A 144179-nucleotide genomic window follows, 5' to 3' on the forward strand; every position below is an offset into this window, starting at 1 on the left:
CCTAAACTAAACGGCATAAGGGCGAAGAGAAGATCATCTAGTATTACACCATTGTTGTATATTCACTGTCAGTAACTCACATTGCTCTGTATGAGAGGCAGATTGAGTGTGAATATATTACAAGAATTGAGAGGGTCAAACATGCTCTTTTGAGAGATTAGAGATGTTTTTTGGACCGGTGTAATTAGATGGGTCTGGGGTATATGAGACACTACTTCTGTTCATTTTGGGTTGATGTCCCTATGCTGGCTCATTTTGAGTTTCTAGTATAGAGCTCCCACATGCAAGTGTTCTCAGCAGTCGCACAGTTCATTGGCTAGTATGAGATTGTTCAATATTTGAGGAGATTGAGATAAAGATGTGGCAGTGTCAGGCCAACTCATGTGCGAGTGGGAGATGTTGGAAATTGAGTCGAGTATTAGATCGGACATGGGCGCCCATGTGGCATGACCCATGGCCCATTCAAATTACCCATGTAATTTGAATTTGATTTCCAAATTATCCTAGTTGTTAGGATAACCCACTATCTATCTATATCTATCCTATCCTTAGGAGATATGGATAGATTGTTAGATATTTGGTCTATATATCAGATACGATATGTGGGATGTGGGAATGAATCCAATAACGAATAACGTATTTTTATTCTCAAAATCTCTCTATAACTCTCTCTCATCTGAAAATTTATCAAGCCTTTACACTGTGACTAGAGTGAGTGATACTCATACTGTAGTATCACTCCATTGCTGGGTGTTTTGGGTTTGTGATTGAGAAGCTCGTGATTTACCCACGAGGTTCTTCATTTCGGATTCTAACACATAAGGTATGCCCGAATCCGTTTATCTGCTGCGTTAAATAAATCTTACACCTCCTGTTTCTGACTTTTCTGTGAAACATATTTTGACTTCCATAACTTTTTTGATTCTTAACGGTTTTACTCTATTCTTTCACCAATCTCTTCACCTTGCTTCTTACTTCGTCCTTCGCCCTTTTGACTTTTCAATCCTTAGCATAATAGGTGGTTTCGGCATGTCGAAAGTAGCCCAAAAACTAATTTCTAAAATTCAAAATAAACTTCTCTAATTTTCTTTCTTTCACCTCCATCTTCCTTTTCACTTATAACACATTATGCATGGCGGTTCTCGATATTGATAGAGCTAGATGATGATGGTTGTGGCGGTCTAGCCATGGCAACAGTAGTGGAGAAGCTGACGATGGTGGAGATGATATTAATAGAGGTAATGGTGATCAAGGTGGTGGTTATGGAGGTTTGATGAAGGTGAGGAAGAGATGAAGAGGAATAGAGGAATGAGAGATGGTGATGATGAAGTTCACATGGTGGTGATGGAGTTCAGTGGTGATGATGAAATTGATAAAAGTGATTAAGATATATGTATATATATAAATAGATAAAAGATTGATAGGGAGGGAGGGAGAAAGAAAGAAAGAGAACCGAGAGAGAGAGAGAGAGAGAGAGAGAGAGAGTCTTTGGTCTATTTTAGTAAGTTGGCTAAAAGTTAATTTTTTAATTTTTTTAAGTTATATTACCTTTTTATTTTTTTTACATATTCTTTTAAAAAAATTTAAAATGTTAAAATTGATTTTTAACCTACTTTTCAAAACAAAGCTTAGAGTTTGATGTGGAGAGAGTTACCCACAAAAAAAAATATGGAGAGGGTGAGATATAAGTAAGCATATATATAGACATGTGTATGTATATATAAATTTAGATATAAATAGGTTGATAGATTGACAGAAAGGTGAGGGAGAGGTGGGGGAGAGACATAGAAGGTACGGGGATGGCATGGGGCTCCATGTAAGACTTGGGCAATAAGTTGGGAGTCCAGAAAATGTTACATTTGAGTCCAATTTAGTTCAAAAAAAATATAGAGAAAAATATAATAAAAATATTATAATGCTCAAAAAATAATATCGAGTAATAATATAAAATCAAAAATCTTTTTTAATAAATTTTTAGTATAAAAATATACAAGCTATTAAACTCAAAATAATGTACATAATTATACAAAAAAATTTAGAAAATATATTATTTTTATGATATAAAAATATGGGATTTCACGTTAGGTATCTGATTTTGTGTTACAAGTGTTGATTTCATCTTTGGGAAAATTAGTCTAGGGTCTCTCCCCTACTTTTCTTAATGGAAGAGATCCACAAAATTATTTTTTGATGTCTAAGGTCCCTAAACATATATTAGAGAAATTTGACTCTTTGCCCACAATTCTCCTCTCTCTCTCTCTCTCCCCTATAACCAAATGAACAAAAGCTTCAAGATCTTCGTCTACCCTACCCCAAAATCCCACCCCTTTGCCAACGTCCTTCTCCCAAAACCTTATGCTAATCAATCTATTTCGCAATAATCTTGAGGGTCCAATCCCTTCATTCATCGAAGATCTCCCGAATCTCGAGGTCTTGCAGATTTGGAAGAACAATTTCACGTTGGAGCTGCCGGCGAACCTTGGCCGTAATGGAAAGCTGTTGAGGCTTGATATGAAAACGAATCACCTCACCGAAACGATTCCTTGCGATTTGTGCGAAGAAGGGAGATTAGAGACGTTAATTTTGACGGAGAACTACTTCGTCGGCCCGATTCCTGAAGAACTCGATGAGTGTAAATCACTAAATCGTGTATGCCTCGTGAAGAACTTCTTCAGTAGTTTCTTCAACATGCCATTTTTGGAGATGATTGAATCACATCTGGTGATTCCACTCAGGATTTCCATCTCCTTCGGTATCTGTGGGCGTTCTGTGCTGCTGCTGCTTCATCATGCTGGGATTGTCGCTGATGAGAGAGACGACTGCATAAACTGAGAGCTTCTGGAAGCAATTGAATGCTTTCAGATCTTTGCAATACATCACTCTCAGATCTAGCGATCTTGGTGATGATCCCATTGGTGTCGGCAATTGCAAATTCTACAGACTACGAAAATAATTACCCAAAATCATCATTAAAATTTAAATCCACCCTGCGGAATTACACTTGTTGGCCTACAAGAGTACTTCTATGATCAAGTTCCAGATTCAATGAATTTGTGTGTGTACGTGTGGTATATATATGGTGTGTGTTTGGACTAGTGAACTGAATTTTTTTTTTTTATTTGAATTGAATTTTCTCTGGGTTGAAACCAGAGAAATTCTCTGGTTTTTTAACTGAATTTTCTCTGCGTTGAAACCAGAGAAATTCTCTGGTTTTTTAACTGAATTTTCTCTGCGTTGAAACCAGAGAAATTCTCTGGTTTTCTCTGGATTTCAGTGAATTTCTCTGGATTGAACGGCGATTTTCTCTGAGTTTGAGTAAATTTCTCTGGGATAGACTAAATTTCTCTGGTTTGTATCTGTGATTATTGTGTAAATAGAAGGGGGAATTTCTCTGGAGAGAAGGAAGGCCAGAGAAATTTCCAAAATTTCTCTAAAAAATCCAGAGAAATTCTTCCCATAATTTCTCTGTTGAGATTTTCTCTATGACAAAATAGGTAGAGTTGAATCTGTTGTTCTATTGATTTGATAAACTACCCCAGAAAAATTCTCTCAATCTAGAGAAATTACCTTCCAACCCAGAGAAATTCACAAAAAGTTAGTGAAAATTCCCTTCTAGTCTAGATATATCAGAAGGTTTTACTTCTAAACTATTACGTAACTCTGATTTGAGTTGCATGTGCATGGCGTGTGCCTGAATGCTAGTGCTGTTCCAAGGTCTTCTTGGAGTTTGCTTATTGTTCTACATTGATTGTATATAAACATATAAGGATACTACAGAGAAGTTACGTAGTTGGACCAAGGAAATCCTCGTCCACCACCAAACAAGTACAAATGCAGCTTCAAATGATCATGGTGACAACGACAAATATGATACTTCAAGGGAGAATGACGACAGCAGTGCAAAGGTAGAAGAAGAACCCAAATGTCATGAGGTTGCTCATAATTCCGGTCACAACAGCAACAAAGAGAGTAATGGTGCAATGGTGAAGAGAGAATCTGAAGTAGTAGTAGTAGCCCAAGCTTGAATGAGACTGCTTGTGAAACATAAAAATGTGGTTCTCCTACCACAATGCATTTCTTTCTTTCTTCTTCTTCTTATTTTAAGTAGTAAAAAGGGTGATTATTGGATATGTTATTGGGTATTATAAAGGTGATGTTTCTTAATTTTATTTTATTATATGTGATTGGTTCCCTCAATCCGTTGTTGATCATATTTAAATTATTATTTTGAGGGAGTGGGTTAGTTGGGTTGGTTAGTGGTGATGGCTGGAGGATGTTTAGGGGAGGAGTGGCAGAGGAGGAAGATTGAAATACTCGGTCACGAAATTTCTCTGGAGAGAAACAGAGAATTTCTCTGGACCAGAATTTTTCTGGACCAAAATTTCTTTGGACAGAATTTCTCTGGATCAAATTGAGAGACTTAAGACATTATGAAAATATTAGATGTCCTTTATACTATAAAGTCTTAATACCAGGGACCCTAAAAAAAAAAATCCTTCATCTTTTATACATGCTCTTTGATTATATTTTCTAAATTTTTGTAAAAGATTCAATTTAATTGTATGGTAAAATTGTAACACACACAAGCCATATTGGCATATGACCCATATGTGATAAAGTCACGGTTAGCTTGGTCACATATAAGTTAGCCATTCAATTTTTACGACCCTTATGCGTGTTGTTTTTTATATCACTGCCTTTATATTTTAGTTTATGTCAGTATTTTCCCCATCTTTTTCCCTATTTTATTCTTTTCATTATTTCACTGCTACACCTTTCATACATAAGTCCTCCCTTAAATTTTAGTTTATGTCAGTATTTTCCCCATCTTTTTCCCTATTTTATTCTTTTCATTATTTTACTGCTATACCTTTCATACATAAGTCCTATAAATTAAAAATTAAAATTTAATAGGATGATTAGTAGAGCTCGAATTTGTGTTGGACAAAATGTGCGTAAAATCTTTCCATGGCATGTCTAAGTCCACCAACTGAGTCCTCCGATGACGATTAATCAATTCCTTATAAAGGGAATCATTTTATGATTCTTAAACCTTAAAACCAAGTCATAGCTCTTAGTTTTAATTGTTGATTGTTTGGTCATGTAGCCAAGGTCAATAGGGACGGATCTAAAATTATGATTTTAGAGAGCTGCTTTATAGTTTAAAAAATTAGGAGAGTCATTTTATATAATTTTGAAATTATCTAAAAAAATTAAGAGTGCAAATTTTTATAATTTTAAATTATTTTAAAATTTTTAACATAATATATGATATTTTTAAAATTTTTGAGAGCGCGACGACCCGTGATCCATCATTGAAGGTCAATTGTCATGGGTTTTGGGAAGTTGGAATGGGTGGAGTTTGAGTTTGGGTTTACCTTTTGCCAGCTATAACGCATTCACACTCCCACCACAAAATAATATTTATTAATGTTATTAATGCATTATTATTTTTGGTTATTTTTAATGGTGAGGAATATATTAATAATGTTAAAATACATTTTTTATTTTAATTTTATATCAATAATGTTAAAATATATTTTAAATTTTTATTTTATCACAATGTGTCTGTTATTTTATATGTTGATTTGATATTATATTGATTTAAAGCTTGTTAATCCACCAAACAATATTTATTAATTTTAATAATGCATTATTATTTTTTGTTACTGTTAATGGTCTGTCTGCTACGGCCGTTGTTGGTTTCATATACACCAAACCAATTTAATCCCAACTAGGCCATCAAATTTCTCCATTTGATTTTATCAACGGTTATTTAATTAGTTAAATTAAAGAAATTTTTATTTTTATTTACAATACTAACCCATGTTAATCTAAATTTGTCTTTTTCCCTAACACTTCTACCTACCATCACTGTATCACATCTAATTAAATATAACTATAACAATAATAAATATTAAAAATCAATTTAATTACTAAATAAAATAAAATAAAAAATTGTAGTTGGGGACTTATGTCATTTTGGTCCTTGACCTTTCAATTATGATATATTTGATTATGAATTTTGATTCTCATTACAAATAAGGACAATTGAAGATATCATTTCATTTGCAAATGAAAAATGCTCCATTTTAAAGGTAAAATCATCAATTTAATAAAATATAAACTAGTTTGACAAAAAATAAATGTCAAAAAGTTATTTTAGAATTTTTAAAAATTATTTCTACCCACCAAAGCTAAAATTATATAAAAATGATAAATCTTTTAAATTTTTATTTTTTTACCAATTAATTTTTAGTATGTGTTTAGATGATGATCATGCAATGTGTGATTATTTTTGTTGATATTTTTAGATGGTTATTATGTAATAGATGGTATTTTTTTTTAAACATATATTTTTGAATGGTTATCATGTAATAGATGATTATTAGATTTTAATGTGTAATCGATATGTTTAATATATAAAATGTTTTTAGTTTTAGATTTTTTGATTTAATAGATTGATTTAATAACGACACCAAATTGTCGTTATATTTGACTTTTGAAAAAATAGAAACTAATCTAATGAAAATAAATATCAAAAAAATAATAATTAAAAAAATTATTTCTACTCTCTCAAAAGATAAAATTATATAAAAAAATGTGTTTTAAATTTTATTTTACCAATTTAATTTTTAATTTCTTAGAAAAAATTCCTGAAAATAGATTACAAAAATCAAACCAAATAAATTTTATAACCAAGAAAATGTCAGCATTATTTATTAAAAAAAAGGTCATTACATTTCAAACAACATACAAGTTAACCAACACAAAATAAGTTGTATAACGACTTTGCGATTGAAATGGACAATTTGCAAAAAATAAAAAAATAAAAAATAAAATTGATTGACTTTATTTGAAATTAGATTTAAAATTTAGGGTCAAATATATCACAATTAAAAAGTTATGAACTAAAGTGACACAAAACCCAAACTATAAGGACAGTTAGTGTAATTCGCCCAATAAAAAACTTATCAAAATCAAATAGAGTAATTCTACTTACACCATTAGTTTATCTTTTTACACCATTCATATGAAATTTTTCTTTTCTATACATATATATACTTTTTATTATCTCCTCATACTCATTACTCTTTAATCCCTACTATTTTTTTTTTATTCTCAGTTTTTCTTCTCTGCTATATATTTCTTTTCAAAAAATGAGAATCATAATGTTTTAATCATAGAAGAAAGCAATGAATGAAAAACCGGTAGTGAAGAACCATAAAAAAAATGATATGGTGAGTATTTAATTTATTTGGTAGTTTTTCATTTCGTTTTTTGAAAGATTTTTTCGACTTCTATTCGGTGTGTCAAAATCGAACAAAATAAAATAGTCCGGAATCACATTGCCGAACAAAAAATTATGACTGGTAACCCACTGCTGAATAAAAGGTACATTTCCAAGGCAGAACGTTTTTAATTTGTTCAGTTACTTATTACTTTGCATTTTCGGTTTTATTTTTTATTTTTTATGTTTTTTGTTTTTTACACTTGGAAAGATTATATTTCTGCTCATTGCAGCAATGTAAATATAATCATTTGGCTGCTGAACATTTTGAAGGGCATTAATTTGTTGGTAGATTATCTGAGAAGGAAATATCCTCGTTAGTTGACATGTCAAAAAATATGGGAGACTAAAAGAAATATTGATTACATTGAAACGAATGAATGTTTCTAATGCGGCAATAATAAAGACAATTTATAACGCACGTAAAGTGACCGGTAGCTGGATAAATTTATTTTAGTTTAGAAACATGACACTAAAGTAATCTGCAATCATACAACGCTAGGTGGCTAGACAAATTTTTTTAGTTCGATAACATGACACTTGAGTAATCTAATTTGTATAACAATTTATCACTGAATAGACACTTCACAAATGGGCTCCAACTAATTTCTTATTAAATAAAGTAAAATTATCCAATCGAATGGCAACAAATGACTGGAAAAAAAATAGTTTGTCGGGTAACAATACATTGGAGTAATTCAAATTTTTTAAAATTATATTATCAAAAACTATCGGTGTAAAGAGACAAAACTAAAAAGATTTTGAAGAGTTTTTAGATTAGGGAAAATTATTCAATATTTTCGGAGTACCATGTGTCCATGTTCTGAGATTACTGAATAATTATCCATTAGATTAGGGTTAGTTTTAATAGTATAATGAGATTTTTTTAATGGTACAATAAAATAGAGAGTGTAAAGAGATAAACTAGCAGTGCAAGTGGAATTACTCAATTAAATAAGTGAATACAACATTAATCCTAGGCCACTTGTTATCAAATTCGTTGAAAAAATTGTGAATTTTAGGGATTGTTTATAATGATTTAAATAAATATATATTTTGATTTTTTATAAAAAGGTAGAGAGCAAAATAAAAAAAATTATATGGCCTAAATAAATATAATTATTTAATTTATGTCAGATAAAGCATTAATTTAGCACGGTAATAGCGCGCCCGCTCTCTCTTATGAGTTGTCATAAGTAATCATTGATATATTTTACGGAAATTATGACATTATACCAGTCTGCTAACCACCACCTGGTTTGCATATTTAACTTCACTCTTCTCTCTCCGTATATCCATATTTATCACATATAAATATAAAGCAATATCTGATATTCAAGCTAAACATTCGATTGACGATTCTGCGACCATTTCAAGAAGATGGGTGAGTTGCCGTGGCCTTCCAAAGCAGAGGTAATTCTGGATCCACACCAAGCTTTAAGTTTTTTTTTTTTTTTTTTAATTTTTTTTTGCGAATGTGGTTGATGGGTCACTTTTATTCGCATTGAATCTTCTTCTTGTAATGAGCTATGATCCGATTTCGCTTTACTGAGTTTATTTCAATGCTTGTCTGTTCTTTACCTGATCTAATAAAATTTTGTTTTTAATTTTATCCTACATTTATTTATGCGTGAATGATGGGCTGGTTTTGGTCCCACGCCGGCAAAGCGACAGCCTAGGGTCCCTGAAATTTGTTTAAAAAAAAGGTCCCAATTTTTTTCTAGCTTTATATTAGCCTTTTAAAAAAAAAAAATCCTCTAGAATTCCAAACTAATAAATGGTGAATTATTTAAAACTAATGGATGATTGTTTTTACGAGAAAAAAAATTTTTTAAAATGCCGATTGATATGGTGAATTATTTGAAATTAATAGATAGTTGTTTTCTAAATGTATGGAATGTGTGTATAGAGTTTGATTGATTACACTAGTTAGAGTTGTTTCTGGCAAATTTTTTCTCAAATTTAGATTTGATTAAATCATATCTTGTCATATGTGACAAGAAAGATTAAATGGATTAGCGATTGTATGCATCCATTGTAAAAGCTTTAGTTGATAAGTTGGATTATGCATGCTTAATTAGCACTTTTCTAGCTAAAAATGCGAGAAGGGTGATGTTTAAGTGATATTTTGTTACAATTTGTTCACTTTTTGTTTGATGCTTGTGCTTGGATTATTTTGGTCTTTTTTCTTGTAAACTTTGTTATATATTTAAGTAAATTATATTAGTTATATATATGTAAGTAACCTTTTTGTAAGCATTGTAAAAAAATATATATATTATTAAATGTATAAAAGGTCCCATATCGGGAGTTTGCTCCGAGCCCCAAAAATGTCATGCGTCTATCCAACTTCCTAATTTTCATATTTAAATGGTCTGGGTTGGTGCATTTTTTTTATTATTATTGTTATTATTTTTTGAGTTGGTGCATTGTTGGTTTCACATTACATGTGTGTATGTATACGCGTGTGTATATGCATATGAAATATGTGTGTGTATTATCTATCTATATTTATCTATACTATATATAAAAGCAAGGGTGATTCTATTTACACCATTGTTTTATCTCATTACATTCGTCGTCTAATTACTCCTCCCAACGAAATTTGAAATTTAAAAGGTGTCTCTTTACACTTCTCATAATGCCAAACATAGACTCATTCCTAACATTACATCTTCTCTTTACACACCTTCTCTTCATTTTTCCTTCCATCCTTCAATCTCTCACTTTCCCTCCATTTTGTTTTTGTTTTTTCATCTTTTTCATCACTATTGAAAAGGATAATGCTGGCGAGGTAAGATATGGAGGGGGTTTGGATGATATTTGACATGGAAGATGACTTTTTTTGCAACTTAACTTTTTATGCGTTCGAGTTTTGTTTGGCCGACCAGGGTTGAACAAACGATTTGTTTGGCCGTCTATGACCAAACAAAGTTTCAGTTATCTACAATTGAACAAATCATATTTGTTAGGTTCTAGCCGGCCAAATGGACAAAAATTGGCAAAAACAGTAATGTTCGACCTTAGTTGTCCGAACAAGCTCAAGATGTTCATGTGTTCGGTGAGCGAGAGCCAAACGGAGTTTCGATTCCATTTTTTTCAAATAGCACGAAATTACATCAAAATGATATAAAACCAAACCGAAATATCTTTGAACACCAAAATCTTATGTAGAATCTATTTGCAATTATCATATATATGTCTCTACTATGATTTTTCAATTTTTTTACTAGTTATTGTTTTTCATGCTCTTATAGTGGAGGTGTTGAGAGTTGTACAAGGGTTGAGAGAATGAGAGAAGGTGGAGAGGTGGGCTAGTGGAGGAGAAGGGGTGGAGTGGTGGTTGGTGGACAGTGGCGGAGCCAAGATTTCTACACAATGGTGTCAAAACAAGAACAAATTATTATTAGTTTTTATTTTGATAAAATTTGGGAGTTCATAATCATATGTTATTTTACCATTTACATCATATGAACTTGACAAAATCACTCTAATCCCTTTGAGAAAATTTACGAGTTCACTAATGGATGGGGTGGATATCTCGCAAATTTCCTTAGACTTCATAAAAAAATATTAGGCAAAAGTAAATACTATTAAACCGACTGAGTTAGTTCATTGATCACCTTGTACACTTCTATCTGGAAGATAGTCAAGTCAATCCTTACTCAATGTAAATATTGACTATTTTCCTCTTATTATGGAACTTTTTGTTGTGATGTTTATTTCTTTCTTATTGTGGGGCTTATGTTTAGGTTGCTTATTGGGCGAGTTGTTTTTTCCCCATTATGGAGGGCTATTTGTTGGGTTGGTTATTGGACTTATACAATTGTTAGATTATAATGTAATTCTCTTTATATTATAAATAATAATCTCTTATCAAATTGTCACAAAGAAAAAAGAAAAAAGTAGGCAAAACTATTGAAGGGTAAGAAGTTATGAAACAAAAATGACACTTTCGGATATAAGAAGTTTGCAACCATGCCTTTATTAAAGGTGTCAATCTTTGAAAATCTGGAACTTATATATGAAATATTTTTGATACATAAAAATTTGTGAAAACATTGAACTAACCGTAAACAATTTTCAAATTTGAGTGGTGTCAGGTGACACCACTAAAGTGTATATAGCTATGCCCTTGTTGGTGGAGGAGAAGGGGGGTGGTGGTTGAAAAGGAGAAGAAATGGGATGGGTGTAAAAAGCAATCTATTAACCTGTTTTAATGTTTTTAATCCTTGAAAGTAATTTTACAAAAGGGTAAAACTGTAATAAGAAAACTTAAAATTGGGATGTAATGAGCTAAAATCGTTGTGTAAGCAAACACCAGAGTTGGTGTGGATGTCACATATTTCCTTTTTTTCAAAAATGGCCACTAGAGCAGTTATAATAACAGTTATGCCATCTTCAATTATGTCCTAAATTCAGTTTATTTATTTTTATTTTTATTTTTAGGGTAAATTATTTATAAGTCCTATCTGGAAGACTTATACAAGATATGATCGTATGAAAAAAATTATAACCCAATAGGTCCTGTGATTTTCTTATGGACACATCTACGCCCAATCTTAATTAATTAATAACCTGATTAATGATAATACCATATATGAGAAATCCAATGTTACCATAGATTGTAATCATATCTATATGGTTAGAAATTTAAAATTCAAAATAACCTAATTAATGGCAATACCATATATGGGAAATCCAATATTACCATAGATTGTGATCATTTCTATATGGTTGGAAATTTGAAATTCAAAAAGCAAATGTAACATGTAACATCCTAAACCCAATGTGCCCAAACCCAACGTGACATTCCCATATGCTTTTGAAATTCAAAAATAACTTGATTAATGTCAATAGCATGTATGGGAAATCCAATGTTACCATAGATTGTGATCATATCTATAAGGTTGGAAATTTGAAATTCAAAATATAAATGTAGCACATAACATTCCAAACCCAATATGACTTTCCCAAACCCAACGTGACATTCTCGTATGCTTCTCATCCCAAACCCAATGTAAATGTAACATGTAACATCCCAAACCCATCGTGACATTCCCATATGCTTCTCATCCCAAACTCAACGTGACATTCCAATACTTCACTGTTGAATTATGAATAATATAACCTCCTAAATGTAACATGTAACATCTCAACCCAACCCATGTATTGAACCACCATCAGTGTAACTTCAACATCGAGCGATGGGATTCAATTCACAATCAATTACAAACCTAAATCCCCAATAATTTTGCGCAACGTACTGTGAGATGTATGTAAACACTAATTACAACAAAGACACGATACATATTCAAACACATATAAAACCGAGCAAACACAAATTGTTGGAATGTGTCCCACATCGCTTGGAGTTACCCCATTTGTGCTGATTATAAGGCTCCAGTTTTCCTCTCCTTAACACCTAGGTTTCAAGGAGAAGTGTGGGCTGGGCTTTTCAATTCAAATGTCATCTAATACATGTTGTATGTGGATTAATGTTACACACTAAATGTAGCATGCATCGTAACACGATCATCCAGGTCCCAATGTATTGCCATCCTACAACGTGGTTCATATTTGACATCCAATTAACAACCAAAACCAAATACCCCCAACCCAACCCTTGAACCTATACACACCACCCACATATCGAACATATCAAAGTGCATCAACCATCACAATGTCAAATACACATATTCAATCAGAACATTGGCCAAAGTGTGCCTATCAATGAGTGTAATAGATTGTCAATGCCCTATTAAAGATGAACAATCCACACTTCAACAAACAGCAACACACTTCGAAAAAAAAAAAAAAAAATCTCTTCCCCTCGGCCGATTGGAGTTGAAATATGTTGAAGGAATCAACACACAACCCTCAAACTTTATCGTATCATCGACCATATGCACATCCATTTAAGCAACATTTTGAAAATGTGTTGGGATCCTACGATCAAGGCAAAAAAACTCGTACGGTTGTCGCCTGTAGACTTGTCTTTCCTAAAAGCCTTCCCAAACGTGATATGATGAATGAGAAAATAAGGTGCAATATGGAAACAAATTAGGGGTATAATAGTATACTGATATCATTCATTTACAACTCATAGGACCTTATTGAACATATTTCTATTTAAATAAGACTTCAAACTCTAAAAGAATATTCATAGGAGTTTATATTAAATAAGTCTTCCAAATAGCACTTGTGAATAATTTTCCCTTATTTTTATTTTTATTTTTTTAAAGTGTTTCAGGTTTTGATAAAAATGTTTCAATTTTTGGATTCTAAATTCAATCATACATTTCACAATCATATTTTACTAAAAGAAAACGATCTTATGCATACATATCACTTGTGCCACCACTTCTAGTCAACATATTATGACTGCAATGACAAAGTGGTATTTTATGAAGCACGGATACCTCTCCGGAGGTCACATATAGATGTCTGGCACGTGTCAAACATAGACAAATGCAGGACACGTGTCAAACACGTTGGGACACTTGAGACACACTGCAGACACGCTGTGGACCATTATTTAAAAATGTAAAAATAAAATAATTCTAACTTTTTTTTTTTTATACTAAAATAGCATAATAAGGTTGATGAATTTGATGAAATTAAATATTGACCTAAAATAAATATAAATTGTTTAAAAATATGACATATAATAAATATATAAAATTATATGTTTTGCACGTGTCCTTATAGTTGCGTGTCCTGCATTTGTTTTGAAAATTTGTGTCTACTTGTCTGTGTCATGTCATCTGTCCGTGTCCATGCTTCTTAATGCTTTGCTCTAGTGGTTCTCTGGTGTGGATGGGGTTCTTAAGATGTTGTCTTTAGTAGCATGCATGTTAATTAGTGCTTAAGCAAGTATTTCTTTGGAGTTTCTGTTTATGTCATTTGGGTTTTCTGGTATATTTACAGTCACTTGGTTGTCTTGCTATGGTTGTAAATTGTATTGTGTCCTGATCTTATGCTTGCACATTTGAACCATAAGATTTCTGTTATGTTATTATATATAACTTTTCAGTTGGATGGATTGAGAAAGATGGTTGCTGAAATGGCTGGAAAAGGTACTGAGAAAGTCAGGGTTGTTGTCTCCCCTTATAGGATTTGCCCATTGGGAGCACATATTGATCATCAGGTATGCCATGAACTATTCTTTTATACCTTTCGATTACGCACTCTCATGAATACTTGGTCACAGCACTATTCTATATTCTACTACTGTTTGCTTAGTATTTTGAGCTCTTAGAGTGTAATTGCTTCTTTTTGGGAATTTCCTCAGGTTGTGTTTGGATCATGGATTTGAGCAAGGATTTAGAGAAGGAAAGGGAAAATGTGAATAAAATACAAGCTAAATTTTTTCTCCATTTCCCTTTACCTTTCCAAATCATTAATCCAAACACAGCATCAGAGTATCTGAAGACCTTTCTTTGTGTGCCTACTTTTTTTTATAATTATTATTATTATTATTATTATTATTATTATTATTGTTATTGTTATTATTATTATTATTATGGGCATGAATCTTACATAAAACTTCACTAAAATACCTTCTTGTTTTGGACAAACATGCTTTACATCAACATTGGCATTTGATCTGTTGCAACTTGTCTTGTACGAGCTGTTATATAGTAGTGGCATTTGAAAACTTATAAATTCTCAAATCAAGAACTTCAGAGGAATTTTTTGCATTATTGTTTGCAGGGTGGAACTGTTTCAGCTATGACCATTAATAGGGGTATATTGTTGGGGTTTGTTCCTTCTGGAGACTCTCAGGTTTGAAGCATTTTTCCTCACAGCTTCTTAAGATATTAGAGCATATGGACATCTCATGAACTTATGTAAATATAGTGTAATTTACATAGCATTTACCATGGATGCACAGATGACATATTCACTTAAAAAAAATAAGTAGAAAGGGAGTCATTTAGTGATATGCTGAAGTATTCTTATCTAATCAAAAGCCAAAAAAAAAAAAAACCTCATGTGAGAGGAGATATTTCATTAACATTCGTACAAAAACATAATGGGCCTGTTTCAAAATTTTCATAAACAAAATGGTCTTATTCCTTCAACACTAAGCCTTCCACCAAATGTGCTCACTTTTACATTTTCTTTGGTTTTCAGTTATTTCAATTCTCATCATAATTTAGAGATATGTAGTATTGAAAGCAAATTAGATTTAGCGATCAGCTTTTTAGCTTTAGATTCATTTAGTTAGGTCTGGATTTTACATGAAGATCTGCAGAATAGGCTTAAATGCAAAATTATCTTTTGCTGGGTAATTGACCTTCTAAGGGCATTGGAGAGTGCTATCTATTCTAATATATTCTAATATAAAAAGTGAAGGCTGCTGGTGGTGTTGACAGTTTTTGTCTCATATTTTGGGTTTTCCCCAAATAAACCCAAAATACCCCTATATTTGGAGTTTTTGTAAAAATTATGCAAAGAAGAGGATGAGACTCGAACTCATGACCATGGATTTAATAATGAATACTCTGACTACTTGAATGCTCTGAGCAACACACACAATATATTCATTTTTTTCCTGTCATTTTTCTTATAATGTTATTTATTTTCAAGTTGCACACGCATCGCGTGTGTGGATCACTAGTTAAGGTAATATGAGCAGTTGGTGGGCAAACAATGAATTGGAGCCTTTTCTCCCCCCCCATCTCTTAGCATACAAAATCTTGTCCCTTCCTAACCTCTTCCCTTGTCATGCTCCTCGAAAATTCATATCTGTAATCTATGAAAAATAAACCTTTGGAAAACAACTTAGTCTTTGGTTAGTTCATTGGCATTACATTTTCCTTCTGATGGTCGATGGGAACTCTTTGTGCAGGTTCTGCTATGTTCAGGACAGTTTAAAGGAGAAGTTAGGTTCAGGTGAGGAGCTCATCTATCGGACTTTGTCTTTTGTTATTTCCTATGTCTCAATTTTAATGTCTTACGGCAGTGAAAGCTTGGTGATGATAATTATCCTCTATTTTTTGGGTGCTAGATTCCTCTCTATGTATCTAATCAGGCTAAGCCATTAAAGCAAGGGCTTTAGGCCCCATTTTGTGAAGAATGCCCCCAATTTTAAACAAATGACTATTAGATGTGTATTTCTCAAAAGGTTATCTTTGAAAAAGGCCTCCACACAATTAAAAAAAATAATACATGTTATAAATATTAAGAAAAAAGGCCTCTACCAGTTTGTTGCATATTTGTAAAAAGCATCCGCTCTATTATTTTTTAGAAGATCCACATAATCCAGTATGTTAATTTAAGAAGACTTACTTTGCAAAAGGCCTCCATCAACTTAAAATAGGTTTTACAAGTTTAGTCTTCAATTTTCACTTTTTTTTTTTCCTTAGAGCGAAGTCTTCACTTTGAATTTAGAAAATCTATTTATTAGATAGCTTACAGTGTTCATTTCTTTCCATTTCATAGCCCTCATAATGCCTTTAAATAACTCCCAAGTTTGTTATCATAAAAATTGAAGAGAAAATAAATTATACTATAAAACTAATATGATTTAAATAAAAGGAAAGCCTCCAATTGAAATTTCGCCTTAGGCGCTGTGGAGGGTTGGGCCGTCTCTGTACCTAATTGAAAAAATTTAAGCCTACAAAAGTTATAATATCCAATGATGCTTCTATTGATAAATTTGGTAGGAAAGTAAAATTTATATATGGAAACTTGAATTTAGCAAACAATCACCCCTGATGCTTCTATTATCTTGATGTACATTGATGTGTTAATGTATTTGTAAAAATATATACTACCTGGGGGTATAGACATTATGAAATGTCAGAATACCTTAGAGTTTTGCAAATTTCAACCAAGAATCTTTGTATTCTTGTTCATGAGAAAAAATGTATCTAATTATATGTTATGATTCAGTTTACCTCTTATAAGAGTTTACCTTATAGCCAATACTGATATGGTAATGACGCTGGTTCTATGTAAAATGCCATAGTCTGATATTACCACGGACATTCCTTTCCTTTCTATGGGAGAAACTTTTGCTGTAGGAATTGTTTTTTTTCCAAATCCATCAATTTAATCTAGTTTTCCATTGATGGTACCTGGCAACAGTATTTCTCTCAATAACTTTTCCTAATATTTCAAATTGAGTTTAGTCTAGTTTTCCATTAATAATACTTGTCAACAGATCTCTTTAATATTGTTTCTTAATATTTTAAAGAAACTAACATGCAATGAATTGTATAATATTATTTTCCTAAACTTTTCATTGAGAGACTTGAGTGATTATTGGGGATTTTTTTTTTTTCTCTAAGTAGTTATAAATTAAATTTTTAGACAAGTTGGAATACAGTGGCTTTTCCATTGATTTAATTTAAGTGCCTAAACCACATGCCTTATAAGATGATTTTCTGAATTTTTTTTTTTGTATTTTTTTTTATTTCGCTTTCTATCTTACACTTCTTGTTCTTTGAGCAGAAGGAAACCCTGATATGGTGATTCTTCATAGTTCATCGCTAAGCATTTTTTTACCTTATTGTTTTTCATCTCTGAGCAGAGTGTCCCTTCTTCTCCTTCCTTCGCATTGATGATTGACATATATAAGTTTTGTTCTTTTGCACTTATTTAGATGCTTTGTTTTTGAAATCAAATCATTTGGTAACCTTGAGTATCAACAGTGTAGATGAAATCAAGCACCCAAAGCATTTTGTCAAGGAAAATGACAAAATCAATGGAAGTGGTTCATCTAAACAACAGGAAGAATGCAATTGGGGAAATTATGCTAGAGGTGCCATATATGCACTACAAAGTAGAGGGAACCATCTCACCCAAGTAAGTAATTCTTTCATGTTTTGTTTGTATGGATTTCAATGTTAGCTTCTGCTGATATTTGTTGAATAAAGAAATTAGAGTACATGGGATCTTTTTATTTTTAGTATCATGTATATAATCTGTGATTGTGTCAATCACTGATTTAGTGTCTTATTTATATTGTTTCCTTGTTTATATCGTTTCTTAAATTGTATCATGAATGTATAATGTATACATGGCCTTTACCTCATTCTTGGGTAAGCCAAATCATTCTTTTCATCCTTTTTGGTATCAAAGCCAGAGCACAGAAATCCTAGTTCTCTGCCTAGCCATTGTCGGCACCTCTGTCCCCCTACCCAACCACTGTTTTATCTTCTTCCTTCCTCCTTGAGTGCCAACAGTCCCCTTCAGCCCTTTATTTCACCCAACAGCCCCAGCTAGCCAGCCTAGACCCCCCCGAAACCACCTACCCAACACTCTACACCCCTCAGTAGGCTGCCCTAGTGCTGCCGAGGGTCTTGTTGGCTGCCGACCAGGCTATTTCTTGGCCATAGATGCTTCGGCAGCTCTTTTAGGGCAATTCAGTCTAGGGATGGCAATGGAGGGCAATGGGGCGGATATTAATTCCCCATCCCCATTCCCCTATTATAATTTTTCCCCATTCTCCATTCCCCATCCCCATGGGGACTATCCTCTCCATCCCCTAATGGGTTTGGGTTTTCCCCAACCCAACTTGACCCTATTTTTTTTTTTTGGTTTTTTCATGGTTCACAGCCAAAGCCAAATCAACATTCACTTTTTATTTATTTATTTATTTATTTATTTTTATTTTTAATTCAACAACAAAATCAAATACATATTAATTAATTAATGAAAAAACTTATTTTAAAGTAATTAAATTTATAATCTTTAAGACAACCAAACAAGTTTCAGTAGCTGCAATCATCAAAGAGTCATTGCTTATCAAAGAGAAGCTTATGGAGCAGAACATTGCTTTACAAAGGTCTAAAGAACTGGCCATGAATGCTAATGAAGCAATGTGTTCGTTTTGGGCCGTGATGAGTCGAGAAATGATCAGGCCAAGCCAATCAATCGCTGCGATTATGTCAGTTCTTCAGATAGAGAATTGGGTGTCAGAAGAACAGAGGAAGATAGTTGATGCCATGGCAAAGATGGGTTTACTGCTGTCTGGTTGGATTGAAGTTGAGAGTGTGAGAATGAAAAGCTAACTGTAGATTTCCGGAAGGAGATTCGGGTCGGAGACCTCAGATCTGTTTTTTTTCTCTCTCTCTCTCTCTCTCTCTCTATCTCTCCCTCCTCTGGTGATCTCGTCCACCAACCAGGAGTACGTCGGATCGGCGTTTTCGATGTTGCCGTCTCCGAGATCACTTCCTTTGCCGTCGTTCTTCAATAAGAAGCAAGTCTCGAAGGTCGCCGTCGATGGCGACTCCGCCACCAAAGACCTCCAGTGACTTCTCCAGTTGGACTGAAGCTAAAAAACGGGATATGGGGAGATGGGCGGGTACCCATCCCCGGCCCATCCCCGATGGAGATTTAAACAATATCACCTACCCGACCCAACGGGTACAAAAAATGGAGAAACTCCATGTATATGGGTTGGGTTTCCATGGATATCCATTGGATAGGTTATCCATTGTCATCCCTAATTCAGTCCTTGTTTTTTCCCTTTCTAGGGTGTGGTGTTGATGTATTAAGCACTTTTTGACTTTTTTTTTATTTTTTTTTAACTTAGTGGACTACCAGATTTGTTTGGTAGCATTTATTTGGACTAGCCGTTGAGTTTTTTCAGGCTTCTTGTATTTTTCTGGACTGTGTTGATGTGATTTTGTGTTTTCTAGCCCTTACTAATCCACCATGACTGACACATCCCATGTTGATTCTAATATGCCCACTAAACCTATACCAGTGACTTCTGATTTTTCTTTCTTATCATACTCCAGTTAATCGCATTACGAGTGGGAAAGGCCCATTGGCTCTCATCTTCTATTCAGCTTGCAGCGACTGATCCTACACGTGCCCAGTGGGATATAGATAATTGCACTATTTTAGGATGGATGTTTAACTCCATGGAGGACCATATTTACCACATATTTCTTTATTGCGACACTGTTTCGAGTCTTTGTTGTGCCTTGTCTCAGATGTATGCCCATGCTCATAATGATGCTCGCATCTTTGAGCTCTATCAAGACATTGCTCGTGCCTCGCAGTCTGCTTTGGGTCTCTCTATGTCAGAGTTCTTTGGATACCTTCAGGCTCGTTGGGGAGAAATTGGCTCAATATGAGCCCTTGACTGAGTTACCAGCAGATGCCGCTGTTTGTGTCCGACTGCCTTGCCCGCCATCACACTTACCAGTTTTTGATGGGTTTAAACTCTGAATTTGAATCTCTTCGAACTCAGATTTTAAACACATCGCCTATGCCATTCCTCAATGAGGCCTTTGCCACCATTGCTAGTGATGAGCTTCGTCTGCATCTGGATTCGTACACCAATACTCCAGTGACTCCTGTTTTATCTGGCTAGATGGCCCTTGCCACAAACTCTGGTTCTTGGGGTTCTACTTGTTCAGTTACCTGTCATCATTGTGGGGCTCCTGGTCATGTCAAGGCTCGCTGCTTCAAACTTTATCCTGAGTTAAGGCAACGATCTTCTCGCTCTCGTGGTTTTGGCACACCTTGCACTGCTGCTTTAGTGGAGGCCTCTCGTGCTTCTAGGTCTTCGAGTATTCCTATTTTACAGCAGTTACTGACTCAAATTGGCCAACTTCAGACTCAACTTGGGACTTTGACTACTAGTTCTTCTAGCCCATCCTCCTTTACTACTGCTACTCTTGCTATAGGTACTTCTACTGCTTTTCATGTTCGGCCTGTTGGTCCTTCACGGGTGAGTTTTCCTTTCTTGCATCTCCAGTGCCTACTATTATAGACCAATCTGTTTGTCTTGTTAATGGGTCTTTCTCCTTAGTTCGTCATAAGGGTCAAGTGTCTTTATCTCCTGATATTCCTTTATCCTCTGTTTTGCATATTTCTAATGTAAATCCAGTATAACGCAGTTGGTAAAAATTTCAGATCATACCTTAGGTGATAGAACCTGAAGCGAAGAATCTTGTGAGTAAATCACGTGCTTCATATATGCGAACAATGAACACTTAGCAGTGGAGTGATACCACAATATGAGTATCACCCACACAAGTCACAGTGCAAAAAATTTGATCGTTGTTTTAATGGGAGAGAGTCAGTATGGGAAAAATCATTCGTTATTTGATTCATACCATATCCCATATAACGTATCAGATATATAGGCTAAGTATACCATCTATCCATATCAGTTGATATGATAGATATAGATATTATGAGTGGGTTATCTAAATAGGTTTTGAATTCAAATTCAAACTTTCATGGATAAGGTTCAAAAGGGTCATGAGTCATGCCACATGCCACATGGGCGCACAATTTCTAACATCTCCCACTCGCACATGAGTTGGCATGACACTGCCACGTCGTTATCTCAATCTCCCAAAAAAAAATGAACAATCTCATACTAGTCAATGCACCGTGCAACCGCTAAGAACACCTGAATTTGGGAGCTCTATACTAGAAACTCAATATGAGTCAGCATAGAGACATCAACCCAAAATGAACAGAAATAGTGTCTCATGTACCCAGACCCATCTAGCTACATCGGTCCAAAAAACATCTCTAATCCCTCAAAGAGCATGTTTGACCCTCCTAGGTCCCGCATTATATTCACACCCAATCAACATCCCATAGAGAGCGATGTGAGTTGTCGACAGTGAATATAGAGCAGAGATGTAGAACTAGATGATCTTCACTTCACCCTCATATCATTTAATTTGAAATTGACCGCTTTCCTAGTAATGTCCCTTAAAGCGAATCATACATGACCACAGGCAACATATCAAAGTAGCTGAACATCAACTCCTTATCTTATGACATAGTCAAAGATCACAAAAGGCACAAAGTGAAGTCATTTAGGAAAAAATGGCTTTTAGGACTCACACCGTGAAGAAGCAGGGATCCATTCTTTCACCTCGCTGACGGGTCGATAAGCACATGCAGTACGAATGCATGTTATAGTGGAGTAACTCTTCCAAAGAGTGATGTTAAACTCACACACCATACAAATCTTAGTCTAGTCGCTTTGAAGCGCACAAGTTGCTTCCTAGCGTCTAACTCGAATTCTCTATTTGCTCGCTTCTTAGGCATCAACTGAGATCTTGGATCTAGCTATCCATAACAGGCACATCATGGAAAAGTGGGTACTCTCATATCCATGGTCGGTCTCTAACAAGATCTCATCTTGGCTCCAACCAAGGCGACATGGCTAGTGGATAATTTTAGCTTCTCTATTTGCTCCAAATACAATAAGCCACTAGTCTCATCCTTGCTCGCTACCTAGCGCTAAGGGTGATTGCTCATGTGAGTGAGCCAATCTTGCCTGCTAACATTAATTTATTTATTCTGCGTATGCTAATTCACAAATCATTGCAAAAAGTAGTAAACATAAATGTGTAATAGAAACAAATATGAATACTAATGGCATAAATGTCCCAAAAAATATGAGTTTCAACTGAATACACATATATATATCACCACCTATGTAGTCCTAAAGCCCTAACATGAGTAAGATAAACATCTCTAGCAATGGGTTTAGTCAAAGGGTCCGCAACCATGCGACTCGTAGGGATGTGCTCTCGGATCACGTCTTTTTGCGCCACAATGTCTCTGATAAAATGGAACCTTACATCAATGTGTTTGGTTCTCCCATGGTATTTAGGATCCTTAGCATAAGCGAATGTAGCCATGCTGTCACAATGGATAGTCACAGGGTCAGAAGTGTGTGACAATGTCCAAATGCTGAAGTAATCTCCTCAACCAAACGGCTTCCTAAACGGCAGATGAACAAGCCACAAATTCAGCCTCCATAGTCGATAAGGCGATACAGGATTGCTTCTTACTGCTCTAAGAAATAGCACTATCACTAAGCATGAAAGCATATCCTGAAGTAGACTTACGCTTATCTAAGTCTCCTCCCCAATCAGCATCACAATAGCCAACTCGACGTAGATTTGAACTTTGGTAGCAAAGTGTGTAATTTGTATTCCCTCTAAGATATCGTAATATCCTCTTAATTGCTTTCCAATGAGTTGGTCCTGGGTTGGATTGGTAACGACTCACCAATCCGACTGCATAACAAATGTCAGGACGTGTACATATCATAGCATACATCAAGCTTCCAACAGCATTTGCATAGGGAACACGGGCCATCTTTTCATTCTCTTCTAGAGTCTTAGGACCCATATCAAGGTTTAGGCTCTCGCCTTTCGCAGCAGGAGTGTCAGTGGGTTTGCAGCTCTGCATCTGGAATCGCTCTAGGATAGTTTTAATGTAAGTTTCTTGAGACAAACCAAGAAGTCTCCTAGAGCGATACCTGAGGATCTTAACACCGAGCACATAGCTTGCTTCACTCATATCTCAAATGTAGAGAACAACCACCTTTTAGTGGTGACAATCATCTCTTTATCATCTCCAGCCAATAATATGTCGTCTACATATAATGACAATATCAGAAAAATGTCCTTGGACCGCTTAACGTACGCACAGTGATCTTCATCGATCATCGTAAACCCATTAGAAACAATGGCTTGATGAAATTTCAGATTCCACTGTCTGGATGATTGCTTTAAGCCATAAATAGATCATTGAAGCTTGCAAACTTTGCGTTCCTGACCTACTACCACAAAACCTTCTGGTTGATCCATATAGATCTCTTCATCCAATTCTCCACTGAGAAATGCAGTCTTAACGTCCATCTGATATAGCTCTAAGTCCAACTGAGCTACTATGGCTAGAATTAGGATTTTTGACTTCTTTAGGTATCTCTTTGTTTGCCTGGATTTTTGACTCTGGTGCCTCTCATCGTATGACTCCCTATCTCTTCTTACTTCAAAATTGTACTCCCCTTCTCTCTCCTATTATTGTTAATGTTGCTAATGGATTTGGTATGTCTGTTATATCTATTGAGTCTATCTTACTAATTGCTATGTCTGCTGTTTCTATTCCATCTGTCCTTTATGTTCCTCTGTTATCTGTCAGTTTATTATCTATCAGTTAGCTTGATGCCTCCGATTTTGATGTTATCTTTTCTTCTTCTACCTATTCTGTGCAGGATCGGATGTCCAAGCAACAGATTGGGACTGGCCGTAGAGACCTCTATGTAGTGGAGAGCTTGCATCTGCCTATGACAACCTCTCAAACTTCTTTTCTCTTTTCAGTTAGATTCTTTGTCCAGTCCTTTCTACTTGTGGTACTCTCGATTAGGGCACTTGTCTGCTGATCGCTTACGGTCTTTAGCTCAGTCAGGTATATTGGGTAAATTTTCTCCTAGTGAACTTACTGAATGTCGGGGGTATAAACTTGCCAAAATGACAGCCTTACCTTTTCGTAAAAGTACTTCTATATCTGATATATTGTTTTTTTTAGTTCATACTGATATTTGGGGCCCTTCTTTTGTTTTCACCAAAGAGAGTTCTGCATACTATGTGTTATTTGTTGATGACTGCATCCATTGTACTTGGGTTTATCTTATGACTCATAAGTTCGATTTCTATCAGATATACCGTACCTTTCAGTCTATGATTACTACTTAGTTTGGGTCTACAATTAAAGTGTTGCGGTCTGATTTGGGTGGGGCATATTTTAAAAATAAGTTCTGTGAGTATTTTGCCAATTTGGGTACCATTCACTAAACCTTCTGTATAGATACACATGCCCAAAATGGTTGAGCCAAGCGTAAACACCATCATCTCCTTAAGACCGTTAAGTCTCTTCTTCTCTCTGCCTCAGTTCTGACTCCGTTTTGGGGGGAGGCAATTCTTACTGCTGCTTTTCTTCTCAACCGCATGCCTACTCCCCTTCTTTCTGGTCGGTCTTCTTACGAGGTTTTGTTCTTCCAAATTCCTAATTACTCATTCATTCGCGTGTTTGGGTTTGCCTGTTTTGTCCTTCTTCCCCGCGAAGATCAGATCAAACTTAGTGCCCGGTCTGTCCTATGTGTATTTTTGGGTTATAGTCCTACTCAGAAAGGCTATCGGTGTTACGACCCTATTGTCCGTCGTCTTTATGCCTCCCGTCATTTTTCTTTTCTCGAACGTCTGCCTTACTTTCAGCTTCCTTCTATCACAACTCCGGTTTCCAAAGAGGGCTTGGTTCACATTGGTCCATTTCCTTTTGAGATCCCTCCTGATGAGTACATCTTTACTGTTCCCCATGACCTTACTCCATTCTCTTCCGTCTCCCCAACCTGCTCCGCGTCATCCTTCAAATAGTTTGGGTTGGTGTAATATATGTTTTTCTGCTTCCTATCGTACTTTTTTGTCTGCTATTCATTCTTTTTAAGAACTTCAGTCTTACAAGGAGGCCTGTTAGGATCCCCATTGGATTCAAGCTATGGAGGATGAGTTGTCTGCTTTACAGAAAACTAGTACTTGGGAGTTGGTTCCTTTGCCTGTTGGTAAGAATCTGATTGGTTGCAAATGGGTCTACAAATTCAAGACTCATTCTGATGGTTCTCTTGAGCGTTACAAAACTCGTCTGGTTGCCAAAGGTTTTTCACAGGAGTATGGTATTGATTATTATGAGACCTTTGCTCCTGTTGCCAAGATGACTACTGTCCTACTTTGATCTTTGTCGCTGCTGTTCGTTCTTGGCTTCTTTTTCTGATAGATGTTAAGAATGCTTTTCTTAACGGCCACCTCACCGAGGAGGTTTACCTGCGTCCTCCCCCTGGCCTTCACCATTCCTCTGGACAGGTTTGTCGCCTTTGGCGTGCTCTATATGGTCTGAAGCAGTCCCCTCATGCTTGGTATGATCGCTTTCAGATTGATGTTACTGCGCTTGGGTTTCATCCTTGTGCTTAGGACTCTGTTTTATTTCTTCTCCACACCTCTGCTGAATTTGTTGCCTTATTACTGTATGTGGATGATATGATCATCACTGGCTCTAACTCTTCTGCTATCTCTGAGGTCAAGCAGCATCTTTTCTCATTGAGGTAGCTTCTTCTCCCAAGGGCACTTTCTATCTCAGGGCCAAGTATGCTAATGAGGTTATTCATCGTGCCGGTCTTACTGACACTAAGATTTTTGATACCTCCATTGAGCTTAATGTGAAGCTCACCCCTACTGATGGTGTTCTTCTAGATAATCCTACTTTATATCTCAAGCTCGTGAGTTGCTTAGTCTATCTGACGGTTACTCGCCCTAATCTTGCCTATGTTGTTCATGTGGTTAGTCAGTTCGTTTCTACTCCTTGTTCTACACATTGTGCTGCTTTGGTTCGGATTCTTCGCTATCTCCAGGGTACTGTTTTTCAGAATTTACTGTTGTCTTCTACTTCCTCTTTGGCCTTGGTACCTTATGTTGACTCTGATTGGGTTGGTGATGTCACTAATCGCAAGTCCACTTCTGGCTTCTGCATGTTTCTTGGTGATTCCTTGATTTCTTGGAAGAGCAAGAAACAGAATGTTGTTGCGCATGCCACTGCTGAGATTGTTTAGCTTCGTTGTCTCTTACTTTCTCCATGTCTGTTACAAGACCTGAGTTCAAAGAGGATTTTTGGCAGGGAACATGAGCGCGATGGACTTTATTACTTTGGGGATCCAACGGACCAACCTCCTTTTACCTTACCTAGTTTTCAGACATCTGTTTTGCCTGCTTCTATATCTTGTGTTTTAAATGTTTAAACTTTAGAATTGTGGCATGCACATATGGGTCATGTTAATTTTCAATACTTATGTTAACTTTTTCCTTTATTAAATAAAGCTTGCAAAGATTTTAAGTTTTATTGTATGGTTTGCGAATTATCTAAACATACTCATACCATTTACATATCTCATATGACTCGTGCCGCTAGTGCTTTTGACCTTATACATTCCAATGTTTGGGGTCTGTCTCCTATTCCTGCTTTTTATGGCTATAGATATTATGTCACCTTTATTGATGACCACTCTAGATGCACTTGGATATATTTGCTCCGTCGTAAGTTTGACTTGTTTTCCATTTTTGTTCAATTTTTGCAAATGGTTAAGACTCAATTCCATATAGTTGTTTGGAATATCCGTTTTGATAATGGTGGGGAATATATTTCAAATGCTTTTCGTTCCCATTTTAATTAAATTGGTCTTCTTCAACAACTTACGTGTCCACAGACTCCTAAAAAAAATGGTGTTGCTGAATGTAAAACCGTTGTATTATGCTTGTTGTGCAGTGTCTCCTTCGTGGTATGAGTGTTCCTAAGTCCTATTCGCATGTGGCTATCCTCACCACTGTCTATCTTATTAATAGGATCCCTAGTCGTGTGTTGCAGGGTTTTACCCCGTTTCATGTTCTTATGCTCCACACTACTCTATTTCCTCTCGTACCCCGTGTGTTTGGGTGTACGTGTTTTTTTTAGGATTGGAGTCCCGCTCGTACAAAGTTAGTTGACACGTCTATTCGTTGTGTCTTTTTAGGATATTCTTCCATGTCAAAAGGATATAGGTGTTTTGATGTTGTGTCTTATCGCTTTCACCACACTTTGGATGTTACTTTTTGTGAGGATCTCTCATTTTTTGGTACTAACCCTCCTTTGCAGGCTTCCATTCCCATTACTTCTAGTGTTCGCCCATTCCTATTTTGGACGAGGTTACAGGTGAGGTTGTCCCCATTCCTCATTCTCCACCTTCACCTTGTTCACTCCCCGCGCCCCCTCCCCCCATTGTAGGTATACTCTCGTCACCCTAGCTCTCAGTTCCTTGCTGCTGCCTCTTTGGTCTTTGGGTCAAGTACTTCTTCTGCTTGACATACATCCCCTCCACCTCCTTATCGTAATCTCCCTTGGGAACGACATCCTCCAAACCGTTGGGGTTATTTGAGTAGTACTAATCATCCCATTTCCCAGTATCTTTCATATAACAGGGTCTCCTCTATCTATCGCTCTTTTCTTGGCAAGCTTGAATAAGAGGCCATTCCTCGTTCTATGTCAGAGGCCCTTTAGAATCCAAAATGGGTGGAGGCTATGCAGGTTGAGATGACAGCTTTAGAACATAATCATATTTGGGATCTGGTTCCTTTACCTTATGGCAAGAGTACTGTGGGTTTATTCACTATAAGTATCTGGTTGATGGCTCCGTTGAGTGTTAAAAGGCCTGCTTGGTGGCCAAAGGCTTCATCCAAGTTCCTGGCAAGGATTTTGGAGCCACTTTTGCACCTGTTGCCAAGCTTACCTCGGTTTGTCTTCTCATCTCTCTTGCAACATCCCATTCTTGGCCTTTTCATTAGCTTGATGTTAAGAATGCCTTTCTTCACGAGGATCTTCTTGAGATGGGTTATATGGCATCTCCTCCTAGTTTTCGAGCTGAGGGGAAGTATTCGAGGAAAGAATGTCAATTGCACAAGTCTTTATATGGCTTGATATAGTCTCCACGAGCTTGGTTTGGTCGTTTCACTTTTGTTATCATCTCAACGGGATTTGTTTAGTGCCACTCATACTATACTTGCTTCATCCATTGTAATTCAGCCGGTCAGTGTATAGTCTTGTTGGTTTATGCGGATGATAGTAGTCTCACAGGTAATGCTTCTGTTGGCATTGATCAAGTAAAATGGGATTTGGGACACACCTTTGATATTAAGGATTTGGGGAGCCTCAAGTATTTTCTTAGGATTGAGGTGGCTCGCTCACGACATGGAATTTCCTTATCTCAGAGAAAGTACACTCTTGAGTTCAAGATACTGGTATGTTAGGGTGTAAACCTGTATCTGCTCCTATGGATCCCAATGTCAAGCTCACATTAGAGTCTGGTGAGTTGCTAGAGGACCAAGGCATGTATCAACGTCTTGTTGGACGTCTAATTTATTTGACCAACACTAGACCTGACTTGACATTTGTGGTCATTGTTGTTAGTCAATTCATGTATGCACCTTGTACAAAACATCTTGATGCGGTTCATTACATTTTGAGATATTTGAAGATGTCTCATTGCTTGAGATTATTCTTTATAGACACTCCTCAATCTGGGTTCTCTTTTTTCACTGATGCTGATTATGCAGGATCTAAAACTAATCGGCATTCTACTTTTGGCTTCTGTACTTTTTATAGTGATCATCTTATATCATGTAAGAGTAAGAAGTAGGCAATTGTTTCTAGATCTTCTGCAGAAGCCGAGTATCGAGCTACGGCATAGAAAACATGCGAGATTCTATGGTTTCGTTCTATCCTAGTAGAGTTGGGTTTTGAGGAGACTAGTCTTGCCTCCTTATTTTGTGACAACAAGTCTGCTATTATGCTATCCTCGGATTTTGTCATGCATGAGCGTACTAAGCATATAGAGGTTGATATTCATTTCATTTGAGAAAAGGTTCGGACTGGTATTGTGAGTCCATCCTTTGTCTCTTCCTCTCAGCAGTTTGTAGATATGTTCACAAAGTTTGTAGGACCGATATTGCTCCAGTCATCCATTAGCATGTTGCGATTGTTGAATATCTTCACACCAGTTTAAGGGGAGTGTTGAATATAGGAATTAAAGTAGATAGAATTTTTTTATTTTAAGTATTATGTATATAATTTATAATTGTGTCAATCATTGATTTAGTGCCTTGTTTATATCGTTTCCTAAATTGTATCATGAATCTATTATATATACATGGCTTCTACCTCATTTATTGGTAAGCCAAATGATTCTTTTCATCCTATTCTGGTTTGGGTCTAGTTCGACTGCCACCCTAGGGTGGTTCAACCCTCGTTTTACCCTTCTAGGGTTTTTGTGCTGTGTGGTAAGCACCTTACTTTGTCTTTTTTGATTTGTTGGGCTACCGGGTTGTGTGGTAGCACGTATTGGTGTACACCGTTTCTTCGGCTTCTTTATTTGTGATTCCGGCTTCTTGGTCTAAGGTACTCTGCTGCTCTGTGTATTATTATAGGTTGTTAATTATACACTTTGCATCATGACTGAGGTTCCTCGTGTTGTTTTGCTTGAGGACCATAGTAAGCCGGTTGATTCTTATTTTTCCTTGTCATAACAAACACATGTTCATCGCATTGCTTGTGTTTTGTTGAATGGGAAAATTTTTGCTGTATGAAGTCGTTCCCTTAAACTCTATCTGGGGGCAAGGGAAAGGCTCATTGGCTCTTGTCTACAGAAACTCAACCTGTGGATACTGATTCCAAGCATGGTAAATGGAATATTGACAAGTGCATTATTTTGGGATGGATGTTCAATTCCATGGAACCTCTTATATACCATATGTTTTTTGTATTGTGATACTGTTCCTCACTTATGGTGTGCCTTAACCCAGGCTCATGCTTATAATGATGTTCGCATTTTTGAGCTTTATCAAGATATCTTTCATGCGTCTTAGTTAGCTTTGGGTCTCTTAGTGGCTGAATTTTTTGGCTATCTACAAGCCGTTGGGGGAAGTTAGCTCAATATGATCCTTTGAGTGATTTTCCTATAGAGGTTGCCTCTATTTTGTTCCAAGCAACTAGCTTGTTAGTACACCTACTAGTTCTTGATGGGTTTAACTTATGAGTTTGGATCTCTTCGCATTCAGATTTTAAACACATCTCCTATGCCTTCCCTCTATGAGGCTTTTGCTATTATTGATAGTGAGGAGCGTCGTTGCCAATTTGTTCAGGCTGTCTCTTCCTTGGTTTCTGAGCTGCCTACTTCTGATCAGATTTCTTTTACTGCGAGTTCTGGGCCTCATCCTTTTGCTAGGAAGGTCACTTGTCATCATTGTGGAGAATTGGGCCATGTCAAGGCTCGATGCTTCAAACTTCATCCTGAGTTGAGATAGCGTTTTTCTTGTACTCGTCCATCTGGCTCATCTTGCACCACTCCTATTGTGGAGACCGTCCCGAGCCCTAGTACTCCAGATTTGCATCTCCTTCAGACACAAATTGGCCAGCTTCTGGCACAGCTTGGTTCTCTGATTTATTCTTCTCTCGGGCTGTCATCTTCGACCGCCACATTAGCCATTGGTACTCCTACTGCTTTTCATGCTCACTCTGCCTGTCTCACTTGGGTTTTGGATTCAGGGGCTAATGACCATATGACGGTTGAGCTTCCTTATCTTTTTTCTCCAGTTCTTGCTATAGCCTAAACTGTGTGCCTAGTTGATGGTTCTACTACCTCTGTTCTCCATCGGGGTGGTGTTACTCTTTCTCTTGATATTACTCTTTCCTTTGTCTTTTATGTTCCTAATTTTGCATATAATCTCATCTGTGAGTCAGTTTGCCAAGGCCTTTTATTGTACTGTCATTTTCTTACCCAATTTCTACTTGTTATAAGACTTGAGTTTGAAGAGGATTTTTGGTAGGAGATGTGAGTGAGATGGTCTATGCTACTTCGGAGATTCACCAGTTCAGCCACCACTTTCTAGTTTTTTGGTTTCTGTGTTACATGAGGATTCATCCTCCTATGTTTTTTCTTTTATGACTTGTCTCCTCTAGGATACAACAGCCCTACTAAGTTGTATGGTTCACCAATTCTGCACATATGGTTGAACCCAAAGCTCCATCAAAGAAACACCACTTATTTCTTTGTCTGATAAACTCTATATATTTCGGTAACTCACAATAAACGGAAAAACAGAGACTTCAAAACAGTTGGCAAGTTTTATTGCTTACTCTATTTTTTTTTTGTTCACAAATGGTGCCATCTATTTATAGGTTGCTAACTGACTTAATGGGTCAGAGAAAGAATAAAGAAAATAATTCTTTATTAAATATCTTACCTTCCAGGAAGTTACCTTATTATCAATATATGTTGCTTTGATTATTTTATTGCCTTTCTACTGACTTCCCCTCACTTTCTAATTATTATATTTGCATGCACAGGTTAGAATTAGTTTTTTTATTACCTTTTCAATTTGCAGCTTTTTGTAGATTTGTCCATATGTGATAAGTTGGTGGGATGGAAGATGGTGGGGTTCTCCAGAGAACTCAATTCTATTTTTTGTTACATTTAAATATGAAAATAATTCAATACATAACAACCCCAAGTTACTATTCACGGCTTGCTGTTTGCAGCTTCTGAAATAGTCCCAGAACAACCCCAAAATCTGGTAACCCCATTCTCAAAACACTGCCTTTCTGTTGCATCTTTTGAAACCTTAAAATCCACGTTTTTATGACCCACCCAGCCTTTAAAAACCAATTAAAATCTGCCCCAAATTCTAAGTTTTCCCTTGTTGTATACTGTACATTGAGTTTGGGCTCACTAGTAGTACGAGAGTAAATCCCCTACTCGTCCTACATCAATCTGTTTTCAAATGAACTGCAGAGAGTGAATCAATGATGAGAGCAATTGCAATGTTTTTTTCCTCAACAAAAACCAAAAGTCACACTCCTGCACACCTTCTAATTAGAGAAAGGTGGACTCTTTTTAAACATAATTTGAGTGTCATAGATGCTGGTTTTGTTCTCAAATATCTGGCCTTTCAAATCTAAATAGGGAGAACCGGAGAAGTGCCACACATAGATGACATTGGCAATATGTCAGTCCTTTATGTGTTTGTTTGGTAGTGCCTCTTTAATGAAATAAAACATATTGAATAGTGTTTTTTTCTGTTGTCTTCTCAATCTGTAGGCCTGGTTCCTAATGTGTGTCCAAACCTTTTCTAAGCATGCCAACAAGCTCTTGAAGTACAGAAGCATATCAAAATTAGAACTTTCTAGATTGTAATGTGGTTCATTCCTTTTAATTCCTTTTATAACCACATTTATGGTGTAACATCTCAAATACTTAGTATAAAAAGGACAATGTGTGGATGTCTCTTCACCTGGAGAATTTAATAAACTATTCCAAGCAATAAGTAGATGAATTGTTGTATGCAGCTTTTAAAATCCATTGAAGGGATTAATTTTAAATCTACACTGCTTGCCATTCCCCCCTAAGAACTTTCAGAAAATAAGCAATCAAAATGCTTAAGGGAGGATAAATACTTCAAAATAATGTTCTATTGGATTTTTATTTAGTTGTGTGATTGTTGAAGCTTACATTTGTGACTATATTTTGCAATTGTTGCAGGGTATCATTGGGTTTGTCTGTGGTTCTGAAGATCTTGATAGTTCAGGTCTTAGCTCATCTGCTGCTGTAAGTGTTTGTAATTCCTCTGCTCATCATCCATTTTCTTGTGGTGTTCTAGCATTGCATACAATTAATATATGCGTAATCTAATAAATCCATGCAAATGAAAGGTATTTTGAACTAGGTCTTTCCTGCTAGGTACCAATCATTATGCTTAGTTAATCAAGAGATTATTATTCCAAGATTGGGCTACATAGGAAATCTCATGTTTAAAATTGTTGGAAAAAATGATTTTATGGTGACTTTAATGTGAAATTAAAGTAGGTCCTAACCACCGGTTGAAGTGGGGTCAAAGATTCTTTATAACAAGATTTTTACACCATAAAAAGAATGACTAAAAACCATTAAGAATTGAATGAGAAATTGTCTCATAAAGTTGGCCTCATGATTCAGGTATTAAGAATAGTGTATACCCACTTATCCCACATTGATTGTATAGGAAAGCATTGATAGGTATTTGTTAAGTGTTAGGGGTAGTTTGGTCTTTATGTATTATTCTTATTAGTATAAGTAGTTGTGTGTAAGGGGAAAACCCTAAGTTTTGAATCAATAATCTACAGAAGCTTTCTCTTGTTCTATTCCTTCTTCTTCTTCTTCTTCTTCTTCTTCTTCTTCTCATCTATACATTTAACATGGTATCAGAGCACTATCTTCCTCCTTGAAGATTGTTCCTTAGAGCCCCATATTGTTCCTGGTACGTCTGTTACAGCCAGAAAAAAAAAAAAAAAAAAAATTAAAAAAAAATTAAAAAAAAAAAAAAAAATTACAGTATGCTCGAAATTTAATGGGTAATCACCCTATAATCTCATTTTGATTGTTTGGTCATTATTGATTGAATTTTCTAATTTTTTTGATTTTTCGTCAAAATTGGGTGATTTTTCGAAAATCACTGTTTGACCCTCTTTTTTCTGGTTTTGTCCCTTCTTCTCCTATCCTTGGGAGCCGACTGGAACCCTAAGGGGGTTTGTTGTCCCTGATTTGATGTATTTTGGCCCTATCTTGGATTTTTATCGCTGTTTAGATGCTCTGCTTCGGTTTTCTGACTTGTAGTTGATCTGGTTGCTCTGTTCTGGGCTTCTTTTGGACTGTTTTAGCCTTAAAAGGTGTTTGGTGTGCTGGTTGGGTGATTTGTGAACTTGTTTGATATCCAGCTTGGGTTTTTTGCACCCTCTTTTCTCATCTCATGGCTGACAGCTTGGGTCAGGACTCTAAGGGCAAGGAGGAGAGTGGACTGAGTCGTGGTCTGACTCTTGGTGATAGTCCTTCTCTCCAGATTAGTCCGGTCAAACTTAATGGTCTTAATTACTTGATTTGGTCCCGCTCCTGTAGTCTTGCGATTGCCGCCCGGCGTTTGACTGGCTATATTACTGGTAGTAGTTCCCAGCCACCTACTGAGGATAGTACTTTATCTGCTCAATGGATTTCTGAGAATGCTTTAGTTATGACCTGGCTCATCAATTCTATAGAGCCTACCATTAGTCGGACTTTTCTCTTGATGGATACTGCTCACTAGATCTGGATAGCTGCCTCTCAAATGTATTCTCAACAAGGGAATGATGCACAGGCCTATGAATTGCGTAAGACGATTAGGGGTTTGGATCAGAAGGATCGCTCTCTGGCAGTCTACTATGCTGAGTTGAGTGGTTTGTGGCAAGAGCTAGATTTCTACCAGAGTTTCCAGCCAGTTTGCTCCAAGGATGCCACTATGTTTCAGCAGGCTGTGGAGAAGGAGCGGGTGTATGACTTTCTTGCTGGTCTGAATTTGGAGTATGATCAGATACGGGTTCAGGTGTTGGGTCGCTCTCCGTTTCCTACATTGCGTGAGGCTTATGCCCTGGTTCAGCAGGAGGAGAGTCGTCGCAGTGCTATGGTGCATGCTCCTGTTCTGGATCGGTCAGCGATGGTTGTCGGCCCCAAGTCACGTGATACTCCACCTTTTCTGCCTCCAGGTGGTGGTAAGGGTCCATTGGTTGATCGGGACCGGTTGAAGTGTGAGTATTGTGGGAAAGATAGACATGATAAAGAACACTGTTGGAAGTTGCATGGCCGCCCTACTCGAGGCCGTGGTCGTGGTGGTGGTGTTCGTCCTCAAGCACATGTTTCTGAGACTACTGCTAGTGCCTCGAATGATGCTAGTTCTCTTTCCCCGGATGAGCTTCACACTCTCAGACGTTTGATGGCTCGACTTGATTCTTCATCTGCCTTAGCTCCTTCCTCTTCTGCCTCTTCCAACTTTGCTCACACAGGTATTTCTGCTAGTGCCCTCAGTGTTTCTTCGTCGTCTCCTTGGATCATTGATTCCGGTGCTACCGATCACATGACGGGTACTTCTAGTTTTTTCCATTCTTATTCACCTAGTTCTGGGCGAGATAAGGTTAGAGTGGCTGATGGCACTTTATCTTCTATCTCCGGCAAGGGTTCTGTTCGTTGCACCTCTTTACTTTCGCTTTCATCTGTTCTTCATGTTCCTAATTTTTCAACTAACTTACTTTCTGTTAGTAGCCTTACTACTGCTCTCAATTGCTCTGTAACCTTTTTTCCGACTCATTGTGTCTTTCAGGAACTGGCTACGGGGAAAATGATTGGCAGTGGTAGAGCACAAAGTAGTCTGTACTTTCTGGATGCCATGCCTGCCTCACCTTTGTCCTCTCAGGCTCTGCAATGCTCTTCTGGCTCCTCCCTTCGTCTCCTTCATCAGTGGCATCGCCGTTTGGGGCATCCTTCCTTTAGCATTTTAGAGAAACTTTTTCCTTTATTAGTTCGTGATTGTCCTAGGAATAACTTTGTTTGTGATGCTTGTGAGCTTGCTAAGCATAAACGTACTTGTTATCCTTCAATTAATAAAAGAAGTACTTTTCCTTTTATGCTTATTCATACCGACGTGTGGGGTCCTTCCCCTGTTGTTTCTACCTCTGGTTATCGATGGTTTGTCACATTCATTGATTGTTATTCCCGTGTGACTTGGCTTTATTTACTTCGCACAAAAAATGAAGTTTTCTCATGCTTCAAAAGTTTTCATAAAATGGTATCCAATCTCTTCAATGCTACTATCAAAATTCTTAGGAGTGACAATGGGACTGAGTATGTTGATGGCGCTTTCCGGGCATACCTCGACGACCATGGCATTCTTTATCAGACTAGTTGTGTTGGCACTCCTGAACAGAATGGAGTTGCTGAACGTAAGAATGGCCATCTACTTGAGGTTGCTCGCTCTCTCTTGTTTACCATGAACGTTCCTAAGTCCTTTTGGGGGGATGCGGTTCTTACCGCGGCTTATCTTATTAACCGTATGCCCTCTAGTGTCCTCCACTTCCAAATTCCTCTTGAGCTTCTTCCTGTGACGTATCCCACTTCTTCTCTTCCGCCTCGGGTTTTTGGTAGTGTCTGTTTTGTTCATCTTCACCCTCGGCCTCGTGGGAAGCTTGATCCTAAGGCTGTCCGGTGTGTCTTTCTTGGTTATTCTGCTACTCAGAAAGGCTACAAATGCTATGACCCTCACTCTCATAGGTTGTATGTTAGTATGGATGTCACCTTCCGTGAATCTGAGTCTTTTTTTCCTGGTCCTCCGCCATCTCCTCAGGGGGAGCGTGGTATCGATGAGATTGCGGATGAGACGGCATCATATCAGCATGAGTTGTCTTTTTTCCCTCCTCCTCAACGGGCTGTTATTTGTGGTGAGGGGGAGCCTAGGAGTTCTGTTGATGAGGAGTCGGATATCAGTGGTCGTTTGGACAGAGCTGATCTTAAGACTTATTCACGGCGTCAGAAAGAGCCGGCTTCTCTTGTGCCACCAAGTCAATCATCATCTCCTATGCCAGTTCCACACCCAGTTTCCACTAACTCTTCAGGTAATGATCCTCATCTCATTTCTTCACCTGTTGTTGATGGTCCTATTACGGATGATTTGAGTCTTCCTATTGCTCTCAGAAAGGGGGTTAGAGCTTGTACTCAACACCCTATTTCTAAATTTGTGTCATATGATTCGTTGTCTTCTACGTATCGTGCTTTTGTTTCGTCCCTTTCTTCTGTGTGTATTCCGCAGGGTTGGAAAGAAGCCATCAATGATCCTAAGTGGAAAGTAGCTATGGTAGAAGAGATGCAAGCTTTGAGTAAAAATAACACATGGGAGTTGGTGTCTCTTCCAAATGGGAAACACCCAGTCGGATGTAAGTGGGTGTTCACCATTAAGCACAATGCAGATGGGACGATTGAACGGTACAAAGCAAGACTAGTGGCCAAGGGATTTACCCAAACATATGGAATAGATTATCAAGAAACTTTTGCCCCGGTAGCAAAGATGAATTCCATTCGAACTATTCTGTCATGTGCGGCTAATTTGGGATGGTCTCTACAACAACTAGATGTGAAGAATGCTTTTCTTCATGGGGATTTGGAGGAGGAGGTATATATGGATGTACCTCCAGGATTCTCATCTCAGTCTACAGTTGGAAAGGTTTATAGATTAAAGAAGGCTTTGTACGGTTTGAAACAATCTCCTAGAGCCTGGTTTGGTAGATTCCTCAAGGCAATGGTGGGATTCGGATATCAGCAAAGCAATGCGGATCACACCTTGTTTGTCAAACGCAATGTACATAAGGTAACAGTGCTTATTGTATACGTGGATGACATAGTTGTGACAGGTAATGATGAGGAGGAGGTGACCCATCTCAAGATGCAGTTAGCCAAGGAGTTTGAGATAAAAGAACTTGGTCCATTAAGATACTTCCTTGGGATTGAAGTTGCTAGATCTGACAAAGGCATCTTTATTTCTCAAAGGAATTACATTCTAGATCTTCTTGAAGAAACGGGCATGTTGGGCTGCAGACCAACTGATTCACCAATTGAGACTAATCATCATCTTTGTAGTGGAATTGGTGAGCTTGTGGAGAAGGAAAGGTACCAAAGACTTGTGGGAAGACTGATATATCTCTCTCATACTCGTCCAGATATTGCCTATGCAGTTGGAATAGTTAGTCAGTTTATGCATGATCCTCGTGTACCTCATTTGGATGCAGTCTATCGCATTTTGAGGTACCTTAAATCTGCCCCTGGAAAAGGAATTTTGTTCTCTAATCATGCTCACTTGAGGTTGGAAGCATTCACAGATGCAGATTGGGCAGGCTCTATAGATGATCGACACTCTACATCTGGTTATTGTGCTTTTGTAGGGGGAAATCTAGTTACATGGCGTAGTAAGAAGCAGGGGGTCGTTTCTAGATCTAGTGCTGAAGCTGAATACAGGGCTATGGCACATGGAACATGTGAACTAATGTGGCTTCAATCTTTGTTGAGTGATATAGGGCTTGATTGGAGTGGTCCCATGACTTTGTATTGCGACAACAAGGCTGCTATTAGTATTGCACACAATCCTGTTCAACATGACCGGACTAAGCATATTGAGATTGACAGACATTTCATTAAGGAGAAATTGAATAAGGGTGTGATATGTATGCCTTTTGTTAAGTCTGAAGATCAACTGGCGGATGTTTTTACTAAGGGTCTTAGTAGTAAAGTTTTTCACTCTATTTGTTGCAAGTTGGGCATGAGAAATATCTTTGCACCAACTTGAGGGGGAGTGTTAAGTGTTAGGGGTAGTTTGGTCTTTATGTATTATTCTTATTAGTATAAGTAGTTGTGTGTAAGGGGAAAACCCTAAGTTTTGAATCAATAATCTACAGAAGCTTTCTCTTGTTCTATTCCTCCTTCTTCTTCTTCTTCTTCTTCTTCTTCTTCTTCTTCTTCTTCTTCTTCTCATCTATACATTTAACAGTATTTAAATCCCTAGTTTTAGATAAGGGTATGAGTCCTTTCGGGCATCCAAATTTTCTGAACGAAGAGAGTTATGGATACTTCAAGGATGGGCTTGGGCCAAAACTATGGTCCAAGTTAGTTATGCAAAAATTGCTACGCGTGTGTGCGCCGATTGTTGTACAAATTGTATAATTAAATAAAAATAAATAAATTCATATTTAATAATTTAAATTACATAGCACGAAATCGTGGAACTAAACAACATGATGAATATAAATATATATCAAATTAAAAGATTAAAATAAGACAAGGAAGCAAATCGAAGCCTGTGTGATACCATAGTCTCTTGAAAACAGATTTGCCGCCTTACTATGGGTGTTGGAGGTTGTAAGTTTTCCGAATGTTTTTTGTATATTAAATTGTGTTTAATACAAAGATTACAATCAATATATATAGCAATCGTAACCCTAATCTGAAATAGGAAATACAATTAATCTACACAATCAATCGACTAATAAGGAAATACAATCAATCTACACAATCGATCTAATATTTCCATAAGTAACATAATATTCTCACCGAAGTGTGTCAGCGTCTGTCTCCCAGGATACGACGGTGAGAACCCATTAACGCAGAAGCACCTTCTGTTTAGCTCCGGCAAACTGACAATGACAACACTTTCTCACACAGGAAGAAGAATATAGGAGCAAACTGATTGTATAATATGAGAGCCAAAAATTGTGTTGACAACCAAAGAAGTTGGTCTCTATTTATGCACAAAGGGGGAGAGAGGAGGAGCCTTCCTGGAATAAATGCAGAATTCAATTTCTGCAAAATTGCCTAACTAATGCAGCAAAACTAATGGGATATAAGTGTGTGAGTTACACACTCTATATACACACATTTGTATATCTCTAGCCACTTAACAGACTTGACCCAAAAAATTAGGTTGGTGGACCACAAATCCGGCCCAGCCCAAACCTAACCCATTCCAGCAAGCCTCAAGCCCAAATCCCAATATCTAAGGTCCATGATTCACGGCCTTAAGCCCAAGTCCCAAGTCCCAAGATCCAAGATCCAAGATCCATGATTCACGGCCCATGACCTACAGATCACGGACCCAGCCCGGTCCAATCCAGGCGGGTTCATAAACTAAACTATAATTGCTACTGTTGCTGCTGCTAACGTTGATGGGGATCAGAACCCCGAGACAATTGGCTTGCCAACTTCTGCTGTGACCTTTGTGGTCAATCAAGTTGCCGTGACCTCTGTGGTCAACCCTGCTGCTACCCCTACTTTTCCAGGAGGACGCTCAACCATCATGAGTGCCCGAAGAAGTTCACTGGAGTGAATTTCGAGAGGTGGCAGCAAAAGATGCTGTTCTACTTGACTACTCTTAGCGTTGCCAGGTTTTTGAGTGAGGATCTACTAATTGTAAAAGAGAATGAGCAAGACAAGTAGAAGCTCATGGCTCTAGATGCTTGCAAGCAATTGGACTTCCTTTACCGGAACTATGTTCTGAATGGCTTGGCAGATACACTGTTCAACGTGTTTTATGCCAAGAAGTCGGCAAAAGAGCTATGGGATGCTTTGGACAAGAAGTACAAGACTGAGGATGCTGGGACAAAGAAATTTGTCGTTGGCCGGTTTTTGGACTTCAAAATGGTGGTCTCAAAAATCGTCAGTAGCCAAGTCCAAGATTTCCAAGTTATTCTATACGAGATTCATGCAGAGGGAATGTTGTTGAATGAATCATTTTAGGCAGCTGCTTTGATCGAGAAGCTACTTAGCGGCTGGAAAGACTTTAAGAACTACTTGAAGCACAAATGAAAGGAGATGACAGTCAAAGAGCTCGTTGTCAGGCTCCGTATTGAGGAAGACAACAGAAAGAAAAGGGAGAGTACCTCCACTGTGAAAGCAAACATGGTTGAGTATGGCCAGTCCTTGGGGGTTAAGAAGAAGCCACCAACCAGCAAAAACTCGAAGTTGGGGCCTAAAGGTGGTGTCTCCAAGAGGCCGGTTTATAGGCCATAGGAACCGACTTTTAGGTTCAATGGAAAGTGCTTCAACTATGGGAGCGATGGGCATCAGAAGGTTGATTGCCACAAGAAGAAGAAGCCTTATAAGGCGAACCCTCCACAAATCAAAAGTCGGGCCCACATGGTTGAGATGAAGGATCTGTCACAAGATGTGGACGACATGCATCTGTCTACTGTCGTCTCTAAGGTGAACATGGTGGGGTTCAACCCGAAGGAATGAACTGACTCTGAGAAGGAATGAACTAGGGCCACTTTCCACATCGGTGCTGAGAAGAAGATGTTAACAACTTTCGATCCGGTTTCAAACTGTCACGCCCTAAACTTGCCCCTAAAAGTTTGGGCATGACCTACACAGAAACGGACGCATAACCTGGTATACATATCATATGGGGCCTGAACGGAAGCATTTACCAATATAAATTAACATAAATAAAAGAACTGCATCCATTGAGCGACCACTATCATGCCAGGATCACAGACAGAACATAAGGCAAATAAACATACGGTGACGTGCACCAGAGAGTTAGCTATGTACAGCTATATATATATACAGACCCAGCCCTTAGAATTGGGCGTAAAACAACATGGACAGGCAAAGGAATTATATATACATCAACCTTAAGCAAACAATCAGAGTGTAAATCAAAAGTTTAGCAAAAAGGGCGGCCTTCACTTAAGTGCCTGGATACTCTGAGGTTGACAAAAGAGGCACGGATGCCATGGGTTAAAACTGACCTCCAGGTGGAGTGCCTACAGAAACAGACATGAGACAAAGTGAGTCAAGCTCAGTGAACAGTAGTACATAAACAATTTAAAGATTAACTTAATTTACTTACAATGTACACATTTCTCTAATTAGATAAGTAAATGCAAAAATCCTGTGGTTAGTCTGATTCTGTACACATTTCAGGACAGTCTTGTCGGTTCATAACTTCATAGGTTGGCCCTTGGTCTGATGGGTTCACATATTCACAAATTAGCCCTTGGCTTAACTTAGATGCATAACTTCACAAATTGGCCCTCGGCCTTTGTGATTCACAATTTCACAAGTTACAGATTCATACTTCACAAGTTAGCCCTCGGCCTCATAATTTCAGAATTCACAAGTTGGCCCTCGGCCTCATAATTTCAAAATTCACAAGTTGGCCCTCGGCCTCATAAGTTCACAAATTCACAAAGTGGCCCTCGGCCTCATAAGTTCACAAATTCACAAGGTGGCCCTCAGCCTCATAAGTTCACAAATTCACAAAGTGGCCCTCGGCCTCATAAGTTCACAAATTATACCTTTCATATCTTCACAATTTATATCTTTCATATCTTCACAAATTATATCTTTCATAAGTTCACAAGTTATTCCTTTCATATCTTCACAAATTATATCTTTCATAAGTTCACAAGTTATTCCTTTCATATCTTCACAATTTATATCTTTCATAATTTCACATAACCGGGTGACCCATAAAGGGACCAAATTGGCTCTAAGCCCAGCTCTTGTATGTATGGACTCAAGAGGTGGTTCGTATTGCAGCACTTAGTTTCGTGCTAGGAATCAATAGTTCTTGAAGACTGAACAATTCATATTATGTCATAGCATAAACGAAGTGAATAAACATAACATAATAATGCCAGGTTCATACAAATACCGTTCACAATGGTGCACATAAATTTCCCTTTATGATTCATTACATGTAGCCATAGTCATCTTACATATAACAAAGTATTAATAATAATTATTTACAGAAACACATGTGTCGTTACAGTACTATTCATGGGGATAGAACAAGTCGCACCATAACGTGAGTCATATAACAATGTTATTGATATTCCATTCTTTGACATATAAGGAAACCCATGGTTCTGTTCGATTTTCATTTCGTTAATCCATTTTAGGCAGATGTCTATGTCATAAAACATGTATCGAACTAAATAAGGCTGTAGGAGTCCAGGATAGGACGTTCAAAATGTCATGTTCCCATTAAGCGGGGTTTATATTCATAATCCCTTCTTGCCAACCAGTTGCATAATATTAATAATTCTTGTGCGGAGTTATAGGTAATTTACAGGTTATTATACATTAAGGATAATCATTAACCATAATCAGAATGTAGAGTAGTTTCAGCGTCATACCGAAGTGCACATAATCTTTTAATGTTCTCACCGATCCCTAAACAACATAAATGCTTACAAAGAACAGTGCGTTAACAATAAGAATTATTTACGGTAAGTAAACGTACGATTGCAGAACTACTACTCACAGTGATCAGTTCCCGGTGGTAATAGGACGATGTTCTCGTTTCGACCTACAAGTACAGTGCACAACACATAATGTGAGATTATACTCGATCATTTACTTATTCTCTTTGATCATTCACTTAATTAGCCATGGTGGTACCAAGCTCATTATTTCTTAATAAGTTATACTCCATGTCACAGAAACAGGAGAAATCAATGGAAAATGGTTTAGGTGAAGAAATGATATAAAATTAGTTGACAGAAAGTGAACAGTCGTCACTAATTTAGGCATAACTATTTTTGTATTTATAATTTGGGAGTGAGACCACTTCCATTGAAAACTAGACTTCCGGGGCTTGATTTTAGGCTCAAGAATCACTCAAAACGGAGCCCCGAGGCAAAAGATATGCTCATTCAAAGATGGCTGGACAAAGCTGTCTCCCGCACGTGCGGGAAACAGGGCCGCACGTGCGGCTCTGGGCAGATTGCTGTCCGAAAATGGCTGAAACTTTGGGGCTTTTCATTTTCAAAATCGAACCTTAATTACATGTAAATCAAAGTCCAAAACCCTTTAATACATGACCAATTTCACAATATTATTCTCCATCAACCATCATAACCTCAAAATACACAAATATAATGCCTATACTTCTTCAATCAAGAAATTCTAAGGAAATCAAGGTTCCATCAATATGTATACATAAAACCCTAACTCAAATGGGTTCAAAGCTTCCCTTATTATCATGATTTCATGAAATTGATGTCTCAAACATAAGGATTCGAGATAGATGATCATACCCTAGTTCCATCCTTGTCTTTCTCCTAGCTTTCTCCAATTCCTCCCAAGCTTCCCATGGATGATCTTCTTTTTCTTTCTTCACCCCCTTCAAGCATCTTCAAAACCCCATGAGTGTTGATTAGAGGAGCTTTCCTCTTCTTCCTTCCCTCTCTCTCACGGTTCTCTTCTCTCTCCCCCAAATATTTTATTTGACTTCCAAATGATAAGTTCCCACTCACATAGCATAACCATATATATATATAACCAACACCTAAGCTTTCAACAATAGGAATAGCCAAACACGCCCTTACGAATCGTGAAAAATTAAATTTCAATTACAGTTCCCAGGTGACTCTAAAAATTGTGCTGATCATAAATATGTCCCCTGTTCTGGTTTCTGAAGCCTCTAGGGCCTTCAATTTGCAGTATAAAGTTAACCACCTAAACATGCATTAACGAGTCAGACAAAATAGATTTGCAATTAATTTTCCCCAATAGTTCTAAAAATTCCCATTAAAATACCCAAGTACTCAATTTTGATTTCTGAACCCGTAAAGGTCGGTAATTTCAATTTTACAGTCGTGGCTCAACAAATAATTCCTCAATTTGAACACATATCAATAAATCAAAATGCATTAACACAATAGGCCGTAAAGGTAATCTGTAATACGGATTTTGGGGTCGTTACACAAACGGTGAGAAGTTGTTCATGGGGAATTATGTGACCTCAACTGTTGAGGGTAAAGGCAAGGTAGTCCTGAAGATGACTTCAGGAAAAGAGCTGACTTTGAACGATATCCTATATGTGCCGGACATTCATAAGAACCTTGTCTCGGGGTCTCTCTTTAGCAAACATGGCTTCTACATGGTGTTTGATTCTGATAAGGTCGTGTTGACCAAAAGCGCAGTTTATGTGGGGAAGGGGTATATATGGGGTGGTATGTTTAAACTCAATGTAATGGCTATTATCCAAAAAATGAATGAGAAAGCATCTTCTTATGCCTATATGCTTGAGTCCCCTGAATTATGGCATGGTAGACTAGGTTATGCAAATTTTGACTCTTTGCGTATATTAATCAAGTTAGATCACATGCCATCTTTCAAGATTAATCCAAATCACAAATGTGAAACTTGTGTAGAAGCAAAATTGACAAGGACTTCATTTCATTTTGTTGAAAGAAGTAATGAGCCTTTAGATTTAGTGCATAGTGATGTGTGTGACTTGAAAGTCGTACAATCATGTGGTGGCAACAAGTATTTCATCACTTTTGTTGATGATTGCACTAAATACTGTTATGTGTATTTGTTTAAAAGCAAATATGAGGTGATTGATAAATTTATTCTTTTTAAGAATGAAGTTGAGAATTAACTAAGCTGAAAGATTAAGGCTTTAAGAAGTGATCGTGGTAGAGAATATGAATTGCCGTTTATTAAGATTTGTGCTCAATCTGGAATTATCCACCAAACTACATCGCCTTATTCCCCTCAGTCAAATGGTGTGGCTGTGCGGAAAAGTAGGATGTTGAAGGAAATGGTGAATGCAATGTTGATAAGTTCTGGGTTGCCACAAAACTTGTAGGGGGAAGCAATTCTCTCCATGAATTACATTCTAAATAGAATACCTCGGAAGAAAGTAGACAAGACTCCGTATGAATTATGGAAAGGCCGCAACCCTTCTTATAATTTCCTACGAATGTGGGGGTGTCTTGCAAAAAATAGTAGTACCTACACCTAAGCGGGTTAGGATAGGTTCGAAAACTGTGTATATTCATTGGTTATACACAGAATAGTAGTGTATATAAGTTTCTTGTGTAGAAGTCTGATATTTTAGATATAGACAAAAATACTAGTATGGAGTCAAGGAATATGTCTTTCTTTGAGGACGTGTTTCCTCACCGAACCCGAGGAGAGGATTAAAGTTCTGAGAAGGAACTTGAAGATGATCCTATTGATAGTGATTAAGATGAGGAGGTAGATGAGCCAAGGAGTAAAAAGGCTAGGACTTCCAAGTCCTTTGGTCTGGACTTCTTGACTTATATGTTAGAGGAAGAACCTCGAACTTTCCATGAAGCTGTGACTTATTAAAAGTGAGATTGACTCCATCTTACAGAACTATACATAGGAGTTGGTTGATCTACCCCAGGTAGTAAAGCCTTGGAGAGTAAGTGGATCTTTATGAGAAAGATGGAGGATGATAGGTCAATTGATAAGTATAAAGCTAGGCTAGTTATCAAAGGATACAGGCAGTGAGAAAGCATGAATTACTTTGGTACATATTCACCTATGACAATGATAACATCCATTCGTATGGTGATTGCGATAGCAGCTTTATGTGGTCCGGAAATACATTAGATGGATGTAAAAACAGCTTTCTTAAATAAAAAATTAGATGAAGAAATCTATATGGAGCAAACTTGAGGGGTTTTTAGCTCCAGAGCAAAATAAGAAAGTCTATAAGCTTGTCAAATCATTATATGCTTTGAAGCAAGCTCCTAAGCAATGGCATGAGAAGTTTGACAACGCTAAGTTGTCAAATGGGTTTAGAATCAATAAGTGTAACAAATGCATATATGTTAAAGACACTCATAGAGGTTATGTTATTTTGTGTCTATACCTTGATGACATACTCATTGTTAGTAGTAATGATAAGATGATTAGGACTACCAAGAGATTGTTAAATGCAAAGTTTGACATGAAAGATATGACCCTTGCAGATGTAATTCTGGATATTAAGATTATCAAAACATCTGGTGGTATTGTATTTTCTTAGTCTCACTATATTGAAAAGATACTTGAGAAATTTAGTAAATCAGATACGAGTGTGTCTAGAACACAGTAGACTTGAGTCTACACTTGACCAAGAATAATGGTGAGAGTGTCTTTCAGCCAGAATATTCTCGGGTTATTGGGAGTTTGATGTATCTGATGAGTTGTATAAGGTTGAATATAACCTACTCCGGTAGCAAGCTTAGTAGATACACGAGTAATCATAATGCTACTCATTGGAAGGGCATTATGCCCGTGTTGGATAATCTCTGCTACACTCGGGATTATAGGCTGCATTATACCAAATACCCAGCGGTATTCGAAGGGTATAGTCACGCGAATTGGATATTTGATATAAAGGACTCCAAATCCACTAGTGGTTATGTGTTTACCTTTGGAGGGACAGTCGTGTCTTGGAAATCTTCCAAGCAAACGTGTATATCGAGATCAACGATAGAATCAAAGTTTATCCCTTTGGATAAAGCAACTGAAGAAGCTGAATGGCTTCGCCATTTCGTTAAAGATATTCCATGTTGGCAGAAACTTGTGCTTGCTATCTATATTCATTGCGATAGCCAATCAACGATTGGCCGGGTACAGAGTAATATGCATAATGGAAAGTCTAGATGTATCCGTTGTAGGCATAATTCCATACGACAACTATTCTCTAATGGAGTTGTCTCTCTAGACTATGTAAAAACATTGTGGATCTGCTAACCAAAGCGTTAACTTGAGAGTTAGTAGGAACGTTTTCAAGAGGAATGGGGTTAAGGCATTTAGTAAATGTTAGTGGAACAGAAAACCCAACCTAGATGACTAAAGATCCCAAGATTTAGGTTCAAAGGGACAACCTAACTACGTGTACCATGTGAGTCATTAAAGAGGTAAATCCTCTTACCCATTCCTTTATATAGTGATACCCTATAGAGGTGAAAGGTTAAGCTAATGTTTTTAATAACCTAAGTGATGTGATTATTCAACCGTGGTATAGTGAAATACCTTATGTAGGTCACCTATGTGAGTGCGAAGTGGGGCAACTTCTTGAAGAATTGATAAGGCTAGATTCTTTAAAAATACTCACTGAACCAGACTAGTGTTCTAGGGCCATATCGGACATACTAGTGAAAACAAGAACAATGGTTGGACTAACTTCTATGTGAGGTTTATTGTCTCGGTTTACACAAACGGCAGAACAGTTCAAGACGTCATGTTTATTGGTCAACCAGTAAATCCGATAAACTTTCACGACGAAAGGTTCAAGGCCGATAACTATCTTTTCTGATGCAGAGTTAGTCTGTGTGCGCTCCCTCTGAGTCTTAGTTAAACTTTATTTGTTTTCTTTATTCGGTCAATTTTTATTCATGTGAGGTATTGTTAGAAAAAATGGTTTTATGGTGACTTTAATGTGAAATTAAAGTAGGTCCCAACCACCGGTTGAGGTGAAATCAAATGGGTTTAGATTCTTTGTAACAAGATCTTTACACCATAAAAAAAATGACAAAAAAATATTAAGAATTGAATGAGAAATTGTCTCATAAAATTGGCCGCATGAATGAGGTATTGGGAATAGTGTATAAACACTTATCCCACATTAATTGTAGAGGAAAGTATTCATGGGCATTTAAATCCCAAGTTTTGGATAAAGGCATGAGCCCTTTGGGGCATCCAAATTTTTTGAAGGAAGGGAATTATGAATGCTTTAAGGATGGGCTTGGGCCAAAACTATGGTCCAAGTTGGTTATGCAAAAATTACTACACATGTGTGCGCAGCCAACCCAGACCGGTCCGGGTCCGGGTCCCTAGTCCATGGGTTGTAGATATTGGATCTTTGGACTTGGGCTTGGGCTTGAGGCTTGAGGCTTGCTGGAATGGGTTAGGTTTGGGATGAGCCGGATTGGTGGTCCACCAACTTAATCTTTTTGGGCCAAGTCTATTAGATGGCTGGAGATATACACGTGTGTATATAGAGTGTGTAACTCACACACTTATGTCCCATCAATTTTGCTGTATTAGTTAGGCAGTTTTGCAGAAATTGATTTCTGCATTTGTTGTAGGAAGGTTCTTCCTCTCTCCCTCTTTGTGTATAAATAGAGACCAACTTTTTTGGTTGTCAACATAGAATTTTTGACTCTCGTTTATACAGTTGGTCCGCTCCTATATTCTTCTTCCTATGTGAGAGAGTGCTGCCATTGTCAGTTCACCGGAGTTAAACAAAAGGTGTTTCTGCGTTTAGTGGGTTCTAGCTGTCATATCCTAGGAGACAGATGCCGACATATCTCTAGCACCCACAGTGAGGCAGCGAATCTGTTTTAAGGAGATTGTGGTATGACACAGGTTTCGGTTGGCTTCCTTGTCTTATTTCAATCTTTTAATTTGATATATATTTATGTTCATCATGTTGTTTAGTTCCATGATTTCGTGTTATGTAATTTAAATTATTAAATATGAATCTGTTTATTTTTATTTAATTATACAATTTGTACAACAAAAATTTGGGAAAGGAAAATACATATTTATGGCTCCATGGGTCTCCTCTTTATGTACATAGTTATGTCTTTTAGTGAGAGCCATATATTTGCTATGCGCCTAATTGAACGAAAAGATCAGCTACACCAACAAGTGCTCCTAATGTGCAAGAAACCAAGTTGCTCTAAGCCCTTCGGAGAAACAAGAAAGAAAGTTCAATTTTCAGAATTAGCTGTTATGTTAAACTTTAGGTTTTGTAACATGGGTTAGGTTCTCACACTCGTGCTGTGTGTCTTGGTAGACTTGCCATAAGTGTGCAAGTAGGAACACATGCATTAAAGGCTGCCCTCACGGCATACTTAATTGTAATCTGAAATAAAAGTTATGCTGCCTTCAAGTCCAGTTAAAGACAGTCGATGTGGAATCAGGATAGAACTATGATTACTGATTCTTGGCTGTAGGGCCAAGTGTAGGAGTTTAAGTTCAATAAACGTTCTTTGTTAAGCATGTGCATATTGTGTGTGATATTGGATCCAAACTGAGGCCTGAAGTTCTACTAAATTTTGGAAAACATGAATTCTTCAAATCATGCTTTGATATGATCAAAATTATCATGTTATTTATGGGGGAAACTTTAGCATTCATTTTACCAAAGAGATCATCTGAAATGGTTTTATTGTAAAAGCTTAAAACTTTATCATTGGCAGTAACAGTTTCTTGTAACCTTACATGTCTTGTGATATAAAGTCATTTTATGCATCTTACTTTCACTATTTGGTGGAACTCCCTATCAATCGATACTGTATTAAACATCAAAGTTACATGATTGACAGGTTGGAATTGCTTACTTGTTGGCCTTTGAGAGTGCCAATAATCTTGCCATGTCTCCCGCAGAAAATATTGAGTATGATCGGTACGTTTTGTACGAGTCTTATATGACTGAATTATTTTCTCGCCTAGTCAACTAATGAGGTTAGTTTACATTTCCAAAACTATGCTGTAAACTTGACATCATTCTAGAAAACTGAGGCTGAAATAAAAAATGATGACATTATTATAGCAATACAATTTTAACCACTATGATGGTTTTGTGAGATCACCACTAGTCCCAAAAGTTTAAGTTGTTAGGAAGGGGCCCATCAATGCAATCCTATCTTGCATGTGGAGATGCACAACATCCATACACATAGAGAAACATAATGCTACCATGGAAACAAATGCAAATAGAGAGACTTGAACCCAAGACTCTCCCCTAACCTGAATCTGATATGATGTTAGATCATCACGAATCCTGAAAATTTAAGTTGTTAGGAAAGGGTCCAACACTGCATATTAATCTGATACCATGTTAGACAACCACTAAGCCCAAAAGGTTTAAACTGTCAGGAAAGCAGCTCAACAATGCATATCAAGCTCTCCAATGGGTTTCACAACTAATTTCTTGTATCCAGTCAAATTCTGTACGTTGCAATAGAAATTAACATGCTTGAGTGGAGAATAAAAATTGTCATTTTCTTAGTGTGGTTTCATTATGTAAACCAGATAGTTTTCGTGCATCGCAAGGCAAATTTGGATCCATTTTTCTTTTGCAAGTTAAGCTGGTAATATGCCTCATTCATCCTCGTCGATGACAAATCAAATACCCTGACATCTACCCTGCGGTCTCTTCAGCACACTGGATACCATTAGAGCAAGAACGTAGTGGTTGCCAAACATGTGTTGGTTCTCATTTGCCCTACTGATATTCCCCAACTTGGGAACTATTCATAATTTGTCCCAACTGAATTGCAGAGATGGAGCAAAGGTGTTAGTTTTATCATTTTCCTATATATTATTGTTTTAACTTAGTTTGAGAAATTGGATTTTCTATTTATTTGCTAGTTAAACTTGGGTGTATTGTGGTGCAAACCCAAAAAACTCAAATTTGATTATGGTTAGAAGAGAATAAAAAGGCACATCTTAGTTACTCAACATTATCAATAGGGTCCACATGGTTGAAACTTGGCCTTCTACCCTTAAGGTCGTGTGTTTGAACGTGAGGGAAACTACTTCGTGCAAATTATGGTGGTGGTTAGGTTTATACCCAATCCCCAATCTATCCCTTCCAATTCCCCCATCAAATAGGGACTAAAGTGGGTGTAGCTTTTTTATGTTTTTGTCCAAGCACAGAAAGCCACCTTGGAGTGCTAAATCCCCTTCCAAGGGAAGTCTACATCGCCTCTTTTGACCAATTTCCTATTGGAGGAAGACACAAAAAACAAGCCACCCTCTGCCCCTCTCCAAATCAGAACATCTTCCACCCTTACTTGGTCCAACGTATTTTGAAGTATCCTATGAAAGCCCCCAGTAGACTCCATGTCACTACCCCAACCTGCCCCAAATAGGATGGTGAGATGACCAACCAATAGTCGCGAACTACCAAAGGCCTAGCTTACCAAACAAGTTGGACTCTTAGAATAATTGGGGCGAGTTTTCAATTTTTGAGTACGGAAGCCATTGCCTGCCTATATTGAGTCCATTTGAAACATCCATTCGGAGCAGTGCATAACTATATGAAATGAAAGCATACATTCTTCTTGGATTGTTTTCTTTGCATTATTACATGATCTACATGACAACATTAAAATACAACACATATGACAAGGCTATACAAAACTAGCACAAGCATACAAGACAGGCTTCTATTCAAACTTCTCTTTATAATCGAACTCTTCACCACCTACATATATGTAAGGGAGAGGGGTGAGCCATTGCCCAGTGAATAGTAATACAGCAAAGTGGTGATTGAATGAACATCAATGAGCTTTATAAATATAACGTTGAAACATAACTCGAACAAGGCAAACATATTTGACTTGCAAACATTACATAGTGATGGACATCTCAAGGATTACAAGGTGCTTAACTAGCCCGGGTACTGGCTAAATGGAACAAGATGAGCTCAACCATAATACATGATTGGATAAACCCCAATTGTGGGACATGATCCAAGAATGCCATCTAAGCACATGATAAAAAGTATAGAATGTTCATTCATAGTAAATCATAGCATAACTTTCATAAACATAACATAGTTTTGCATTTCAAACCATAGCTTTAATAAACATAACTCTACTATACTACTACTCACAAATGGCTCCGGAACGAAGGTGTATCCTCTTCAAAGATTAACCTACACAAAACATAAGCAAGACATTGAAAATATTATAACTTGCAAGTTTTAATCCTAACTCAAGTGTTCTAATCTTGTTTAATGTTTTCTAACCTCTTTCCAATCTTGATCAAGGCTTGATCATAACCTAGTGTGTAAAGCTTTTGATTAATTAAAGTGTTCTAAGTGGCTTAATGCTTCCTAATTCATGTTCAAGTTGTTTAGTGTTTAGACCCTTAAATTCAAGTGTTAGTCAAGGTATAGAAGTACCTAACTTACTTGCGCAAACATGACAAACCGAGTGCCTAAGCCTGATTAAATGTTTTCCTAAACTTTTCTCAAGTGTTTAGTACTGATCTAGGCTCAATTCAAGGCTTGAAGACATTGAAATGGGCTTGAGCAGGGGTGCCACATGTGCGGGGAGCAGGGGCCGCACGTGCAGTTATTTCAGTAGCCAAAATTGGGCCTGGGAAGGTTGGCCGCACGTGCAGGGCTTGCAGCCGCATGTGTGGCTCTGGGCAAAGGCCTATCTGTTCGAAATTCTTCAAGTACTAGGTATTTCTTCTTCATTTTTCTTGAGCTAGGGCTTATGAAAACTTAATCTAAATCATGCAAAATAAAGGTAGAACATGAGATTATGATCTTTTTAAAGTCAAAAACATCAAAACTTGTAATAATTTCAAGATTCAAACACCAAAATCATAGTTCAAGCTAAGAAATCCTTCAACCTAGTTCTTTCAAACTCTTTTCCAAAAAATTCCTTTTTTTTATCCTTAAAACATGAATTCAAACATAAAAATCTCTTGAAGATTAAAGGGAGATATGGGGATGAGGATTCTGTGCATCAAGAACATCAAAACTTCAACAATCAAAATGATGAATTCCTAGACTTTTTAGCTAATTCTTCAACCTAGCTTAATTTTTCTTACTTCCATCTAAATTTCTTCATTTCTAAACCAAATTAATCCTAGCTTTTCTTGATCTTGGATGGTAGGAGGATCTACTACAAGCTTTAGGTTAAAAATTTACCTTAGAACAATTTCCAGGATGAATTTTGGTTGAAGTCTTGCAAGTTCTCTCTTTTCTCCTTCTCTCTCTCTTTTTCTTCCTCTTTCTTTCTTCTTCTTGTTGGTTCTACTTCTCTGAAGAATTTTCCTTCTTTCTTTTTGACTTAGTTAAGCTTTTGTTTGGTGTGGTAGGGCAACAAGGAAGGTGTATGCATTGTCTATTTATTTGCTTTACTAGATTCCTTAATCCTCATCATTGCCTTAATTAATCAATCTTAGTTATAATTAATCAAGGTTAGGCTCTAATTAATTAAGGTTTAACTTAAATCTTACTTAATTAATCACAATTAAGGTTCACTAATTCTACTTAATTAGCACTAATCATGATTAGCAAAATAACATATAATATTAAAATGACGAGTACATTAGTTTAAGATTTTTAAGGTCCTCAATTAGTGCACATGCACATCCTAGCGTTTACAAATTCTAAACTCAAGTTGTCCCCTAACTCTTAATAATTTTCACATATTTCTATTCTTAAGTTTGTTTCATTAAGACGTGTTTTTCACTTCTAAGTTTCTTGCTAATTGTATTCATCTTTTGATCTCTAGAACATGGTAAGCTAATTTAATCATATATTTTTGTGAAATGAGATAGTCAGTGGAATATTTAATTTGATCTAAGGTTTTCAAATATGGATCTTTGGGGTGTCACACTCCACCTCTCAATCCTAAAGTGCTCTCCGAGGAAACAGCCGTCCAAACTGTACTAGTATGATATTTTCTTCCAACTTCCCCCTTCCCTCCCTTTCTTTTGTCTAGATATGATTATGACTTTCTCCCTTCTCTGATGGAGTTAGTTTTGGACAATGTATCTTACAATGAATCTTTTATTTTATTTTATTTTATTTTATTTTGATAGTGATTTCTTTAATCCTTTCTTTTTTGCAAAAATAAATATTATTAATCAGCCGTGATTTACATTTTATATATATTTTTTTATGCTACCACACACACTTGTTTGTAGAACTGTAGGTTTCTAAGTCCTTTTTCTTTCTTTCACGTGTAGGCTGATTGAAAATGAATATTTAGGTCTGAAAAATGGGATATTGGATCAATCCGCTATACTGCTATCCAGCTATGGTTGTCTGACCTGTATGAACTGCAAGGTAATATATTTGATCTTGAATGTACGAATGATTTTATTGTATTTTTTTTTTTCTGTTCCACAGTATGTCCTTTGATCTTGTATGGCTTGATAAATTCTGCCAACTGACATTGATTTCACGTTCCTTCCACTATGCTGGCCTTGTTTCTGTAACAGTCAAATTCAGGAGTTATGGCTGGTGCAGTATTGATGCTTATGCTAAGAATTGTTTGCGTCATAATTTAAATTGCCTTGTAGTGTGAATATTGTTAATTGTAAAGTACTTGAATAATTTGATGTACCTATTTGTGTCTTACCAATCTGGAAAACAGAGAAGAGAAAGCATGTATATAAAATAATTGCTTTCACAGGGCACAAGAATGGTAAACAAAGCTATATTAACAAAGGGTCTTGCTAACAAGTGCTGCTAGGGCACAAGTAAAAGATAAAAAACTTGAAGAATGCAAGACACTTTTTACTAAATTTAATGTACTTTTATTAAAATCAATACACTTCTTAACATTTTTACATATTTTCATGACACTTTTTACACACTTCCCAACATTAAACAATACATAGGGGGTGCTTGTACACTTGTTAGCGTTTGCCATTAGCAAAAGCTCCTTGATCAGAAGAAGGCTCATATGTAATTATCAACATATTACCTTCTCCCAAACCTGAAGCAGTCTCTAGTGTTCACACCAAATGCTTATTATGATAGATTTAGAGAATACCAATCTTAGGGAATGATTAGGATATCATCCCCTATTTATATTAATGAATATTAATAATTACAAGGGAGCCCTAAGGCATAGAATAGTTACAAAAATAATAACCTAAATAATAATATTAACCCAAATAATAATATATTATTCTAACACTTCCCCTCAAGCTGGCGCGAAGATATCTTTCATGCCCAACTTGCCTAAGATGCCATGAAAGGGCTTACTCCCAACTCCTTTGGTGAGGATGTCAGCAAGTTGTTCACCAGACTGCACAAAGGGAGTACATATTGTGCCACTAGTGAGTTTCTCTTTAATGAAGTGGCGATCAATCTCAACATGTTTTGTCCTGTCATGTTGAACCGGATTGTGAGCAATGTTGATAGCGGCCTTATTATCACAATATGACCGCATGGAGCCTGTCTGATCGATACCTAGATCAATCAACAATAACTTGATCCATAAGAGCTCACACACCCCTTCTGCCATAACTCTAAACTCAGCTTTTGCACTTGACCTGGCAATCACATTCTGTTTCTTACTCCTCCAAGTAACTAGGTTGCCTCCAACAAAGGTGCAATACCCTGAAGTCGATCTCCTATCAGTTACTGATCTAACCCAGTCAGCATCTGTATAGGCTTCCACATGAAGATGATCATACTTTGAAAAATAAAGACCCTTACCAGGAGCAGATTTTAAGTACCTCAAAATTCTCATGACAGCCTCGAAGTGAATCTGACGAGGAGCATGCATAAACTGGCTAACCACACTGACAGAAACAGCAATATCAGGATGGGAGTGAGATAGATAAATGAGCTTACCCACTAATCGCTGATTGCTCCCCCTATCAACAGCTGCTGCTCCTTCATCATCCCCTAGTTTCTGATTGGGTTCCAGTGGAGTGTCACAGGCCTTGCAGCCAAGCATTCCAGTTTCCTTCAACAGGTCAAGCACATACTTTCTCTGTGAGATAAATATCCCATCATTGGAGCGAGCAACTTCAATTTCCAAAAAATACTTTAAGCTCCCCAAGTCTTTGATTTCAAACTCATTGGCTAAATATTTGTTTAACAGAGGTATTTTCTCACTATCATCGCCTGTAAGAACTATGCCATCTATATAAACAATGAGTGTTGTAGTCTTACCACATGAGGAATGTTTCACAAACAAGGTGTGATCTGCTTGACTCTGTTTGAAGCCATATTTAAGCATAGCCTGAGTGAATCTCTCAAACCAAGCCCTTGGAGATTGTTTGAGACCATATAATGACTTCCGAAGCCTGCATACTTTGCCTTTTGTCTGATGATCCTCAAAACCAGGAGGAATGTCCATATATACCTCTTCTTCAAGATCACTATGGAGAAAGGCATTCTTTACATCAAACTGATGAAGTGGCTAGTCTAGATTAGCTGCTAGAGAGAGGAGTACTCTAACCAAATTCATCTTAGCCACTGGTGCAAAGGTTTCCTAATAGTCGACGCCATATGTCTGAGTGAACCCTTTTGCCACAAGTCTAGCCTTGTAACGCTCAATAGATCCATCCGCTTGGTGTTTCACAGTATACACCCATTTGTATCCCACAGGTCGTTTGCCCTTAGGTAACTCAGTCAATTCCCAAGTGTCATTCTTCCTAAGTGCTTTCATTTCCTCAAGCATTGCAAGTTTCCACTCAGAGGTAACAAGAGCATCCTAAAAATGGTTAGGAATGCTAACAGAAGAAATATTGGACACAAATGCTCTATAGGAGGACGATAAATGGGAGTAAGACACAAAATTTGAGATAGGATGTTGAGTACAAGATCTCACACCCTTTCTCTTGGCAATGGGAACATCAAGATCAATGGACTCAAGAGATTCAAAATTACCTGGACTCTCATCAGAAGCAGGAGAGGGCAGTGGAAGAGCAGAAGTGGTCTCTTGTATCCAGTTAACTTTCTGTCTGTCTTTGTCCCGGACATAAACTTGCCCTTTCCTATCCTTAGTGACATTGGGTTCTGTAGTCCCAGTAGGAGGAGGTGGTGCAAGAACAATGGGTTCCACCATAGGATTCACAGGAATCATTTCACACCAAGGCTCCCCCTGAAGGGAGGACTGGGACAAAAAACCATCAGAGGTGTCGCATGAAGCCAACGAGGTTGTCGGTGGCAGTCAACTAGGCCAGAAGGGCTGTCAATGGTAGTCGACTAGGCCAGGAGGGCTGTCGGCGATGCTGTTATGGATGAGAAGTCGAAGTCGGCAAGGAAGACCCAGATGAGTTTCGAACCCTAGAGGACCATCAACACCCAGTCGAAGGTAGTGGGTTGTCTTCGGCTGGTAATGGCAGTCGACGATGGGTAACAAAACTGTTTGGTAGTCGACGGCTGTTTGAGGAGATGGGTTTAGGGTTTACAGTTAGGCTCTGATACCATGATAGATTTAGAGAATACCAATCTTAGGAAATGATTAGGATATCATCCCCTATTTATATTAACGAATATTAATAATTACAAGGGAGCCATAAGGCGTAGAATAATTACAAAAATAATAACCCAAATAATAATATTAACCCAAATAATAACATATTATTCTAACATATTATTCTAACATATTATAACAGCTAAATGTGGTTGGATCACTGATATTCAAAGTGATATCATGAATGTTGTTGGTCAGACCTTTGGCTGTTTCAACATGCTACCCTGATTTTTATGTTTCTGGATTGAAATTACAAAATCATCCTAAGCCTTGTGGCAAAGGACAACTTTTGATCATAAGGAGGTCACTAGAGGGAGGACATGAACCCTCCATAAAAGACCCTCTTTTAGGCCTAGAAAGGGAATTCGAAAGGGAACAAGGAATTCTCAACAAAAACAGTGCTCTCTGAACCGAACGTGAAAGTAGTTTTCCATCAGACGGCTGTTCCCCGTAACTCTACTCTCGACTTGGATTATATATCCAAAAAAAAGGTCTAATAATATTAAATTAGTAAAGGCTGTTCATTTTTGTTTTAATTATTCCAAGCTAATTTCTTTTCTAATTTAGTTTCCTTTCATTTCTTTCATTCCAAAGCTTCAAATCTTCCTAGTTTCCTTTCATTTCTTTCATTCCAAAGCATCAAATCTTGACTCTAGAAGTTCCAAAACATATATGAGTTGAATAAAACTCTTAGAAAAACATTTGCATGCAAGAATTTAAGATCAAAATTAAACCAATCTTGATTTTCAAAACAAAACTATAATTTTGGTTCTTATCTTGTTCTAATTTTGATTTCCATCTTCATTCTTCATTTCAATACTCAAAACCTAATTTTATAAACTCTATAACATGTATATATGATATAAAACTCATAGAAAAATATTTGTTTACAAAGAATTCAAAGTAAATTCAATCAAACACATGGGGTATGTTTGGTTTGCATTTGGGAGATGAGTTTTAGAAAAAAATTTCTAAAAAATTGTTTGGTTTGAGTTTTTTTCAAAAAATTTCCAAAAATCACTTTCTCTCTTTTACACATCAATCAATCACTTTTTCTCTCTCATCTCTCCTTCTTAATCACTTTTTCTCTCACACACATCTACTCAAATTCTCCCAAAATATCAAATCATCCCAAACTCCAAAAAAAAAACAACTCTCCCAAAATATACAACAAAACAAACCAAAAAAATTTCTAAACTCTCTCCCCAAGATTTTTTTCAAAAACAACTCTCCAAAATACAAACCAAGCAAGCCCATGATTTCATGAAAAGTTCTTGAAACCCAACTCATTTCAAACTTTCTTTCATTTCTCCATTTTAATTCTCTAAAAATCTCACTCAAATGATTTTATACTTAGATTGTTGAAACAATATTAGAAAGAAGGTGAAATTACTTACCTTACGATGATTTTTCTATAATTTTTAGGCTAGAAATTGATGCTCCAACTAGTCTTTCTTCTTATCTTCTTCTTCTTCTTCTTGAGTTTAATTCTCTCTCTAAAACCAGAATTTTCCAGCAGCTCCTCTGTCTTTTGATTCAATTTTTGTTGATAAAATATTGCTAGGATACTGGTATGTTAGGGTGTAAACTTGCTTCTACTCCTATGGATTCTAATGTCAAACTCGCATCAGAGTTTGTTGAGTTGCTAGATGACCCAGGCATGTATCATCATCTTGTTGGACGTCTCATTTATTTAACCAACACTAGACCTTATTTGACATTTGCAATTAGTGTTGTGAGTCAATTCATGCATGCACCTCGTAAAGAGCACCTTGATGTGGTTCATCATATTTTGAGATATTTAAAAACTTTTCTTGGCTTGGGATTGTTCTTTACCATTGGTCTCCAATCTGGGCTCTCCTGTTTCACTGATGCAGACTATGCAGGATGTAGGACTAATCGGCGTTCTACTTCTGGCTTTTGTACTTTCTATGGTGATCATTTTATCTCATGGAAAAGTAAGAAGCAAGCGGTGGCTTCTAGATCTTCTGCAGAGGCTAAGCATCGAGCTATAGCACATGGGACATGTGAGATTCTTTAGATTCGCTTTATTCTGGTAGAGTTGGGTTGTGAGGAGACTGTTCATTCCTCTTTATTTTGTGATAACAAATCTGTCATTATGTTATCCTCTGATTTTGTACTTCATGAGCGTACCAAGCATATCGAGGTTGACATACATTTCATTCGAGAAAAGGTTCGGACTGGCATTGTACATCCATCCTTTGTCTCTTCTTCTCCGTAGTTGGTACATATGTTCACAAAATCTGTGGGACCAACTCTGTTCCAGTCTTCCATTGACAAGCTGCATTTGTTGAATATCTTCATACTAGCTTGAGGGGGAGTGTTGAATATAGAAATCAAAATATTATGTTTGAATATAGAAATTAGAATAGGAATTATTTTAATTATAGGAATCTTACCTTGTGTATATTGTTTCCATTATAGGAATCTTACCTTGTGGATGTTGTTTCCTAAATTGTATCGTGTATATATTATGGCTTCTACCTCATGGATTGGTAAGCCAAATAATTCTTTTCATTCTTCTTTGGACATCAAAGCTTCTTGGATGGAATTTGGAGTCCTCATTTGAATTTCCTGGCCTTCTTATAATCTGTATCGACCATATGTGGCACAGATCTCACTAACTCAGTAAATTGTGCTTCATATTCTGCCACTGATCTGTTGCCTTGCCTTAATCTCTCAAATTTTGGCACCTTTCTATCTCGGATGCATGACGAAAAATACTTCTCATAGAAAATCTCTAAAAATTAAGCCCAATTGATTCCCCTATTTTCATCCCTCACCAACATCCACCATCGACTAGATTCATCGTCCAAGGTAAATGCAGCAAGTATTACTTTTTGTGCATCAGTGCACGGAAAGACTTCGAACAATTTTTCTATTCCGAGAACCCATGCCTTGGCTTTCAATGGATCCACTCCTTCCAAAACTGTGGCGGTTTCATCTTTTTGAATTCTTTGGTAAGAGCAATAGTACGGTCATCCACTTGGTTATTCTGAACTAGTTGTGGTGTACATTGTGGTGGTGGTTGCTGTTGTTGTCGTTGTTGTTGTTGTTGTTTCCTTAGAGTTTCAACCATTCCTTCCATCATTCTATCTAGCCTATCAACTTGGGCGGAGGAAGATTCCCCTCCATCTAATCTTGTTCTAACCATGATTTATATGAACATGTATTATGATATACACAGAAAAGTATGCACACATATTCACATTTATAGATGCACAATTTATATCACATACCTACAAGATGAATGCAAAACTTAATCCTTTCTAGACATCCTATTGCTGGAATGAATGAGTGTGGATAAATTAACTCGTACTTTGATACCACTCTGTCACGACCCTAACCCGCCTCTAGAGGTTAGAGCGGTGACCAGCTAGTAATCATAGATTACCTACTGCCTAACCTGACAGATCACAAAATATTTAATATATTGGGGCCTAAAGCAGAAGCTAACAAACAATAAAGAGTCCATTGAGCACGTAAGGCTAAAAATCCATTTGTTACCTTACATATATATATATATATAAATATATATATTTGTACAACCATGGTTGCCCAACTTATCTTCCATGGTTGCGAGCAATTAACTCGTATCCCACAAATACACCACCATTTAAACTACCCCAATCACATATCAGCCCAGTAATACACATACACTCAATCATGGCCCTTTCTCTGAAACTTTCATTCAGATTGCCAAAGGAAGCCCATTGACTGAACTACATTCTCACTGTAATCATCCTTCCGTAAAAACCGAAGACTCAAGAACAGACCAATTTCAGTTTCAAGCCTTTATTCCAACTCGCTGAGCATTTACTCCTGTTTCAAGCCCTTGAAAAACCCTCTCTCTCAAGTCCTTTGAGAATAAGTTTTCACAAAAACATAATACCCTATAAACCTTATAAAAAGGTTATTAACCTAATTATCCAAAATTACGAAGTTACCTATATAAGTAAGTTTAATAAAATTATCTAGCTATCCAATATAATAATACTCTTAGCATGTAATTATATATATATGACCATTATTGTTGTTGTCGTTGCGATTCCTAAAATTCTTCCCATAGGGAATGCCTATGTCAAAAAAATTTGCATAGGTGATAGAAAGATTACTTTTGAGAAAATTTGAAGATGGGGTATATAGATTTTACATCTTAGTCTTTTAATGAGTTAGGATTGAACATAAATCATAATGTGGATTCAATGAGTACTTGAAGCAGAATTTGAAGCAATATCACATAAATTTTTCCTTCTTTCTTTGTTATTTGTCTTTTCCATTACTTCAACATTTGTTTAGAAGTGTTTTCACAGCATCATTAATGTAATTTGTTCACTTATTGAATGTTTTGATTTGTATCAACTATATAACCACATTATTCCCTATGAATTTAGTGACTGCTGCAGCTGTTATTTTTATAAGGTTTCAAGTTGTAAAATTCAGTTCAAATGGCTACTCTCAATTTGAACAATTTATATTTTCTGTGTTGTTCTGAGTTGTAATGTTTTGATTTTCTGATTTGTTTCCGTTAATGTGAAACATAATGTCTAATTAGTTTACTCGGACATTTGTAGACCAAAGAACACAAGCTGGTACATCCACCAAAATTTCAAAATCATGAAACTGGGATAAAGAAAGCATACAAGGTATTATTGGCCTTTTCAGGCTTGAAGCAAGCTTTGACAAGTAACCCTGGATATAATCACCGAGTTGCAGAGTGTCAAGCGGCTGCAAGATTTTTGTTGAAGTAAGACCATTTACCCTTATCATTCAAGAGAAGCTTACAGTTGAATTCCCTCATGTTTTTTTTCAAATGTCCCACAAAAACAACACTATGAACTATCTAGTTTCTTTTCTCCAATAAGATTTTTATGACAACCAAATTTGTTTACTACGAAGAAGGGAATGCCGATGAGCTAAGCAGCACGGACAAGGACACAATGCGACATGCACAAAATATCTAGTTTATATATTTATTATGTCATATAAATGAAAATTTCTTTGAAAGACAGTTAAATTTGTATGATGAAACATAGAAGTGAAGAGAAGAAAAAAATAAGATGAGAGAAAGTAATTTGCAGGGAAAGAAACTCACCCCAAATTAGGGTTTTCCTCACATGTATTTGTACTAATTAGCAGACAAATGCCAAAATACTCCCCAACTCATAGCTTAACACTCCCTCATCAAATTGGTGCATAGATATCTCACATGCCCAACTTGCATGCAATGGGATGAAAAACCTTACTACTAAGCCCTTTAATGAATACATCAGCTAAACTAATCTTCTAATTTCACAAAAGGCATACAAATCATGCCACTATTCACTTTTTCCTTGATAAAATGCATGGCAATTTCAATATGTTTGGCCCTATCATGCTGAACTTGGATTGTAAGCAATGTTAATAGCGGCCTTATTATCACAATAAAATTTCGTGGGCCACCACTTAACAATCCTAAGTCATCCAATAAAACTTGAAACCACTTGAACTCACAAATGCTATCCACCATGGATTGATACTCTGCTTCTGTATTCGACCTGGCTACAGCTGCTTGTTTCTTACTACGACAAGTTACCAAATTTTCTCCTACGAAAGTACAATAACCTAAAGTAGACCTCCTATCATCTATTGCACTAGCCCAATTTGCATTAGTGAAGGCCTCCAACCTCAAATGACCATGATTGGAGAACAAGATACATTTTTTGAGTGTTGATTTGAGATACCTCATAATTCAATTAACACCAAATGTCCTTGTCAACATGCATAAATTCACTTACAACACCTACTGCATATGCAACATCTGGCCTAGTGTGAAAAAGGTGTATTAATCTAATCTCCCTACCAGCCTCTAATATGTTCCCTTGTCCACATGATCTCCGTCACTACTGCTAAGTTTGTGATTGGCTCAATAGGAGAATTCGCTGGTCTATACCCTAACATGCCTACTTCCTTGAGTAGATCTAAGATATACTTTCTTTGGAAGATAAAGATGCCCCTGCTTGATCTAGCAAGCTCAATCTAAATAAAGTATCGAAAAGGTCCAAGGTCTTCGATTTCAAATTCATTAGACAGTTGAGTTTTGATCCTATACATTGTTACCAGTCACTACTATGTCATCCACAGAAGCAATAACTATGGTGATTTTATAACATAGATGATCAATATGGCTTTTGCTTAATACTAAACACCCATTTGCAACCCACTAGCATTTTTATTAATGATAGAGAAACTAACTCTTAAATGCCATTCTTGCTTAAAGCTCTCATCTTCTCTACCATAGCTTCTTTCCACCTAGGATCATTGAGTGCTTTCTTCCAACCCTGCAAAATAGATACAGAGGACAAAGATGACACAAAAGTATAATATGACGGAGATAAAGGAATCATAATGTAAGTTTTCTGAATAAATTTGTATATTCAATTGTAAATAATACAAAGAGTACAACCGAGCTATATAGACCTAATCTGAAAAAAGAAATAAGAATAAACCTATATTTTTACAATCAATCTAATATTCACACAATAAATCTAATATATTTACATAATTAGCATAATATTCTCACACGCTCGCTCAAATTCAAGGTGTCTTAGCAGAAAACGCTGACAGTTTGCCAAGAAGGAACTGAAAATGATCAGTGGTGTGAGTCTTGGAAAAGAAGTCAACAAGGTGAAGTGCAAAAGAGACGAAAGGAAGTGAGATGGAGTCAAACTACAGATGCTAACTGTAGCTTTCTTTTCGTGCTCCTTTCGGATACGACTAGCCTTACAGTTCGGACTCTCGTGGTTCTGAATCTGATTCCACAAGTGCAATGCGAAATAGATAAACACAAATGAGTCTAAATTCGGCAAATCTTTTGGAAAATCAATTTTGAATCAAAATGCCAAAAATGGACTACTTCGCTAGATTACAGAGTCGCTACCTAAATATTTTTGAGAAATTTAGGAAACCCAAGACTCGCGCCAAAGGCCACTTATCCGTCATCATCAAAGTGTTTCGGCTCGGGAACTTAGGTATGAGAGGGGAAGGTCATGAATTGAGCACTCCACTTGCCGGATCAAAGATCAGTCTCTACTAATCATGATGTGATTCTTCTTTATATTATATGCTCTTGTTCCGATTATAGACTAAGTTTACTATGTGACGCACACAAGTGTAGACTAATTTGCGAAAATTGGAATACTTTGATTTTATGTTTGTTTGAAAAAAGTGTTTTGAATACACGTCACTTGAAAAAGTGAGTTTGTATGTACACTACTCAAATTATTTCAATTTAAGCAATTAACTTTCATCCACAGGCATTCAAACAGATATATCACTTAAGCGCTTAGCCTCATGGTATCATGCTAGATATGGAAACAATCACACTCATGCGATATGCTAAAGTAGTAAAGCTTACCCTAATTCCCGAGGAGAGTCAAAAGAGAGAAAATAGTTAGAAAAAATGCAGGATCCTAACTAATGAAATATGCCTAATGCAACACATGCAATGTGCAATTAAAAGTCCGGCTACTAGCATAGCATATGAATTAATTTGATAGCGTGCAGTTTTAAACACGTTTTCAAAGAAGTATTTAAACGACAATGCTTGTTAAAATGAAGAGCCGAACCTTATGCATGCAAGGTACATGGATGCAAATCATGGAAAATACTAAACAAAATATGATGCTCTAAACTATTCATCATAAGCAAGTAAATAAAAGGGAGAAAGACGTGAGGTTGGAAGACATACATGCATTGTTACATATTTGCCCTCGCGCAGGAGGGTCCGAATGAATGAATTAGCTAAGCTACTTACCTAATCATTACAACTCCGAACTTAACTAACTATTCTAGCTAATTAAATTATTACAACACAATATTAATTATCCTAATTGATTAATTATAACACAAAATTAACTATCTACTTTAACTAACTAATTACATATTACAAGTTCACAAGTCAACGGGACCCGAGAAACGAGGGAAGGGCTTATGCATGCTCATGAATTTCTCTTCCCCCCCTCCCCCACCGAGAATGCCTCTGCACTGTTTTGCATCTCAACTTCTGCTCTGCTCTACTCTGCAAAAAAAAGTGGTACTGTTTGGCTGAAAAAGGTGGTCGGCAGGCCAGAAGTTGTGGCCGGCCGCCTACTAGTAGTGGCCTGCCGTACGGTAAAGATGGCTTGCCGGCCACTAATGTTAGGTTTCTCCTGCTGTAACAGAAAACAAACAGAGCACAAATAGAGCATTCTCAGGGGATGTTTGTCCACCCTGCCTCTCCTTGTCATCAGATAGCTCAAAGAAGGGGTAGGCTTGATTCGCAAACCATCAATCGACGCAAATTCATTGCATGATGACTTATGAACCAAGGGATATGATTTCAATAAATGCACAATTAAAGACTCGTGAACCTCTCCTCCTTATCATGCTATTAATCAAGAGAAGTGGTTGACATTGATTCTTGAACCGTTTTCATCACTAACAAGTATGAAACGACTCAAGGCTCAATGGGTTCAATTAACGTCTGATTGAACCCAAACCATTTTATTATCTTTCTCCATTTTAAGCCATTGATTACCCCTTTTAATTATCTTTCCATTCCTTAGTCATTTTAGTTCAAAAATGAAAGTTAAGTCCACTAAATGGAGAAGAGTGTTAAACAAGAAGTTGTTTTGGGCATGAGAGAGACGTAATGCCCCAGTAATGAACCTCCGAAGAGATTAAACCATTTAGCATTGTAGGGTCCCTTTATCAAGCTTAAACAACACTCGGTTGAAACAATTCTCAAAGAAATAAAAAGCCAAGAAAGGAGGGAGGTTACAGAGGTAATTACATGTGAATACAAGTATGGAAACCAAGAAATAAATGGTATCAACTCAAATAGGTTGGTGTCTGATGCCTAAAACACCAAACCTATGAGGACCATTACATTACAAGCCAACTATGCAAAGCATAAATGAACTAAACACATAAAAACTGTTCTAAAATAAGCTAAAACAGTGCTGGAATTGAGATAAAAAAAAAAAAAAAAGTTAAAAGAGTAAACTAAAATAATAGAGAATTTAAGCTAGTAAACAAGCCAAAGGAGGGGTGGCTAACCCCTCCATTTTTGGGACTTCAAAACTACATTTTTAGCCTCTGAAAACCTTTGAAGATTAGTGGTAAAAAGTTCAAAAAAAGTTGATGAAGAGATGGGAAACACAAGGGGAAAGGCTTAGGAGACGAGGTACAAAGAAAGGTGATTAACTTCTCTACCTTTAATAGCTTTAAACCACAATCTTCAGCCCATAAAAACAGTTGAAAAACAGCCTGAAAACAGTAAGAAAAGATAGAAAATAAGTAGTGCAAAGGAGCTAGTAGTTATACCTCTTGAAGCAAGGTAACTCTTTTATTAACAAATCCACAAGTTCTCACTCTCAAGGGCTGAGATTTGAGCCCAATAACCTTAGCAAGAAGAGCTAAATTTTTGGTTTAGGAAGTGTAGAGAGAGAGAGTGTGTAGGTTGCAAGATAGAGAGAGAGAGAGAGATTTTGAAGAATTTGAGCCTTTGGAATTTTTTCTAACCTAAATTCAAGAGGCATGGTCATTTATATATAGAAAAACATGTTACTCCCTCAGAAATATCTGTATATAGACAGCTGGTGCAGTGCATGCACTTGTGGGAACAGCTGGCAACAAATATCTGCAAAAAATCTGATTTTTCACACAAGTGGCCAGCCATACAGTATTAGTGGCCAGCAGGCCACTAGTGGGGACACTTGGCTAGCCAATCCACTCAAAATGGCCTAATTTTTCACAACTGGGGGGTAGGCAACTAATAGTGGGCAGGCTACTTAGTGGCCGGCCAGACAAAAATCTGTTTTCAAACCCAACTTCAAACGGGTATATCTCCCTAATGCGGACTCGGTTTTAGGTCATTCTTGAGTCTAAATTGAAGCCCCGGAAGTCTACTTTCTAATGGAGGTGGTCTCATATCTAAATTCTAAGTGTGTAAAGAGATATGCCTATTTTAGTGAAGGTTGTTCGTTTCTATCATAACGGATTGATACCCAACTTCTTCCCCAACTGGTTTTCTTCCCTCCCCTCCTATTTTCTTCAACTCCAAACCTATAAATAAGAGTTTTTAAAGATTTTTCAAAGAGTTCACCTTCCTTCGATTTATTTTTACTTTGTCCTTACTTGGTTTATCGAAAAGTGCAACATTTTAAACGAAATGCAAGCCTTGGAACATCGTAGAAGCATTTGAAAAAATATTTTGAAAAAGAGAGTTTAAGGTCTAAAATAGTTTTGGTCAAAATAGGGTGTAAGGTTTGGATTTAGAAGCTTTTCTTGCTAAAGGAATCGAACGTTTGTATAGCATAACTTTCTTCATTTAGTGATCAACTTGAGGCACCCAAGTCTTAAGGACGGTCAAAAATGGGGTGTCTACACTAATGAACAAAATAAAAATCAATCTTAATGTGCTTTGTCCGCTCATTGAAGACAGTGTTATGGGCAATCTGAATAGCACTGCGATTGTCATAGTAAAGAGATGTCAGAAAAGTCTGAGATACACCCAAATCAGATAAGAGACAACGAAGCCAAATAATCTCAGCAGTGGCATGAGCCATAGCACGGTACTCAGCCTCGGCAATGGAACATGCAACAACAATTTGTTTGTTGCTCTTCCAAGAAATCAGCAAGAAACCATGGAATCACTAAGAAACATGTAGAAGCCAGAAGTAGACTTGCGAGCAGTAACATCAATGAACCAAAGCAACCCAATGTGTAGAACGAGGAACATAAACGAACTGGCTAACCATATAAACAACATAGGCAAGATTAGGGCGAGTGATAGTCAGATAGACTAAGCAGCCGACAAGCTCTCAATATAAAGTAGGATCATTCAAAGGGACACCATCAGTAGTGTTAAGCTTCACATTAAGCTCAATGGGGGTATTAGAAATCTTACTATCAGTAAGGCCAGCACGGTGAATAACCTCATTTGCATACTTAGCCTGAGACAGAAAGTAGCCTTTAGAAGAAGAAGCTACCTTAATACCAAGAAAATGCCATAAAGGGCCCAGATCTTTCATTTCGAAGATGCAGAAGAGATGCTGCTTGATCTCAGATATAGCAGAAGAGTCAAAGCTAGTGATGATTATATCATCCATATGCAGTAACAGGGCAATAAAACTAGCAGAGGTGTGAAGGAGAAACATAGCCGAATCCTGGGCACTAGGATGAAACCCAAGCTGAGTGACAGCGGCTTGAAATTGATCATACCAAGCACGAGGGGATTGCTTCAAACTATACAAAGCACGCGCGAAGACAACAAACCTGTCCAGAGGAATGGGAAAGGCTAGGGGGAGGACACATGTAAACCTCCTCAGTGAGATGGCCATTAAGAAAAGCATTCTTAACATCTATTTGATAGAGAGGCCAACGACGAATAGCAACAACAGAAATCAAAGTACGGACAATACTCATCTTGGCAATAGGGGCAAAGGTCTCCTCATAATCAATATCATACTCTTGTGAGAAACCTTTGGCAACTAGGTGAGCTTTGTAGCGCTCAAGAGAACCATCAGAGTGAGCCTTGACTTTATAAGCCCATTTATAACTAGGGCTGTGCATAATACCGTCAAAACAGCCAAAACCACACCAAACCACACTGAATCGAGCCGAACCGCACATATTTTGCTTTCGGCAAGCAGGTTGGGCAGGTGGCTGGTCCAAGAAGGACAGGTCAACGCGGGTGGCGATTTATAAAAGCCAACCCACCATATATACCGACCCGACTCGCTGTTCCCTTCTAGCTAATATATATATACTAGGTTACATTTCAACCCTTGGATTAAATCTATTGAACTAATTGTATACACACTCATACACACACAATCAATTCTCATTAAACCTAATTCACACCCCCAATCCATCTCATTTCATTCATCGTCCGTTGCCCTTCGTCTCCCTGATCGGCGTCACTAGCCTTACTGCCACCTTGCCACTGCCGCTGCTCTTCGCAGCCGCTCCTCACTCGTCACCGGCATTGCTCTTCAATGGTGGTACGTAGCTCTCTCTCTCTCTCTCTCTACTCTTTCTCGTTGCTGTCTCCATTCCTTAATGCTCCACAAATTACTCTCTTCTTTGTGATCTCTCTTTGCTCGCTCTATATTCCTTAATGCTCCACTAAAGGGTTTCATAGTTAGCCCATTTTTTATTATCATTCCAGGAAAACCAAAAATTATAAATACAACCATAGAGTTTATGTTAGTTAAATTGAACAATAAAAGATAATCTGGACTATAAAAGATAGTTATGGGTAATTTTGCTGGTAAAAGATATTGTATTGCTGTTGATTCTTGTTCTTCAAATTTTGGATATGGGTAAAAGATATGGTTCAGACATTTCCATATATTTGAGTTTTGGATTTTTTTTCCTGAGTGCATAATATTGCTGAAAATGAATTTATTAAAGATTTTGTATTTTGGATGATGTTATTTTTTTTAGTATTTATTACCGTGTTAAATTGTTATTGTATAATTTCTTTGGATTGTTGGATTTTTAGTTCACTAGTTTATCAATGTTTAATGTTAGATTATTTGAATGAACATCTATTTTAATTTTGATTATTTTAGTTAATTTATGAGTTATTTTATTTATTTATTTATTTATTTTATTCAAGTTTTGTAATTTGAATTATATTCTTCTTATAAACCACTTATCCGCCCGAACTGCCTAGTCGAAACAGCCATTATTTGCCAACCAAACCGTCAGTTTTTGATAAGAAAAATGGCAATTTCTAATGACACTTTTATCAATCCGCCGCCCATTGTACGACTTCTATTTTACTCCTAAACCGCATCAACCGCACAGCGCACATCCCTATTTATAACCAATTAGATTTTTGCCAACTAGCAATGGAACTAGCTCTCAAGTAGTAGTCTTCTACAAAGCAGACAACTCATCCTCCAAAGCTCGAACCCAATTAGGATCCTGATAGGCCTCCTTGTAAGACTAGGACTCCGAAAAAGAGTGAATAGCAGAAAAAAAAAGGTGCAGTATGAAGGAGAAAAACATGTTTTAGCAAAACCAAGTTTGACTACCTATTTACGAATGTAAAGAGGCTACTTACGATTAGCAAGATCAGAGTCGTCAGAAGCAGGGGGATCAACAGTAGGACAGACACTACTGGTGGAGGGAGAGCCTTGCGATGAGAATAGACTAACGGAGGAGGAGAAGAAGCAGGTGGGGGAAGAGGAGAAGGAGGAGGAGGAGGAGGAGAAGAAGAGGGAACAGACTCATGGGTCAGTGGAGAGGGACTCATCAGGCCAAGTGGGATGAGGAGAAGAGGGAACACGCAAGCTCATGGGAAACAACAAATATGTACTCGTCAGGAGGGACCTCAGAAGGAAATGAATCAATATAAACTAAATCCTCTTCGGAAACTGGAGCTGTGAGAGAAGGAAGCTGAAGTAAGATAGACGTTTAAGAAAGGCAACATGGCGGGAGACATCTAGGTGACGGGAAACAGGGTCGTAATAGCGATAACCTTTCTGAGTGAGACTATAACCCAAAATAATGCACAAGACAGATCGAGCACTCAATTTGGTCCTACCTTTACGGGGTAGAAGGATAAAACAAGTAGACCCAAACACATGAAGGAGGGAGTAATTGGGAAGTTGAGAAAATAGAGCCTCATAAGGAGATTGACCAGAGAGGAGAGTAGGCATACGATTGAGAAGAAAAGCAGCAGTAAGAACTGCCTCACCCCAAAACGGAGCCGGATCAGAGGCAGAGAGAAAGAGAGACCTAGCTATCTCAAGGAGATGACAATGTTTACACTCAACTCGACCATTTTGGGTAGGTGTATTAGTACAGGAAGTCTAGTGAATGGTACCCAAATTGACCAAATACTCACAGAGCTTATTTTTAAAATATTTCCCACCCAAGTCAGACCGTAACAATTTAATAGTAAACCCAAACTGTATTGTGACCATAGACTAAAAAGTACAGTATATCTGGTAGAATTCGAACTTATGAGTTATAAGATAAACCCATATGGAACGGGTGCAGTCATCAACAAATGACACATAGTATGCAGAACCCCCTTTATTGAGAACAAAAGAAGGATCCCAAATATCAGTATGAACTAAAGAAAATTGTGTATCAAATATGAAGTAATTTTATAGAAATGTAAGGCTGCCATTTTGGCAAGTTTGAACCCCTGACACTTGTTAAGTTGACTAGGAGAAACTTTACCTAATATACCTGACTGAGCTAAAGACCATAGGTAGTCAGTAGACAAATGCCCTAATCTAGAATGCCACAAATAGAAAGGATTAAACAGAGAACCTAACTGAAAAGAGAAAAAGGCAGTCAAAGAGGTAGTCGTAGACAGATGTAAGCTCTCCACTACATAGAGGTCTCCAACTCTACGGCCAATCCCAATCTGTTGCTTGGACATTCGACCCTACACAGAACAGATGGAAGAAGAAAAGATAACATCAAAACCGGAGACATCAAGCTGACTGATAGTAGTATTTACTAGAGACTCATTACCTGAAGACTCCATAGAAGGATTTGTAATCGGAGTTGGAGATGTTGATTGGCATTGTGGCACATAGGTCGAATATTCTATCTGTCTCTGCAAGTCAATCTTGAGATCTGTCCAATCCGACCTACTACTCTCCCTTTTTCTTTGTGTAAGTGTGTATAAGGGGAGTCAGATCTAGAACAACAGAACCTCAAGAAGAAAAGAAACTTCAAAAGCTGAATAAGAGAGTTGACTAATAGATAATAAATTAATCTAGTTTATGGAGAAAGAAAAATTAGGAATGGATATAGAGGAAGAGGAAGACAAAAGGACAAACCAATACAATTTAGCTTAATCCATTAACAATACAAACAGTAATAGGAGAAAAGGGATAACAACAATGATTGAGAATGCACAAATTTGGGATCATATGATGAGAAGACCTAGAATCAAATATCTGAGTAATAGAGAGATATATGCAAGATGAGAACCATGCAAAACTAAATGCTTAGTAGTCATAGTAGAAGCATGAGACTGAGTTACCAAGGATGATCCAAGCATGCACTAAAGCTTAGTTAATTGCTCAAGCATAGTGTGCACTGTGGAAGGTGAGAAGTGGAAGTAGGTATGACAAGAACTGTTAGCATAATACATTATTATTTGGGTTATTATTTTGTAATTATTTTATGCCTTAGGGCTCCCTTGTAATTATTAATCTTCATTAATATAAATAGGGGATGATAACCTAATCATTCCCTAATCTGGTTACTCTCTAAAAGCATCATGGTATCAGAGCCAAACCCTAACACCTAAACCGATCTGCCCATACTGTTCCTATTACCCACCGGAGCCACCAGCCACCACCGGAGCCAGTTCCTCTCAAGCCGACTCAACCCTAAGGGGCTTCGGCCCAAGCCGAGAAGGACCCACGTAGTTTAGGGTGGGTTGATGCCTGTCTAGGGTTTCGGCTCACCCTTATTGGTTGAACTCAGCAACAAAGATCACCCTAGGGTTTGAAACTTACCTGGGTTGGTCGTCCGCTGGTGTCGATTGCTCTTGGTAGTCTCTCTGCCTCAGTTGACTTCCCTTATGCAGTCGTCTCTTGATCACTTCAGTCGTCGCTCGTCACTTCGTCTTCAGTTGTCTCTTGTATCCTAGTATCACCCTCAGTCGGCTCTCGTATCACCTCTGTTTGGTCTCAAAACTCATATGTCGTGTAGTTCCTCTGTTTGTTCTTAAACCCAGCACCAGAACCACAAAAAAAAAAAAAAAAAAACTTTATGTTTTCTTAATTTTGTTATGCCTTTATAGTGGTCATTGTGTCTTTTCTTCCACCATCACCTTCCGGGTTTGTGATTGTCACTAGTTTTGTTGCGGGTTCAGTAGTGTAGTATCCATGGAAGATTCCCCCAGAGTGTCCACTACCTCTCAAACACCTAGGATTGAGAGTTCCATTATACCTACTACTATACTTGATAACCCAACCCTAGTCTGAAAATCATCACCTCTCTCTTTAATGGTCAAAACTATCTAGCATGGTCTCAGAGTTTGATTATTTTTTTGAAGAGCAGAGGAAAGATGGCGTATGTTGATGGCAGGATACAGGCACCTAGCATCATTGACCCAAGTTATGACCAATGGGAGATTACCAACTCTCTGATTATGGGTTGGCATATTCATTCGATGGTTCCAGAAATTGGTGAGGGTTACTTATCTATGGAGACTGCCTAGGATGTTTGGGATGTTGTGGCTGCCACCTATTCCCGCAAAGGGAATTTCTCACAGGCATTTGAGTTGCGCCGCTCTATTGAGAGCTCTATTCAGGGGGAGCAGACTGTTCTTCAGTACTTCACCTTCCTCACCAATGGTTAGAAACGCCTTGATCACCTGCAAAACTATAAGCCTGTTTGCATTGCTGATTCTGTCGAGTACAGGAAGTTCATCGCACAGGAATGGGTCTTCAAGTTTCTGGCAAACCTAAATGTGGAGTATGATCCAGTTAGGAGTCGAGTTCTGGGTATGGACACTCTTCCTTCATTTCAGGAGGCATTTGTCTATATACAGAATAAGGAGAGTCGCCGATTTGCTATGATGTCCCCTGTCTCTACTGACTGCTCAGCATTACTGTCTACCCCTCGAGATAGCCTCATCCTGACTCCCATTCCTCTGTTTGCCGCTAAGGAGTCTGTATCCTATGATTACTGTAAAAAGTCGTGGCATACTCGTGAAACGTGTTGGAAGCTTCATGGGACTCCATCCGGGGGTTGAGGTGATCGGTCTGGTTCTAGAGGCAATCGGTCAGGCCACTCTCGAGGACGTGGTTCCCATCCATGGGCTCATCAGTCTAGTGCCATTGATACACTTGATGTTACTTCTGCTTCCATTGGCCAGGCTTCTGATGGTCTTTATGGCATGACTACTCCTAAGCTTGAGGGATGTTATGCAGCGCTTGCTAGACCGCCGGTCTTCTACTACTCTTAGTACATCTTCCTCGTCGTTTGCCCGCTCAGGTGACTTAGCCTCTTCTCCTCGTGTTTTCCTATCTCATAAGTCTTTGCCCTGGATTATTGATTTTGGTGCCTCAAATCATATGTCTGGATCCTCTAACATTTTCTTTGCCTATAAGCCCTCTTCAGGTCAGGACAAAGTTAGGATTGTAGATGGTACCGTTTCTTCCATTTCTGGGAAAAGTTTAGTTCATGTCACTCCTACCATACTTCTATCTTCTGTTCTCTATGTTCCCAATTTTTCTGTTAATCTCTTATCCTTGAATCGTATTACCCAGGATTTGAATTGTAGTGTGACGTTTTTTCCTGATCATTGTCTTTTTCAGGACCTTGTCACGAAGAGAACGATTGGCAGTGGTAGTGCAGAAAATGGTCTCTACTTCCTAGATCAACCGGACAAGCTTGCTTATTCTTCCACCATGAGTCCTACTACCCCAGATGATTTATGGCTATGGCATCGGCGTCTTAGGCATCATTCTTTTTATTTACTTAAGCATTTATTTCTATCTGGTTTCACAAATAATAATATGTCTGAGTTTCTTTATGGGTCTTGTCAACTTGGAAAACAACACAGAGCTTCTTTTGCTCTCAGTTTTAATAAAAGTTTAGTTCTTTTTTCCTTAATACATTCAGATGTTTGGGGTCCCTCTTGCGTTTTGTCTGTGAAAGGTCATCGATGGTTTGTTACATATATTGATGATTTTTCTTGTACTACTTGGGTGTATCTCATGAAAGACAAGAGTGAAGTTTTCTCTATATTTTGCAATTTTCATAAGATGATTTGTACTCAGTTTGGGGTCACTATCAAAATATTCCGTTCTAATAATGGGGGTGAATACATAGATTCTGGGTTAGGTCAATATTTTTCTACGCATGCCATTATCCATCAGACCTCTTGCACCAATACCCTCAACAAAATATGGTGGCGGAACGCAAGAATCGCCGTCTTCTTAACATGGCTCGGTGTATGTGCTTTTCTATGAGTGTGCCTGGGTCCTACTGGGGCGACGTTCTCACCGCTGCACATCTTATTAATCGTCTTCCTATCCTGGTCTTGCAAAAACAAGCTCCTCTTCAAATCTTCTTAGGTTCCCAGTCCTTGTTTCCTATTTCTCCCAAAATATTTGGCTGTGTCTGTTTGTCCATAATCACTCTCCTACTGGTGGGAAGTTGGACCCTCGCTCCCTCAAATATGTTTTCCTTGGTTGCTCTCTTACTCAAAAAGGATATAAGTGTTACTACCCTCCTTCTTGTAAGTGGTTTGTGTCTATGGATGTCACTTTCTTTGAGTCCTGGTCCTATTTCTTGTCCTCTCCGGTGTCAGAGTCCTCTCTTCAGGGGAAGCCTTGGTGTGAAGTGAGTCCTGTGATTCCTATGGTGGAACCAGTTGTTCTTGCACCAACCCCTCGTACTAGGACTACAGAACCCAATGTCACCAAGGATAGGGACGGGCAAGTTTTTGTCCGAGACAAAGATAGACAGAAAGTTAACTGGATACAAGGGACCACTTTTGCTCCTCCATTGCCATCTCCTGCTTCTGATGAGAGTCCAGGTAACTTTGAATATCTTGAGACCATTGATCTTGATGTTCCTATTGCCAAGAGAAAGGGTGTGAGATCTTGTACTCAACATCCTATCTCAAATTTTGTGTCCTACTCTCATTTGTCATCCTCATATGGAGCGTTTGTGTCAAATATTTCCTCTGTTAGCATTCCTAACTATTTTCAGGATGCTCTTGCTACCTCTGAGTGGAAACTTATCATGATTAAGGAAATGAAAGCACTTAGGAAGAATGGCACTTGGGAATTGACGGAGTTACCTACACGCAAATGACCTGTGGGATGCAAATGGGTATATACTGTGAAACACAAAGTAGATGATTCTATTGAGCGTTACAAGGCAAGACTTGTGACAAAAGGGTTCACTCAGATATATGGTGTTGACTATCAGGAGACCTTTGCACCCGTGGCTAAAATGAATTCAGTCAGAGTACTTCTCTTTCTAGCAGATAATCTAGATTGGCCATTTCATCAGTTTGATGTCAAGAATGCCTTTCTCCATGGTGACCTCGAAGAAGAGGTATATATGGACATTCCTCCTAGTTTTGAGGATCATTAGACAGAAGGCGAAGTATGCAGGCTTCGGAAGTCATTATATGGTCTCAAATAGTCTCCAAGAGTTTGGTTTGAGAGATTCACTCAGGCTATGCTTAAATATAGCTTCAAACAGAGTCAGACAGATCACACCTTGTTTGTGAAACATTCCTCACGTGGTAAGACTACAACACTTATTGTTTATGTAGATGACATAGTTCTTACGGGCGATGATAGTGAAGAAATACCTCTGTTGAAGAAATATTTAGCCAGTGAGTTTGAAATCAAAGATTTGGGAAGCTTGAAGTATTTTTTGGGAATTGAAGTTGCTCGCTCCAAGTATAGGATATTTATCTCACAGAGAAAATATGTGCTTGACATGTTGAAGGAAACTGGGATGCTTGGCTGCAAGGCCTGTGACACTCCATTGGAACCCAATCAAAAATTAGAGGATGATGAAGGAGAAGCTGTTGATAGGGGGAGCTATCAACGATTAGTGGGTAAGCTCATTTACCTGTCTCACTCACGTCCTAATATTGTTGTTGCTGTTAGTGTGGTTAGCCAGTTTATGCATGCTCCTCATCAGATTCACTTCGAGGCTGTCATGAGAATCTTGAGGTACTTGAAGACTGCTCCTGGTAAGGGTCTTTATTTTTCAAAGTATGATCATCTTCATGTGGAAGCCTATACAGATGCTGACTGGGTTAGATCAGTAACTGATAGGAGATTGACTTCAGGGTATTGCACCTTTGTTGGAGGCAACGTAGTTATTTGGAGGAGTAAGAAACAAAATGTGGTTGCCAGGTCAAGTGCAGAAGCTGAGTTTAGAGCTATGGCACAAGGGGTGTGTGAGCTCTTATGGATCAAGTTATTGTTGAGTGATCTAGGTATTGATTAGACGGACTCCATGCGGTTATACTGTGATAATAAGGCCGCTATCAACATCGCTCACAATCCGCTTCAACATGACAGGACAAAGTATGTTGAGATTGATCGCCACTTCATTAAAGAGAAACTCATTAGTGGCACCATTTGTACTCCCTCTGTGCAATCTGGTAAATAACTTGCTGACATCTTCACCAAGGGAGTTGGGAGTAACCCATTTCATGACATATTAGGTAAGCTGGGCATAAGAGATATTTTCGCACTAGCTTGAGGAGGAGTGTTAGCATAATATGTTATTATTTGGGTTATTATTTTGTAATTATTCTATGGCTTAGGGCTCCCTTGAAATTATTAATCTTCATTAATATAAATAGGGGATGATAACCTAATCATTCCCTAATTTGGTTACTCTCTAAAATCATCAAGAACTACTAGAGGATGTGAGCTACTGGTAGAACGAGAAAAAGAATGAGAAAATGATCATGAATTAAATTGAGAAAATGTACGACCATATATTGGAGAATAATTCAGGAAAAGTAATTTAATACAAATAAACAAAAATAGAAAAAGGAATCACAGAGTTACAGAAATATTTGACTTACAAACTTTCTATATCGAACAAAGAACAATTTGTGATTGAGGCCAATATTTGAACACTGTGTCTTTGACAGAAATATGTTCTGTCTCCTGGATACAACAATCACCACTACAAATTTTGCACTAATTTTGTGTGTACAACGAACCAATGAATGTGCTTAGCACTCTCACAATTCAAACTCACAGAATATGTAATATGCTGAGTCTAGAATAGAGGAGGAAGATGAAAGCAAAGATTGAATTGAATGACTAAACTGGATAGATGGACTGCCTTTATGTATGCAAGGAAAAACCTATTCACATTGGAGATGACAGCCTGAATTCAAATTTGAATTTTCAAAATTCGGATAAGCAAAAAAGACATGACTTTACAATCGTGTCCATACGCCAGAAAAATGTTACTCATCAGAGAAGATGACTTGAATTCAAATTTGAATTTTCAAAATTTTGGCTCAAGATTTTGAATCTGAAATTCGAATTAGTGCAAAAAATTTAAATTCAAATTCAAATAGTTTTGGCCCAAAAAGATAGGTAATGCGCCTGCCGGCCGAACCTAACTCACACTCACACGCACCTGGCTCGGTTGGGTGCTGGGCGGTAGCACGCTTGCTTTTTGTGTCCAATTGGGCCCAACCCACCATAGCCTATGTCCAAGGGTCAAACTAGGAGCTTTAACACTCCAAAGTTTTCCTAAGTTTCCTATGTAGGACAAGAATGCATAACAACTAGTTGAGAACCTCATAAACCTACTCGAAGTTCATGAAGCTTACTTTGGAGTTGATTTCTCAATGACTTACAAATTATTTTGACCAACTAATTACCAAATCTTGTTCATCACACGACAATGAACGCATCGCCACTCGGATCCACAAAAACTGACATGTGGGTCCTACATTAATTATAGCTCAAATTTTTTGAAAAATAAAGTTTAAAAATCATTTTTTTCCCAATACCATCTGATTTGCAAATCTAGGGCAGGCATACTTTGACAGAAACTGCACTCATCCTAAGAATGTTGAGGCTTTTGAGCTGAGAACGAGAAGAAGATGAGTAGGTAATGATGGAGGAAAAGTAGAGGGAGTAGCAAACATTGACCCAGAAGGAGATGCTCCATGTGCAACTTTGAGCCGTGTTTCCTCAGCTATTAATTCTCGAACAATACCATCGACTGAAGGTAAGAGTGAGCGATGTAGAATAACACCACGAAGAGGCTCAAACTTGTCACACCCTAAACCCGAGAATGACCGGCCGTGGCATACAAGGCCTTAGCCCAAGGCACACGTAAGCCTAAACACAAAACCGTAATCACATAGAATACATGTAACAATAGTCTAGTAATAAATAAATCAAAACTCAATCCAAAGACATGCCACAAGTATGCATGGCAAAACGAGCCATAACTAAGTTTCAAAAAAAAGATATATACTAAATAGAACACAAACCGCTCATAAAATAAAATAATTCTAAATAAAATCCAACTAGAATGTATGCACAAAACCGACATAACAAGCTAAAACAAAATAATTAATGTCTTAGAGGTCCATGCAATTGAGTCTCCGCTACGCCATGAGTCCACTCTAAGTTCTTCTAACACCTGGAAGTGATAAACTATTAAGTCAGCTGATAGCTCAGTGAATAGCGACATGGATAGTAAATACAGTTTTAAAAGATATATATAACAGAAACTAGATTGGCATATAGTTTTGATAAAGATAATCTGTTTCAAAAAGAAGGTTCCACAGTTCAACAGTTAAAATACTCATGTCTCTCAAGAACATGATAAATGACATTTTCTACTTCAAACATATTACAACATGAACACCAATAATTTTCTGGGTACCAAGAATAACAAGTAACATGCCACAAAGTTGTCAAGGCAATAAGCCCATGGGATCCAATATCGAACCAAGAGTCATCCTCAGGGTAGCAACCCGGGCCTTTTCTCTAAGACGATCCAATTGAAGGTCACCTAGCCTAGCCTAAGTATTTTCCTTACAATTGTTCAGCACTAGAGTCATCACGGCCTAATCCGGATTTGTTCCCTAGTGGCCAGAATCACCACATACAGTGGAATAATTTCCCTAGACTAAAATATATAGAAGGTCCCGATAATCAATACAATTCAGTTTCGCAAAAAATGGTAGTTCACCATTATAAACATGAGACCATAACAAATAGTTTACAGTATGCCAAGTTTGCATATGTTTCAGAAATAATTTAATTCCATTGATAATATAATAATTTATCAAAATAGTTTAGTCTTAAAACAACAATTTAATTTTCCAACAGCTCAACCCCATTCACCGTTACTCTTAAATAATACCTAAGTTCATGTTCTTCAAGGTCTCAGATTACTCATGACATGGGTTCAGATTGAAACTTAATTAAAATTCACTATAAGATAAAATAGAATTTTAATCAAATTTTCCCAATCTATTCGCTAACTTTGAAAATTAAAAACCCACTCCACATTGTTTGAAAAATTCCAAAACCCTCTAGATATCAACTAATATATCCTAAGTTTCAAACCCAATTGGTTTTACTTGATTTTCTTATCAAAATAATTATTTACAATTAATTATGCCCAAACAGATTATTTTCTACAGTACTTTAAAGAAATTAATGGTTCTCTTAGTATACACGAGCAATCAACGCAAGGCCAAAAATCTATGAAACTAGACTCGAAACCGGTTCTAATGACGCTAATTTGAAAATTTTCGGATTTATACCCAAAGAGAACGACACTTTCGAAGTTACTGTTTTACACCAGTTTTCTAGACAGATTTGAATGCACCAGTTAATATAGATTTTGAATCCCAAAAATTATGAGAAAATTATGATATGCAATTCAATATGTAATTAATCTACTGTAAACATGTCAGTTCAAAATTTATTCGTTTTATATGATTCCTCGATTTTTAAAGTTTGTGGTTCTATACAGAATTTTTAAATTAAGAATTACACCCATTCTTTACACAATTTATTTCCTCAGGTTTCTTAACAGTGTATATATATATACAAAATACATAAACCTACAACCTCTCCATCAACGAAGTAAATAGTAATAGAATAAGGATAGAGAACAAAGAAAGAAGAGAAGAAAACCTAAGAGGCCACACGGCATAACACACACAAAGCTCTCCTTCTTGGCTACAAAAATAATCTTGATGATTGAATCACCCCTCACTTTCCTTCATAAACCCACGGCTGCTAGGGTTCCTAGTGTTGTAGAAAACAATTATAACAAGAGTTAGTGTAACGCCCTCAAAATAATAACAATAAACCCATCAGATAAGACATGCATTTACATTTAAACTAACCGCATTCCTTTCATTCATTAGAATTCCAAGACATAAGTATTACATGTTAACCTCATAACAAAATGCCCTACGGGCTTACAGCTTTCCAAGTTAACACTTGGTTACAACAAAGAGTTCTAACTCGTTTACACATTAAGCCCTTGGCTTGAAATTACATGTAATACATCAAAAGTAAAACGACAAAACTATGCCCGCCACTAGCCTCCCAGCTATGTCCTTGGAGGTGGCATGCTTCCTGTACCTGAAAATGATATTCCCATATAGGGTGAGCCACAGCCCAGTAGAAATACACTAAACCAACCATGGACAATGACTAAAACATTAGCAATTGATAGTTGGTCAACACTGATACAATCACATAAATTACATATTTATGTCAACGACTTACAAGTCCCAATTACTTTTCATTTTCCCTTTTTCAACAGATAAGCATGCTAGCTCTATCATCATTTCCACAGATATGTATAAAAACTATATCTCACATTCAGATAAGCATAAAAGCTATATCCACATTCTCTCAGATATGTATATCAACAATATCCACAGATAAGCATACAAGCTGTATCCACACTCTACAACAGATATGTATAACCACAATATCCACAGATAAGCATATAAGATATATCCATACTTCACAAAGATAAGCATATGAGCTCTATCTTCACTTCTCTAGACAAGCATATGAGCTCTGTCTACGGAGTTCATCCCCTATCTCCTCCCAATACCTATCCGGTTTAGAGGTACATCCCCTATCTTCCCCTAAACCGCGGAGTACATCCCCTATCTCCTCCTCTACACATAACGTATATAAACACATTGGTTCTATATACAATCACACAATACACACAATTAATGTATTCTATCAACCGTCAAGTTCCATGACACATTCCATTGATTAGTTTCCGTTTACCTAATCATCATGCATTGTCTACGACAATCTCGACCATCCTCCACCGATAGCCCAAAGCAGTTATTTCTAAAACAGAAAATAAATGCACAAATGGATATTCAATCAACATTTCATTTCCTCATTTCTCACCAATTAATTATCCCAATTAATTAAACAATGTAATTAGGCCATTTTCCATAATTACCATTTCAACCCTTAGGTCCCATTTTCATCAATGATTCAACAATCATTCTATTTTTCTATGCCAAACATGCATCTAGGTTTATTATGAATAAAACCCCAACTTTTGTAAAATTACACAAAAGCCCCAAACTTTCACAAATTTACCAAACCAAGCCCAACATCTCAAAATACCAAAATTTAAAGACAAAACCCATAGAGAGGAGTAGGATATCCCTACCTCAAATTCGGAGTCCCAAAGGAGAAGACGACAAAACCCAACGTGCTCCAAAACCCGAGATTTTCAGATTAAAATGAAGCCCTCGACGATCAACAACTTTTTTGTAAAGGCCAAAGGTGAGCAAATCACTCCTACTAGATCAAAACCTAGAGAGAAGGTAGTATCTAGAGAGAAAGACTCAACAATGGTGTTTTTAGAAAAGTAAGAGAGAGAAGAGAAAGTGAAAAAGTGATTTGAAAAGTCACAATTTCGGGATTTAGACCCAGTCTTCCGCTCGAGCGTAAAACACCCCGCTCGAGCGGCCACTCACAGACTTCCGCTCGAGCGGCCAACCTCCCGCTCGAGCGCAGAATGCACTCGCCCAGCACTTTTGCAGAACCAGGCCTCCGCTCGAGCTCCCAACCCTACGCTCGAGCTCACAACACTGCACAACAAGATACTGGATGGATGTATTCCCCGCTCGAGCGCCAACACGTCCGCTCGAGCGGACAGGCCAAAAATCTGGGCAACTAGTTTTGGTTTCTAAACTCAACCAACCTGAAACCAACCCGCCCAACACATCCTATAACTCAAATACAAAGTAAGAAAGGATGTAAACAAGATAATAAATAACTACCAACATCCACGGACACATGTCCGGATCACTATACAACAAGGGTAAACCCGGGATCGCTATAACCTCCCCCCCTTAAAGAATTTCGTCCCCGAAATTAAGCACAAGTTTTCAAAACAAGTTTTCCTTCATTTTAGACAATGTTACAATTTAACATTCAACAATTCGACCCATTACCGGTCATCCCATCCCTTTAACAAGAGACATATCACAATATGTAAACAACATATGTATTTTCAACATGCATCAACATTATGCACTATCCTTCCAATTTCAACAATATATTCAACATATATAGTGTTACATCCAACTACCATATGAGGCAAGTTCCAAACATACTTCCAATAACCAAAACATTCTCAATGTTTCACAACTTAAGACATATATCAAAGCTCTTAAGTTCAACAAAATGTAAAATTTAAATACAAGATTACATATCAACAAACAAGTCCGGATATTTCTTACGGACTCCCAACTCACGTTCCCAAGTGGCTTCCTCCACTCCGTGATGTTTCCACAAGACTTTCACCAAAGGAATGGTCTTGCCACGCAGGACCTGATCCCGCCTATCCAAGACCCGTACCGGTCTCTCCTCATACGAGGCATCCTCATCTACCTCTAAATCAGTCCAATCCAACACATGTGATGGATCTGGCTCATACTTCCGAAGCATACTCACATGAAACACGTCATGCACTCCGGACAACTGCGGTGGTAAGGCCAATCGATAAGCAACCTCACCAATCCTCTCAAGGATCTCAAAAGGACCAATAAACCGAGGGGATAACTTAATATTATCATCTAACATTATTATTATTATTTATTTTAATAGTAAATGTTGCCTCTAAATTAGAGATTTCCACTCTAAATTTATTTTAGGTTTAAAATTAATTAAAAGACCCTCCAATAATATTTAATTTGCACTAAGAGATTCATAGTAAAATATTTGAGGTTTGTAAAATTATTATTATTTAATTATTTACTTTATTTTTTATATTCGGGTTCTCACAAAACTAATCTCTAAGAGCCATAAGAAACTATACTAGCTTATATTTCTCCCTATACTGCACAGAACAATGTAGTATTTGTTGCTTAGATGGTTCCATAAGGACCAACTGATCGCAATAAGTAGTCATCTCATTATAAAAGTCCTGATTTGACTTATCTTTCTTTGTACTACTATGAATAGACATCTCTAGCTCATTGTATTGCAAAATTTAAGTCTACATACTCCACTTCATCCTTGGTAAGAACAATGGACTCAGAGGAGGAACCACCCGTAATAGGTACAATTGAAGCAGACTCAGTAGACTGGTGAATCATAGTATGATGTGCACGAGAAGCACCTCTACTGCTAGGGCAACCACCTTGCCCCCCTAACCGAGGATGACCATGAAGTTTCCAGTAGTGCTCCCTATCATGACATGGGCGGTTGCAAAAATCACAACAGTGCTTATCCCTATCACCAGAAGAATCACCAGACCGTCCCATATTAGGTTTCTTACCACCAAGCTTGGAATCCCAAGGAAGAGTAGAAAGGAGAGGTGAACTAGTCGGGGCAGGTGGGTGTAACATAACCTTACGTTTGATTTCCTCATGGTGAACATAGGCAAAAACCTCATGAAGAGATGAAAGTGTCTCTACCCAAGATTTGGATATTGACTTAACCCAACAAAAAAAACTCAATAATTCGTTCTTGCTCAATCAACTGCTGCAATTTCAAGGCATCTGTTGCACTATCCATCTCTAGTGTTTGATAGTGATCTGACTCCTTCCACGAGGCACGAAGGTTGTGGGAGTTTGTTGGGAAGGTATGCCGTCTACGTAAATCTCTATATGGCTTGAGGCAGTCTCCTCGTGCTTCATTCAGCCAGTTCAACTCTGTTATTTTATCCATGGATTTTGTTCAGTGTCACTCTAACCACACATACTTCATTCGTGGTAAGGCCAATGGTTGCTGTGTCATTTTGTTGGTCTATGTGGATGATATCATTCTTACAGGGGATTATGCCTCATGCATTTCTCAAATAAAACAGGAGTTTAGTCGAGCCTTTGACATCGAGGACTTGGGTCCTCTCAAATATTTTTTGGGGATTAAAGTAGCTCGTTTTCTTGAGTATATTTCTTCAAGATATAGGTATGTTGTTATTCACATCTTGAGATATCTCAAGTTTTGTCTTGGTTTGGGTTATTCTTCACTAATGGGATTCTGACAGGACTATCCTGCTTTATGGATGTAGACTGTACAGGGTCATTGATTGACATATGCTCTACCTCTGGGGTATGTACTTTCTATGGTACTCATCTTCTGTCATGGAAAAGCAAGAAACAAGATACTGTTTCTCGGTCTTCTGCTGACGCTGAGTACTGGACGTGTGAGTTACTATCCATTCTTATTGAGTTAGGTTTTAAGGGAAGTATTCTCTCCAAGTTGTTTTGTGACAATAGGTTTGCCATATTACTTGCCTCTGACGCTGCCCTTCATGAGCGCACCAAGCATATTGAGGTTGACATTGATTTCTTCAGGGAAAAAGTTAGGGCAGGCTTTGTTTGTCCCTCCTTCGTTCCGTCTTTTGATCAGACTGCTAATGTCTTCACCAAATTTGTAGGACCATCTCTACTTTAGTCTTCCATTGGCAAGTTAGGTTTGGTAGATATCTTTGATCCAGCTTAAGCGGGAGTGTTCGAATATAGAATAGACTATATTTCGGAGATCCCTTGAATTTTAGAGATTTGATTATGTAATTACTTATTTCCTTTTTCTGTTTCTATTTATCTTATATTCATTATAAATAGACATGGTCTCACCCACATTAGGGTAAGCCAATTTTGTACACAATTCTTCTAACTGAAGTCTCACAAAAAATGGAAGGGGAAAAAGTACTCTAGAAAGGTAAGGAACTTAGGGATGGTTTTGAAATTGTCTATTTTAGTCAGCTTTTTAACCTTCTACGAAAAGGTGTGCAAAAAAGTAGAGAGAGTGATGTGACAACTTGTAGTGGCCTTTTGACTTTTCGGCTAAAATAGCCTATTCCCAAATGGGACCTTAAAGGCTTAAGTATACAATTAACCATTATGGAGAAGTGATATATTTTACATTCCAGAGGGGCTATAATTGGAGATACCATTGTTTCTAGTACAGAAGTTCCTATAAAAATGGGAAATGCCCTACCTTTGAGTGCGGTTTGAACTATTGATTTACGTAATCAGAAGTAACCAATTAGGTTTACGACGAAACCTAGAAATCGATCATTGATCTAATTCGAGTACCTCATCTCCATTGACGAACCATTTCAATAGTGCAGGTGCTGCCGTGCCATGAGGCACCACCATGGAAGTAATGAAAACGAAAAAGTTATGTAGTTGGATCATTTGCTCCATCCGTTCAAGTTTCGCTTCCCTATATAAGATGAGATGCTAAAAATGAAAGTGGTCGCAAAGCTTACCAAAAGGGCACTAATTAAGACGACTATTAAAAACTAGTTCGAACAACAGGAGCGTTCTGATCCCTTATTGATCCCTTACGAGCTTGCGTTTTCTATGATTGCCTTTTTCTTTTGGTTTTATGCGGGTTATGCCCCTCAGCACATTCTTTAATCATTTCTTTTTTGTTGTTGATATAAAAATAAATAAATTTACTAGTGTGCCTCTATGGTTAAAGTTTTACAATGTTCCCTTGGAGCTTTGGGCTGAAGATGGTTTAGGTTATATTGATTGTACCATTGCTAATCCTACGTTCTTGAATGAGCCTACCTTATGAAGAATTAGACTAACTTTTGGTAGAATATGTGTTGATGTGCTTGAAAAATAATGAGAACCCAAGAACATCAAGATAAATCTAGGATATGGAGAGCCGTTTGAGATTAGAGTTAAAACTATTTGGATCCTGTGTGACACCCCAAATCCTGCCCTAAGAGATGAAGTCTAGGTAACATCACTCATGAGTCTTTTGGCCAATAACCGAGTAAGATCCCAGGAAATATTGGAGAAGTCAGTATTGCCTGTCTTCAAAGTCCAATCCATCACACCTCAAATCCAGGCATGACCAGCCATGGCCCACAAGGCGTTAACCCAAGGCACACGTAAGCCTAGACACGAATCCATAATCACATAGAATAAATGTAACAATAATCCAATAATAAATAAATCAAAACTCAATCTAGTGACATGTCACAAGTATAAACGGCCAAAACCAACCCTAATCAGTACCATCCATATAACCAGTGGGACGCAAACAACCCACATAACAAAATAATCCTAAATGAATCTCAACTAAAAGTATGCACAAAATTGTCATAATAATTTAAAAATAATAAATGAATGTCCTGGAGGTCCATAAAATAAAGTCTCTGCTAAGCCATGAGTCCATTCGAAGTCCTTCTCTCACTTGAAAATGTTACTCCCTTTGTCCCAAAATAATAGTTCCTTTTGGGGAATCTAACTTTTTTTGGTAGTACAATTATTGCACTATAAAAAAATTGATTTTCCAAAATTACCCTTTGATAGTACATTTTTTGGGCAATTTCAATTGTCATAATTGTACTTTTTGTGTTAATGAATTTAAAAGAAGGGAAAAATAGGAAATTCATATTATTTTAGTCCTTGATTTTTGTAAATGGACTAATATTTTGGGACAATGAAAAATGGACTAAGTGACTAATATTTTGGGACGGGATGAGTAAACAACTAAGTTAGCTAATAGCTCAATGAGTTACATAGATAGTAAATACAGTTCAAAAAACAGGGTTCCATTCCAAAATAAGATGTATATAACATAAATTAGATTGGCATACAGTTTTGATAAAGACAATCTGATTCAAAAACAAGGTTCCACAATTTAAATAAAAATATCAACGTCCCTCAAGAACACCACAAATGAGATTCTTCACTTAAAACAAATAACAACATGATCATCATTATAATTTGGGTACCATGATTAACAAGTAACATGCCACAAAGTTTTCGAGGCAATAATCCTGTTGAATCCAATATCGAACCAAAAGTCATCCTCAAGGTGGCAACCCAGGCCTTTTCTCTAAGACAATCCAATTGAAGGTCATCCAGCCTAGTCCAGATTTGTTTCTTACAATCATTGAGCACATCATTGCAGCCTAACTCGGATTTGTTCCTCAATGGCCAGAGTCGCCACACACAATGGAATAAATTCCCTCGATTTTTACATAAATATGGTCTCAATAACAACACAATTCAGCTTGACTATTACAAACATGAGATCATTTCAAACATTTTACTATATGCCAAGTTTACACATGTTTTAGAAATAATTTAATTCCATTGATAATATAATAATTTTATCAAAACAGTTTTAGTTCTAAAACAACAATTTAATTTTCCAATAGTTCAAGGTAATGGAACATTTATAAAAATATGTAGCATGCAACTACTCAGCTAAAGATGGAACAATATAATTCTTTAAATACGAAAGTCCAACTAGTACCCTGAACAAAGTATGAAAACTGCGCATCACTACTAACTCCCAAAATGCTAAAAGTAATAATAAAGTATGTAACCCCAAGCCAAAGCGCAGTAACTCGGTTCAACCCAACTCACCATTACTCTTAAACAATACCTAAGTTCATGTTCTTCAATGTCTCAAATAACCCGAGATATGGGTTTAGGTCAAAACTTAATTAAATGTGACTTTGAGATAAAACAGAATTTTTGTTTTTGCTTTTGTTTTTGTTTTTGTTTGGTTTTTGGTGGGTTTGCAGCTGTCCATGTTATGGTGGAATTATTTGGATGTTGTTTCAGCAAATGTTTGTAGGCTTTATTTCTCTTTTTTGCATGTTCTGCAGATCTTCTGGGAATGAAGGGATGGAGCCTCTCCTGTCCAATGGTCAGTTTTTTGACCTTATTTGCAAGCTTGAATTACATAAATATTCACTTCTATAAAGATTCCAGGTACCTTTATTTATGTATGTATTTGTTATTATTGTCTACAGTTGAACCAAGAACATATGAAACTCACAAGGTATTACCTTCATGACTTTAGTGTTCAAAGAATGCCTGTCTCCCCATGTTTGTTAAATGTTCCACTTGGATATGTGAAATCTACATTTATCCATGTATTATGTATATATTCAGTAATTATGTTTATTTATCGTTGTCTCTGGGGCGTTCACCCAAGGTGCGACTTTTGCTTTTGTTTACACATTTCTTGCAATGGATATATTTCTTTGGAGAATAAAAAAACAACTTACAGAAATGAGTGGGTGTACTGATTCATTTTCTAAAGGTGTATGCCTTGTCTATGGGGTGTTTACCCAAGGTGCACCTTTGGCTTTCGTTTACACATTTCATGCAAAATGACTCACAGAAATAAATTGGTGTACTGATTCATTTTCCATGGGACGTCAAATGATTGTAGAGAGGAACCATTGTTTGTTGTAACTGTTTAGCTTTGGGTTCTAATTCTCCACTCATGAACTATCAACCATGAGAATGGAGGGTCAAGTTTGACAGTAAACATTTTTTGCTATCAAAGCTTCAGCCTTGAGGTTAAATCTGCACCTAGTCCACTCCTTCCAGCACCCACAGAAATCCACTTACACTGTAATATCCTTTTATCCAGACTTCATACATCCTCTGATTATGTCTTAAAATGACATAACTACACGAGCATGTTGCTAAGGTACTTCGATGTTTATGTTAGTAATTTGTATCATGATGTTTTCCCTACACCACATTAACAATCTCCTCTATCTGTTATTAGGTACATATTTCGTAGCCTTTCATGGAAAAATCTGCTTGCTGTTTTATTAACAGCTTGTTGTAGTTCAAAATTAGTTTTACTAATTAATTAGATTTATATTTCTGCAGTGCAAATTAGAACCCTCTTTAGCTAGAAGAGCAGAGCATTATTTCTCAGAAAATATGCGGGTTATCAAAGGTATTACTTATTCAATGTATTCTCATCATGTTGCCTTTCATGATCTCACCTCTATGTAGTTGATATAACAATGCGCTGATAACTTTAGGACTTGAAGCATGGGCTTCTGGCAACTTAGAAGATTTTGGGAAGCTCATCTCAGCTTCTGGTCTTAGTTCCATCCAAAATTATGAATGTGGTATGCCATGATCTTCTCTTTCAATCTCTTACATTCATTTTTTTGGTGGATGTTTTGTTATTTTTTTTTATTTTGTTTACAGTATGATTCTTTGATTCAAAGGTGATGGTTCATGTCTGAGGGAGGCCATGTGAGTTGGACTGGAGATGATTGGGACAAACCAGCAGGAGATTGACAGCGAACATTGATGAGATGCCCAATGGTGTGCTCTAGTCCAAAGAGGGCACTCCAATAGTTTAGGGAAAATTAACTCAAAAGAATGGTGTAGAGTTTCTGTCACTCCTCGTGATCCAAAGGAGGACATTGATAGAAGAGATTTAGGAAAAAGGTGGAAGAATGAAGTATATGAGATGGGAAATGAGTTAAAATGCAAACAAGGTTAACATAACAAGCTCCCAGTCCATAACCCATATCCTCCAAGATCAAGAAATATTATGAGGGTGTACCACCATAATCTATTTTCAAATTTCACTGGTTCAACGGAAGGAAATATGCATGGACTGAATTATGTTTTAAACAATATTCATTAGTTGAACTCACGAAAAATTCTGCAATGTTATGGTGACTTTGAAATTCAATTTATCTAAAAGTGCTCAACTTTCAAACCCCACTGGAATCTACTGCAAATACAGTGTATAAATCCAAATCTGATCAAAACAATGCAGCATGGTCGAATCTGAACAGGGCATAATCACCTCAATTTAAGTCTAAACAAGTTCCCATTTATGTCAAAAGAAAGGTAACACATAGGCCTATCTCCTGTAAAATTTTCAGAAATTATTTATGAGGTAAAGTTTAGATATAGTCTCTCAAAATAGATTGTTTACTAGAGGAGAAACTGGAAGTTCTAGAAAATTGAGTTTAAGTAGGTCCAATCTAAACAAGACATCATTCAACTTCAAGAAAATCAACACACATCACATGAGGCTTCAAGCCATTCAGACTTATGAGGGAACCTTCTATAGTATAGGAGCATTCCACTATGTCTGTCTTCATTCAATGCCCCTTTCCAAAGCGAAGCGTGAAGAAATCTATTGCTCATTCTTCTCTTTCAAAAAGCTTTGTTATTGTTATTTTCAGCCTGTCCGTGCCCCCGACCTTAGACCTCATTTAGAGAAATTGGCTTCATAGCTCATTCCCATGAATTGGCGGCTAATTATTGATATATTACATCAAGGTCTCAATTCCTATCATAATTCCAATCTTTTAAAACATGAGGAATTCTTCTATTCCTTTGAAACATAATCTTAGAACATAGTAAATAAGAGTCAAACATACATGTTTCCAAACTATGCATCAAGTAGATAAGTCTCTCTCTTATGTGAAGTTTAACAACACTTTTCAAAATTAAGGTCATAAGTGATATCAACACTACCAAAACAAAGATTATACCAATGACCTTATGGCCATACATTGCTTCAAAGACCCTTAGGCCAAGAAACACAAAACACCCATAAGCTCGGCATCTCTCATGCACCGGGGTTCACCTCAACACCTAAAAATATTCAACGCGAGCCAAAACTCAAAAGAAGAAATGGCTAACAAAGGTAATATGCATGATGATTGTACTAATATCATGGTACATGCATATTTATAACCCCAAGTACCACCATCAAAACACTTTCAAAACCAATGTAAAGTAATCCATATTTTATTTCATGAGCACAAGAAATTGATTGTCTACTAAAAGTGTGATTGTAGGTATCACAATCACATTGGCCATGTTTTTATAGATACTAACCCAAGGGATAATACCCTCCAGTGTGATTGTAGGTATCACAACCCCATCCCACCCCAAACAAGATAGTGTAGTAACCGCCCAGTTGTCATAGACTACTAAAGGCCTAACTAAAAAAACAAGTCGGACTCTTGTGATAGTTGGGGCAAAATTTGTATTTTGAGTTGCGGAAGCCATTAATTTCTTTAATTGAGTCCATTAAGTCCATTTGAAACATCTATTGAGAGGAGTGTATAACTATATGAAATGAAACATACATATTCTTGATTATATTATTTAATTCTTTTACAAGGAGTACAACTTTTCAAAAGAGCACGAGGAGGTTTGCATTTAGTTTTTCGATCCAACCTTAAATGGGCATATGTCCCTAATCCAAACTTGATTTTGGGCAATCCTTGAGTCTAAATTCAAGCCCCAAAAGTCTAGTTTCTAATGGTGGTGATCTCATATCCAAATTCCAACTATACAAGGAGATATGGTTAACTTAGTGGCGGCTGCTCACTTTTCTCTTAATCATTTCAAGCCAAATACTTTCCTATTAATTTCCTTTCATTTCTTCCTATTTCCTTCAATTCAAAACATCTAAACATGATATTTTTCAATATAAAACATTTAAAAATGATTTAGGATACCTAGTTTCAAGATTTTACACAAAATCCTTTGATTTATTCATGTCAATGATTGAATTCCCACAAATTCTTCCTGTACCTAATTTCTTTTCATCTATTTTCCATTTCATTTCTTTATTCTATCAAGAACCTATCCTAAATTATTTTCTTGTTGGCTAATTCATATATCATGTGACAGAGGGTGGAATTTCATACCTTCTGATGATTTTTGCTTAAGTTTTGGGCTAAGATTGAAGCTATCCTTCTTCTTCTTCGTCCTCTTCTGTCTCATTTCTCCTACAATTTTTTTAAGATTTTGCCTTGCTCTAGCTCTTTTATTATTATTATTATATTAGGGAGAGAGAGGCACTTGTCTCCCTTTGGTGCATATCTATCCTCCAAGTAGGAGGTGTCCAAACTTAGGGAGAGGTGTGTGCTTCACCATTTCCTAATCCCCCTCATTAGCTTAGTTAATCAAGTTTAGTTCTAATTAAGCAAGGTTAATCTCTAATTATCAGTAACTTAATTAATCTTGATTAGGTCCAATTAATCACACTTAATTACCGCTAATCCCGATTAAGTTTTAGCACAATAATTAGGAAAGCTCTTTATTAGACCTAGGTTATTATGCTTCTTCATTAAGGTTTTTTAAAAATTCTAAGTATTCAAATGTTTAGTTCAAAGTCATCCCTTAACTCTTAAGTATTCATTAAAAATTTCTTCACTTAAAGTTCCTCACCCGTGTGCTCAAACTTTTAAATCTTCTAGTTTTAACCCATGTATTCCTTCTAAATTCCCTACCAATTGCATTCATCGTCTAAGTTGTCATCATATTAATCCACATTTCTATCTCTATTGTCATGTAAGGTAATTAAGGTCAAGTGTTGGTTCATGCCAAGCAAGAATGTTTCCGGTGTGGTAACTACTGCTTTTTAAGGCTCAAAAGAAGCTTATGCTCTAATTATCAACACAATCTAAGGGATTTGTTCTTTCAAAATTCTCTAACTATAGTTTATATTTCTAAGTTGGTATCTAAGCGATTCATGTTTTGACTTCTACTAGAGTGCAAGGCAATTAAACAAGGATGGGATATAATTTTAGAGTGTTGTTATTAACACTCCAATTATTTTGGTCCCCCCATTTCTTTGAATTCCCACTTATAAATTCTAAAACCCTTAAAATTTCTTCTCCCCCCAAATAATACCAAAATTATCCTTGTGAAAACATTCCACCCATTTAGTTGAATGGACATCCACACACCCCAAAAAGACTCTCTCCTAAAAACCCTAACAAAACCCACAAAGGTGATTACTACTTTATCTCCACATACTTGTTCATGACCTGAAAAAATAAATGTTCAGTTACCTATTCCCAAACAAATAAACAATGTTCGGGCTTGTGTTCCGAATTTCGGTCATATGTTCGGGAGTTCAGTCCTGAAAAAATGACGAACAGTTTTTTATTATTTTTGCTATTTTTTTCAAGAAACTTACCCTTATAAGGCCAATCTCCTCTTAGCTAAGAACACTATCAAAGCTATGAACCTCCTTTGAGCTTTTATTGTTGTACTCCTCTCGTCTTATGGAGTTGTGGTTGCTGGAAAAACTTCTACTCATTGTTATTGCTGGAGAAGTGTAGGTAATCAAATGGTTGCCTGGAATATTGCTGCCAAAGGATTTTTAAGGTTTTGAGGGTGGATAGGTTTTGAAAGTGGGATTTGGGGAAGATGGATGGGTGGTGATGGAGGTGGGTGCTCTCATAAGCCCTAACTCATGATGTAGTTGGTGTGTGGGCTTAATTGTGAGATAGGGTGTCCCAAAATTATTGATGTCTTTTTTAGTAATTTCATTTAAGGTTATTATTGTAATAAAAGAAAAAGCTAAAAAATGGGGATCCAAAATAATTGATGGGGTGCTAATAGCAGCACTCTAATTTTATCCTACAATGTGGTCTCCGTGTTACACACATCGGTTTTCTAAGTTCTAGAAAAGACTACTTCCCAACTGTTGATCGTTAACAAAGAATTTGCACATGCTCAAGGCTTCCTAACTATTGATTTATAAGCTTTACTTTAAGTATTTTCCGTAATGAGATAGCTAATAGGGCTCATTGTATTCAAAGATGGATATGGATCTAGTTATGGCACATGGCATTATTTGGGGTATTACAGTATGTCTCCAATGATAGGGCTAATCAAGCCCATTATACTCATGGACACAACAACCAAAGCCAAAGTTTCAAATCAAGTATTCAAAATTAACCATAACAATATCAAACCTTCAAAAAATTAAGTACACTGTGCAAAACATACTACATAAGTGTCACACGGAAAATTCATGTATGCTTTATTTTAAAATATCCCAAATGCTTTATTTTAAAAAATCCCAAACTATAACCGTAGGATTTTGAGAAGAAGTGGAGCATCTTTACAAACACTTAGTGAGCATGATATAAACTAACTGAAATTACTTTAATTAAAACATACTCTATTTATGAAATTTCATCAAAATAACTAAGTAATCAACATAATATTTTCACGTTTCTAACACTTCAAATTTCACAATCTAAACATTAAGAACCTAAAATGCATTTTCCTAGATTGGGAAGTTAAACTTCAAATTTAGGCTATGTTTGCATCATGGATTTGGATTTGGGTAGAGATTTGGAAAAGGAAAGGAAAAGGTGAGTGAAATGTGAAGGAAATAGAGTTACATGTCACCCACTTTTTCCCTTTTCCCTTTTTCCTTTCCAAAGCCCTACCCAAATACATGATCCAAACACTGCCTTAGGATATGCAGGATTCATCAAATACATCATAATTAAGGTATGCATGTTTAGGGTATGCCCCCACCAAATGGTGTGCATTGAGTTGTCAATGAATTGCTTCCAGGATAAATCAAGTCCAGATTTAGGCTTTTGCTTGACTTTGTTTGCACAAATGAAATCAAGCCTGAATGGTCTCTAATTGTTCTAGTTAGCCAAGAAACTGGAAGTATATTACTGCAGAAAATATAGTCCAGAAATGAAAACAGAAATAAGAAAGCTTTGAATGCCTTAGAATGAGAGAGTTGTAAAATGGTTGTGAATTTGCCATTTTTATAGTTGGAAAGCTCCTTGTTCAGAAATGTGTGTTTGTTGATTTTAAATCTAAGTCACATTAATTGTAATTTGACTGTTGTGCTAATAGTTAACTCAGATTTTGAATTCAAACCATCTGATCTCACATTTTAATATTTAACAATGTAGATTGCACAGCTGCAACATATGATCAAGCCATTCATCACATCTTTACAATCAAGTGTGATTTCCACCATATGAACATGTTTAACTATCATAATAATTGTCCGGTTGTTGATAATCATGATTGATAAAAATTAATTTTCTTGATCACACACCACACACACATGTATCCAAGTATTGTACAATGCGCCACTGCCCATGCCACGCACGCGTGGAAGGTTTGTGCACCAAATCAAGCACTAAAGCCTAGTGGCACTCGCTTGTTTTTTCTAAGCTAGTGATTTGGTGGGCATTTATTAAGTTTTCCCATTTCTTTTAAATTTCCTATATGTGACACATAAAATAAGACAATTAAAGCTTTCCATAAACAAGTCAAACTTTTTGAAAAATCCTAAAACATACTATATATATAATGTACTATTTCAAAAATCTTTCTAACAATGTATTGTCATCTAACCAACATTTATTGTTAGAAGTATGACATTTCTATTTACTTTGTGACTGCATCAAGGCATTCATTCTTCTTATTAACCATGTTATAATTGGATTTCAACTTCTAACAATGGCTTCAGAGACTATTAGAATGTCTCCTTTCAAAGTTCCTTTTTCTTTCTTCAAAACATCTCATGCGATTATGTCAACTTTTTGGTTCCAATGAATGAAAAGAAACCAATAATTCAAATAGTTGATGATTCCAAATTAGAATTTATTGTAGTTTCTTGATTGAGCCATTTCAAAGTCTCAACTAGTTTGTTTTCAGATTGAAATTGTGGTCATACTAGTCTAAACGTGGTTTATGCAAGATTTGTGCTTCTGCTGATAAATTTTGTTAAAATATATGAATTGTTCAGGTTGTGAACCATTGATACAATTGTATGAGATCCTTCTAAGGGCTCCTGGTGTATATGGCGCACGATTTAGTGGTGCTGGATTTCGAGGGTGTTGTATTGCCTTTGTAGATGCTAATTGTGCAATTGAAGCTGCATCATTTGTTAGGAATGAATATAAGAAGCTCCAACCAAAGTTGGCAAGCCAAATCAACCAAGAAAATGTTGTTTTGATATGCGATACGGCTGACTGTGCTTGTGTAATCTGACTTGTTCTTGTTTGGGTATGTATAAATAAAGGTACTTATTCGTGCACTGATTTGTAAAATGTATTGTAATTTCATTTAATTCATTGATTGAATTAAATATTCTCGGACCTGTTGTTTCTTATGTGTAGTATGAAATCATTATTATGAATATTAATCTTAGCATTTGATAATGCATCATTAGCCTGAGTACTTATGTTGGTTAGATTAAATTACAAAATGGTCTGGAGGATGTGGGTTTTACATGAAAACGCCATTTCACATTGTTCACCACAATAAAATTTGATGATCCATTTGAAACATAAACTATAGATATGCTTCAGTAAACATTTTGATCTGCAACACAGAGAGACTAGACAAGTCTACGGTGCTATGGATGTGAACAATTTAGAAGAAATGGTAAAACCTCAAGTTTCCAAGTGTGAGAATGTGGGTCATGTATGAGGGCAAACTCATTGTGCAAGAATACAAAAGGTTATAGTTGCTAAAATCACTTCTTTCTATCGGAAGGGACCAAGCCATTAGTGAGATACCACTATGGAAGAGCTAGAATTGTAACCTTGACTCAAGGCCTATGGGTCAAGGGACAGTCTCAGGTAGATAGTTTCTATAGGCCTCCTTATTATTTCGAACTTTCTATTTTTGGAATGGAATATTTATGGAATCTCCATGAATATAATGAAACCTTATTCCATGGTATTTACGTGAGGTTCGTCTTTCTTATTCTTAAGCAAGTCCCTAAGAGGTCTTAGACGATCCATGATTTTTCTTTCATCTTTTGTTTCCTTTTGTTTGTTTCAAGAAATATATCAATCAATTCTTCTTTCTTTTCTCTTGATTTTTTTCCAATCAAGATGTATATCCATGGATCTATGTGTCTATATATAGATCATGTTTATAGATTAATGAAAATTTGCAAAAGCTCTATTTGCCTCGGCCATTCTCTGAGTCTCTTCCTTTTTTCATTTGGCCTCACCACTCCCTTTGGCAGCATCCACTAATTCGGAACTTAATTTGAAAGCTATATTTTGACCCGAATGTTTTTGGGATGCTGTTAATAACCAACTAATGACAAGTGTTTTTCCTTGTGTGGATCCTATTTCAATGAGAACTTGATGAGTCGATCCACCTACACGTCTTGCTTTTACTGCTATATCAGGAGTTACTCCACGTATTGCTTGACGTAAAATAGATAGTGGATTTATTTTTGTCTTTTGTTGAATCTTTTTCATGGCTCGATAGATAATTTGATAAGACAATTTTTTTTTTTTTTTTTCATATTTCAATTTATGGTTGACCAACATATTAACTAATCAATTGCAATAAATTGGATCAAATTTTGTAATTTTTTCTTTTGCGGTACCTCAATGTGACATGAGCATGAAAGAGGTTCAAGAATCTGTTTCTTTTTTATTTTTTAGAAGGGCTAAAATCACTTATTTTGGCTTTTTTTAAGCCCACATTGTAGGGTAGATATCTCCCTTCCAAGTCATACATACGACTTTCATCGAATACGGCTTTCGACGGAAGTCTATATGTCTCTATGAGATCGAGTATGGAATTCTATTTACTCACTTTAAATTGAGTATCCCTTTCCCTCCTATTTTTGCTAGGATTGAAAATCCTGTATTTTACATATCCATACAATTAAGCCCTTGGATTTCTAAAATAATATAAAAGAAGTGCTTCGAATCATTGCTATTTTGACTCAGACCTGTTCTAAAAAAGTTAAGGTATTTTGAATTCTTTGTTGACACGGATAAAGTCAGGGAAAACCTCTGAAATTATTTCAATATTGGACCTTGGACATATAATAGTTTCGAATCGAGTCTTTTTAGAAAGATCTTTTGTCTCATGGTAGCTTGCTAAAGTAGCCTTATGAAACTTTTGTTATTAGGTTAGCCATACACTTCACATATTTCTAGCGATTTACATGGCATCATCAAATGATACAAGTCTTGGATTCCAAGCTCATGGCGTTTCATGTCAGGTATCGAAAAAACCCATCAGGACAACGAAAAACCAGAGACATTTGAGGACTATTGGTTGTCCTAGACAACGTTAGGGTTGTTTTCCTCTGTATTATTTCACTCTTTTGAAATGTATTGTTAGTGGATCCTGTTTTGTAACTATATTAAAACTTTGTAATTATTATTGCTCTACTCTACTATAAATATATATTTTGTGAGCCTGCACCCTTTCCCACGTCACTTCTGTCGATCTTGTGTTAATATCTACTTAAGATCTGTTAAAAAGGTAGCTTTGCAATCTAACGTGGTTGAACTTTGAAAGGAGGCTATATTGACTCCTCCGTCCTTCCTAGGATCTTACCTGATTATTGACCAAAGGTCTCACTGGTGATGTTCCGTTGACTGCAACCTTAGCTAGATTTTGGGGCGTCACAATTGTATCCTAGGAGATAGATGCCATCATTCAGTAAGCACTTGTCTGATGGCGAATGCATTAAGAGCAGAGTGTCACACACTCGACTTAATCATCATTTGAATTTTCTATCTCAGTAAAATAAAATCATGTAAGCATTTTATTTTTTCTATTTGATTTTTTTTTTTACATTACACAGAAGATTGTTCCAACAATTTTTAAACATTGGAATTATTTTGTTCTATACAAAAAAATTTATTTGTTTCCTTTTCAAATCTTTTTCTTGTTACGGAGTGGGTTTTTCCATATATAAATTCATAATTAAAATTCTAGTTTTCAATAATTAAATTATGATTTTTTAGCATTATAATTTTTAAGTTTTCAGTTTTACAGGAATTATATTATGTGTTTTTATAGAAATAAAATTCTATGTGGAATTAATTTGTTTAAATAAATAATATGTTGTTTTCAAATTAATTTGCGCAAATAAAAGTTACAATTTGTTTCTTTTATTTTTGTACTGAATTTATATTAAGTGGTTTATGATTTTAATTTTTTGTGTAGCATTAAATTCTGATTGTAATTTTGTTTTATAATTTAGAATTCATGGCTACTGAAATCGATCAAACTACTCAAATCAATGTTCACACCGATGTTGTTACGGGTACTGCGATTGCAATCGCCTCAACCCCTCATGTTGTTGTGACAATACCAGTGAATCATAGGAAAAAGCCAAAAAAGTTCATAGGAATTGAATTTAAAAGACGGCAGCAGAAAATGTTGTTTTATCTTATTACCCTCAATCTAACTCGTTTCCTCTGTGAAAATGCTCCTACTTTGAAAGAGGACAAAACCGACCGACAAGTGGTTGTTCCAGAAAATTCTACTTTCTTATTTTTTTGATTTTACTAAATTTTTTTAATATTTTAAGCAATTTTTTTTTTTTTTTACTTTTTAGACATACCTAACATAAATAAACTTAAAAAGTAAAAAAAAAAATGGAAAAAAAAACCTTTTAAAAATTCACTAAATACCAAAAATACAAAAAAAATATATATATATATATATATACGAGAATTCAGTACATTTTTTGTATTTTTATGTATTTATTAATTTTTTAAAATATTTTTCACAAATTTTTTACTTTTTAAATACATCTAAGTAAGTTGCATCTAAAAAAGTAAAAAAATGTTTAAAATTTTAAACATATTCACTAAAAACAAAAAAATACAAAAATCAAAAAACTCATTTTTCAAAAAACTTAATCCAAAAAACTCAAACCAAACACACTGGTTGATTTTCTTTGCCAAAACTATATCTTAAATGGGTTTGATAATACATTGTACAACGTCTATAGCCCAATCAAGATGACAATGGAACTTTGGGAGTTATTGGAGAAAAAGTACAAAACAGAAGATGTTGGATCGAACAAATTTGTAGTTGGCAAATTTTTGAATTGTGTGATGATCGATTCAAAGACTATGATCAGTCAAGTTCAGGATCTCCAACTTATTTTGCATGACATTCATGCAGAAGGCATATCGCTAAGTGAATCCTTTCAACTTGCTACCATAATTGAAAAATTACCACAAAGCTTAAAGGAATTTAAGAACTATTTTAAGCACAAGCGCAAAGAAATGACTTTGAAGGAATTGATTGTGCATTTGAGGATTGAGAAAGACAATTAAACTTCTGGGAAGTAGGTTGGAAAACATCCTATGGAGTCAAAGGCAAATGTGGTAAAACAAGCATTTAAAAATAAGAAACACAAGTTTTCAGGAGAAAATTCCTCACAAGGCTCTAAAGGAGGGGATACTAAGAAGTTCAAATTCACTAGCAAATGCTATATTTGTGACAAAAAGGGACATCAAATCAAAGATTGGTGTAGCAAGCGCAAAGGAAAATTGCTATGGGGAATTGTGGTTTGATGTCCAGCCGAGTTAGAGACTGGGAGATGTGAAATCTACCAGATTGTTTTGGTTGCCTCTTGTCTTCATGTGACCCATCTTGATATTGGTCTTTAAGCCACTCTCGACATGGCCTGAGGAAGACACTACCGTGGGGATTGAGGCTTTGTGATCAGCCAAGGAAGGGATTGGGGGATATGGTGTTTGTTCTCATAATGGGATTAGTTTCGACTGTGACTGTCGTTGCTGTGGCTATTGGTTTTCACTATACTCCCTAAAACCGTTAATTATGGTAAATGACTATGTGAGCTTCATGTGACTCCATCAAGATCTTTCATGGAGTTGATTTTTTCCTCCATCATGGCTTTGGTGAGTGACTATGGACGTCACGGCTATGAGGTGCGAGATACTTATTGAACTCTATGTTTTATACGTGGTAGAGACTGGGAACTCGTGGAGACGATTATCATATTTTGATTGGTCTTGGTGATTGTTTTAGCTTGTTTTATTTCTATTTTAGTATGTTTATTAGTTAGATACTTATGTGTTTTATGTCGTTTCATTTTGTATATTAACCCATGTATCTTCCCCAAGTTTCCATCTATTATCTTTGATGGTAGGGGCAACTTGGGGATAAAAAAATAATATATGGGAAAATTTCGATTATATTTGTGATTTTATGTTGGTTCCCTTGAAATTGCAGGGTTTGTTATAGTTTGTTTTTTGTTCTACTCATCCCGTCTTTTGTGTGTGTGTGGGGGGGAGGGGGGGGGAGGGGGAGGTGTCAATATTAGATTGTTGTATTACTTGGGGCATGCCCCTTGTAAATGTGTACATTCTTTGCCTTTAATTTTAAAGGAAAAAGAAAAAGAAAAAGAAAAAGGCAAAGTAAGTTCAAGCAAGAAACCTGCTCAAGCCAATGTCACCGAAGTGGATAAAATCTACAATGGTGTTGTTGGCGCCATATTTAAACACACCAATTAGAGGCTGACATGTGGCGAACAAGGGGCAACACACAAACACAACAAATCGTTGAGGAGTCCCTACCCCCGAAGCTACTCATGTGAGTCATGAATGCAAGATTTCAACCGGTGAAGCCCTTAAATCACATGAGGAAGGCAGGCGAGAGAGACGTTATTCAAGATTACAAGCAGTTATGCACACTCAAGCAAAGGAGTGGCCCTAGGAATTAGCCAAAGAGAAGGAGATCATGGTCAGAATAATCAGCCCAATTGCTTCGAAGGCGCCAAAGGGGGACTATAAATAGATGGAAGCAAAGAGCAAGAACTGCCTGACCAAATCTAGACTCTACATCTTTATCAATTTTATTTATCTTTAAATTTCAGCACTTTACTTTCATGCTCTGCCCTTACATTTCATAGGAGTAAATTAACTCTACAATTCCAGAACTCAATCTGTCAAGACCCGAACCCGCCCCTATAGGTTTAGGTCATGACTGGCTAGTAATCCCGGATTACCTTCGACCTCAATTACAAAATCAATCATAATATAATAAATGGAGCTTAGCGGAAGCGATATCAAATATAAAAGATAGTCCATTGAGCAGTGCATATGTAAAGGATCTCTTATAGAAAATATACTACCATTCTTCTTGCATAGATACATCACAACAAACTTAAGCATCTGTTACGTAACATCCATCCAAAAACAAGTTCCAAAGTAACAAAAACAAAGCTAAATAGAAGAAGGGTTGGACAAAGCTTTCGCTCGAGTCCCAAGCACACCCCATCATGGAGGCACTTCAAAATAGCTTCACAAGCATAGACTATAGAGATCCCATTTTTGCCACTTCGCTGAGTATGTTGGGGATTGAGCTGCTCGGTCAGCTCTCAGGGGTCTAGGGGGTAGCACCCCTTGGCAGGTCCTAGGGCAGCGCCCCCCGAAGCAAAAATGCAAAATGCATTAGAAGTTGCTCATCCACTCGGAGAATGTTTGGTTCCAAAAGTTTGACCTGTCTGCAAAAGTACTAAGAAAGTGTATATGACGCTCGAGCGGGGCTTTCCATGCTCGAGCGGACCATGTCATATCAGCTTGCGAATCTGATATTTCAGATCACTTTTGTATATCTCTCTCTCTCTAAAAATCCTTTCCTCTCCCTTCTCTCTACGTTTCCTTACGCCAAATTGGATCAAAACCTTGATTTCTCAAGATCCATTAGAGTTCTACCATAGGTTCTTCATCAAAGTTGGTTAACTTCTTGAGGGCTTCGTTGTGTGCGGTGAAGATCGAGTTTCGACAGTGTTGATTTTGGGGGTTTCATCCCATTTCTTCTTTAAAACTTGAGGTAGAGATTTTCTTAGAGTTATATATTTTTGCAAGATCTATACGATTTTCAAAATTATCTTTCGATAGCTTTGAAAATTGATTGTTGATTCAAGAAGTTGAGTGATTTTGAAAGTGGGTTTGTCTCTTGTTCTTTTAAAATGATCTTATGGGTTTTGATCTTCGTTGATTGAAGAAAAGATGATTTTAGAAAGTTTTCTTTCAAAAGATTTGCGTTGTATAGTTTTGGTGAGAAAACCTAGAATTTGGGAATTTTTTTTAAAGGAGACTGAAAATCCATTAATGATATTGTTATATTTATTTTGTGTGTCAAAATAAATGAATGTTTGGAAATTTCTTATTTATATTTATATAAATGATGAATTTCAGGGAATATGAGAATTGTTATTCATTTTGGAAATTATTGTTCAAAACGTTGAATTAGTCTTGAAATAACTAATTGATGAGGATACTTGAGAAGAGAGAATTGTGTTATTCCTTGGATGATGAATTGGAATAAAAGTATTTATATTTATCTTGTGAAATTGGCATCTCAATTCATTTGATTACATTAAACTTTGAAAGTTGATTTGAAAACTTGCATTGAGGAAAGAATGTTGAGAAACAAGTTTTAATGTAATGGTTTTGGGGTAAATACGTTAGTAAGTCTTGATAGGTGGTGTAGATGATATTGAATAAGTTGGCCTGAGAGTAAAGAGTGAAAGACCGAAAACCCGCGCAGATAGGTGTCGAGCCTTTTGGTTAATATCAATAAAAATGACAATTTGGTAGTACTTGTATAGTCTACTTGCAGACACCGACCTAGGGATTACCAGAGTCGTATTTACCGCCCTTGAAATAAATTGTTAAGTTTTGAACAATTGAAATTGCACGATATCATTGAACATGATGATTTTCAAAAGATGAAAATGTGATTTATTTTCAAAAAGGACATAGCATGGCATGTGCATTTCATCTCTTGAGACTAGTATAAAATGTATATACTTTGTTAAGAATTTCCTACTTGGCTTTATGCTCACCCTACGGGATTTTTGTGCAAGAAAAGATGTGGTGATCCCACCCAACTAGGGGCGTGGAAGTATGTGTGTTGGGAATACAATGCTCTCATTTTGCTGTGACTCTGTGTGTAAGCCAAGGGCTGTGTTTGTGTGGGTTTGAATAACCGTTTTGTGTAACCAAGCTCAAGCCTTGGAAACTTGTAAACCTTTGGGGGTATTTATTTGTTTATTTACTTGTTGTTGGATTAATGTATTGTTTCATGAAGAACTATTGTATTATGTAATGTAAGTTTGGAGATTTATATTCGATTTTCTTTGAAAGAGTCATGATTGTTGTATTATCATTTAGGCTAGAAATTTGAGGCGTTACATAGACTCTAAGGCTTCCTTAGACATGACGTTCCACTTACTCACCTACACACACACACACACACACACACACACACACATATATATATATATATATATAAGGGAGATGGGTGAGCTGGAGCCCAATGAGTAATATCAATATGAAAGATTTATATGAATGAAGTCCCACTTGATTTGAAATAAATCTTCCATTTTCCCAAAACAATCCATTTCAATAATCAAAAATTCCAATTGACAATCATATGTCCATTCGTATCAATACTTCACAACATCAATAATCATTCAATCATTATACATGGTACATCCAATAGAGTATTAATGTAACAATGTGCTAAAGCCAATAGGACCACTAGGGTCAATCAATAATCCATAATTCAATGTGGACCATTAAAGTCTAACATCAAAGATCTCTATGTTTCAATTAACCCAATGGAACATGGTATTATTTCCCCCAAGTGAGGGCCTATTAATCGATAGGCAATGGTATTGTTTCCCCTAGGAGAGGGACTCACTAAAAGATGCCACGATTACAATTTCAAAAAGGACATTCATTCATAGATAACAAAATAAGATTCAAAATATCATTCTTAACCAATTCAAAATACTTTTTGAACATAGCTTTATAAAGACATTACTCACAGTGGGTTGTACTGATATTAAGCCTCGGGCGTCCACCTACACAATACACATAACAAAGCACACATTGAAACACATGTTTCAAGCAAATGTTCTACTCAATCCAATCCTCTTTTAATGTGTTTCTAATTCATTTCCTTATTAAGAATGTCTAAACAATGTCCAAGGATGTCTATACGGGTATGAGGATGAAAGCATGCATATGGGAGTGTATTTCAAAAATGCTGAAAATAGGGTAGTTCGCTTGAGCGCACCCTTGGTTGCTCAAGCAACGTGGTCTGTTTGCAAAAGTACTGGTTGCTGTCAAAGTGGGTGCGAGCCATCACTTGGTCACTTGAGCCAGTGCCATACAAAATTGGGTTCACTCGAGCTCACACTTGGTCGCTCAAGCCAACTACAAAGCTCTGCAAAAATACTAGAAGCATGCAAAGTGCGCTCGAGCGATGGATGCATTGCTTGAGCAAAGTGGACGAATTCTGGGTTTTCCAAAATTACAATTGAAGTTCAAAAACTTAGGTTTCAAGTCCAAAGCTTGCATGGCTATTAAGAACATGAACAAACTCTTTGTAAAGCATAAATACTTGACAATTATCAAACCATGGCCCCCAAAACCTCTTTCAATTTTCCAAAAGAAAACTCAAAACTCTTCAATCTTGCTATGCATGTAATGAATCTAACTTTTTTCTTTTCAAAACATAATCATATGAGATGATGAGAGTGAGATCATGAAGAACTTTCAAAAATAGTAAGTATAACCTCATGCATGTAATGTTTTTTGTTGAAAATCAAACTCAAGAATGATGAAATATGCATGCATGTGCACAATTAGCTTCATTCCTCCATAATCAAGTTGATTCTTTCATCTTCTTGTCAATTACATGGAAATGTTCCTACAAACTTTATGAATTTAACTTCTACATGGACTAATTGCAAGGATCATAGTTAAGTTTCGTACCTAGAGCTTGAATTTGATTATAATCCTTCTTAAACTCTTCAATTCTTCACAATTCCACACTCACTTTGTCAAGTCCAAAGCTTGCATGGCTATTAAGAACATGAACAAATTCTTTGTAAAGCATAAATACTTGACAATTATCAAACCATAACCCCTAAAACCTCAGACAGAATTCAAAAATATTTAATAATAATAGGGCCAGAAACGAAAGCAGACTAACAAATTTTGTCCAATGAGCTATGCATATATGGCATATCAAAGACATCTCATTTAGTTAATAACTCACATCCATTCACATACAAAAGATATTAGAAAGCCAAGACTATTCACAAGATCATTTTCATACAAACTCAAAACTTATTTACATATATGGTCTGACATGACCAACAAAAGGAGACCGAAAATTCAAAAGACAAAAACCTCCTTCGTGAGGCATCCTTGGATGACTCCACAAAAACTTGGTGTTCCTTTACAGGTTCGTTAGGGCTGGGACTCGACATCCGACTGCTCACCTACATACACATATATAAATGGAGTGAGTGAAAGGCCAATGAATAATATCAGAGTAAATAGGTCATATGAATGAGTTCTACTATTAAACAAAATCATTCTCATAATAGTTTTGTAACATAACGGAACGACCTCGGGTCCAATGTATGACAGAACGACCTTGGGTCCATTTCAGATATACAGAACGACCTTGGGTCCATTTCAGATATACAAAACGACCTTAGGTCCATCATAAAATTTTATGCTTGTTAATCACATTTATAGATCTTTTACGAATCAGACAGATAGAAGGCTCATTCATAACACAGAATCACAAGTTTAGAAAACTTACCACATTGTATCATTTAGAAAATAAGATACATAAAATATCTTTACTAAGATATTACTCATAGTGTTCTAAGTATTGTCACGCCTCCATGATCCAACCTACATTACACATAACACATAACACAGATTGGAACATTTGACCAATTCAAATCATTCTTGGTTTACTTAATTCTTTTCTTTTCAGTTCTTACTTATTAGGTCATTCATGAAGCCTAATTCATGTCTAAGAATGCTCAGAAAGGATTGAGAATGCACACGTGATCAGAATGTCTTTTCAAAATATGCTGAAACAGAGCACTTCACTCAAGCACAACATTGGTTGCTTGAGCGGACCACATGGTCTGCAAAAGTACTAGATGGTCCGAATCTAGGCTCGATGGTCGCTCGAGCCAACACTCAGAATAAAAGGTCGTCACTCAAGCGGTAACTTGGTCGCTCGAGCCAACTGCAAATGTCTGTAAAACTTCTAGATGCATGAGATGTGCGCTCGAGCGACAGATTATTCACTTGAGTGGTGAGGCCGAATTCTAGAATTTCCATAACAGACTTTGAGCTTAAAATCATGTGTTTAAAGTGAAATAGCTTGCATGTTGGAATCAACCCTTCGAAAATACATGGAAATACATGTATATGAACTTAATTGAAACCATGAGCGCAAAAGTACCATGAATTGCCATATTTGAAATCAAAACCTCCATGCATGTATAAAATTGTTTCCAAACTCTTTTCCAAAGCTTCAAAAACATGCAACTGAGTTCCAAAACAACATGATTCATGGATGCATGCAAAATTCAACTTTTAAACTTAGGATAGATATTAAAAGAGAGTACCATCCTACTAATACTTAAAAGTGTATGGGTGTTTGGCCAAGGTGGCTATTCTTAGTCCTCAAAAGTCTAAGATAAGTCCAAAAACTGTTGATTGCATATTCATCAGTTGTAAAATCTGAAATTTTAATTATTATTTAATTAAGTTGAATTAAAATTTTATTTTTATTATTAATTTTTTTTTATAATAAAGCAAGAGACAAAGTTATAAGTAAATTTTGATTTTATAGTTGTATTTTATTTTAATTATTGGAGAGAGTACTAAAATAAATTAAAAGGAGAGTGATTATTTTAGAGTCTTATATCTTAATAATATAAATAAAAAATAAGCAACCCCAGCTCCTGACACTTCCCTAGCAGCAACAGCTACCGTAAGAGAGAGAAGGGAAAAGAGGCTTTGTGTTGTGCTGTGTCATCATCAAAGATAGGCTTCCTAGGTTTCTTCTCCTCTTCCTTTGTTCTTATTCCTTCATTATTTAATTCATTTATGTGAAGGTTGTAGATTTATATTATATATATGTATATTTTTAAGAAATCTTAAGAGCTAATTCGTGTATAAAAAACGGGTGTAATTCTTAGTTCAAAAATTCTACAAAGAATCACAAAGTTTAAAAATCAAGAAATCATATCAAACGGATGACTTTTGAATAGAAATTTTTACAGTAACTTAATTACATATTGAATTTCATACTAGATTGTTTTCATAATTTTTGGGAGTCCAAATCCATACAAACTGATGTGTTCAAAATCTGCTCAGAAAACTAATGTAAAACAATAACTTCGGAAGTGTTGTTCTCTTTGGGTATAAATCTAAAAATTATCACATCAGCGGCCTTAGAACCATTTATGAGTGTAGTTTCTTAAATTGTTTACGTTGCATTGATTGCTCTTGTATATTAAGAGAACCATTAATTTCTATAAGTGCTGCAAAAAGCGACTTGTTTGGACATAATTAATTATAAATAATTATTTTGATAAACAAATCGAGTAAAACCAATTGGTTTTGAAACTTAAGATATAGTAGTTGATATTTGGAGGGTTTTGGAATTTTTTAAATAGCGTAGAATGGATTTTTAATTTTCAAAGTTAGCGAATAGATTGGGAAAATCGTTTAAAATTCTATTTTATCTCAAAGTAGCATTTAATTATGTTTTGACCAGAACACATATCTTGGTTAATTTTTGACCTTGAAGAACATGAATTTAGGTATTATTTAAGAGTAATGGTGAGTTGGGTTGAGCCGTATTAGTATGCTTTAGCTTGGGGTTATTTAGTTTATTATTCCTTTTAGTATTTTTGAATTAGTAGTGACATGTAGTTTTCACATTTGGTTTAGGGCACTAGTTGGATTTTCATACTCTATTCGAGGATTATATTATTCTGTTTTCAGGTGAGTAGTCGCATGCTTCATATTTTTATAAATGTTCCCCTTCCCTAAAATTATTTGAGAAGTAAACTATTATTTTGTGACCAAACTACCATGGTTAAATTAATATTATATTATTGAAAAACATGTGTAAACTTGGTATAGTTGCTTGAAATGGTCTCATGTTTGTAACAGTGAACTATCATGTTTTGCGATACTGAATTGTATTGATTATTGGGACCATATATATAAAAGTTTAGGGAATTTATTCCATTGTGTGTGGTGACTCTGACCACTAGGGAACAAATCCAGGTTGGGCTGTGATGACTCTAGTGCTCAATGATTGTAAGGAATAGACTTGGGCTTGGCTGGGTGACGTTTAATTGGATTGTCTTAGAGAAAAGGCCTGGGTTGCCACCTCGAGAATGACTCTTGGTTCGATATTGGATCCAATAGTTTTATTGCCTTACGAACTTTGTGGTATGTTACTTGTTAATCATGGTACCCAAATTATAGTGATGGTCATGTTGTTATCTATTTTAAGTGGAGAATCTCATTTGTTTATGGGTTCAAGTTTCAGTGCAATTACTTTGTGCATTATGTCAAAGGTTAAATATGTACCCAATTTTTCTTCACCTAAACACACATTAATGTGTACTAATTGGGCGTTGTTGTTGTTGTTGTTGTTGCTGTTGTGTGTGTGTGTGTGCTTTTTTTTTTTTTTTTTTTTTGTAACCTTGTTTTTGAATCAGATTGTCTTTATCAAAACTGTATGCCAATCTAGTTTTTGTTATATACATCTTATTTTGAAATGGAACTCTATTTTCAGGACTATATTTACTATCCATACTTCTACTCACCGAGTTATCAACTGACTTAGTTGTTTAACATTTTCAAGTGAGAGAAGGACTTAGAATGGACTCATGGCTTACTAGAAACTCGATTTTATGGACCTCTAGGACATTCATTTAATTTGTTTTAGCTTGTTATGTCGGTTTTGTGTATACATTGTGGTTGGGTTTTATTTAGAATTACTTTATTGTGTGGCTTGTTTGTGTATGTTTTTAGAAATTGGTTATGGTTGGTTTTGCCATTTATACTTGTGACATGTTTCTAGTTTGAGTTTTGATTTGTTTTTTACTAGACTATTGTTATATTTATTCTATATGATTATGGATACGTGTTTAGATTTACGTGTGTCTTAGGCTATGGCTTTGTGGGCCATGACGGTCATGCCCGGATTTGGGGTGTGACATCGGTTATGCCAATAATAGTAAATGCATGTAAATACTATTATTGAATCTAGGAATGTATCTTTTTTGAACATGTTTTTCCTAACAAAACTAGATAGGAGACTAGCACTAACAAAAGATCTTATAATTCTATTGCTAGTAGTGATTAAGAACAAGATCAAGTACAAGAGCAAGAGTTAGATCAAAAGGAAGAAGATGAATCTAGACATAGTAGGACCTCAAAATCTTTTGGTCTAGATTTTTTAACTTTTTTGTTAGAAAATGAGCCTTTAATTTAAAGAAGCAATGTCCATTCAGAGGCTCCTTCATGGAAAGTGACTGTAAACAGTGAAATTGAATCTATCCTGCAAAATCACATATGAAAATTGGTGGATTTGCCACCGGGATGTAAACCTCTTTGATACAGGTGGATTTTCAAGAGGAAAATGAAAGTAGATAGATCAATTGACAAATACAAGGTGAAACTTGTGGTCAAAGGATACAGAAAAAACAAGGTCTTGATTACTTTGACACATACTCACTAGTCACTAGAATAACATTCATTAGAATGCTAATTGCCTTTGTAGCATTGCATAATCTTGAAATTCATCAAATGGATGTGAAAACAGCTTTCTTAAATAGTAAATTAAATGAAGAAATTTACATGGAACAACCAGAAGGATTTTTTATTCCATGAAAAGAAAAGAAAGTGTCCAAATTGGTTGAATCATTATATAGTTTAAAGCAAGCACCAATGCAATGGCATAGGAAATTTGACAATGCAATGCTGTCAAATGGATTCAAAGTTAATGAATGCGATAAATGTATTTATATTAAGAACACAGACATAGGGGATGCCATAGTATGCCTTTATGTTGATGATATGCTCATCATAGGTAGCAATAATGACATGATTAAAGCTACCCAGAAAATGTTGAATAAATATTTTGACATGAAGGATATGGGAATTGCTAATGTAATACTTGGTATGAAAATTACCAAAACATCATAATGATATGCTTTGTCTCAGTCACATTACATTAAGAAAATACTTGAGAAATTTAGCAAAGATGATGATCATCTTCCCTGTAGATGTTAATTTGTTCCTTTATAAGAATGTACAAGAAAGTATTTCTCAATTAGAGTATGCCCAGATTATTGGAAGCTTAATGTACTTAATGAACTGCACTCGCCCTGATATAGCATATGCAGTAAGTAAATTAAGCAGATATATGAGTAACCCAGTGGTAGAACATTGGAAAGCAATTATTAGGGTTATGAGATACCTCAAATTTATTAATAACATTGTGTAGACTCGACTTTCTTCACGCGCCCTACTTTCGGAGAAGGCACGAATTGGTCTCTTACAGTTCAGACTCCTGTCACGGTTCTGAATCTAATCTCACAAAGTGCAATGTGAGACTGATAAACACCAAAGAGTCCAATCCGACAAATCATTTTGGAAAATCAGATTTTGAATCAATAATGCCAAAACTGGACTGGTTTGCCAGATTACAGAGTCGCCATCTAAATATTTTGTTTTTGGGAAATTTAGGAAACCCTGACTCATGCCAAAGGCCACGTGTCCGTCATCACCAAAGTTGCCTTAGCTCAGGAACTTGGGTACGAGAGGGGAAGGTCCTGAAATGAGCACCCCCGCTCGCCCGATCAAAGATCAGCCTCTACTAAGCATGATATGTTGTTTTATAAACACATGTGTTCTTATTCCGGTTATTAGCTAATTTACTATGTGATGCGCATAGCATACAAGTATAGACTAAAATCGCAAGAATTGGAACAAAACAATTCATGTTTGTTTTCAAAAATGGTTTGAAAGTGCCACTCTCAAGTGGGCTAAAGCGCGGATTTGCCACCCTCAAGTGAGCTTAAAACATGATTTGCCACTTCGCAAAGTGGGCCTTAAAACTCACATTTGATGAATTGTCCCAATTCAAGCAATAAAGCCTTCATCCACAGGCATTCATGTAGTTAATCACTTAAGCAAATAGCCTTATGGCAAGCATGCTAAACATTACAACACTCACACTCATACAAGTATGCTAAAGCGTAAAAACTTACAGTGTACTCCGAGCTAAAACCAAAGCTAGTTAGAAATCATGCATGATCCTAACTATAAAAGATGCCTAATGCAACGCATGCAAAATGCAACTAATAGGCTCGGCTATCTAAGATGGCATATGAATGCAACAATTTGATAACATGCTGTTAAACACGTATTCAAATAAGTATATTGAAATACAATGCAGTTTGAATGATACGCCGAGCCCGGTGCATGCAAGACAAATGAATGATGCAAACATGCAAGCATAAGGTATGCTAATCAAAACATGCCCTAATCTAACCACCGAAAGTGGATAAATAAAAGGGAGAAAGACGTGGGGTTGGAAGACATGCACACACACATGCACCATTATTACACCCTTTTGCCCTCGAAGGAGAGTCCGAATAAATAAGCTAACTAGCTATGCTAAGCTAATTATTACAGCACAACTAATTAACTATTCTAGCTAATTAATTATTACAAACTAAATTGAATAATTAGCTAAGCTAAGCTAATTAAAATATTACAAACCGAATCAATTAATTAAACACTTAATTAATTAATTACAAAAGACTAAGCTAATGAACTAATTAGCTAAGCAACTTAAATGAACGGCCTCGGGAAGCGAGGGATGCATGCATGCTCGGTAGGCTTCCTCCGGAAAATCCACCACCTTGTCTCTAGATGCCTCTGTTTGCACATTTTTGGACCTCTGAAAATTATGCTAACTTCTAGACTGCTTTTGTTTGATCTCAAGAACATGTTGAGGGCTGATCAGCTAGAAATGGTGGCCATCAGCCACTACTGATGGCCGGTCGGCTGGCTTTGGTGGTCGGTCGGTTGGTACATGTGACCGGTCGGCCACTGCTTCCCTGAAATTCCTCTTTTTGCTGCAATAGAGAGCAAATAGAGGCGTGACAGTGTATTTGCAAAGAAATGTGTGTATTGCCACCTTCCTTATCATTTCTCAAGCTCAAAGGAGTGTGGCGTTTGGCTCTCAACCTACCAATGAAGCATCTTAATGCATGATGGCCAAAGGACCAAGCTTGTACAAACTTAATGAATGCACACATAAGACTCAAATGGCCACCACCCTATCATGCATGATCAAGGGTGACGACGACCAAGAAATGCGGTACGTTTCATCACTTTGAGTATGAAACGTCCCTCATTCCTCGTGTTTGGATTAATGTCCGATCTAAACACATGCAATGCAACACAAATGCTTATCTTGTTCATGTTTTACTTGATCTATTTCTTGTTTACACATTTTAGCTTACCAATTAGTTCCTTAACCGATTAAGTCCAATGTGAAAAGTCCTCTAATTGGAAAGATGGCCTAAGCCGCAAGTGCCTTGAGCATGAAAGAGATATCATGTTGTTGGCTAGTAGAAATCCTCAAGGGAGGATTAAAACCATTAGGCATGAATGCCTCAATTTCATGTTCAAGCCAGCAAGAGGCTCAAGACCATTTTCAAAGAAAATTAAAAAAATGAAGAATAGAGGGAGGTGGCAGATATTCAGTGCTGATATGGCATGACAAATAATGCTAACACATGTAAACAACACATGCAACACATGTTTAAAAGCCAAAAGCTCAAAATTAGTGAGGAATATTACACTAGAACCATGCAATACAATGCTCAAACAACCAAACCAGCTCAAAACAGAGCTTAACCATGCCAAAACAGTGGCCTAAACATGCCGGAATTGAAGCATAGAAAGCAAGAAAAGTATGCTCATTTGTTAGCTCGCAAGTAAGGCATGAGGCACAACTCTCAAAAGCAATTAAAGAGTGATATATGTGAGAGTGTGACAGAGGTTTATGCTCTGAAATCACATGTTAAATGATGCCACATCATGCCAATAACACAAGTAAAGCATGCTAAGAGCCATGAAACACAAAGCTAGTAAAGGCCATTTACACTATAGCTATACAAAGCGGAGCACATGTGACCAAGACCAACCAAAACACAGTTAAAGCATGCTAAAACATTAGTAAAAACCTGCTGAGATGGAGTTAACACAAACTAGAATGATAGGCTAAATCATCAAGCACACAAGGCTAGTGAGTAAGATTGCACTATAAGTGTAAGAAGCAAACAAGAGGTGCTCTAACCAGCCAAAAAAAGAGTTATAACATGTTAAAATAAGGCCAAAAACATGCTGAGATGGAGTCCCAAAAGGGTAGAAAAACATGCTCACCTCTTAAGCCAACTATATATGCAAACAAGACATGAGGAAGGGGGACTACCCCCTCCTATTTTGGTCCTCAAAACAAACTTTCTACCACTGAAATTCCCTTGGAATTCAGTAGTTAAGAGGCCAAGAAAAGGTTGTTTCAAAAGCTTTGAAAGATAGCTCAAAAGACTTCACAAGCCAAAGAGCAAAGGGGGAGAACCACCCCCTTAACCAAACAAGGTTCAAACCACAATTTTAAAGCCTTAAAATCAGAGTTTTTTAAAGGTCAAAACTAGCCTCAAAGTAGTGCAAAAAGATGGCCAAACACTTAGCTAAAACAAAGCTTAAAAGGGACAAGTTCTTACCCTTGAAGCATAGCTGCAAATAGGTCTTCTTCTGAGCCAAAATTAGCTTTAGGAGCTCCAAACAAGCCTTAAGGAACCTCAGCTCCAAGATAGGGATGCTTGATCAAAGGTCTCTTTGCGAATATCTAGATAAAAATCACTTTCAATCACAAAATATATAGAGAGAGAAAATTCTAGAGAGAGATAGAATTTTTGCTCCCAAAATTCTGATCCCTCAAAATGGGGGAGGGACCTTCCCTTATATAGAAAAACAAGCTACAAGCTTGTTTCCATCCCTCCATACACGTGTATGGAGGATGGCTTCAGTGATCAACAGTTGGCATAGCTGGAACATAAAATATCTGAAAAATGAGAAAAATGGCCTTCGGCCATCAATGAGGCCGACCGGCCATCAGTGTAGCCGATCAGCCACCACTGATGGCCGATGGGAATAAACCTTGGCCGATGGATTGTAGGGATGGTCGGCAGGCCACCCTCTCCTTCAGAAGCAAAGAAGCAAGCATTTGGTCCACAACCAAGCACAGAAAAAGACAAGTTTCAAAAGCTCAAAAGCAAGGCACTCCGCCAAGAACTTTGGGCGTTCAAAACGAACACAAACATGGATAATCATCGAGTATTCAAGCGATGACGTCCAAGTCTTGAGGACGGTCAAAAATGGGGTGTCTACACATTAGATTATACCATACTCGATATCTAGCAATACTTGAAGGATATTGTGCTGCAAACTGGATATGTCCTTACTCTCAAAGGTGTGGCTGTGTTTTGCAAATCTTCCAAACAGATTTGCATCGCCAAGTCTACTATGGAATAAGAGTTTATAGCTTTAGACAAAGCTGGAGAAGAAGTAGAATGGCGTCGTCAGTTTCTTAAGGATATTCCAATGTGATCGAAACCTATGCCTGCTATATGCATACATTGTGATGGCCAATCAACAATAGGTAGAGTGCAAAGTCATATGTATAATGATAAATCACGACACATTTGCCATCGACATAACACCATGAGACAACTACTCTCTAATGAAATCATTTCCATTAATATATAAAATCTAAAGACAATATAGCGGATCCATTAACCAAAGGGTTAGCAAGAGAGTTAGTTGAGAATTCATTGAGGGGAATGGGAGTTAAGCCTATTAATTAAGAGTTACCATAATGGCAACCCAACCTAGTTGACTGGAGATCCCACAATCTAGGTTCAATGGGACAACCCAATTGTATGTGATTCATAAGGATCACTAGCGAGTCAAACTCCTACCCATTTCTATGATGAAATAGTGATGTCTGTAGTATGTTAGGTGTGAGACGCCTAAATTTTGTAAATCCTAATTCAAATTAATCCTAGAACTGAAATTAATCCTCAATTTCAAATTATTATAATAAAAGCCATCAATTCCCCATTTATTCGTGAAATTAATCCTAGAACTGAAAACACATCACAAACAAACCCGTACAAACCTGCTAATCAAGAGGCTCATCTTCCTCAATTGAAGTAAGTCCACCAACTTTCTCATCACTTTATCTCCCATTTTCTTTTCTTTTTCTCTCTTACTAAACATTACAATTCTAAGATTATGTATTGATTATCATGTGAATAGGCCTTGTGGATAGTGGAGGGGTTTAGCCACCTCTCTGTAGGATTGCTTGAACTACTTGAATTCTCATTTTCTCTCATTTTCTCACCTCCCAAACACTCCATTTTATGATTTTCTTTGTTAATTTAGATTAGTTTTGGACTTGTATTAAGGGTCCTAGTCTTACCCTATAGCTTGTTTTGATAATTGTTTGATTTACTTTCATTTTCCATCACTTTCACACCAATTTTCTCATCATCCAAACAAATTTAATTTTCATAATTCAATCCTTGATTGTATTCTAATGAGCGTTTAGGATTGTCTTGTGGGATTAATTGGGTGATCCATGGGTTTAAATTGAAGATTACACTATGTTTCAATCTCATTTTCTTTAGTTTTCTACTACTTTCTCTTGTTTTCTCTCTATTTTCTTGGAAACCAAACACGGTTTCCACCTAGAAATGCCTATGCAATCTACTCTCTCATCCACTTCTAACATGAATTGGAGCATCTATTTGCCCGCTTTTCATGAAAGATGATATACATTCTTACTTACTTCTTTGATTTACTCCTTGTTTAATTTCTATTTCATATATGTTTCTTCTATGATCATCATTGATTTCCTATATCTTTGATGATCAAAGAAGTTTATCATCTCATCCCTTCTTCTAAGATGAATATGGTGTAGATACCCCATTTTTGACTGTCCTCAAGACTTGGTTGTGCTTGCAGGTACATCCAACAACTAGTTCGATTGCTCATCGGGTACTCGAATTTCACGGTGGAACGTCGCATGTTTGAGCTTTCCAAACCCTGTATCCTTTTTGCCCCATTTTTGGACCATGTGATGGCCCTTTCTGCATGCTTTTTTGAAAGCAACACCGGCCACCTTTTGGCCTTGCCGGCCATGCCTTTGTTACTACTGGCCATTAATGAAGCCTGCCGGCCATCAATGAGCCACTGCCGGCCACTACTGATGGCCGGCAGAACCCTTGTCTCAGCAGGTTTCATGCCAGATCTTTTGAGCTAGTTGGTTTTCACTCCTTTCCCCTCCATACACGTGTATGGAGGGATGAAGCTCTTGCCAAGCTTGTTCAACAAGCTTTGCATTGCTCCTCTTCTATATAAGGAGAGGCCCTCTCTCCTTAGCAGAGGTTCAGCCATTTTTAGAGAAGAAAGATCTCTCTTTCTATATATTTCTCATTCTCTCTCTATATATTGCATAGAATAGTGTTCTAAAGTCCATTTTTCTTGCACTTTCACACTACAACACATAGATATACACCACCATCTTTGGGTTGAGGCTCTTGGGAGTGTTACTTGAGCTCTAAAACTTGGTTTTTGGCGCCTGAGGTTGCTAGTTTCGAAGTTGATCTTCAAGGGTGAGTATATTCCCCATTTTAGCATTTATTTGTACCTCATTTTGGCCATCCTTGCATATTGTTTTAGGCCTTGCTTTCAACTGAAAAAGGTTCTGTATTTGAGTTCTTTTGATGATTGTTTAAGGTCTTCTTGGTGTTAAGGGTTCACAACTCTCTTGTTTGCCTTGTTTGGCCTTGTTTTGTGCCATGCTTTAAGGCCTTTGAGTTAGTCTTGGTTTGGCCTTTTAGCCACTGAAATCGAGTGGATTTTCAGTGGTAGGCATGTGGCTTTGAGGACTAAAACCAAAGGGGGGGGGGAGGGGAACCCCCTCTTTTTTTGTTTTGTTTGCTTGAGTTATTGGCCTATCAAAGGAGCATGTATCCCTTTACTTTTGAGGCTTAGTTCAGGCACTTTTTTGTGACTTTTAGGACCTGCCTTAAGTCTGTCCATGGCTGGTTTGGTCACCTTTTGGATGCATCTTGTATGTGTAGTGTAATCCCATTTGTAGCTCACCAAAGTAGCATGTCTTTCTTGCATGTGTTGGCTCCATTTCAGTAGGTTTTTGGTGATGTTTTACCATGTCTTAGATTTTTTTTGGGTTGATTTGGTCACTCCATGCATGCCTAATACACTTGTAGTGTAAATCACTTAAACTAGCTCTATATGCTTCATGCTTTGACATGTCATTTTAGCTTGTTTTCTTTCCATTTCAGTAGGTTTTTGGTGATGTTTTTCCATCTCATACCTCTATTTTGGTTTGGTTTGGTCACCTCTTGCATGTGCCATGCACTTGTAGTGCAATCCTCTCTATTGCCTTAACATGCTTTGTGTTTTTAGCATGATTTTGGCTCGACCCAAAGAAACTTTTACCCTTGTTTTACCATGCTAGAGGTCTGATTTGTGTTATTTTGGTCATGCATGACTTGCTTTGTATAGCCTTGGTCCAATCTAACTTGTTGGCTTTGTGTATTGAGTCCACTAGCATGTGTTACTTGACCTATTTCAATGATTTGGTATCACTTGTTATGTTATTTCAGTCCATGAAATGTGGTCATACACTTGCATTTGACATGCTTTCAATGCCTTGGAGAGTTTGTGTTTTATGCCTCATGAATGGATCATTGTGCATGCCTCTATGCTTAGGTCTTTGGGATGCCATCTCAGTGGTTTTTGGGTTATTATGCCATGATATAACTCTGTTTTTTATTGATTAAGTCATCCCATGCTTGGTCTTGGTAGGTGTAGTGTAAACCACCTTATTTGCCTTGCATTCACCATGTCTTATGCCATTCATGCTAGCTTATTTTGGCTTCCTTCCTTACATGTTTTAGACTCATTTTGACATGTTCTAGGACTATTTTGGGTTGCCTTGATCACATGTTTCATGATTTGCATAGTCGTAGTACAAGTGCTCTTGCTTGCTTTAAGCTTTGAGCACCATTGTATGCTTCATTTGTGTTGTGTACATGATTTGACATCATCTAACATGAAATTTCAGAGCTTTAAGCATTGCCATGTTCCCACTTCATTCACTCTTTAAGTGTCTTTGAGTGTTGTGCATTGTTGCCTAGTTTATGGCTTAGCTTGTATGCTTGCATGCCTCGTCTTTTGGTGTCTTTGTTTTGGTCTTATGGCCACTGATTTGGAGCATGACTGAGGTCTACTCTTTTGGTTTAAGTCCATTGTGTATGCTATGTATATTGCATTGAGTATGCCACCATTGCATTGAGCATGCTAATTGACGTTCGCATTGAGTATGCTAGTTGTTGTAAACATTAGCATTGTGCATGCCATTAGCCTTGTTAGGTTGTTCATATCACATTACATGTTTGCATGCTTAAGTCATATTGCATGCTTAAGTCGCTTTGTGTATGTCATGCTTGTGTTGCATTGTTGCTTGGGTTAAGCGTTAATCCGAGCACGAGAAACGAGGGACATTTCATACTTCAAGTGATGAAACGTGTCTCAATTCTCGGTCGCCGACGCTCTTGATCACACATGATAGAGTTTTAGGCTTCATGTGTTTATTCATGCATTCATTTCACATTGATTTGCACAAGTTGGATCTTTGGCCATCATGCATCGGGATGCGTGATTAATGGTCATGGATCCGATTATGCCTCTCCCTTGATGTTTCGAGGTGATATGGGGTGGCATAGTGCGTACGTATCCTTGAGAGACCCTCCCTTTCCTCTGTTTTGTGCTCTGCTGCAGCTTGGTGTCACAGCACACCCGTGGCCGGCAGCCTTTCATCCTTGGCCGGCACCCCCTCATCCTTGGCCGACAGTGTGCACTCTTGGCCGGCAGGGTGGTCGGCAGTGGCTCCCCAAGGCCGGCAGGCCACTGGTGCACTCCTCAGCATGGTTCTGGTAAGATCCAGCAGCTAGTTCTCAAGAACACCCTGCAGACAGAGCCTCTTGAGAGTAACCAGAGAGCTTTTCAGGACAACAACCGAGCATGCATCCTCTTCTACTTCAACCAGAGCTGGAACAACATGGTTTATTGTTTTTCTAACTTGTTAGTTAGCATTTGGTTTTGTAATTTAATTAGTTAATTTGTTAATTAATTAAGTTTTGTAATAATTAGTTGTAGCTAGTTATTCATTCGGTTATGTAATAATTAATTAGCTTGTTAGTTAGTTAATTAGTTGGTCTGTATTATTCATTCGGACCCTCTGTCGTGAGGGCGAATTTTGTAATAAGTGTGTGTGAGTGTGTGAATGTCTTCCAACCCCATGTCTTTCTCCTTTTTACTTAACCGCTTACGATGGTTAGTTTTAGGTCATGTTTCAATTAGCATACTTATGCTTGCATGCGTGCATCCATTCATCTGTCTTGCATGCACCGGGCTCGACGCATCATACAAACTGCATTGTATTTCAATACCAAGTTGAATACATGTATCAATTGTTGCATCTCACATGACATCTTAGGATAGCCGAGCCTATTTTTAGTTGCATTTTGCATGTGTTGCATTAGCCATCTTAAACATGAACTAGGATCATGCATTGATTACTAACTAGTTCTCTGTTTTGGCTCAGAGTACACTGTGAGTGTTTATGCTTTAGCATACTGCATGTGTGTTAACATTGCCATGAAAGCATGCTTGCCATGAGGTTAACTGCTTATATGATTAACTACCTGAATGCCTGTGGGTGAAGGTTGGATTGCTTGAATTGGAACAATTCATAAAATCCCTGATTTAGCCTACTTGTGAGTAGCAAACTTCAAACCGTTTTCAAACAAACGGATATGCAATGTTTTGTTTCAAATTAGGCGATCTAGTCTATACTTGTTTGCTATGTGCATCACGTAGTAAGATTAGCTAATTAACTGGAATAAGAACACATGTGTTTTCAAAAACAAGATATCATGTTTAGTAGTGGCCGATCTTTTGATCGGGCGAGCAAGGGTGCTCATAGATGACCTTCCCCAATCGTACCCAAGTTCCCGAGCCGAGGCAACTTTGGTGATGACGGACACGTGGCCTTAGGCACGAGTCAGGGTTTCCTAAATTTCCCAAAAATAAAATATTTAGGTGGCGACTCTGTATCTGGCAAAGCAGTCCATGTTCGGAACTTCTTTATAAAAATCAGCTTTCCAAAACGATTTGCCGGATTTGGACTCTTTGGTGATTTATCGGTCTTGCATTGCACTTTGCGAGATTAGATTCAGAACCATGACATTGAGTCCGAACTATAGTAGCAAAGCCCATTTGGGCGCGTCTACATATGGTAGTTCTCATTTTGAGTTCTCATCCTTATCTTGCTTCCTTGATCATCATGTGATATTCTATATCTAAGAGAGAATCTCTAATAGGAATAAAGTGAAGGATTTGAGTATAGACTCTGATTTGAGTGTCTAGTATTTAAACTGCCTATTTGTGCTAAAATCTTACAGAGATGAAGTACTTCGTGAATTCCACTATTCTCGCCTTATGGTGAATCCAGGAGGTACAAAAATATACCATGATCTTAGTCGCCAATTTTGGTGGATGGGTATGAAGTGACATGCAGCCTTATTTGTGTTTAAGTGTCTAACCTATTAACAAGTTAAGGCAAAACACCAAAAGCCAATCGGGTTGTTGCAACCCCTACTGATAGTTGAGTGGAAATGGGAACACATCACTATGGACTTTGCTTTGAGTCTTCCCAGAACACAGAGGGGTAATGACACAGTTTGGATGATTGTGGATTGACTAGCTAAGTCGGCCCAGTTCCTTACTATGTGTATGGAGGATTCGGTTGACTACTTGGCTGAGCTTTATATTAGAGAGATTGTCCGACTTCATGGTGTTCTGGTGAGCATCATCTCAAATAGAGACCCTCATTTTATCACTCAGTTGTAGAAGAGTCTACAGTTGTTATGGGCACTCAACTAACTTTTAGCACTGCTTACCACCCTCAAACTGACGGTCAGTCTGAGCACACTATTCAAATCTTAGAAGACATGTTGAGAACTTGTGTTTTGGGCTTCAAGGGTTCATGGGAGAAGCACTTGCCTCTAGCGGAGTTTTCCTACAATAATAGTTTTCAAGCTAGCATTGAGATGTCATCTTTCGAAGCCTTATATGGGTTCCCCTGTAAATCACTGGTGTGTTGGACTGAGGTAGGGGATTCACCCATGCTTGGGCTTGAGTTAGTTCGTGAAACCACTGAGAAAGTGGCTCTTATTTGAAAGAGGTTGATTACGGCTCAAAGCCAACAGAAAATCTATGTCGACCAAAGGAGGAGACCTCTATCTTTTGAGGTTGGTAACCACGTCATTTTAAAGATATCGCCAAGGAAGGGTTTGATGAGATTTGGTCGGAGAGGGAAATTATCGCCTAGGTTCATTGGTCCCTTTAACATCATTGAACGGGTATGAGAGGTAGCCTACCATCTTGCATTGCCTCTACAACTTTCTTGTGACAATCCAGGAAAAAAAAATAGAAAAGAAACTAAATAATAATAATAATAATAATAATAATAATAATAATAATAATAATAATAATAATAATAATTAAGTTGGGCAGTTGCTTATATATATTAGGGAAGGTAAACCATAAAGGTTTAGTGTTTATAATTTTAATCAACCCTAGCTCTCCTAACAACATAGCCATGAGAGTGAGATATGGAGAGAGAAGCAAAGAAAGGGAGGAGGAGAATCATTGGTGAAAAGTCGAAGGAGGGAAAGGAACTCTCATCAATAGGTAAATATTTTATGTAAAAATTCATGTAAGTTGGTGTGTTTCAGCCGTAGGTTGACTTTGGGAGATGTAGATGGTGCCAAAGATAGGAGCATATTCATCTTTTATTTAATATATTTACTATTGTTGTTGTTTGTTACAGACTACAACCATGAATAGAGGTGCAGAAAATATATCAAATGAACAAATTTTATGCTAAAATTTTTACAGTAACTTTATTAAATATTGAAACCCATACCATAATTTTTTTCATAATTTTTGGGAGTCAAAATCCATATAAACTGATGTATTCAAATCTGTCTAGGAAACTAGTACGAAACAGTAATTTTGGGAGTGTTGTTCACTTTGGGTATAAATCTGAAAATTATCAAATCAGTGTCATTAGAACTGGTTACGAGTCTAGTTTCTTATATTTTTAGTCTTGCATTGATTGCTCGCTTATACTAAGAGAACCATTAATTTCTTTAAAGTTCTACAGAAAACAACCTTTTGGATATAATTATTTTGATAAGCCAATCAAGTGAAACCAATTGGGTTTGAAACTTAGGATTTACTAGTTGATATCTGGAGAGTTTTGGAATTTTTCGAATAGCGTGGAGTGAGTTTTTAATTTTCAAAGTTAGAGAATAGATTGGGAAAACTTGTTTAAAATTTTGTTTTATCTTAAAGTTACTTTTAATTAAGTATCGATCCGAACCCATGTATTGGGTAATTTTTGACCTTGAAAAACATGAACGTAGGTATTATTTAAGAGTAACAGTGAGTGGGGTTGAGCTGTGTTAGTACGCTTTAGTGTGGGGTATTTAGTTTATTATTCTCTTTAGCATTTTTAAATTAGTAATGGCGTGTAGTTTTTATACTTGGTTCAGGGCACTAGTTGGACTTTCATACTCTGTTCGAGAATTATATTATTTCATTTTCAGGTGAGTGGTTGCATGCTACATATTTTTATAAATGTTTCCCTACCCTGAATTGTTGGAAAATTAAATTGTTGCTTCAAGACTAAACTATTTTGATAATCTATTATATTATCAATGGAATTAAATTATTTCTAAAACATGTGTAAACTTGGCATACTTTAAACTATTTGTTATTGTCTCATGTTTATAATGGTGAACTACCATGTTTTTGCGAAACTGAATTATATTGATTATTGGGACCATCTGTATATTTTAGTCCAGGGAAATTATTCCACTCTGTGTGGTGACTTTGGCCCCTAAGGAATAGATCTGGGTTGGGCCGTGATAACTCTAATGCTCAATGATTGTATGGAAAAGACCTAGGCTAGGCTAGGTGACCTTCAATCGGATTGTCTTAGAGAAAAGGCCTGGGTTGCCAACCCGAGGATGACTCTTGGTTCAATATTGGATCCAACAGGCTTATTGCCTTGAGAACTGTGTGGCATGTTACTTGTTATTCTTGGTACCCAGAAAATTATTGGTGTTCATGTTGTAATCTATTTTAAGTGAAAAATGTCATTTATCATGTTCTTAAGAGACATGAGTATTTTAACTGTTGAACTGTGGAACCTTCTTTTTGAAACAAATTATCTTTATCAAAACTGTATGCCAATCTAGTTTCTGTGATATATCTTATTTTGGAATTGATCCCTATTTTCAAAACTGTATATACTATCCATATTGCTACTCATTGAGCTATCAGCTGACTTAGTTGTTTATCATTTCTAGGTGTTAGAAGGACTTAGAGTGGATTCATGGCTTAGCCGGGACTCAATTGCATGGACCTCCAGGACATTCATTTATTTTGTTTTAGATTGTTATGACAAGTTTGTGCATATTTCTTTTTATTTTTATTGAGGTTCATTTAGGATTATTTTGATATGTGGGTTGTTTATATCCCATAAGTTTGGATGGCATTGATTACAGTTGGTTTTGTCATTTTATACTTGTGGTATGTCACTAGATTGAGTTTGGTTATTTATTACTAGACTATTGTATAGTTGTTTAATGTGATTATGGTTTCGTGTTTAGGCTTATGTGTCCCTTGGGCTAAGGCCCTATGGGCCCCGGCTGGTCAAACCCGGGTTTGGATTGTGACATTTCTAGAGTACACGATGTATTTCATGTTTCTATGCTTCTTAAATATGAACTCGATCCTTCACATGCTTTGGATTGGACAAACATTGAGGTATATGAGAACGCCTCTTATGAGGAGAGACTGGTGAAGATCTTAGATTCCCAAAAGCAAGTTTGAAACCATTCCTTTAGTTAAGGTGTTGTGGCACCATCACGGAGTGGCAAAAGCAACTTTGGAGCATGAGGCCAAAGTCCATGAAAATTATCCCACTTTATTTAATGATGAATAATTCACCGTTTCATTTAATTTTATTAATTTAAGTCCAGTGTGGATATAAGTGTGGAAACAAATAGCACTACTTCTATTGACTTTTAAGCCTTTATACCTTCCTCAACTAAACTTGTTAACCATGATGTTAACTTGATGATTGCGTTGTTAACATTGTGTTGGTGTTGTTATTGTTGTTGTGATCGTCGTTGTGTTATTGTCATTGTTGAATTATTATTATTGTTGTTGTCGAGGTTGTTGTGTCACCATTGTTCTGGTTGTTGAAGGTGCAACGAAATTTTGAAAAATTCCTTAAGGGAGGAAGGTTGTGACGTTCTGAGAAATGATGGACCACTCAAGTGGTGAAAGGAGGCCATCCAGTATCTCATCTGCAAGTTTGAAATTTTGGAAAAAGGCTTTTTTGCTCGAGAGACTAAGTCAACGCTCAAGCGGTCCTTGCTCTCAGACCGCTTGAGCAACGGATTTATCACTCGAGCAGTCTATTCGTGGTCATCCAACTAAAAATCTCTTTTTGCTCCATTTTTCTTCACTTTTTCTTTTCTTCTTCTCTCTCTTTTCCCTTGTTTGAAAAACCCTAACTCCAAACTCTTGATTTCACCCATTTCCATTAAAAATTTGCCTTGGATTGTGCAAGAAAAGCAAAGAGGAGGTGAAGATTAACATTTCCACCGATTGAATCGCTTTATTTTGAAGTCCTCCTTGAGTTTTCATCTCTTTGTCTTCATCTTTAAGGTAGGAGTACTTTTAACATGGCATATTTATGATTTGAGGTATATATGTAGTATTTTCTTAGTTACAGTGATGTATGAGATGCTTTTTGTTACATAAAAATGAGTTTGATGAACAAAAAGGGGCTTATTCCTAATTTATGGGAAAGATTATGAATATTTCTTGTTGATTGTAGATTTTGATAATGAATATTAGTTCTTAAATTGAAAAATAGGAAAAGCTTCAAATTGCTCAAAAACCTAGTTTTAAACTTGATCTGATAATGGCGTTTAGTTCAATTGACTCTTAAACCTTGAAATTGGGTGAATGATTGTTACAAATGTCTTGCGACATGTAAGTTTTGATTCATCTTGGAAATAGGTGTTGAGACAGATGAATGTTGGAGTTGTGGAAATGAGAAATTGGAGAAAATCCTATTGTTTCTTGCTATTGTTAAATCTTGCATATAAATTGAATAAACCTTAGGCAAATTGAGATTTGTGAACTCATGCATCATATGCTTATGGTTTTATCTTTGTGATCCTACAAACTCTTGAATTTTTTTTGAAAATGTTGAAAGGGGGTAAATAGTGTGTGAGTCCGAGTAGTGAGTCAGGTTTTGGAATGGGATGAGAATTGTTTTAGTACCTACGCGGGGAGTCAAGGTGCCCAATTGCCCTATCTTGAGCTTTTCGCCAAAGAAATGTGGGAAATGGTTTTTGAATGTCCACGGGCCTGCCATTTTAGGAGTTGACAAATGAAGAAAAATATGGTTTTGGGTGTCCATAAGCCTACCGTTTCAAGAGTCGGTAAATGTGGAAGGGAAAGGTTTTGGGTGCCCATCGCCCCACCTTTTTTAGAGCCGGCAAATGTGGGAATATTTTCAATATATAAATCTATATATGTATGTATAGTTTTGCAGCTCTTGCTAACGTATTTACCATTCCATGGTTATAGATGAGACTTTAAATGGAAATCATGCATTTAGCATCATTGATTTTAAAAGAGAAGATATGAATTTTCTTAACACATGCAAAGCATGATCATATGCATCTTGATCATTTATATACTCTGTTAATAGTATTCCTACTGGGAATTAGCTCATCCCAAACTAACAATATTTCAGGAATTGATGGTGTGACTCCATGCAAACGACTTGGTGGTAGAAGTGTTTTGAATGGAGTATGAAGGCTCAATGGATGTTATTTGTTGAAGCGAGTCTTGCAATTGTTCTTTTAGTTCTTTCATTTCAATAGTAGGCATTCTGTAGGGGTTTTTTGAGATAGGCTGGGTGCTTGGGACCACATCAATGGTAAACTCTATTTCTCTGTTAACTAATTCCCTTAGCAGTTCATCAGGAAATACATCTGGAAATTCTCTAATAACATAGATACTATCCATTTCAACATTCACAGGTTGTTCAGTCAAGATACTACATAAATAACCCTAACACCTTTTCCTAAGCAGTTTACAGGCTTTCATTACTGAGATTAAATAAGGTGGAGGCACTACCCCATTACCCATAAACTCAATTCAACATGCCCTGGTGGTTTAAATACAACCCGTTTTGTTACACAGTTGATAGTGGTACAATATTTCAACAATCAATCCATACCTAGAATTATATCAAAGTGCCAAATATGCAAGGGTAACAAATCCACATATAAGATAGCATTGCCAATTCGCATATCACGCATAGGATACACAGATGTACATAATACAGATTTCCCAAATAGAACAGATACACATAACAAATATGGCAATGATTCTAGGGTCCTAGTCAATCTAGATGCAAATATAGTGGACACAAAGGAATGCGTTGAGCTAGAATCAGTTAACACAAAAGCATCTTGATTGTATATAGAGATAGCACCTGAGACAACAGCTTCAGTATTCCGTGTGTCGCTTGGGACAAGTGCAAAGACTCTTTCTTGTCTCATTTTATCTTTGGTAGTAATAAGCCTCGTAGTATTGCCCAGTTTTGGGATGGATTCGGTCGAACTAACAGCCGGTTTCCCACCTTGTTATTGTTCAGTTGGGCACAATCCCTTGTCATATGTCCCATTTCACCACATCTATACCACGCCCCGAAAATACGGTAACAAACCCTGCAATGCTTCTTACCACATTGAGTACATGTTGGTGCCGAATCTCTAGTGGAGCTCAAAGTGCTTGAGGACCTCGTATTTTGTTTCTTTGACAATTTCTTCCTTGAGAAAAAGCCCTATCTCTTAGCCTTTGAGTCAGCTGGTGGTTTACTTTGGTTGGCCATGTTAGTTTCTAACATTAAAGCTCGATCTAGCACGTCAACACAAGTGGGAAGTTTCAACACGTTCACCCTTTTCAAAATGTCATTGCGAAGACCGCTTTCAAACTTTCTTGCCTTTTTATATTCAGTGTCGACCATGTGCAAAGCAAACCTAGCCAATTCAGTAAACTTGGCCTCATACTCAGCTACAATCATATTGCCTTACTTCAGCCCCTCAAATTCAGACACCTTTCTATCACGGACACACTGTGGGAAATATTTATCTTGAAAGAGTGCTAGAAAACGTGTCCACTCTATACCCTTATATCTTCTTGAATTAGCATCCACCACCTTCTTACTTCATCCTCCAGTGTAAAGGTGGCCAGTTGTACTTTCTGTGTCTCAAGGCATGGGAATACTTCAAACAACTTTTCAATCCCGAGAACCCAAGCCTTGGCCTTCAATGGATCTACACCCCCATAGAACAGTTGTGGCTTTATTTTCTTGAATTCTTTAGTGAGGGCTATTGTTCGGTCATCGTTTTTCAAATCCGGTATAGGTTGTACCGGAGGTGGGGGTTACGGTTGTTGCCACTGTTGTTGTTGCCTTAGTGTTTCTTCCATGTCATGTATCATTCTCTTCATTCGGTTTAGCCGAGCAGTGGAGAATTCTTCTAGCTCATTAGCTCTTGTTCTCACCAGTATCTAATGAGACTTTCATTATAATTCATATAGAAGATATACACAATATTCATGTATGGAAAGAGCACATTCAAACAATTAGACAATAGTTACATATCATATAGTTGCATACTTACCACTTAGCAATTTGTCAATGCATCCAAGCATATATTTATCATATGAATGCAACTTAGATCATTTCTAGACACTCTATTGCTCATTGGGACAAGTGTGTGAGTTATTACCCGTGCTCTGATACCTCTCTATCATGAACCAAACCTGCCCCTATGGATTAGAGTCGTAGCCGGCCAGTAATCATGAGATTACCTATGGCCTCAGTTAGAAATCAAATCATATTTAATAATAGGGGACCAAGTGGCGGAAGCAAAACTTGCAAAGATTGTCCAACGAGTTGTGCATACGTGGCTTAACCAAAAGCTTTTCTTATGTATGTAATAACCCACACTATACAAACATCCACAGCATGTATTACATAAGTCTAGGATCATTCAAAAGTCAGTATTGACAAAAGCCAAGGTTATACACAAATTTGGTCATACATGACCACAAAAAAACAAAAGGAAAAGCAAAACAAAAGTAAAGCCTTTTGCATGAGGCGACCTTGGTTGACTTCTCAAAACTCGATTTCTCATAGCTCACTGGGGCTAGGGTTGGACATCCCACTGCTCACCTACATACATATAAATAAAGAGTGAGCTAACGCCCAGTGAATAATACCAAAGTAAAGGAGTTCATGGATCAGATTCATTTAATCAAAATTCATAACTAAACTTGTTGATCGATATCAATGCAAAACAACCTCATGTCCAACATATCATATATCGTATCCATATACAAAACGACCTTCGGTCCAATTTGTATTTACAAAATGACCTTTAGTCCATTTTATGCAAAACAACCTTAGGTCCAATTCATATACAAAATGACCTTGGGTTCATTCAATTCATAATCACATTTGTGCGCACTTTTAGATCCAGGATCATGTTCACATTCGCCTTCATAGTTAAAACGACCTTAGGTCCAATCAATTCCTTATTCAAAACGGCCTTTGGCCCATTTAACAGTTACACAGAAAGGCCTGAGGCCCAATTTATATCCTCTTCAAATAAACCAAACGGCCTTGGGCCTATTTCATATTCATATGTCAATCGCTTCACATACTTTCATTGTGGATCAAGAGGATAGAATACTCATTCATAGTATCAATTAGGAAGTTTAGAAACTTACCACACAGGTAACATTTAGAAAATAATGCATACACAAAATATTTTTACTAAGATATTACTCACAGTGTTCTAGTGTTTGATTCGCCCTTGCCCTTAACCTTACGTAATTCATAACACATTGGGTCATTATAAAATTCAATATGTTCTTTAGTTTACTTAATTTTCTTAGGCTTCTTTTGTGCCCTTTAATTCATTTAGGATGCTTAATGTGTGCCTAAGAATACTCAAAAATGGAAGAGAATAGAAATTGGAATATAAAATAGCTTTTCAAAACACTTTGAAATAGGACACTTTGCTCGAGAGCAGCTTTGGTCAATCGAGCGGTCTGCAAAACTCTGTAAAAGTTCTAGTTGCATGAATTTTATGCTTGATTGAGATTTCTGCCACTTGAGCGATGTGTCTAGCTAAACAGGGTTCGCTTAAGCGCAAGGTTTGCTGCTTGAGCTACCATGCGATTCTCTACAAAACTTTTGGGAGATTTATTTTTGGCCTCAAGCGACACTTTCTTCACTTGAGCAGATAGGTTGAATTCTGGAATTTCCAGAACTATGTTTGAAGCTCAAAACACAACTTCACATGGCGTAATTTACATGATATGGCCTATATGTCAACCATATAACCTCTAACATGATATAAATGTCAATTTCACAAGATTTGAAGCTCAAATTCCCATGAATTCATCACATATGTTCAATTATATCCAATTTATTTTCTTAACTTCAAACTCATGCAACAAATCTTACATTTTCCAAATGCAAACATGAATCCTTAGAATTAAGTTCCATACCATGGTAATTCTTACATGCATGTATTAAATGACTCTCAAATCAACATGAACTACGTGTTTCATGCTCAAATATGCAAATTCATGGCAATCTCTTACACACATGTGTATATTGACTTCAAATTCATCATAGTCATCTTAAATCTTGTTTGTAGCTTCATATTATCCTTGAATTCACTTAATTATGAACTTAAACTCATGAATTTGAGTTCAATTACTCACCTTGAAGCTCCAATCTTCCAAATTCTAGCTAGGTCTTGAGTTAATCTTCTTAATCTTCAAGCTTCTTGCTCAATTCTTCAATTTTGCTTCCACTCTCTCTCTCTAGAATCCTCTCTCTCTCTCTCTCTCTCTGTCTATATATATATATACTCTTCTTAGCAGATTTTGTAAGTTGTAGAGCTCAAAATGTTGAGTCTAAACACTATCTCCTTGAATATATAGTGGGTGGTTAATTAAAATAATTAAGCTTAGTTAAGACTGTTCAACCTTACTTAATTTAATTCAATTTAATCTAATTAATTTGATCCGAATCAATTTTTAATTAAATGTCACCATAGACTCTAAAAATTATGCTAATCACAATGGTGCAATCAATTTTGGTTTTAGACGTCTCTACGACCCTCAATTTCATTTTATAACAGGAAATAGAACACATTTCTCTATAATGAACATATATAACTTCAAATTCACATATAATCACATAATTAGCATTCAAATTCACATCAAGCACATAATCACAAGTATAATTAACGATTAACAGTATATCACAGAGCAGGGTTGTCACAACTTATGACAACCCCATTCTGTATTATGCTTTTAATACCTTAATTGTGTATGAGCTTATGTGCTAAGTGTGAATTTGAGTGATAAATATGCCATTAATATGATTTTAACTTTATATATGTTGATCGTAGGAAAATCTGTTATGATTTCTGCTTTGATCTGAAAATTGAAGGCCTTAATGGCGTTAGAAACTAAAATTGGTTAATTTATTGTGAGCAGCATAATTTTTAGAGCTCATTAGAAAGTTTGATTAAAATTTGACTTAGTCTAAATTAATTAGATTAAACTAATTAGAACGAAGTGCAATTAGTTAATCTTAAACCTTAATGAATCTCGTAATCTAATCCACACACACACACACACACACACACACACATATATATATATATATATGGCATAGCTAAGGGTTTAGACTTCCTTAATCATATTTGAACTCAAAAATCTAAGAGAGAGCTCTAGAGGGAGAGAGAGAATTCAATTCTAGAACGACAAGAAGCTTAAAACTTGAAGATTAAGCATGGAGATTGAAGGATTGTGTAGAAGAACTCAAGAATTGGCTAGTGAAGGCTTGATTCAAGGCTTTAGGTGAGTAATTAATTCTCAATTTAAACCACTTATAATGTGAATTCAAGAGAATTATGTGATTGAGTACAAGAATAAGCTAAGATTGTTGAATTTAGAGGCAATTCATAAATGCATGCATAGTTTGGTTGAGTTTCACCATTTTTGAGCATAATTATCTCATCCAAGTTGAATTTGGAAGATGAATTGTACATGCATGCATGAATTACAAGGTTTTGAAAGTGAATTGCATGTTTTTGAAGATTTGAAATAGAATTTGAAGTTAAAATCAACATGCATGAGGATTTAGGTTTTATTTGAAGAATTCTTGAAGCCTTGAGCTTTGATTATTGATAATTGGCTTTGTATTCATGTTTTTCGAAGATTTTCTAAGCGTTTTCAAAGTTTTTTCAAGCCATGCAAGAGTTGTGTTTGAAAATGCAATCTTTGAAGTTCAATTCTTTTATGGAATTTCTAGAATTCTGTCTCACCACTCGAGCGAACAATCTGTCGCTCGAGTGCACATTTCATGCATCTAGCATTTTTACAAGCATTTGCAATTGGCTCGATTGGCCAAGTGATTGCTCGAGCGAACATCGAGCCTAGATTCGAACCATCCAGTACTTTTGCAGATCAAGTGGTCCACTCGAGCGAAGTGCTCTGTTCTAGCAAATTTTGAAAAGACATATTATCATCAAATGTGCATTCTTATTCCTTTCTGAGCATTCTTAGGCATGAATTGAACATACTAAATGAATTAAAGGGTTATAATGAAGCTTAAGAGAATTGAATAAGTTAAAGAACCATCTGGTTAAGCAATGTAATTCAATGTGCGTACATTTATGAATTGTGTAGGATCATCTGCGTCAATGAATCAACAATCAAATCACTATGAGTAATATCTCAGTAAAGATATTTTCTTACTTTATTTTCTGAATGTCCATATGTTGTGAGCTTTCCAAAATTGTGATTTTGCAAGCGTGAATGAATTTCTATCTGTCTAATCAATATGACATCTGTAAATGTGATTGATGTGTCACGAATGTGTATGATGGACCCAAGGTCATTCTGTATACTTGAATTGGACCCAAGGTCATTCTGTGTAATTGAAATGCACCCAAGGTCATTCTAAACATCTGATAAGTCTGATCATCTGTTATGAGTTAACTGAATGGTCATTATATAGCTGTAAATGATTGGACCCGAGGTCATTCTATTATGATATGATCAATTCCATTTTGTATTACTGTTATATGTTGGACCCGAGGTTGTTCTGTTATTTGTTGGACCTGAGGTCTATAATGACCCAATTTTTTTATTATTATTTTAAATAGCCAACGCATAATTTAATTGAGCAAATTTTCGAATTTGATTGCTGTGTAAATTCTGTGCGAAAATAGTTTGATTTTGTATTTTTTAAAAATAGTTTCCAATCTCAAAAAATTATGAAATTTTTATATGTTATTCCCATATGAGTCAAGCACGTTGGATAAAAATTTCAGAATTAAATGATGAGTATTTATTTTATGAAAATTCACGGATTGATTGGTGTTCAGTTAATTTATAGCAGAATTTTGTTATTTAATTTTGAATGTTTAGACCATGATTTGGATAAATTTGTTGGGTCTGTTTTGGTATATAATTGGACCATGTTTGGTGGGACCCATGACTTAGATTTAATTTAATTTGAGTTTGTTTAGCTACTCATGTTTAACTGTTTGGTCCTTTTTAATTATGTGATTGGTAGTAACCACTTTAGGAGTTGTTATTATTTATTATATAGGAGTTATAATAAATATTTAATAGTTGATTTTATGGTGTGTACCATATGGCGAAAAATTATATATTTTATAAAGAATGGAAATATGTATATTTCGTAGTAATCAAAATATTATATTTTGTGGTGAGAAAAATTTATCATTTTATAATTTATATTATAAAATTTTGAGTTATTATTACAAAAATTATATTTTTTGGAAAAAATCAAACTTTGGGGAACAAACCCATGTGAGTGGCCCCCATTTTTGTCCTTGCCATCATTTCCCCTCCTTTGATTCCCCTCATTTCCTTTCCTTTTCATTTCTTGTGGTAGAGAGCTCAACTCTCTCTACTTTGTCTCTTTCTCACCATGGATGCTCAACCTTTGAGTTTTGAGTGGGAGTCCTTAAAGTGAGATTTTGTAAAAGTGTTGTAAATGAAAGTCGGAGAGCTCATCGTGATCTTCGCAAGAGTAGTCTCGGATTCATGATCGGGCAAGATTTGCCTTCCAGATCTGCTCTTTTTCATTATTTGAGGTAGGGACTTTCTTCATATTTTTACATTAAAGCTATGTTATCGTCATTTTGAGATCGATTTTGGAAAAATCATTTTGTGTTGTTAATTTTTGTAAAAAAAATCCAAAAAATAAAATTTAAAGGTTGTATGATTGTATTTACATCATATTATGATTAGATGATTTATTTTGAGAAATATAAAGTTGAAATATTTTTTTTTTATCTTTGATTTGGAATTTATTTTTGAGAAAAATAAATTGATGTTGAGGAATATTATGTAGATTATTAAGTTGGGATTATAGAGTTGTTTTGTGATTAAAAACTTTAAAAGTATTATATTAATGAAACTTTATGGAAGATGATATGTTGATGATTAAGTTGGGTTCTTTTTTTTTTTTTTTTTTTTTTTTGTGAAAATGAAAAATGTGAAATATGGACTTTTGAACTCATAACCTTGAAAATGTTACTCTTGGGCATATTTCATAATTTTTGATGTAAATATCATGTTAATTGGTTAATTTTAGAAAAGTTGTGAAAATTGTTATTTGTAGAGATTTGAGAGAAAAACGAACTATTTAAGTAGCTTGGCATGGAATATGATTATGTTTAAAAGATGAGACATGTTAAGTTAGGTTTGATATAATTTATTTTGAAAAATTGTGAATATAATGAACTTACTAATTTGATGGATTAAATTAGTTTGGTTAATATTTTGTATCCTTTATGATTAAAAGTGTGTTATTGAGATTATATCATAACTTTTAATCTAGTAGGATGGAAATGGTTATATTCAATAAGTATGAGATTTGCTGAAAATCATTTTGGTTATCTTGGTTGAGCTGAAACAAAAATTGATTGAAAGTTTTGTGTGAGTCCAAACAATGGGAAGTTTGATATATAGTTTGTTATAGAATTGTCTTGAAATGACTAAATTGGGAATGTTGATTAACTTGTGGAGACTATATGAATGTGGATTGTTGGATTATCTCTTGGAATTGTATTATGATATTACATTGATAGAGATATAAAATTTGATCACAATGGAGCATTGTGTGGTGGAATTGAAATTGGAACTATTCTAATGCATTGCTACATATTGCATTGCCATTCCATTTCATTGTTATCATGGATTTTGAGTTGCAATTGAAAATTGTCGTTTTAAGAAAGGAATTGTTTTTGGTGAAACAAGATCATTTGAATTGTTTTGGGTAAATACGTTGGTAAGTCCGGCTAGGGGGTGTAGTTTGATATTGGTTAAGTTGGCCTGAGTGTCCATAGTGAAAGACCAGAAACCCGCGGATAGGTGTCGAGCCTTCCAGTTAATACTGGTAAAAATGACAAATTGGTAGTACTTGTATAGTCTACTTCCAGACACCAGCCTAGGGATTACCTGAGTCATATTTTCCATCTTGGAATTTTATTGAAATTGTTGGATTAATGTGTTTTCAAATTGGCATTGTGTGTAAGATTTTCAAAAGATGAGAAAAAAAAAATATTTTGAGCATGACATGACATATGCATTCATCTCATAAGACTGTATAAAATGGATTTAATGAATTGTTTAATTATTTGATTCAATTGATAATGAGATAATTGAATGAATTGAAAAGGATATCCTATTGCTATTGAAACATGTTTATTTATTTAAGTTAACTTATTGTGATTAATTAAATAAATTGGATTTAAGAGATTATATTATAAAATCATATGGTTTTGACATGAGATGATTTCACGTATATGCATGAGTATTTTGGTGCCCGCATATCTTCTAATGTTTTAATATGGGATTGTTTAGTGAGCTAGTGGTTGCTCACCCCCTGCCTGTACATGTGTACAGGGAACGCTTTTCGGATTTGAAGATCAAACAATGGTTTTACCATTTCATAAGTGTAATGTAGTGATGGATTGTACTACTTCATTTGTTTGTTTGGCTGAGTGCTATTTTTTTTGTAAAGAGTAGTGTCCTCTCTTTTGTTGTAAGCCTCAGGGCATTTCTTTAATTCATATGTAAATGTCTTTATTGTATCACGAGAGGGAACATGTATATTTAATTATTTATCATTTCATCAAAGGATGAATTGTCATTTGTAAATGAGCTTAATTAATGAATATTGGTAATGTTATCTGAGTAATAAAATACAGGGCGTGAGAAGGCCATTTTGTTATGTATTGCTCATGTTATAAAAATGCTTATGTCATTTACTAGATCTCATTCACATAACCCCTTTACTCTAATGTTATTCACTGTGCATTAACTCACTCTGTATTTATATGTATGGAGGTGAGTAGTGGGATGTCCAGTCCCAACCTTAGTGAACCTGTGAAGAATACCAAATTTAGTGAAGTCTATTATGAGCGCCTCAAGAGTGAGGCTTTTGTTTCTTTTGTTTTTAGAATTTTTGTCTTCATTTATTGGTCATGTTCGACCTTGTATAAGTATATAAGTTCTGGTTGTGTAAGACGATGATGTTTGAAAGATCTTGGACATATAGAATTTTATCATGTTCGTTTGAGTGTGAGTTATTAATATATAAGAAGTTTCTATTCATGCCATTTATACATAGCTTACAAGACAAAAATTTATAAGTCTACATTTGCTTTTGGCCTCCCTATTATTAAATATGTTTGTATCCTGTCTGAGATCGTAGATAATCTCATAATTACTGGCTGGTTATGATCCAAACTTCTAGAGGCGGGTTAGGGTCATGACAAGACTTCTCCCATTTTGCTGCCAAGTTTGTATGGTCCCGAGTTGTAGACTGATATACCAGGCAAATACTTGATCAGCTAGTGAGTTGGGCAATAATCAAAGTTTCATGATGTCATGGTTAGTGTTTCCCCCACATTGCCTTGTGAACCTAATAATACGATCTATGGTTGACTAACTCCCATTCCCTTAAAACAAAGTGAAATCTGGGACTTTGATGCCCCTTGGGAACTCATCTAGCTTGTCCACCCAATCAGGGAAAGACTTTTTATACACTGGTGTTTGCACCGCCCGACCCATAGGGCCACATATTTCCCTAACTGCATTCAACATTTGCTTCCTAGGGATCATGTTGGGAAATAGATTGTACCCTTGCTGGAGGCATTGGACTTGGGGTCATTCCGTTATGATATGATCAATTCCGCTTTGTACATTTTTTATACGTTGGATCTGAGGTCATTTTGCTTTTTGTTGGACCCAAGGTCGTTCTGTTATAGAATTATTATGACATAGAAATGTTTGTGTCATTTACTAGATCTTATTCACATAAAGCCCTTTACATTGATGTTATTCACTGGGCATTAGCTCACTCTATTTATATATATGTATGTAGGTGAGCAGCAGGATGTCCAGCTGTAGACACCCCATTTTTGACCGCCCTCAAGACTTGAACATCATCATTTGAACACTCGATGATCATCCATGATCGTGCTCGTTTTGAGTTCTCGGAGGTCTTGGCTACGCGCCTCGCCTCAAGATCTCTCAACTTTTCTGTTTTGTGCTTGGTCATGGACCAAACACTTGTGTTTTTGCTTCTAAGGGCGGGAAATGGCTTGTTGGCTATCCCCACACCCCACCGGCCTTGGCATGTTGCCATCGACCCTGTTTTATTGCTACCGGCCAAAAGTGTTGGCCGGTCAGCAATGTTTTTAGTCGGCCGGCCATTGTTTTGGTCAATCGGCCATTTTTGCTGGCCGGACCCTATTCATCTGCTTTATGCAGGTGTATAGAGGATTTGAACCTTTGTTTTAGCTTCTTGAGGAAGCTTGAACCTTTTGAATCCTTGTTTTAGCTTCTGAGGAAGCTTGAACCTTTTGAACCCTTTTTTAGCTTCTTGAGGAAGCTTGAACCTTTTGACCCTTTTTAGCTTCTCCAAGAAGCTTGACCCTTTTTTTAGCTTCTCTAAGAAGCTTGACCCTTTGCTCCAAGCTTCTAAGAGAAGCTTGAACCTTTCTTAGCTTCTTGAGGAAGCTTGACCCCTTTGCTCTAGCTTCCTCAAGAAGCTTGACCCTTTTCGCTTTAGCTTCTAAGAGAAGCTTGGCCCTATTGCTCAAGCTTTTAAGAGAAGCTTGGACCTTTGTTCTTCTATAAGAGAAACCCTCTTCCTCATTAGAAAAGGTTCAGATTTTTGGCCAAGGCTCCATACACATATATCTCTCTCTATATCTCCTCCATTTTAGCTCAAAAGTATAAGGTTCTTGGCCCCATTGCACTACAAATCTTAGCCTAACCCTTCCACCTTCGGTCTAAGCATCTTGGAGGCCATTTTCAGAGGCTAAGGGACTGGTTTTTGGGTCCAGAGGTGCTGGAGTTCTTGGCTACAAGGGTAACACTCCTTTTTCCTCTTTTATTCTCCATTTTTGCACAAGATTTTAGACTATCTTGCATGCTGTTTTGAGCTTAGTATATAACTGATAAAAGTTCTGATTTTGCATGCTTTTGATATTTGTTTAAGGTCACTTTTGTGTTTGGGGTCGTTTACCCCCTCTTAGGCCTTGTTTGGCCTCTTTTTCGTGCCTTTTTTGTGAGCTTCGGGACCACCTTGTATTGGCCTTCTCACCACTGAAATCCTGTGGTGGGGATGGTGTTTTGAGGTCCTAAGAAGGAGAGGGCCATCCCCTCTCCTTGTTGTCTTGTTTGTTGGCATTTTTGGCCTTACAAAGGAGCCCCTATTTGCACACTTCTTGAGCATATTTCAGGCTATTTTTAGTGAGTTTTAAGACCTGCATAGGCTCTGTCCAGAGCCCTTTTTTTCCATTTTAAGTGTCCGTCTTGCATGTGTAGAGTAACCCTCTTTATAGCCTATCGAAGGAGCCTATCATTCTTGCATGCATGGACCATGTTTCAGTGGGTTTTTGGGCTTTATTTGACATGTCATACCTCTAAATTTTGTTGGTTTGGTGGCCTCTTGATTGCCTCATATAGTTGTATTGTAAACCCCCTTCATTGCATGCCATTTTAGCCTATGATTCTAGCACTTTTTGGCCATGCCTTAAACTGATTTTGTTCATGATTTAGGCTGCCTAAGCTTTGTTTTGTGGCCTCATGGTCGAAAAATGCTTGCCATGCATACTTGTTGTGTAATAGCCTTGCATAGCTTTGAGTTTCGGGGTCCCTTGCATGCTTGACTTGAGCTATTTACATGTTTTGGCATCATTGGGTATGATATTTCAGAGCTTATACTTGTGCCATACTCCCATGTTTTTCATGCTTTAAGTGCTATTGAGAGTTGTGCTTGTATGACTCATTTACCGACCATTGCATGAGCTTTATTTGAATGCATTCCAAGCCACCATCCCAACACATTTTGCCACTGATTTTGGCCTGCATCAGGTCTGTTTGGGGTTGGTTTCATCATTTGAGCATTGCTTTGCATACCTCTAGTGTAATGTGTTTCACTAGTTTCGGTACTTGAGTTTATCAACATGCATTGCATGAGTTGTTGCATCATTTCGGAGTCATTTTGTATGCTATTTCAGAGCTGGAGTGTATGCCATTGTGCCTCATGTTTCATCCTTGCCATGCTCTTGGAGAGTTGTATCTTGTGCCCTTGGCTTGGAGCCTTTGCATTGTGCATGCTTGTGTATGTCTTGTTACTTTGATTTCATCATTTCAACACTATTGGCCACTGATTTTGGCATGCTTGAGAGCTACCCATGTTAGTGTAAGTCCATCTTACCATGTTGTTGCATGCTTGTTTCATTTTGCATGTTGTTGCATGCTATACATGTCCATATGTTTAGGTTGTATGCCTATTGCATATTGCATGCTAACATGCTCATGTTGCATTAGATTTGTTGCACACTTGAGTTATTTCCATGCTTGCTTGCTTGCTTAGGTTGCATTGCATTGTGTGGGCATCTCTTGCCTCTTGATCAATCATGATAGAGGTTGGGGCCCTTTATGTGTTTTGTGCATTTCATTCCATATTGAGTTACACACTTGACTCTTTGGCCATTATGCATGGAAATGCGTGATTGGTGGCCCGAGGGTTGAGGACCATCCTCCTTTGAGTTCATAACATGATAAGGAGGGTGGTCATGCACACATTGCTTTGAAAATGCATTGCCATGCTCTGTTTGCTCTCTGCTGTTGCAAAACAGGATTCTGCAGGAAGAGTTGGCCGACCGACCACATTCAGTGCCGGCCAACTATTCATTTCTGGCTGAGAGCTCCACTTATAGCCGATGAACATTTTCCAGTGGCCGGCGGCCTTTCCTTTTGGCCGGTGACCTTCCATAGTGCTCAGAAGATGGTTCAGAAGCATCCTAGAGACTTGTGCAGTTTGCAGAAGTGCAGAGCAGTGTAAACAGAGGCAGCATGAGTATGGCAATGGATTTCCGACCGAAACTGAACTTGCATGCATTCATCCCTCTTCCCGAGGCCTTTTTACTGCTTTCTTAGCTTAATTAATTCATTTAATTAGTTAAGTGTTGTGTAATAATTAATTAGCTTGTTAGTTAGTTAATTTGTATTATTCTTTCGGTCCCTCCGAGAGAGGGCAAATTGTGTAATAAGCATGCGTGTGTGTGATGCATGTCTTCCAACCCTACGTCTTTCTCTCTTTTATTTAACCACTTACAATGGTTAGTTTTAGGGCACGTTTCAATTAGCATACTTATGATAGCATGTTTGCACACATTCATTCGTATTGCATGCACTGGGCTCGGCGCATCATGCTAACTGCATTGTATTTCAATTCCAATTTGAATACATGTATCAAGTTACATTTCACATGACATCTTAGAATAGCCGAGCCTATTTCTAGTTGCATTTTGCATGTGTTGCATTAGCCATCTTAACATGAACTAGGATTCTGCATTTGATTACTCACTAGTTTCTGTTTTGGCTTGGAGTACTAGGTAAGCATTTACGCTTTAGTATCCTTGCATGTGTGTGAGTGTTGCCATGACAGTATGCTTACCATGAGGCTATTTGCGTATGTGATGTAACTGCATGAATGCCTGTGGGTGAAGGTTGGATTGCTTGAATTGGGACAATTCATTGAAATTCGTATTTTAGCCTACTTGCAAGTAGCAAAGCTCAAACCATTTTTCCGAACAAACGGATATGCAATGCTTTGTTCCAAATTAGGCGATCTAGTCTATACTTGTTTTGCTGTGTGCATCACATAGTAATTCTAGCTAATTAACCAGAATAAGAACACATGTGTTTTCAAAAACAAGATATCATGTTTAGTAGTGGCCGATCTTTGATCGGGCGAGCGGGGGTGCTCATAGCTGACCTTCCCCAATCGTACCCAAGTTCCCGAGCCGAGGCAACTTTGGTGATGACGGACACGTGGCCTTAGGCAAACGAGTCAAGGTTTCCTAAATTCCCCCATAAAAAATATTTAGGTGGCGACTCTGTATCTGGCATAGCAGTCCATGTTTGGCACTTCTTTCTAAAAATCTGTTTTTCAAAACGATTTGCCGAATTTGGACTCTTTGGTGATTTATCAATCTCACATTGCACATTGTGAGATCAGATTAAGAACCGTGACAATTTGAGTCCGAACTGTAGTGAGCCCAAATGAACAAAACGGGATTCCCTCCGGGGACGTTCGGGGACGTCTACACCAGCCTTGTAAAATAACCCAACTGTTGTGAAGCCTATCATGAACGCCTCACAAGCGAGGCTTTTGTTCTTCTGTTCTTTAGACTTTTGATTTTTTATTCCTTTCTTTTGTTGTTTACACCTGATCGTTTTTGCATATATGTTCTGGTTTATATGACAATGATGTTTTGAAAGATCTTGGACATATGGAATCTTACTATGTATGAGTTATTAATGTATGCGAAATTTCTATTTATGCCATTTATGCACAACTCATTGGACAAACTTCTATAATTCGGTTTCCACTTCTGGCCCCCCTTATTATTACATATGTTTGTAGTTTGTCTGAGGCTATAGGTAATCTCATGATTATAGGCCAGTTATGATCCAAACCTGTGGGGGCGGGTTCGAGTTGTGACGGAGTGGTATCAGAGCACAAGTTAATGACTCATACATTTGTCCAAATGAGCAATAAGGTGCCTACAAAAGACTTAAGGTGCATTCATCTGATAAGAATCTGTCTATATGCATTGAAAATATGTGAATATTTGAAACATGAACTATTGTGCCTATATGTGCAATTTTTGTATATTTATCATAATGAAAGCTTATATAGATAATGGTGAGAATAAGAGTTGATGAGATAGAAGAGTCAACTATAGCTCAACTGGACAGAATAAAAAGAATGATCCATGACATCTTTGAGGTATTAAGGCAACAACATCAACAACCATCCCCACCTTCACCAATGTCGGTACTACCCGTACAAGACTATCAGCCTGAAAGATGAAGCTTGGGTCCTTGGACTAGAAAAACCATTTGAAGTGTTTCCATGTGGCGAGACATAAAGAGTTCAGTTGGCTACATTCATTTTGGAGGATGAGGCCAAAAGGTGGTGGATGCTAATCCGAGAAGACAATAAAGGGATTGACTGGGCTCGATTCCTTGAGATATTCTATGAAAAATACTTTCCGTAGTGCATCCATGACCGCAAAGTTTCTGAGTTTGAGAGGCTCAAGCAAGGTAATATGACAGTGGCCGAGTATGAAGCAAAGTTTACTGAACTGGCTAGATTTCCACCACACATGGTTGACACTGACTACAAAAA

At 36.8% G+C, this 144179-nt stretch overlaps 2 protein-coding genes and 1 long non-coding RNA gene across 5 annotated transcripts in view; 2 read left to right on the forward strand and 1 right to left on the reverse strand.

Moving 5' to 3' along the window:
• Positions 1–8430: 8430 nt before the first annotated feature.
• GALAK (galacturonic acid kinase) lies at positions 8431–97562 on the forward strand. Of its 3 annotated transcripts, XR_014349739.1 has the most exons (15): positions 8439–8704; positions 14328–14441; positions 15008–15079; positions 16149–16192; positions 17956–18109; positions 33192–33257; positions 50117–50196; positions 54510–54609; positions 62359–62531; positions 89423–89463; positions 89570–89598; positions 90447–90516; positions 90605–90694; positions 90797–90896; positions 97132–97562. XR_014349739.1 is itself a non-coding variant. In XM_028265653.2 (14 exons), exons 1-14 carry the CDS (start codon positions 8672–8674, stop codon positions 97374–97376), a joined length of 1311 nt encoding a protein of 436 aa, XP_028121454.1. In that variant the 5' UTR covers positions 8431–8671; the 3' UTR covers positions 97377–97562. The 3 variants fall into 3 exon arrangements, 2 of the variants coding, with proteins under 2 accessions (XP_028121454.1, XP_082759825.1); XM_028265653.2 differs by lacking the exon at positions 90797–90896 and having other exon boundaries at positions 8431–8704; XM_082903699.1 differs by lacking the exon at positions 97132–97562 and having other exon boundaries at positions 90777–90891.
• On the reverse strand, positions 41653–44207 carry LOC145806485 (uncharacterized). Its single transcript, XR_014349740.1, has 3 exons — positions 44072–44207; positions 43297–43341; positions 41653–41791 (listed from the first exon to the last, which is right to left on the reverse strand). It is a non-coding gene; the product is annotated as an uncharacterized LOC145806485 (long non-coding RNA).
• A 46128-nt stretch (positions 97563–143690) lies between the features above and the next one.
• LOC145805768 (uncharacterized) overlaps positions 143691–144179 on the forward strand; it is a 3650-nt gene continuing 3161 nt past the window's right edge. Inside the window, exons 1-2 of the mRNA XM_082900970.1 lie at positions 143691–143825; positions 144049–144179. The exon at positions 144049–144179 is cut by the window's right edge and continues 46 nt beyond it. Coding sequence (XP_082757096.1) covers positions 143691–143825; positions 144049–144179 — 266 coding nt within the window. The remainder of the gene's footprint in view (positions 143826–144048) is intronic.

This window comes from Camellia sinensis, chromosome 13, assembly GCF_055761805.1.
Source record: "Camellia sinensis isolate YWXY chromosome 13, ASM5576180v1, whole genome shotgun sequence".
NCBI lineage: Eukaryota > Viridiplantae > Streptophyta > Magnoliopsida > Ericales > Theaceae > Camellia > Camellia sinensis.

Coding starts and splice junctions, on each gene's coding strand:
- GALAK (XM_028265653.2), top strand. CDS start 8,672: ATGGGTGAGTTGCCGTGGCCTTCCAAAGCAGAG. Junction 8,705..14,327: donor CGTGGCCTTCCAAAGCAGAG/GTAATTCTGGAT, acceptor ATAACTTTTCAG/TTGGATGGATTGAGAAAGAT. Junction 15,080..16,148: donor TTCCTTCTGGAGACTCTCAG/GTTTGAAGCATT, acceptor CTCTTTGTGCAG/GTTCTGCTATGTTCAGGACA.